This window comes from Amblyraja radiata, chromosome 16 (genome assembly GCF_010909765.2).
Source record: "Amblyraja radiata isolate CabotCenter1 chromosome 16, sAmbRad1.1.pri, whole genome shotgun sequence".
In the NCBI taxonomy this organism is placed as follows: domain Eukaryota; kingdom Metazoa; phylum Chordata; class Chondrichthyes; order Rajiformes; family Rajidae; genus Amblyraja; species Amblyraja radiata.
In genome coordinates, this window is record NC_045971.1 from 52,244,870 (window position 1) to 52,389,048 (window position 144,179).

Genomic DNA, 144,179 nt, shown 5'->3' on the forward strand with positions numbered 1-144,179 from the left:
CGGTTAATCAGCCCGAGATTACCCGACAGCAAATAAAACAACCCGCAAAGAGAAACGTGATCTCAGATACATCAGAACAGTTCATGTATGTGGCTTTAGCTGCGATCAGAGGTGAACACAGAAAGATAATGGTTCCGCGATAGACGCACGTTAATGAAACCATTAAAAATATAGCAGGAAGAAGATTGCTGTACGCTTAAATTGTATCCACTGACATACTCCCTCACAAGGCTAGAGACGTCTGTACTGAACTCTGGAGAGCAGAGTTCTGTCACCAGTCTTTAAGTAATAAATAAACATAGTGAGTAACTGCGGGCAGGAGGACGACGGAGACTTTTCCAGGAATGGCGCAGACAGAATTCCTACAGCCAGGTTATATTCAAATCCTCTCCGTGTTACTGCATTCCTGCCCGCAGAAAGGGTTAACAGGAATTTTAAAAGAACATTATTCACGGTATATAATAATAGATTGTCAAACCGGTTGGTCGTGGTTTCAGCAGCGAGACCGCTCCCAGTTCTGAGTAATGTGAGGATTAATGCATCTTGTGGACAGGCAGCTGCTTGCCCGCAGATACTGATCGCTGCATCTCACAGAACTACAGGCCGCACCTCACAAATCAATATTCACCTGTAGCTGGAATGAAGCAAGGAGGAAACGAATTTAATATAAATCCGTGCGGTCAACACATCCTTGCGGGTTTGGGAGGTGAATACAAGTACGAGTTGGAAATCAATACTCAGGAACATTAGATATTGAAAATGGAACACCTCAAGGGAGCATAATAAGTCCTTTACTATTTTTAGTAATGATAAATGATGTATATGAAGAAATTGTAAATGAAATGGGAGTTTCACTGTTTGCGGATGATGGGGCAATCTGGAAAAGGGGGAGAAATGTGAAGTTTATTGTGCAGAAACTACAGAGGGCTATAATAATGGTACAAGAGTGGTCATATAAATGGGGATTCACATTTTCTGTGGAAAAGACAAAGATAATGTTTTTTACTAGGAAGAAAATTGGTAGTGAGGTTAAACTAAAATTATATAACCAGGAATTGGAGAGAGTAAAATACTATACATGTTTAGGTTTATGGTTTGATGAGAGGATTACATGGATGGTTCATATTCAGAAAGTAGTGGACAAATGTAAGAAGATACTTAATGTAATGAGATGTTTAGTTGGATGTGATTGGGGGGCAGATAGAACAGCTTTGAAGGCTATATACACTGAGTTAATTAGATCTGTGTTAGATTATGGTTGTGTGGTGTATGGGTCCGCATCAAGTACTTCTCTTAAGAAAATAGACAACATTCAATATCGGGCATTGAGAATATGTACAGGTGCAATAAAAACAACTCCAACAGCAGCATTACAGGTTGAAATGGGGAGATGCCTCTAGAGATGAGAAGGATACAGCTTTCATTGAATTACTGGATTAACCTACAGGGCCACAGTCAAGAACACCCAGCACAAGTTACTGTCAAACCATGCTGGGAAAAGGAGAGAAGGGAAACAAAAAGTTTTGGATGGACAGTGACCCAGAGAGCATTACAAATCAGCATAGCACAATTAAATGTGGTTCCAACGGTTCCATTACCTTCAATTCCACCTTGGATACTTCCAGATGCAACAGTAGACTTTACAATGTTAGAACAGAAAAACAAGGATAAACAACATATGTATAATTCAGTCATCATACAGGAATACATTGACAGATATTACAGTTTTGTCCAAATTTATACAGATGCATCAAAAGATTCAGTAGATAAAGTAGGAGTAACATTTATTGTACCAGAATTTCAAATCAAAGTAGGGAAGAGGATCAATAATGAGGTCTCAGTATACACAGGTGAAATGATTGCAATATTGTTAGTGGTACAGTGGGTTGAGGATACTAGGCCTTTAAGGACAGTTATTTGTTCAGATTCAAGTTTAGCAATAAAGAGTTTACAGCACAGCCATTCAGACAGTAGACCAGACATTTTGATTGAAATACAACAAACACTATTCAGAATTCAAATGATGGGGCTTACAGTCATATTTTTATGGGTACCAGCACGCATTGGCATTAGAGGAAACGAAATGGCAGATAAGGTAGCAAAAGAGGTAACAAAAAGAAGTGAGATTGATTTAAGTATTAACATAGGTAAAACTGAAAGCAAAGACATTATTAAGCAAAGACTGAAGGAAAGATGGCAAAAGCAATGGGAGGAAGAGCGGAAAGGACGGTGGTTCTACAGAGTCCAGAGGAAAGTGGGAGAAATGAGATGTGCAGGAAAAAACAGAAAAGAGGAGACAGTAATTTCAAGAATCAGATTTGGACACACTGGTCTGAACAGTACACTTTTTATAATAGGCAAGCATAATACAGGCAGATGTGAATACTGTGGGCAAGAAGAGACAATAGAGCATGTAATTATACATTGTGAGAGGTAGGAGGAGGAGAGAGGACGGATGAGTGAGCAGTTCAGAAAAGAAAGAGTACAATTTGATTTGGTAGATATTTTGCAAGGGAGTTCATATAAGTGCTATCAAATCCTGTTGCTTTTTCTTAGGGTAACCAATTTGTTCAGAAGGATATAGGTTATTAGTATATGTAATGGTGTTGTTTGATCCACACTCCATGCCAGTTGGTGGCGGTAATGCACCAAAAAAGTTGTTTGCCAACCGCCAAAAAACACTACATAGAAGAAGTAGAAGCAGAAGGACATCCTTGATCACACCCTCTATCGCAAGCAGTACTTGGAACAGCAAGTTGACAAATCCCATCTGTCACAAACCATAGAAAACTGGGGACATTAGAAGATCTCCAAAGACCTTGGCACATCAACCAGAAACAAGTAGAATAACTGTAGAGGGAGAAACAGCAGCAGGCGAGAAGATTCTACATTCACCTCAAAATATCAAACACTGGATGGACAGGGCCTGGAAAAATAACTCTAGGCCCAATGTTTCAAGGTCAGTTTATCGTCACATGTACCAATTAAGGTCCAGTGAAATTCAAATGTGTCTGCAGTAGTGAATCCTACAGGGTAGAAGAATACATTGACTATTTTCATAATCAAACTGGCACAGCAACATGCCAGCTATATCAAAGACAACACTTCACACAAACAGTGAACTCCCTGACCGAGTTGCCCAATGGTGTAACTCTTACTATGGGCATCAAACCCTGTACACAAACAGTGAACTCACTGACTGAGCTGCTCAATGCTATACTTTTTATTATGGGCATCCTGCTTGACCCGCTGAGTTACTCCAGCACTCTGTGAAACGTCACCTATCCATGTTCTCAACAGATGCTGCCTGACCCCCTGAGTTACTCCGGCACTCTGTGAAACGTTACCTATCCATGTTCTCCACAGATGCTGCCCAACCCACTGAGTTACTCCAACACTATGTGAAACGTTACCTATCCCTGTTCTCCACAGATGCTGCCTGACCCGCTGAGTTACTCCAGCACTGTGTGAAGCATCACCTATCCATGTTCTCCACAGATGCTGCCCGACCCGCTGAGTTACTCCAGCATTTTGTCTTTTGAGCAAGAGCATGCAAATATCTTTACAAATCTCTACAACATTCTGTCCAGTCCAAAGCTCAACGAATGACCACTCCACACATCACACACATTCCTTTCATCTGAAAGTCCTTCACAAGAACTCATAATAAACAAAAAGCTTTGATTAGGGTAGTTAACATTAACCAGTTCACACTAGTGGTTAACAACGAGTTCACATTAACTTTCCTCAACCAAGTACAATGTGGAACCACTTTAAATTCCTCGCTGTCTTCTTATTCATAAGAATTAGTCATCAACTGAAAACCAGTCTTCATAAAGTGAATGCCCCAATTAAAACACAATTGGACAGCTATCCAGAAGACAAATTCATTCTTGCTACTGCCTTCATGAAGTAAACAGAACCACACCCAGAAATCAGTCTGAAGGCACCCGACCCAAAATCCCACCTGTCCATGTTCTCCACAGATGCTGCCTGACCCGCTGAGTTACTCCAGCACTTTGTGCCTGGTTTTGTAAACCTGCACATGCAGTTCCATGATTTTCATCCCAAATCTTCCCTGGTTTCAGGGCTTTTATTAAGTTTGGCATCTGGACAATGGGTGCATTATGGGGAAAGGAAGGGGGTCACAGAGCAATAAAGAACCATTTTGCAGTGAAGAGCACAAGATCTAATTTGTAGACAGCGCTCCCAATGTGCTGTGAATTCACACAACAGGTCGCTCCAATTTGTGGTCAACCCTCCCACCGTGTGGTTTAAGAAAGAATTGCAGATGCGGGAAAAATCGAAGCTGGACAAAAATGCTGGAGTAACTCAGCGGGTGAGGCAGCATCTATGGAGAGAAGGAATAGAAACATAGAAAATAGGTGCAGGAGTAGGCCATTCGGCCCTTCGACCCTGCACCGCCATTCAATATGATCATGGCTGATCATCCAACTCAGTATCCTGTATCTGCCTTCTCTCCATACCCCCTGATCCCTTTAGCCACAAGGGCCACATCTAACTCCCTCTTAAATATAGCAAATGAACTGGCCCCAACTACCTTCTGTGGCAGAGAGTTCCAGAGATTCACCACTCTCTGTGTGAAAAATGTTTTTCTCATCTCGGCCCTAAAAGATTTTACCCTCATCCTTAAGCTGTGACCCCTTGTTCTGGACTTCCCCAACATCGGGAACAATCTTCCTGCATCTAGACTGTCCAACCCCTTAAGAAGATGGGGAGTAAGAGCAGAGCTGTGGGATATAGAGGAGACCATGATAATAGTGCTGGAGAAACTCAGCAGGTCAGGCACCATCTCTGGAGGAAAAGGATGGGTGATATTTTGGGTAAGAACCCTTCTATTCCATCCCAAAATCACTTGTTTCTCCAGAGATGCTGCCTGGCCCACTGAGTTAGTCCAGCAATGTATCTATCTTTGGTATAAACCAGCATCTACAGGTCTTTGTTTCTACATTTACATCAGCCAGATTCAATTTCAGTTGTGATAAGGTTAGGATATCATCACTTTCGTAAAGATACATCCTTTTATTCTGAGACTGTGCCCTCTGGTCCGAGACTCTCCTACTAGTGGAAACATCCTTTTAGTTGGGAGATACAGCACAGAATCAGCATAATTCCAGTTGCACCAGAAAAAATAATCATTAAAATCCCTGGACACTTCAAATGACAACAATTAAAAGGAAAAGTCAGCAGAATTAATCAAAGAAACAAACACAATTCAGGAGAAAGCGATAGTGTTCTCACCGACCTCATGCCCTGGAGATATAGATCCACATCAGACACAGGGGAGGCTCCCTGTCTCTACGCTGAGCTCTGCTCCCAATGACAGCCCAGGACCACTGGTCCCATCCACAGCCCAGGACCACTGGTCCCATCCACAGCCCAGGACCACTGGTCCCATCCACAGCCCAGGACCACTGGTCCCATCCACAGCCCAGGACCACTGGTCACATCCACAGCCCAGGACCACTGTTCCCATCCACAGCCCAGGACCACTGCTCCCATCAACAGACCAGGACCACAGCTCCCATCCACAGCCCAGGACCACTGCTCCCATCCACAGCCCAGGACCACTGCTCCCATCCACAGCCCAGGACCACTGGTCCCATCCACAGCCCAGGACCACTGCTCCCATCAACAGCCCAGGACCACAGCTCCCATCCACAGCCCAGGACCACTGCTCCCATCCACAGCCCAGGACCACTGCTCCCATCCACAGCCCAGGACCACTGCTCCCATCAACAGCCCAGGAGCACTGCTTCCATCCACAGCCCAGCACAACTGACACCCGCACTAATCAACAATCTATCTATCTCTGCCTTAAATATATCCACTGACTTGAGGCCTCCGCCGCCGTCTGTGGCAACGAATCCCACAGATTCACCACCCTCTGGCTAAAGAGATTCCTCCTCATCTCCTTCCTTTAATTCTGAGGCTGTGTCCTCTGGTCCTAGACTCTCCCACTAGTGGAAACATCCTCTCCACATCCACTCTATCCGGGGCCTTTCACTGTTCAATGAGCCCCCCCTCTCAAACTTCTAAACTCCAGCGAGTTCAGGCCCAGTGCCGACAAACGCTCATCGTACGTTAACCCACTCATTCCTGGGATTGTTCTTGTAAACGCTAACTCTTTAGTCTTGCTGATGTTGAGGGATGGATTGTTATCCTGACAATAGGCACAGGAGTAGGCCATTCGGCCCTACAGGACAGAAGGTTCTCAATGTCTTTCCCATATTCTATCTCATCTTTGCTGCTCAAGTGGCTGAAATAGTATTCAGACCAGTTGACGGACGTCTGGATCCCATTGGCCTGAGACCTGGCCACTAGTTGTGGGTGGCAAGGTCATGACCCTGAGGGACATTGGTGTCAAGGGTCACGGTGGAGGGAATGTTCTGACCAATTCTAACGTCTGAGGAGTGAATAGTGATGATTTGTTAATTCATCGTGGGTGAAGCAGGTGGGCTCACTTCTGACTATACTTTACTGTGGATTTAAACAGGAAAGGTCAACTTTCTTTATTAACAATGAATGAACCAGAGAAAGGAGAATGTTGCTCCTGGAAGATCATAGTCACAGCATGGAAACAGGCCAGCATGGAAACAGGCCCTTCCTTCGGCCAAACTTGCCCACACCGACCAACATGTCCCGTATACACTAGTCCCACCCTGACCAACATGCCCCATCTACACTAGTCCCACCCTGACCAACATGCCTCATCTACACTAGTCCCACCTGCCCGCGTTTGGCCCATATCCATCCAAACCTGTCCTATCCAGTGTCTCTTAAACGTTGTGATAGTCCCTGCCTCAACTACCTCCTCCGGTAGCTCTTTCCATACACCCAACTGTGTGGAAAAGTTGCCCGTCAGATTGACATTATTAATGTGAACCATTTGTGCACAACTCTGCTGGTGTGGGTAATAAATGAAATGATAGATAGCAAAAATACACAGTGGCGCAGCGGTAGAGTTGCTGCCTCACAGCGCCAGAGACCCGGGTTCCATCCTGAATACGGCTGCTGTCTGTACGGAGTTTGCATGTTCTCCCCGTGATCTGCGTGGGTTTTCTCCGGGTGCTCCGGTTTCCTTCCGCATTCCAATGACCTGCTGGTTTGTAGGTTAATTGGCTTCTGTAAAATTGTCCCTAATGTGTGTAGGATGGAGCTAGTGTACGGGGTGATCACTGGTCGGCGATGACTCGTTGGGCCGAAGGGCCTGTTTCCGCGCAGTATCTCTAAAATCTAAACAATACCCGGTGACTTGGCCTCCACCGCCCTCTGTGGCAATGAATTCCACAGATTCACCACCTTCTGGCTAAAGAATTTCCTCCTCATCTCCTTTCTAAAGGCATGGGTGGGAAAGGCAGAGAGGGTGAGGGGCCAGACGCAGGCATGTGGGACTAGCTTCAATAGGCATAGCTGTGTGTTTCTGTGCTGTGGGACTGATGGGGCTCAACAGGGTAGTAGTTTGATGCTTCAGCCTGCAGCAACCCAGGAGAACTGTGTTCCAGATGCTTCATTAGTTTGTTGTTCTGCACATCGACCGGGAGGTGATGAAATCTCCCGTTTACACGCAGCCGCCAGAGCAAACAGTGTACATACAGTGATGACAAACACAATAAAAGCAATATCCAGTGCAGAACAGTGCAAGATTGTGTTGCAGAAAGCCTGGGGAAGCACGGACGAGAGGGGCCGAAGGGCCTGTCTCCGGGCAAGATGACCACCAACGCTGTCCGTGTGGAGTTTGCATGCGGATGCGGATCGAGGCAGGGGAGACGAGCTCAGCCGTCCAAGCCTCAATCCAAGCTTAGCCTTCCTCCCGCACATCCTAGCCCCGATGGGCCAAGTGCCGCCGCCTTCCTACCCGGACAACAACCGAGGGGAAAAACACAGACAAAACCTCTTCCAACTACCCGAACCCCTCAGGGAATGCCCCTGTCCTGCCTTTGAAATCAAGCCGTCACAATTGTGCACGATCAGTCAGCATTATCCTTTTCTTAATATATAGACGAAAGCTGATCAAGTTCAAGTTGGAATTTATTGTCACATTGTCACCAATAAGGTACAGTGATATTTGAATTACCGTACAGCCATACTGAGTAAAAAGCAACAAGACACACAGCTACATACAATAAAATCTAACATAAACATCCACCACAGCAGAATCCACATTCCTCACTGTGATGGAAGCTAATAAAGTTCAATCATCTTCCCCTTTTGTTCACCCGTGGTTGGGGCGGTTGAACCCTCCGCAGTCGCCGCTCGCTGCCAACACACTACATAAAAGTCCCTTTAAACTTCCATGATCCAAAGACATCCTCATGAAGAAGGCCTATGCTTGGACAGCTATCCAGCCAGAAGATGCGAAAGCATTGCGGGAGTTTGCGATATGTCTTAGAAGTATGAAAGAAATGACTACCCTCTTAGACCACATGCAAGAAATGAATGTTGTTAGCAATATGAACACTCTAAAACTGCCCTATAGCCTTAGAGAAAAGCTAAAGCTGGTCTGTTAGAAGAAAATGAGAATAGAGAGGCCATGCTTCCTGGTCTGGTGACTTCATAGAAAAGGAAGTACGGTTCATGTCAAATTTACGCTATGTGAATATTCAAGATCCTAAGACTATCTTTAAGCTATCTTAAAGACCCCTATCTGGCTCTCGCTTGAAAGTATCCAGAGAACCGGCCTCCACCGCCCTCTGAGGCAGAGAATTCCACAACTCACTGTGTTAAAAAGTGTTTCCTTGTCTCCGTTCTAAATGGCTTCCCCCTTATTCTTAAACTGTGGCCCCTGGTTCTGGACTCCCCCAACATCAGGACCATGTTTCCTGCCTCTAGCATGTCCAAACCCTTAATAATCCTATATGTTTAAAAAAGATACCCTCTCATCCTTCTAAACTCCAGTGTACAAGCCCAGCCACTCAATTCTCTCAGCATATGACTTGCGCCATCCCGGGAATTAAACTTGTGAACCTATGCTGCACTCCCTCAATGGTAAGAATGTCCTTCCTCTAATTTGGAGACCAAAACCGTACACAATACTCCAGGTGTAGTCTCACTCGGGCCCTATACAACTGCAGAAGGACCTCTTTGCTCCGATACTCAACTGCTTGTTATGAAGACCAACATGCCATTCGCTTTCTTCACCGCCTGCTGTACCTGCATGCTTACTTTCAGTCACTGATGAACAAGGGCCCCCAGATTCCGTTGTACTTCCACATTTCCCAACTTGACACCATTTAGATAATAATCTGCCTTCCTGTTTCTACTACCAAAGTGGATAACCTCACATTTATCCACATTAAACTGCATCTGCCATGCATCTGCCCACGAACCTAACCTGTCCAAGTCGCCCCACATTCTCATAGCATCCTCCTCACAGTTCACACTGCCACCCAGGTTTGTGTCATCTGCAAATATGCTAATGTTACTTTTAAACCTCTTCATTGATGTATATTGCAAATAGCTGCGGTCCCAGCACCGAGCCTTGCGGCACCCCACTAGCCTGCCTTTCTGAAAGGGACCCGTTAATCCCTACTCTTTGTTTCCTGTCTGCCAACCACTTCTCTATCCATGTCAGCACTCTACCCCCAATACCATGTACCCTAATTTTGCCCACTTATCTCCCATGTGGAACCTTATCAAGTCTGAAAGTCCAGGTACACTACATCCACTGGCTCTCCCTTATCCATTTTCCTAGTTACATCCTCAAAACACTCCAGAAGATTAGTCAAACATGATTTCCCCTTCGTAAATCCATGCTGACTCGGACTGATCCTGTTACTGCTATCCAACTGTGCAGCTATTTCATCTTTTGTAATTGACTCCAGCATCTTCCCCACCACCGATGTCATGCTAACTGGTCTATAATTCCCTGTTTTCTCTCTCCCACCTTTCTTAAAAAGTGCGATAACATTAGCTACCCTCCAATCCACAGGAACTGATCCTGAGTCTATAGAACATTGGAAAATTATCACCAATGCGTCCACGATTTCTAGAGCCACTTCCTTAAGTACCCTGGGTTGCAGACCGTCAGGCCCTGGGGATTTATCAGCCTGCAGTCCCATCAGTCTATCCAACACCATTTCCTGCCTAATGTGGATTTCCTTCATTCCTCCATCCCCCCAGATCCTCTGGCCACTCGTACATCAGGAAGATTGTTTGTGTCCTCCTTAGTGAAAATGGATCCAAAGTACCTGTTCAACTCATCTGCCATTTCCTTGTCCCCATAATAAATTCACCCTTTTCCGTCTTCAACGGTCCAACTTTGGTCTTAACTAATGTGTTCCTCTTCACATACCTAAAGAAGGAACAGCAGATGCCGGTTTACAAAGAGAGACGCAATCTCCTGGAGTAACTTGCACGTCTGGAGAACATGGACAGGCAACATTCTAGGTCAGGACCCTTCTTCAGACTGCTTGGTGTGGGGGGTGGAGAAAGTTGGAAAGGAGAGGTGGGAGTGGTCGCCTTATATTCCCTTCCCTCTACAGATGCAGCCTGACCCACTGAGTTCCTCCACCGCTTTAGAGGGAATGGACAGACAATGTTTTGAGTCAGGACCCTTCTTCAGACTGAGTGGAGAGGGTGGGGGGAGGAAGCTGGAAAAGAGAGATGGGGGCTGGACAAAGCCTGGCAAGCGATAGGTGGACACAAAATGCTGGAGTAACTCAGCGAAACAGGCAGCATCTCTAGAGAGAAGGAATGGGTGACCTTTCAGGTTGAGACCCTTCTTCAGAAGTGATAGCTGGATATAGGTGAGGGAGACACAAGATACTGCAGATGCTGGAATCTTGCATAAAACACAATTTAGTTAGATGCACAGAATCTCGTGCCCAGAGTGGGGGAATCGAGGACCAGAGAACATGGGTTCAAGGTGAAGGGGAAAAGATTTAAAAGGAAACTGAGGGGTAACTTTTTCACACAGAGGGTGGTGGGAGTATGGAACAAACTGTCAGAGGTGGTAGTTGCGGCTGTGGCTGTCCCAAGAAAGACAGTTACGTGGATAGGACAAGTTTGGAGGGATATGGACCAAACACAGGCAGGTGGGACTAGTGTAGCTGGGACATGTTGGTTGGTGTGGGCAAGTTGGGCCGAAGGGCCTGCTTCCACACTGTATCGCTCTATGATTAACACAAAGTGCTGAAGTAACTCAGCGGGTCAGGCATCTCTGGAGAACATGTATAGGTGACATTTCAGAGTGCTGGAGCAACTCAGCGGGTCAGGCAACATCTCTGGATACAAGGAATGGGTGATGTTTCGGATCGGTACTGAAGATGGGTCTTGACCCTGAAACATTACCCATACCTTCCAGCATTTTGTGTCTACCTAAACAGCACTTATCCACATGGTGGTGTGCCAGCAGGCTGGAGGAGTGGGCAAAGGCCTTGCCGCAGAGTGGGCAGGTGAAGGGGCGCTGGCTGGTGTGGACCCGCCGGTGCTCCAGCAGGTGGTCAAGCCGGGTGAAGCCCTTGCCACATTCAGCGCACACAAAGGGTCTCTCTCCGGTGTGTAACCGCTGGTGCTCCTGCAGCCCCCGTGTTCTCTTGTCACAGTGGGAGCAGCTGCTCACCGGTGTGGGTCTTCCGGTGCTGCCGCAACCCCCGCGAGCTGTCAAACTCCTCACCGCAGTACAGGCAGTCGTAGGGCTGGCCACTGGTGTGCACGCGCTGGTGAGACAGGGTGCGGGAAGCCATGGCAAAGCACTCTCCACACACCCGGCTAGGGACGAGATGGTCGCCAGCGTGCACCCGCTGGTGGGACAGCAGCTTGGAGGAGCGAGTGAAGCCCTTGCCGCACTGGACGCAGGTAAAGGGGCGCTCGCGGGTGTGGATGCGCTGGTGCTCCAGCAGGCTGCTGGACTGAGTGAAGCCCTTGCCGCACTGCACGCAGGTGTAGGGGCGCTCGCCGGTGTGGATGCGCTGGTGGTACAGCAGGCTGTCGGAGCGGCTGAAGCCCTTGCCGCAGTCGCTGCAGGTGTAGGGCCGTTCCCCGGTGTGGGTGCGCTGGTGGGACAGCAGGTGACTGGACTTAGTGAAGCCCTTGCCGCACTGGGCGCAGGTGTAGGGGCGCTCGCCGGTGTGGGTGCGCTGGTGGTACAGCAGGCTGTCGGAGCGGCTGAAGCCCTTGCCGCAGTCGCTGCAGGTGTAGGACCGTTCCCCGGTGTGGGTGCGCTGGTGGGACAGCAGGCTGGTGGACTGGGTGAAGCCCTTACCGCACTGGGTGCAGGTGTAGGGACGCTCGCCGGTGTGGGTGCGTTGATGCCCCAGCAGGTTTCTGAAGCGGGTGAAGTCCTTGCCGCATTCGCTGCAGGTATAGGGGCGCTCCCCAGGGTGCAGGCGCCTGTGCACCTTCAGGTCCGGCGACGACTTGAAGCCTTTTCCGCAGTCAGAGCAGGTGAAGGGCAGCTCACTGCTGTGCACCCGCCGGTGCTCCTGCAGCCCATACAACCGGGTAAAGCTCTTGCCGCAGGTGGAGCAGCCATAGGGCTTCTCGCCCGTGTGCACTTGTCGGTGTCTCTTCAGGTTATTCGCCACATTGAAGCTCTTGCCGCAGTCGGAGCAGGTGAAGGGCCTCTCCCCGGAGTGCACGCTCTTGTGCCGCTGCAGGTTTTCATAGCGGGAGAAGCTCTTGCCGCACTCCTAGCAGTCGAAGGGGCTTTCTCCGTGTGCAGCCGCTGGTGGGTCTCCAGCAGACTCGGGCTCTGCCAGGCCTTGCCACACACGTCGCACTCATAAAGCTTCTCCTTGTTGTGCCCCGTCATGTGGTCCTCCATCGAAGCTCAGCTGCACACCGAGCAGATGGGTGGGGGGTGGGGGGGGGGGGCTCACCGGCACCCTGGCCGCCTTCAATGGCCGCTCGCTTCCCTGTCTCTCCGTCCACAGCAACGGCTCCTAAACTCTGCAGGAAGAAAACACAGATGGTCAACAAGCTGGCAAACAGGACATCACTAGCACATATTGGGTGCGTTTATGGCTGAGGAAACTTATATAATTATGCGCGGCACAGTGACGCAGCGGTACAGTTGCTGCCTCACTGCCAGAGACCCGGGTACGATCCTGACTACGGGTGCTGTCTGTGCGGAGTTTGCACGTTCTCCCCTTGACCTGCGTGGGTTTTTACTCTGGGTGCTCCGGTTTCCTCCAACATTTCCAAGACATTCAGGGTTGTAGATTACTCGGCCTCCGAAAAATGTTAAATTGTTCCTAATGTGCGTAAGATAGTGCTAGTGTACGGGGTGATCGCTGGTCGGCGCGGACTAAACCAAAGAAGGGTCTCGACCCAAAATGTCACCCATTCATTCTCTCCACAGATGCTGCCTGACCTGCTGAGTTACTCCAGCACTTTGTATCTATCTTCTCCACAGATGCTGCCTTCTTCTTCTTATCGAGTCCACACACAAGATTAGAAGTTGTTCAGCAAGAGCTGAACACACTTCTCGGCATCTGCACAATGGTGTCTGTCTTGCGCTTCTTGCGCTTCTTGTGCTTCTTGTGCGTGGTGGTGGAAAGATTGGTTGAAACAGGGCCGCGACGTGAACGCTCTTTCCTTGACCCCAGATGCTGCCTGACCTGCTGAGTTACTTCAGCACTCTCTCTCTGTCTGTCTCTCTGTCACTCCCTCTCTCTGTGTCTCTTGTCTCTCTCTCTCTTGGTAACTTTCTCTCTTTCTCCCTCTCTCTATCTCACCAGGGCTGCCAACTTTCATGCTTTGAGCGCGAGAATCACGCATTTGAACAAACTCTCACGCCCTCACGCGGACCAGAAATTTCTCACACTCTGTGGTGAGAAATTCTGTGATCAACGAAAATTTCAAAACTGCATGGTGTTGGAGAGCCGGGGCTGAGGGAAGGATGGGAGCAGAACCAGCGGCGGGAATAGATGCGGGGATCCGGGGCTGGCGAGTCGCTCGCTGCAGCTCTGGCCATGGAGCAGTGCAAGAGTCCCGGGCCGTCGGAGACGTCGGAAGCGTTGCACAGCTGCCATGAGAGTGTCTTTCCCGAAGGGACAGACTCTCAAAGGGAGGTGGAGAGAGAGAGAGAGAGAGAGAGAGGGGGGAAGGAGACAGGGAGACAGTGGGGAGAGAGGGGTGAGAGGGTAGAGACAGAGGGGGTGTGAATGGAGAGAGAGAAGATGGAGAGGGGGGGAGAGAGAGGGGAGAGAGGGGTGAGAGTGAGGTGGGAGAGGGGTGAGAGGGAAGAAAGAGGGAAAAGAGAGAAGTGGTGGAGGGTGAGAGAATGGGGGAAGAGAGAGAGAGGGGGAGAGACAGAGGGGAGGAGACAGAGGGGGGGGAGACAGAGGGGGGAGACAGAGGGGGGGGGAGACAGAGGGGGGGAGACAGAGGGGGGGAGACAGAGGGGGGTAGACAGAGGGGGGAGACAGAGGGGGGGGAGACAGAGGGGGGGAGACAGAGGGGGGGGAGACAGAGGGGGGGGGGAGACAGAGGGGGGGGAGACAGAGGGGGGGGGACAGAGGGGGGGAGACAGAGGGCGGGAGACAGAGGGGGGGGGGACAGAGGGGGGGGGGGAGACAGAGGGGGGGGAGACAGAGGGGCGGGAGACAGAGGGGGGAGACAGAGGGGGGGAAGACAGAGGGGGGGGAGACAGAGGGGGGGAAGACAGAGGGGGGGGAGACAGAGGGGGGGAGACAGAGGGGGGGGAGACAGAGGGGGGGGGAGACAGAGGGGGGGGAGACAGAGGGGGGGGAGAGAGGGGGGGGAGACAGAGGCGGGAGAGAGAGAGGCGGGAGACAGAGGCGGGAGACAGAGGCGGGAGACAGAGGGGGGAGACAGAGGGGGGAGACAGAGGGGGGAGACAGAGGGGGGAGACAGAGGGGGGAGACAGAGGGGCGGGAGACAGAGGGGGGAGACAGAGGGGGGAGACAGAGGGGGGAGGCAGAGGGGGGAGGCAGAGGGGGGAGGCAGAGGGGGGGAGGCAGAGGGGGGGGGGAGAAACAGAGGGGGAGAAACAGAGGGGGAGAAACAGAGGGGGAGAAACAGAGGGGGAGAGAGAGGCAGGGCTGACAACCATGCATTGAGCGTGAGAATCACGCTTTTCGCCAAATTCTCTCTCGCTCTGTTGTGAGAAATTCTGTGATCAATGAAAATTTCAAAACTCATATCAACTGCATGGCCCGCAGGTGTTGGAAGCAGAGGCAGCGACAGGGACGGATGCGGACGGGGAGCGGGGCTGGCGAGTGTTAGCCGGGCTGGCAAGTCGCTCACTGCAGCTCCGGCCATGGAGCAGCCTCAGTGCATGGCGTTGGAAGCGTTGCGCCGCTGCCGTGAGAGTCTCTGTGCCAAACACTGACTGGAAGGCGTTTGCAGCCCAGGCCACCCTTGACTCCCACACGGACATTGATTCCTACACATCTCTGTTCTGGACTTTATAAACTCCACCATCAATAGTGTCACCTCCCTCAAACGGGTGACCATATTCCCGAATCAGAAGCCATGGATGAACAACGAGGTCAGGCTACTGCTGAAAGCACGGGACACCGCTTTCAGGTCAGGCGATGCTCGAGCCTACAGTTGATCCAGGGCTAACCTGAAGAGGGGCATCAAGAAGGCCAAGCACTGCCATAAACTCAGGATTGAGGAGCGCTTCAACAACTCCGACCCCCGACGCATGTGGCAAGGCATCCAGGCCATCACGGACTATAGACCCACCAACACCACCCCCACATCTAGCGACGCCTCTTTCCTTGAGGAGCTTAACCACTTCTATGGCCGCTTCGACAGGGACAATCTAGAGACAGCCATCAAGGCTGTGCTCCCTGCTGATCACCAACCCCTCACTTAACCCCTACGACGTGTACGTGGCACTGAGTAGGACTAATGCACGTAAGGCTGCTGGCCCTGACGGCATCCCCGGGCGCGTCCTCAGGGCCTGTGCTGCGCAGCTGACAGACATCTGGACTGACATCTTCAACCTGTCACTTGCCCAAGCAGTTGTCCCCACGTGCCTTAAAACCACCTCCATCGTGCCGGTGACAAAACACTCCACTGCGGCGAGCCTCAACGACTTCCGCCCAGTTGCACTTACTCCCATCATCACCAAGTGCTTCGAGATGCTGGTCCTGGCACACCTCAAAGGCTGCCTACCCCCCACATTGGATCCCTATCAGTTTGCCTACCGCAAGAACAGGAGTACGGAGGATGCCATCTCCACGGCACTTCACTCCGCCCTCTCCCACCTCGACAACAGAGACACTTACGTAAGAATGCTGTTCATCGATTACAGCTCAGCATTTAACACCATTATACCCTCTAAACTGATCACCAAACTCGGTGACCTGGGCATCGATCCCTCCCTCTGCAACTGGATACTGGACTTTCTAACCAACAGACCCCAGTCTGTTAGGTTAGACAAGCACACCTCTTCAACCCTCACCCTGAACATCAGCGTTCCACAGGGCTGTGTGCTGAGCCCCCTCCTCTACTCCCTCTTCACCTATGACTGCACACCTGTACATGGTACTAACACCATCATCAAGTATGCAGATGATACAACAGTGATTGGCCTCATCAGCAACAACGATGAGTCGGCCTATAGGGAGGAGGTCCAGCTCCTAGCAACATGGTGAGCTGACAACAGCCTGCCCCTTAACTCCAAGAAGACCAAGGAGCTCATTGTAGACTTCAGGAAGTCTAGGGACGGCACGCACACCCCCATCCACATTAACGGGACGGAGGTGGAATGTGTTTCCAGCTTCAGGTTCCTGGGGTCAACATCTCTGATGACCTCTCTTGGACGCACAATACCTCAACACTGGTCAAGCAGGCTCACCAGCGTCTCTTCTTCCTGAGGAGACTGAAGAAGGTCCATCTGTATCCTCAGATTCTGGTGAACATCTACCGCTGCACCATCGAGAGCATCCTTACCAACTGTATCACAGTATGGTATGGCAACTGCTCTGTCTCCGACCGGAAAGCACTGCAGAGGGTGGTGAAAATTGCCCAACGCATCACCGGTTCCTCGCTCCCCTCCATTGAGTCTGCCCAAAGCAAGCGTTGTCTGCAAAGGGCGCTCAGCATCGCCAAGGACTGTTCTCACCCCAACCATGGACTGTTTACCCTCCTACCATCCGGGAGGCGCTACAGGTCTCTCCGTTGCCGGAACAGCTTCCTCCCTGCGGCTGTCACTCTACTCAACCCTGTACCTCGGTGACTGCCAATCACACACCCCCCCCCCCGGACACTCCTCCCACAGGAAAAACACTATGACTGTATACATGTAAATAGTTTTATTTATTGAAATCATATTCTATGTCACTCTTCCAGGGAGATGCTAACTGCCTTTCGTTGTCTCTGTACTGTACACTGACAATGACAATTAAAGTTGAATCAGAATCTGAATCTGAATCTGAAATTCGCCCAGGTGACCGGCATGGATCAGGCTGCGGCTCGGTGCATCCTGGAGGACAACCAGTAGCAGCTGGAAGTAAGTACCAAGCACTGGGTGAAATGGTGGAAGATAGTGGACTTCAAATGGGTGTGGTTGGAGAAAGCATCCTGCTTGCCTGCTAGATTTTCACTTACTGTAACTGCAGGAAAGATGTTCCCTATGTTGGGGGAGTTCAGAACCAGCGGTCACAGTTTAAGAATAAAGGGGGGGGGGGCAGTTATGACTGAGACGAGGACAAATCTTCTTCACACAGAGAGTTGTGGATCTGTGGAATTCTCTGCCACAGAAGGCAGTGGAGGCCAATTCACTGGATGTTTTCAAGGGAGTTACATTTAGTTCTCGGGGCTAACAAAATCAAGGGACATGGGGGGGAAAACAGGAAATTTTAGATGAATAATCATGATCATATTGAATGGCAGTGCTGGTTCGAAGGGCCGATCGCCTATTCCTGCACTTATTTTCTATGTTTCTATGCTTGAGTATATGGCGATAAAACTCGGATCACTTCTTCTTCTTTCGTGTGGCGTGCACAGCCTACAGTTGTTGGACAACTTGTTGTATTTGATCTTCCGTTTGTGCACGTCAAGTTGATTGCATTAGTCGAAACAGTGCGGACTACGTGAAGATTGCAATCTTCCACCCCAATCACTTGATTTTGAAGCATTCATGCATGGTGGAGGTATAATGTAGTCATAGAGTGATACAGTGTAAAAACAGGCCCTTCGGCGCAATTTGCCCACACCCGCCAACATGTCCCAGCTACGCTACCTGCTTTTGGTCCATACCTCCAAACCTGTCCAATCCATGTATCAGTCTAACTTTTTCTTAAATGTTGGGATGGTCCCTGCCTCAACAACTTCCTCTGGCAGCTTGTTCCATACACCCATCACCCTTTGTGTGGATAAAGTTACCCCTTAAAAAGTTAACTCTTAAAAATACTTCATGCAAAAAAACATTGAAATCATACTTCTACAATGCACTAAAACATGATTTTAATACATCAAATGTCAAAAAGTCCCTACCATGGGAGGGGGGACACCCTTCTTCCACACCCTCTCCCCACTCGGTTGCTCCACTCCCTCACCGGGTACCCCCAAGGCCAGTGATCAGTGATCGCTCAGCCTCCCCCCTTTCAAAAACACTCGACGGAGAACACTGCCAGATGTGAGCGGGGAACTGAGGCCAGTTGTCCGTGATGTCTGGATCCCAATGCTCAGCACTTCATGTTTCGGAGTTAGCTAATGTTATTGATTTGTAATGAGCCTGATTTGTAATTAGTTGACAAAACCTTAATTTATTAATCTGGAATATCCAGGGGGATGGGATAAGTGTAATATTAAATGACATGAAATGTGTCAGGCTGTCTGTCACAACATACAGCCGATAACCCATTATTTCCTTCAGTTAAATATTGGGAAGGTAGCACTATTGTCATTTGCCACTCAATTATTATGTTTGTTTACCTCACTGACTATTTCTAACCCCCCCCCCCCCCCAATTCCTTTGACAGGTTGAATAGAAATGTCCCCAAACTCGTTGTTTTATTAATTGAACATGGAGATGAACATCCTCAAGGAGTGTAATCAGATGGAAACTGATTCAGATGCGATGTTTAAGAACTTGTTCAAAGAAGGGGCATATTTTAAAGTAGTGACAGAGATTCTTGCAGGGGAATATGTGAGGAGATTATTATTTGTCTTTAGTTTTAGCTTGAACCAGGACATCTGAAGATTCAAAGTTTGATATAGTAATTGTGCTGATACTGACCCCAACCAACCACATAATGAATATCATACATTCAGGAGGTTTTACTTTTATGATGCCATTTAAACTTCACTTGGATTTCAATCACTTCAATGTAAAAGTAATTGGGAATGGGGTGCATTGGAACAACAATTTGCCCTTGGTTGTTCCAATGTAATGTAATAATGTATGCATGTTGGTAGGTTGCAATCAAAACAAAGATCTTTTTACCATTGTTGTGTTATGAATACCACAGAAAATATGATGTACTCTCAAGATCACATTTAATAGAATAATATTGCTTAAATATATAGTTATTGGACTTTGCATTTCGGAAAAGTCCCAGCTGAGAGGAAGACAGCAAAATACTGAAAATATTGGGGGTGAAAATAACTTCAGGACAGTTTGTTACGAAAATGAAAGAAATGGTAACAGAATACTTCTACAGCTGAGTGACCATAATTTTATGGATGAGAAATTGTGTTCAACCAATTGATGACTTATTTGACAAAGTAACTCGCATGTTAGATAACAAGGAAGCCAATGAATGTAGCAAATTTTGTTATCCATAATTTGATCTGTGAAATGCCCCACATAAAGGATTACTGCATTAGATAAGCACCTGGGGAGTTGAACGTAACAGGTTAAGTCCAGGGGGCCAGATATGGGGCTTTATGTGTGGGCCAGATATATTGTCAGTGCAAAGGGGCTTGGAGCAAGGCCAAGTTTGCATCCAGAGTCAAGGTCTGGAATAGTACAAGGTGTGCAGTCAAAGCTGGGACCAGGGGTGTGTTCAGCACTGGGAACCTAAGCAGGTAAGCAGCTATGATCAGGGTAGAATAGGGGGCCAGGTGTAAGGCTGGACTCAGGGACATGAATGAGAGAAGGTATGCAACTGGAGTCAGGGCCAGGAGTAGTACCAGGTGTGCAGTGAGACCCAGGTTGGTCAACATGGGCCAAGTGTTTGATTACAACCTGATTTCCATACATGAATACACTAAGATCATTCATGTGCTGCACGTGTTGATCAGAGCCTGGGCTTTACTGTGGAATGTAATTAGGAATGTAATTTAGCCTAACCTTATTCATAGCTAATCCAATTTAAAGCATATATATTGCATTCAAGTGGCAGTTAAAAGACTTGCTACAGTATGCACCATATTGCACAATTTCAAGCTGAAAAATGCAAACGTTCCGTACCAATGGGAGGGGGACACCCTCCTCCCACACCTTCCACCCCCCCGGTCGCAACGCTCCCTCGGGCTTGGTCCCTCGCAATTTCTCACTCCCAACTCTCACCCAATGTTGGCAGCCCTGGAGAGAGAGAGACAGACAGAGAGACAGAGAGACAGAGAGACAGACAGACAGACAGACAGAGCAGTGATCCTCCCATTCTGGAACCAAGATGGAAGTAATTTGAAAACAAATGGAGTTAGTTGTCCATCCGGAATGGGCAGCCGTACTGAAGCTGTGCGAAGATTTGAGAATAAGGCTGACATTGCAAATATATGGGTCCAGCCTCCCTTATTTCCCTTTGGCTACGGATCTTTCACTCAGATTTAGAAGGTGTGTTTTATTGATAAGAAAATGTATAATTACACTAAAGTGCCTGTCCCACTTTCACGACCTAATTCACGACCTTTTTTACTCGTGGACATTTTTCATCATGATAGAAAAAACGCCCCGACCTACTTGATGCCACGAGTACCTATGAGCATCGCCGCCTCCTACCTCATGACGACCAATGCTGCGAGTATGAGTCAAGGGCAAACTCGGCAGAGGTAGTGAATTAGGTCGTGAAAGTGGGTCAGGCCCTTAACTTTTTTCTTTGTTCTTTGAGTGGAGCCCGAGAAGCACTGAGCAACGTGTGTGCTCTTTGTAATCTCGCCACTCCCGTCTCCCTATCCCAGGGTACTTAAGGAAGTGGCTCAAGAAATCGTGGATGCATTGGTGATAATTTTCCAATGTTCTATAGACTCAGGATCAGTTCCTGTGCATTGGATGGTGGCCAATGTTATTCCACTCTTTAAGAAAGGCGGGAGAGAGAAAACAGGGAATTATAGACCAGTTAGCCTGCAATCGGTGGTGGGGAAGATGCTGGAGTCAATTATAAAAGATGAAATAGCCGCACATTTGGATAGCAGCAACAGGATCGGTCCGAGTCAGCATGGATTTACGAAGGGGAAATCATGCTTAACTAATATTTTGGAATTTTTGAAGATGTAACTAGGAAATGGACAAGGGAGAGCCAGTGGATGTAGTGTACCTGGACTTTCAGAAATCATTTGATAAGGTCCCACATAGGAGAATAGTGGGCAAAATTAGGGCACATGGTATTGGGGGTGGAGTGCTGACATGGATTGAAAATTGGTTGGCAGACAGGAAACAGAGAGTGGGGATTAACGTGTCCCTTTCAGAATGGCAGGCAGTGACTAGTGGGGTACCGCAAGGCTCAGTGCTGGGACTGCAGCTATTTACAATATACATTAATGATTTGGATGAAGGGATTCAAAGTAACATTAGCAAATTTGCAGATGACACAAAGCTGGGTGGCAATGTGAACTGTGAGGAGGATGCTGTGAGAATGAAGGGTGACTTGGACAGGTTGGGGGAGTGGGCAGATGCATGGCAGATGAAGTTTAATGCGGATAAATGTGAGGTTATCTACTTTGGTAGCAAAAAAGGGAAGGCAGATTACTATCTATATGGCGTCAAGTTGGGAAAAGGGGAAGTACAGCGGGATCTGGGGGTCCTTGTTCATCAGTCGATGAAAGTAAGCATGCAGGTACAGCTGGCAGTGAAGAAAGCGAATGGCATGGTAGCCTTTATAACAAGAGTCGTCGAGTATAGGAGCAAAGAGGTCCTTCTGCAGTTGTACAGAGCCCTAGTGAGACCACACCTGGAGTATTGTGTGCAGTTTTGTTCCCCTAATTTGAGGAAGGACATTCTTGCTATTGTGGGAGTGCAGCTAAGGTTTACAAGGTTAATTCCTGGGATGGCAGGACTGTCATAGGCTGAGAGAATGGAGCAGCTGGGCTTGTATACTCTGGAGTTTAGAAGAATGAAAGGGGATCTCATTGAAACATATAAGATTGTTAAGGGTTTGGTCACGCTGGAGGCAGGAAACATGTCCCCGATGCCGGGGCAGTCCAGAACCAGGGGCCACAGTTTAAGAATAAAGGGGTAGGCCATTGAGAACAGAGATGAGGAAACACTTTTTTACACAGAGTTGTGAGGAATTCTCTGCCTGTGGTGGTGGAGGCTGGTTCTCTGGATGCTTTCAAGAGAGAGCTAGATAGGGCTCTTAAAGATAGCGGAGTCAGGGGATATGGGGAGAAGGCAGGAACGGGGTATTGATTGTGGATGATCAGCCATGATCACATTGAATGGCGGTGCTGGCTCGAAGGGCCGAATGGCCTCCTCCTGCACCTATTGTTTATTGTCTGACGATTTGATTAAAGATTGCTTTGGTTTTACCTTTAACAATTTTGATGTCTTCTTAGGAAATCTGAGAACATGGGCCTCCTCCGTCCACCCCCCCCCCCCCCCCCCCCCCGACATTACTCCTCCCTCCACCCCCACACCCCCCCCCCCCCCCCCCGACATTACGCCTCCCCCCCCCCCCCCCCCCCCTCCCCCGACATTACTCCTCCCTCCACCCCCCGGCCGGGCCGCCCACCCATCTGCCCCTAGATCAGGCCCGGCCCAGCAACATCCCCGAGCTCTCCGCCAACCCCAGGCCCGGTCACTGTGAGCGTCTCCCGGTGCGAGACGGCGGCCTGGACCCGCCCCCGGTCCCCGCCCCGCCCGCCCGGGTACTCACGGCTCAGCCCGTCCGCCCGTTGCCCCGGAGACAGAGACAGAGACCGCGGGTGGAGCGTAGACTCTCCGCTCCGCTCACCCCGCCCCGCCCCGCCTGGAGGACCATCTGTCATCCGCTTCCCAGCCTGGAGGACCATCTGTCACCCGCTCGCCCCGCCCCGCCTGGAGGACCATCTGTCATCCACTCACCCCGCCTGGAGGACCATCTGTCATCCACTCGCCCCGCCTGGAGGACCATCTGTCATCCGCTCGCCCCGCCTGGAGGACCGGCCCGAGCCGAGCGCGCACCCGGAATGACGTAACGGACGCCCTGCCTTCCACAAGACAAAGATGAAAGGTTATAGAGGAGCTCGAGTATCTTTGCCACAAGCGACCCGATCCCTAAAGATTCTTGCTTATCCCGTCCTACAGGGCCCACACAGGCCGGGCCGGGGGTCCCAGCCCCTACAGGGCCCACACAGGCCGGGGGTCCCAGCCCCTACAGGGCCCACACAAGCCGGCCGGGAGGTCCCAGGGTGAGAGCAGCAGAGGGTCCCGACTGTCTCAACCCCAGACAGTGAGTGACTCACAGGATAACTTTCAACAGCACACACAGCCCTGTCCAGGCAATAACAGGCAGAAACTGGCAAAAGTAAGTAGGCACCTGTCGAGTAAATCACACATTCTCACAGATCTGGTTCAACTATGATTATTGAGTAACACATGAAAGAATGAGAAATTGCGAGGGAGCGTAGTGACGGGGGGGGGGGGGGGGAGGAGGCTGTGGGATGGGGGGGGGGACCCCCTCCTCCCATGGTAGGGAGCTTTTGCATTTTTCAGCTTGAAATTGTGCAATCTGGTGCATACCGTAGCGAGTCTTTTAACTTACACTTGAATGCATCATTTATGCTTTAAATTGATTTAGGTATGAATAAGGTTAGGCTAAATTTCATTCCTAATTACATTCCACAATATAGGCCAGGCCCAGATCAACAGGTGCAGCACAATAATGACTATATTCATGTATGTAAATCAGATTATATTAATGCTGTCTTGCATATATATAGAGAAAAACACAGAGAAACAAAGCAAAAGTCAGACTTCCATCACTGTTCTGCACAAATAAATCAATCAACCTTGTTCAAGAAGAACTGCAGATGCTGGAGAATTGAAGGTAGATAAAATTGCTGGAGAAACTCAGCAGGTGCGGCAGCATCTATGGCAACGTTTCAGGCCGAAATAGGCAACGTTTAGGGCCGAAACCCTTCTTCAGACCGTTTCAACCTTACCCTTTGAATATAGAAACAAGACGAAAATAATGCCACATATTCAATCATATACGGTTCAATGAAATTAAGATATATATGTAAAAATACATATGGAAACAGGCCCTTCCGCCCACCAAGTCCACACCGACCAGCAATCTGTCATACCAATTCCATCCATCACGCCAGGGACAATTTACAGAAGCCAATTAACCTACATAGAAACATAGAAAATAGGTGCAGGAATAGGCCATTCGGTCCTTCGAGCCTGTACCGCCATTCAATTATGATCATGGCTGATCATCCAACTCAGTATCCTGTACCTGCCTTCTCTCCATACCCCCTGATCCTTTTAGCCACAAGGGCCACATCCAACTCCCTTTTAAATATAGCCAATGAACTGGCCTCCACTACCTTCTGTGGCAGAGAATTCCACAGATTCACCACTCTCTGTATAAAAAATGTTTTTCTCATCTCGGTCCTAAAAGACTTCTCCCTTATCCTTAAACTGACCCCTTGTTCTGGACTTCCCCAACATCGGGAATAATCTTCCTGCATCTAGCCTGTCCAACCCCTTAAGAATGTTGTAAGTTTCTATAAGATCCTCTCTCAATCTTCTAAATTATAGTGAGTACAAGCGAAGTCTATCCAGTCTTTCTTCATATGAAAGTCCCGCCATCCCAGGAATCAGTCTTGTGAACCTTCTCTGTACTCCCTCTATGGCAAGAATGTCTTTCCTCAGATTAGGAGACCAAAACTGTATGCAATACTCCAGGTGTGGTCTCACCAAGACCCAGTACAACTGCAGTAGAACCTCCCTGCTCTTATACTCAAATCCTTTTGCTATGAATGCTAACATACCATTCGCTTTCTTCACTGCCTGCTGCACCTGCACACCTGAATTTATTATGGGGAACAAGGAAATGGCAGATGAGTTGAACAGGTATTTTGGATCCATCTTCACAAAGGAGGACACAAACAATCTTCCTGATATAGTAGTGGCCAGAGGATCTGGGATGACAGAGGAACTGAAGGAAATCCACATTAGGCAGGAAATAGTGTTGGATAGACTGATGGAACTGAAGGCTGATAAACCCCCAGGGCCTGATGGTCTGCATCCCAGGGTACTTAAGGAAGTGGCTCTAGAAATCGTGGTGCATTGGTGATAATTTTCCAATGTTCTATAGACTCAGGAACAGTTCCTGTGGATTGGAGGGTAGCTAATGTTATCCCACGTTTTAAGAAAGGCGGGAGAGAGAAACGGGGAATTATAGACCAGTTAGCCTGACATCGGTGGTGGGGAAGATGCTGGAGTCAATTATAAAAGATGAAATAGCCACACATTTGGATAGCAGTAACAGGATCGGTCCGAGTCAGCATGGATTTACGAAGGGGAAATCATGCTTGACTAATCTCCTGGGATTTTTTGAGGATGTAACTCAGAAAATGGACAAACTAGAGCCAGTGGATGTAGTGTGCCTGGACTTTCAGAGAGCATTTGATAAGGTCCCACGTAGGAGATTAGTGGGTAAAATTATGGTACATGGTATTGGGGGTGGAGTGCTGACATGGATAGAAAATTGGTTGGCAGCCAGGAAACAGAGAGTGGGGATTAACGGGTCCCTTTCAGAATGGCAGGCAGTGACTAGTGGGGTACCGCAAGGCTCGGTGCTGGGACCGCAGCTATTTACAATATGCATCAATGATTTGGATGAAGGGATTCAAAGTAACATTAGCAAATTTGCAGATGACACAAAGCTGGGTGGCAGTGTAAACTGTGAGGAGGATGCTATGAGAATGCAGGGTAACTTGGACAGGTTGGGGGAGTGGGCAGATGCACGGCAGATGAAGTTTAATGCAGATAAATGTGAGGTTATCCACTTTGGTAGCAAAAACAGGAAGGCAGATTACTATCTAAATGGTGTCAAGTTGGGAAAAGGGGAAGTACAATGGGATCTGGGGGTCCTTGTACATCAGTCTATGAAAGTACGAAAGCGAATGGCATGTTGGCCTTTATAACAAGAGGAATCGAATATAGGAGCAAAGAGGTCCTTCTCAGTATCAGTATTCCTTTAATATCATTTCCCTGAGTACTCGCATACACAGAGGAAACGAAAAAACGTTGCTCAATCGGTTACCATTCAGTGTATAAATAAAAACAAAAAGGATAATACATAGAAAGAGGACTAAAATTAACAATATAATAAAAACAGACAGTCCGATCGACAGCGGCTTTACTGCAGTGGGTCTGGATGTGTTGGTGAGCGATATTTTGGGAGGGGCAAAGCCCGTTAATCAGTCTTATTGCCTGTGGGAAGAAGCTGGGGAGCATACTCAGTTGTAGTTGTACAGAGCCCTAGTGAGACCCCACCTGGAGGATTGTGTGCAGTTTTGGTCACTTAATTTGTGGAAGGACATTCTTGCTATTGAGGGAGTGCAGCGTAGGTTTACAAGGTTAATTCCCGGGATAGCGGGACTGTCATATGCTGAGAGAATGGAGCAGCTGGGCTTGTACACTCTGGAATTTAGAAGGATGAGAGGGTTTCTCATTGAAACATATAAGATTGTGAAGGGTTTGGACACGCTAGAGGCAGGAAACATGTTCCCGATGTTGGGGGAGTCCAGAACCAGGGGCCACAGTTTAATTCTCTGCCTCAGAGGGCGGTGGAGGCAGGTTCTCTGGATGCTTTCAAGAGAGAGCTAGATGAGGCTCTTATAAATAGCGTAGTGAGGGGATATTGTGAGAAGGCAGGAACGGGGAACTGATTGTGGATGATCAGCCATGACCACGGTGCTGTATCGAAGGGCCGAATGGCCAACTCCTGCACCTATTGTCTATTGAGGCGTCGACTGTGCCTGAGACAAAGGGGAGCCCCCAGCTCTAAGATCTGAACTATAGTGAAAGTTCGGGCAGACTTTAATACAATTCTCAGCACAAAGAGTCAATATGTTGATATTCTGCATTAAATAACAGAGGGAGAAAGAAATGCTTTTGCTCTATAGATCTGTCATCAACACGCATGCGCCGGATTGTTCCCGCCCCCTCTGTGTCTCCGCCTCCACTATTGGCTGAGACCAGTGACGGACACCGCCGGTAGCCAATGGGAACAGAGGGGCGGGCGCAGCGTGCGCTGACGGTTGGAGGGTCAGGTGACCGGTGGCGGCGCGCGCGGCCGTCAAAGCGTCTCCGCGCCTGCGTGACGCACACGCGCAAAGGGCGCGCCTCAGGAGAGCGATGACGAAGCTGCCCGGTGATTGACAGCGCATGGGGGCGGGGCCAACAGCGCATCACCGCCCAGTGCGGCAGGTTCAATCCCCACCCCCGACCACAGCAACACATCACATCCAATGCATCCCATACATGGATAATATTTAATTAATGGAAACTGACATTCATCACCTGCTCGACCTTGGAAGGTGGCAATAAACGCTCAGATGGATGCAAATATTAATGTAATTTGCCATGTAAAGTGGGACAGGAAGCATCTCTGGAGAGAAGGAATGGGTGACCTTCCTGGTCGAGACACAGAATCAGTCAGGGTCGGCTGTGGGCCGAGGAGCTTTATTCTGCAGTTTCGTGACCCAAGTCACCAAACTACATGAAATGTTCACATATTGTGTAAAAAAAATTATATAAATCACCCCTGAAACTCGATATGAAGAAGACTTGCACATTTTTATTAAATTAGAGAAAAACCGGAAAATGTTCGGGTAATTTTTAGTCCAATCAAAGCACGTTTAACATTGAGTTGTCTGCCAGTTGTTTCAGGCTAGCACACAACATGGCTAAGGGGGCTTCACAGATGCCTGTTTTACTGGAGATTCCGATTTGTTGTTCTGTGGAATAAATGTCGTGGAAACTTGCAGCAGGTAATTGTATTTAGTGGGAAAAGCATTAAAAAGGCTGAAGAAAATACTGCGAAGTGGATTAAAGTGCAAGAAAGCCTTGAAAGCAAAGTCCCTGCTGAGGTCCTGGAACACAAAGATTTAGACAGCCAGGGACCAACTCTAACTAAAAGGTAAGATCTAACGTCTGAATTTATGAAAATCTATCTGTATGGAGTTTAATTAATTTAATTGCACCCTTTTATAATGTGAATAAATTCATTCATTCATTCACTTACTTCATTTATTCACTTACTTTATTCATTCATGAAATTGAGGGCCTAAACTATATGTATCCAAGACACAGTAAATTAAACATTGTCACTAATGCCAGCTTGTTGTAGAGTAATAAGTCTTTAACAGCTAATCTCGGAGCTGCCTGCGAAAACTTAACGGGAAAAAGTGCTCCGACCGGACATACGTACTTGCGGTAAAGTGAAGCCGCGGTCTCAATTAATAAGCGGCCGATTCGCGAATGCGGAGCCGCGGATCATCTCCGCGGGCGGGGGGCTGTACATAGTGCCGTCTATAGCGGTCGTTTTCAGACCCCGACAACGGGGGGAAAATTTTGAGAAACTTTTGAGAACGTTTTGAGGAAGTTTTGGAGAGATAGAGGGAGAGAGAGAGGGATGAGGGAGAGAGGGATGAGGGACGAGGGAGAGCGAAGTATTCACTTCTCCCTCCCTCTCTGGTCGTCACGGTGGCCCAGCGGTAGAGTTGCCGCCTCACGGCGCCAAAGACCCCGGTTCGATCCTGACCACGGGCGCTGTCTGTGCGGAGTTTGCACGTTCTCTCCCCGTCACCTGCGTGGGTTTTCTCCGGGCACTACGTTTTCCTCCCACAATTCAAAGACGTGCAGGTTTGTAGGTTAATTGACGTGTGTGTGTGTTAGTGTTAGTGTTAGTGTCCGTGGATCGCTGGTCGGCAAGGACCCGTTGGGCCAAAGGGCCTGATTTCGTGCTGTCTCTCTAAACTAAACTAGTGTGTGAACGGGCGATTGCTGGCCGGCACGGACTCGGTGGGCCGAAGGGCCTGTTTCTGCGCTGTATCTCCAAACTAAACTAGTGTGTGAACGGGCGATTGCTGGCCGGCACGGACTCAGTGGGCCGAAGGGCCTGTTTCTGTGCTGTATCTCTAGACTAACTGGACTAAACTGATTGAAGAACATAATTCAAACATCAAGTTGTCCACAAAGTGTAAAAGATGTTTTCATTTTATTTGGAAAGGACACTAAAGAAAACAGAGAAAGAGTTGAGTATAGGAGCAAAGAGGTCCTTCTGCAGTTGTACAGGGCCCTGGTGAGACCACACCTGGAGTATTGTGTGCAGTTTGGGCATGTTGGCCTTCATAACAAGAGGAGTTGAGTCTAGGAGCAAACAGGTCCTTCTGCAGTTGTACAGGGCCCTGGTGAGACCACACCTGGAGTATTGTGTGCCCACACATACGCACGCCCTCCACGCGCGCACGCAAGAATGCCACCACTGAAGTTAACTAACGATTGAATTTAATAGGTGGTAGACACAAATGCTGGAGAAACTCAGCGGGTGAGGCAGCATCTATGGAGCGAAGGAAATAGGCAACGTTTCGGGTCGAGCCCCATCTTCAGATGCTGGGGTCAAACTTGCAAATCTGCTTCGAAAGTGAAAACTGCAATTCCATTAAAATTCATCCCTCTCTCTCCCCTATCTTTCTCTCTCCCTCTCCTCTCTCTCGAAAATCGAAGGTAGACACAAAATGCTGGAGTAACTCAGCAGGTGAGGCAGTATCTACGGAGCGAAGGAATAGGTGACGATTCGGGTCGAGACCCTTCTTCAGACTCAAGAACCATTTCCTTCGTTCCATAGATGCTGCCTCACACGCTGAATTTCTCCAGCATTTTTGTCTAACAACAAGTGAAATCACCTTCACTGGATAATAGACAACAGGTGCAGGAGTAGGCCATTCGGCCCTTCGAGTCAGCACCGCCATTCAATGTGATCATGGCTGATCTTCCCCAATCAGTACCCCGTTCCTGCCTTCTCCCCATATCCCCTGACCGCTATCTTTAAGAGCCCTCTTGAAAGCATCCAGAGAACCGGATCTCTTGAAAGCATCCAGAGAACCGGCCTCCACCACCCTCTGAGGCTGAAAATCCCACAGATTCACAACTCTCTGGGTGGAAAAGTTTCTCCTCATCTCAGTCCCAAATGGCCACAAATTCATAACTCTCTGGGTGGAAAAGGTTCTCCTCATATCAGTCCTAAATGGCCGACCACTTATTCTTAAACTGTGGCCCTTGGTTCTGGATTCCACCCAACATCGGGAACATGATTCCTGCCTCTAGCATGTCCAAACCCTTAATAATCTTATATGTTTCAATAAGATACCCTCTCATCCTAAATTCCAGAGTGCACAAGCCCAGCTGCTCCATTCTCTCAGCATATGACAGTCCAGCCATCCCGGGAATTAACCTGGTGAACCTACGCTGGGCTCCCTCAATAGCAAGAATGTCCTTCCTCAAATTAGGAGACCAAAACTGCACACAATACTCCAGGTGTGGTCTCACCAGGGCCCTGTACAACTGCAGAAGGACCTCTTTACTCCTCAACTCCACTTGTTATGAAGGCCAACAGGCAAAAACTGCACACAATATTCCAAGTGTGATCTCACTAGGGATGGTGGGAGAGAGAGAGGGAGAGAGAGACGGGAAGAGAGAGACGGGGAGAGAGAGGGGGAGAGAGAGAGGGGGAGAAGGGGAGAGAGAGGGAGTGAGGCAAAGAGGGAGGGAGAGAGAGAGAGAGGTAGAGAGGACGAGATGGAGAGGTAGAGAGGAAGGCAGGGAGAGAGAGAGGCAGAGAGGGGGAGAGAGAGGGAGAGAAAGGGAGCGAAAGGGAGAGAGAGAGGCAGAGGGAGAGAGAGAGGAGAGAGGGAGGGAGGGAGATAAGTGGGGGAAAGAGAGAGGGGCAGGGAGGAGGAGAGGGGGAGAGAGAAGGGGAGAGAGAGGCACAGAGAGAGGCGGAGAGAGGGGGGAAATAGGTCAGCCATGGTTGCAAGGCGGAGTGGGATCGGTAAGTTGGCGATATGCAGAGTACTGCCCTGCTGACTACAAATTCAGAAAGGTCCAATTCAGTCAATGCCAAGTGTGGGCTAGCAGAAGTGAAATGGGCCGAAGGGCATTTTCCGGACGCTCTGGGCTCCCCACATCCACGCCGTTGCCCCGCAAGGTCGGCTTGGTGACTTTGGGGGAGTTATTGGGGCAAATGGTTTGGAAATGAGACAGAAACCGGCCTGCAGGGCCACATTAAGTGTGAATTCATGGTTAGTTATAAAGTGTGGGGAACCGCCTGCCAGCGCCTGTGCATGCTCCCCCTGCTGCATTCAAGGGAATGCATGCATCACTGGCTGCATTGCTGCCTCCCCCGTTGCATGGCAGCGCTGTCACCCTTACCCAAAGATACTAGAGGAGCTCCTCTATATACTTTGCCCTTACCTGCTCTTCACAGCATTCCCGCACCACTTCCGGTTGGCTGGCGAACCGCTTGTCCACAAGGGCGCTTCCGGAGGGAGAGGGGACGCTTTAGGGCGGCGCACCGGCGCTGGCACAGCGGGACGGCGGGTCTTAGGCTTCCGGGTGGAGGGCGAAACGCCGCATGTTGGTTCCGGGTGTTTTTTTGTTGGTGTTTGGTGCATTGAGGGAGGGATGGAGGAGGGGGGGGAGGGACAGAGGGGTGACCGTCAACCCGTCTCCGCGCCTGCGTGACGCGCACGCGCAAAGGGCGCGCCTCAGGAGAGCGATGACGAAGCTGCCCGGTGATTGACAGCGCATGGGGGCGGGGCCAATCAGCGCATCACCGCCCAGTGCGGCAGGTTCAATCCCCACCCCCGACCACAGCAACACATCACATCCAATGCATCCCATACATGGATAATATTTAATTAATGGAAACTGACATTCATCACCTGCTCGACCTTGGAAGGTGGCAATAAAAGCCCAGATGGAAGCAAATATTAATGTAATTTGTCATGTAATGTGCTGGAGTAACTCAGCAGGACAGGCAGCATCTCTGGAGAGAAGGAATGGGTGACCTTCCTGGTCGAGACCCTTCTTCAGAGTCAGGGGGGAGGGAGACACAGAGATAAGGAAGTGTAAGGTGTTTAAACGAGACATCAAAGGGGACAGGGATCAAGGAAAATGTAGAAAAGATCATTGTTAATTGGGAAAAGGTGACAAAGAAACTTTCAGTGATATAATTTAATCACGGGGACAGTCAGACTGGTCGGTGAAATAGGAAGGGGGGTGGGTGGAGATAGAGAGAAAGCATAGGTTACTTAAAGTTAGAGAAGGCAATATTCATACCGCTGGAGTGTAAGCTGCCCAAGCCAAATATGAGGTGCTGTTCCTCCAATTTGCTTTATGCCTCACTCTAACAGTGGAGGAGGCCAAGGACAGAAAGATCAGTAACTCAGGCAACAATTCTGGAGAGCAGGAATGGGTGACGTTTCGGTTTGAGACCCTTCTTCAGATTTCTAGTCTGCTTTGCCGGGTTACTCTATTAATTTAATTTACTTGTCTAAGGCTTTTATTCAACCATATTAATCAGCAGAGAAGTTGCACCTCGGCCTAACAAGAATATCCCACCATTAAATAACAACATGGCTGATCTGATTTGAACCTCTCTCCTAACGGCTCACATGGCTCTTTGCCTCATTTCTTATAAACATTATATGCAATTGTGCCTTCAGCATACTCAAATTCACCATCAGCCTGTGAAGAATAGAGTTGGTAAAAACACACAATTAGTAAGTGAAACAAAAAAAAACATGAATCTCTGCCTGAAACACAATTGAAGATAAATAAACAGGAGTGAGCTACACTTGTTTGGTGACCTTATTTTGGAACAGAGCCCTCTAGTTCTGTCGTTCTCTCAACCCCATTCTCCTGCCTTCTCTCCACAACCTTGACATGCACACAAATCAAGAATCTGGCAAGCTCCGTCTTAAAAATATCCACTGACTTGGGCTTCACAGCCGTCTGTGGCAATGAATCCCACAGATTCACCGCCCTGGGCTCAAGAAATTGCTCATCATCCCATTCTAAAGGTACATCTTATGCTGAAACTGTGACCTCTGGTCCTAGACTCTCCCACTGGTGGAAACATCCTCTCCACATCCACTCTATCTAGGCCTTTCACCATTTGACGGGGTGTGGAGGGTGCAGGGAGGGTTTGTGAGAATGGAGGGGATGTAGAGAGGGTTCAGGAGAATGGAGGGGATGTAGAGAGGGTTCAGGAGAGTGGAAGAGTGCAGAGAGGGTTTATGTGGGCAGGGCTGGGGCGTGGAGGGTGCAGGTGTGCAGGGTTGGGACGTGGGGGGTGCAGAGAGGGCACAGGAGAGTGGAGAGAGTGCAGAGAGGATGCACGTGGGCAGGGCTGGGGCGTGGAGGGTGCAGGTGTGCAGGGCTGGGTCGTGGAGGGTGCAGAGAGGGCACAGGAGAGGTTGCGGGGGAGGGTTCAGGAAGGTGGGGACAGTGTGGGTGGGTGACAACATGGTGGCAGTTGTGGTGATATTTGAGGCCATCCTCTCCAGCTGACAATTCAGCAGCAATGCTGTATTGTGTGAATGTTTTTATACAATTATCATGGAGCCTTGGTACAGACACACCTGGAGTAAAGGTAACATTTGGTCTCCTGTCCTAAATGAGGAATTAACATAACATAACATTTCATTAGACTGGTTGCAGGTTTGTCGTATGTAGTGACTGGTCTTTCGTGCGTTTGTGGAATGAGGGGTGAGCTGAATGAAATGTCCACAGATTGGATAATTGCTGCATGTTATGTTACTTTATGCTGCTGGTAAATATTTACTTGTTCCATTGTCAGTACATGTGAGAATTTATCACTCGTGTCTACTGCTTTTTCCCCTGAGGGAAGAGTCCAGATCCAGAATCTGTGACTGGGGTGGTGGTCGGTGTGTTTATGAGGAGGCTTGGTTCTGACTCTGAGGAACGGTGGAACAATGACTGTCCAGCTCTACCCAGTGTAAATGTGCCTGGTGTTCCTGCCACCAGATTCAGATTCAAACTTTATTGTCATTGTGCAGTGTACAGTACAGAGACAACGAAATGCAGTTAGCATCTCCCCAGAAGAGCGAACATAGAATAATGAGCAATAAATATATATACGTACATACAGTCATAGTAGTGCAATTTTTCTGGGGGAAGGAGTGTCCGGGGGAGGGGGTGACTGGCAATCATCGAGGTGCAGAGTTAAGTAATGCAACAGCCGCAGGGAAGAAGCTGTTCCTGGACCTGCTGGTCCGACAACAGAGAGACCTGTAGTGCCTCCCGGATGGGATGAGGGTAAACAGTCTGTGGTTGGGGTGAGAGCAGTCCTTGACGATGCTGCGCGCCCTTCGCAGACAACGCTTGCTCTGGACAGACTTAATGGAGGGGAGTGAGGAACCGGTGATGCGTTGGGCAATTTTCACCGCCCTCTGCAGTGCTCTCCGGTCGGAGACAGAGCAGTTGCCGTACCATACTGTGATACAGTTGGTAAGGATGCTCTCGATGGTGCAGCGGTAGAAGTTCACCAGAATCTGAGGAGACAGATGCACCTTCTTCAGTCTCCTCAGGAACAACAGACGCTGGTGAGCCTTCTTGACCAGTGTTGAGGTATTGTGGGTCCAAGACAGGTCATCTGAGATTGTTATATGGTTATATGTTGACCCCCAGAAACCTGAAGCTGGAAACACGTTCCACCTCCGTCCCGTTAATATGGATGGGGGTGTGCGTGCCGCCCCTAGACTTCCTGAAGTCTACAATGAGCTCCTTGGTCTTCTTGGAGTTAAGGGCCAGGTTGTTGTCAGCTCACCATGCTGCTAGGAGCTGGATCTCCTCCCTATAGGCCGACTCATCGTTGTTGCTGATGAGGCCAATCACCGTTGTATCATCTGCATATTTGATGATGGTGTTAGTGCCGTGTACAGGTGTGCAGTCGTAGGTGAAGAGGGAGTAGAGGAGGGGGCTCAACACACAGCCCTGTGGAATGCCAGTGTTCAGGGTGAGGGTTGAAGAGGTGTGCTTGTCTAACCTACCAGACTGGGGTCTGTTGGTTAGAAAGTCCAGTATCCTGTTGCAGAGGGAGGGGTCGATGCCCAGGTCATTGAGTTTGGTGATCAGTTTTGTGGTATAATGGTGTTGAATGCTGAGCTATAGTCGATGAACAACATTCTCACGTAGGTGTCTCTGTTGTCGAGGTGGGAGAGGGCGGAATGAAGTGCCGTTGAGATGGCATCCTCCGTACTCCAGTTCTTGCGGAAGGCGAACTGATAGGGATCCAGTGTGGGAGGTAGGCAGCCTTTGAGGTGTGCCAGGACCAGCCTCTCGAAGCACTTAGTGATGATGGGAGTAAGTGCAACTGGGCGGATGTCGTTCGGACTCGCCGCAGTGGAGTGCTTTGGCACCTGCACGATGGAGGTGGTTTTAAGGAACGTGGGGACAACTGCTCGGGCATGTGACAGGTTGAAGATGTCAGTCCAGACAGTAGGTTAATTTGGTATAAATGTAAATTGTCCCTAGTGTGTGCGGGGTAGTTTAATGCACGGGTATCGCTGGTTGACGTGGACGCAGTGGGCTGAAGGGCCTGATTCTGTGCTGTATCTCTAAACTAAACTAAAAAAGGTTCTGACTGTCTGGTTAAAGATATGAACACATGGGCTCACTGGTCTGAGGGCTATTGAAAGAATCTTGCAATTTTCTGACTTTCACAAGCAATGTTAAACTGAGACCAACAAGGTAACGGCAATAGTTTGTTTTAGAGAGATGGCGTGTAAACAGGCCCTTCTGCCCACCGAGTTCACGCCAACCAATGATCACCTGTACACTAGTCCTATATCCTTCACACTAGGGGCAATTTACAGACGTCAATTAACCTACAAACCGGCACATCTCTAGAATGTGGGAGGAAACCAGAGCATCCAAAGGAAACCCGCGCAGGTCACAGGGAGAACGTACAAACTACAAGCCACGCGTAGTCAGGATCGAACCCGGGTCGATGGCACTGTAAGGCTGCAACTCTTAGTCTATCGCTGCGCCACCATGCTGAACAATTCACTTGATGCTAAGGAAGTTATATGTTAGCCCTCTGCAAACTTTAAAACCCAATGAGATGTTCCTTCCCTATTTGGCACATCAAGTCCTCTCCGTCATTCAATCATATCTGGATTGGCATGGCCTAGAACATCAGGACAACCCTCTGCCACAGCCACTGATTTCTCAGGGACTACAAAGGGAAAATGTACTCCAGTAATCCCTCTGTGTGCTTTAAATCTGTCTGTTAAGGTGTTCAGATTTGCCAAACGTTGAATTGGATTCCAACAATGGAGTCTTTAGATTTATAGAGTTAAGTGTGAAACTGATAAAGCAGAGGTATTTTTGTGCCAGGAACAAACTACACACACTTTGACTATAGACAACTCTTATTTGGTAAATGTCAAAAATATTCTGCTGCTTTTTAAGTATTTTTCCCCAACAAGGTAGTGTGGCTCAGCGGTAGAGTTGCTGCCTCACAGCGCCGCAGTCCCAGGTGCTGTCTGTGCAGAGTTTGTGCGTTCTCCCCGTGACCCACGTGGCTTTTCTATGGGTGCTCCGGTTTCCTCCCACACCCCAAAGACGTGCAGGTTTGTAGGTTAATTGGCTTTGGTAAAAAGTCCCCAGTGTGTAGGATAGTGTGGGTGTACAGGTGAATACTGGTCGGCGTGGACTCGGTGGGCCAAAGGGCCCGTTGCCACACTGTATCTCGAAACGAAACCACTTGAGATTTAATATTGTTTGCCTTTTATTTCTTGACAGTTCTAAGTAGATTAAGACAACCCCTTATCCCCTGTATTGATCATATGAAGGGGTGTAATTGCCTTAGACTCTCCCCCACCTGCCCTTCACTTCTGGAGTAATAGAATCAAACTCATAACTTTTGTAAACATCTTCCTTTAGTTTAGTTTCTACAAGTGGGGTTTAATTCAATGTAGATTTAACTTTCTCCTGTGAAGCATTATCTTGTCCATCACTCGGGTTTCATCAACGGATTTCATTTCTTGAACTGTCAACAGTTTCATGTTGACAGCAAAGTTGGAGCTTGTGTGGATTGGCAATGTAGCTCTGTCATATAAGCAAAACACCAGCCAGACTATGAAGGAACAGAGTGCTGGAGTAACTCAGCGGGTTGAGCAGCATCTCTGGAGAACATGGGTGGGTGACGTTTTGGTACAGGACCCTTCTTCAGGACCAGACGTCAACGAGTGCTGGACTCACCATGATGTAGAAACATAGAAAATAGTTGCAGGAGTAGGCCATATGGACCTTCAAGCCAGCACCGCCTTTCAATATGATTTTGGCTGATCATTCAAAATCAATACCCCATTCCTGCTATCTCCACATATCCCTTGATTCTGTTAGCCCTAAGAGCCACATCCAACACTCTCTTGAAAACATCCAGTGAATTGTCCTCCACTGCCTTCTGTGGCAGACAATTCTACAGATTTTCTGCGTGATAAAGTTTTCCCTCTTCTGTGTCCTAAATGGCCTAACCCGTTATTCTTAAACTGTGACCCCTGGTTCTGGACTCCCCCAACATCTGGAACATTGTTCCTGCATCTAGCCTTCACTCCTTTAAGAATTTTATATGTTTCTAAAAGATCCCCTCTTATCCTTCGCAATTCCAGCGAATTCAGGCCCGGTCGACCCATTCTTTCATCATACGTAAGTCCCGCCATCCCGGGTATTAACCTGGTGAACTTATGCTGTACTCCCTCAATAGTAAGAATGTCCTTCCTCAAATTAGGAAAGGTACAGAAGTGTGAAAACGCACACCTCCAGATTCAGGGACAGTTTCTTCCCAGCTGTTATCAGGCAACTGAATCATCCTACCACAACTAGAGAGCAGTTCTGAACTACTGCCTACCTCATTGGTGACCCTCGGACTATCCTTGCTGGCTTTATCTTGCACTAAACATTATTCCCTTGCCATGTATCTATACATTGTAAATAACTCAATTGTAATCATGCATTATCTTTCTGCTGACTGTTTTTAGCCCACGACAAAAAGCATTTCTCTGTACACGTGACAATAAACTCAATTGAACTGAGTTGCTTGTATCTAACACTTGTGTCCAGTTGGTTATAACCACTGTAACCTGTGGTCATATGGTGAAGTGGTTTATTCCCTTCTGGGCCGGCCTTCCATTCGTAAGATGGCAAGTTTGTAAACCATCATAATCAGAGGTGACCTCATAATGTGCCTGGCCGGCGACCTCATAGTGAACAGCATCCGTAACCATGAGAGACGGACGGGCTCCATTCCATCTGTCAACTTGAAGTGGGTTCACCAAACCCATTCTGCCAGGCATTGAAACAGCTGGTAGATCGAAACTCTAACCTTCACTGTGTGGATCAATAACCCAAGAAAGGAGTATCGAGAACGCCGGTGAAAAAGGAGAGCGCCAAGCAGACTTACAAGAGGAGATCGAAGGAGATCTGAATCTGTTAATAGACCAAGATAAAGGTGGAGTGACTCAGTGGGTCTTCTTCTTAAATGGTGACCCCTGTTCTGGAGTCCCCCGACATTGGGAACATAGGGACGTAGGGCTCTTCTGCCACCTCTGAGCTTTTCTTTATGGGAGAGAATCCTATCCATCCAGTGACAATCCTGTCTCCATTCTCCAACATTCCCACACCTCTCCCCTCCTCCCCACCCCTACCCAGCCTTCTGCCCTCTCTGGACCGTTTTATATCCACTGTTGGTGCAAAAACTGTCTTGGCTTCTCTACTCCACTGGCCAACTCAAACTGGAAGGGTCCTGACCTGAAATTACAAATGTTAGGGAGCATATGTGGAGAACATGGATAGGTGACGTTTCACAGAGCGCTGGAGTAACTCAACGGGTCAGGCAGCATCTGTGGAGAACATGGATAGGTGATGCTTCACACAATTCTGGAGTAACTCAGCGGGTCGGGCAGCATCCGTGGAGAACATGGATAGGTGACGTTTCACAGAGTGCTGGAGTAACTCAGTGGGTCAGGCAGCATCTGTGGAGAACATGGATAGGTGACATTTCACAGAGCGCTGGAGTAACTCAGCGTGTCAGGCAGCATCTGTGGAGAACATGGATAGGTGACGTTTCACAGAGTGCTGGAGTAACTCAGCGGGTCAGTCAACATCTCTGGCGAACATGGATAGATGACGTTTCACAGGATAATTAAGCTAATGGGAGAACTAGGGTGGGGGAGAGATGGAGAGATAGGGAACGCAAGGGTTACTTGAAGTTGGAGAAATCAATATTCATATCGCTGAGTTGTAATCTGCCTGTCCCGCTAAGTTTCTCCAACATTTGGTATCTGGCTTCAGTGTAAACCTGCATCTGCTGTTCCTGCTCATTTTGTCTTGCCCACATTGACCAAGATGCCCCATCTACACTAGTTCCTCCTGCCTGCATTTGCTCCACATCTCTCCATACCTATCCTATCCATGCACCTGTCAAGAGTCAAGAGTGTTTTATTGTCATATGTCACAAAATGAACAATTAAACACTGACTTACGATACGATAGAACTTTATCTATCCAAGGAGGGAAATTGATCTGCCAACAGTTATAAAACACAAGATAAAGGTGGTCATGGTGGCGCAGTGGTAGTGTTGCTGCCTTACAGCGAATGCTATCCGGAGATCCAGGTTCAATCCAGATTACGGGTGCAGTCTATACAGAGTTTGTACGTTCTCCCCGTGACCTGCGTGGGTTTTCTCCGAGATCTTCGGTTTTCTCCCACACTCCAAAGACGTACAGGTTTGTAGGTTAATTGGCTTTGGTAACATTGTAATTGTCCCCAGTGTGTGGAGTAGTGCTAGTGTACGGGATGATCGCTGGTTAGTGTTAATGTGCGGGGATCGCTGGTTGCCACGGACCTGGTGGGCCGAAGGGCCTGTTTCTGCGCTGTATCTCTAAACTAAACTAAACTAAACGAAACATGAAATTAAAGTGATGAGTGGAAAGGATTGGGGATGTGCAAAGATTGGGGAGGGGGAGGGCGGTAGTCAGTCTACCCCACGACAGAAGGGGGTGGAGTTGTACAGTTTGATAGCCACGGGGAAGCAGGATCTCCTGTGGCGTTCTGTGCTGCATCTTGGTGGAACCAGTCTGTTGCTGAAGGTGCTCCTCAGTGTGTCATGGAGCGGGTTACGTAGCAGCACAACAGTAGTGTAAACATATTGCATTGTAAAACCCTTACTAAACAGCAAAAAACGTTCAGTGTATATTAGAGAAACAGACAATTAGTCCAAATAGTCCAGTCCAAATGTCTTCTAAATGCCATTGTACCAGCCTCCACTACCTCCTCTGGCAGCTTGTTCCATATACCCACCTCCTGGGTGAAGGGAGTGAATTAATTATGGTAGACAAAAATGCTGGAGAAACTCAGCAGGTGAGGCAGCGTCTAGATGCATGCTGCCTCATCCGCTGGGTTTCTCCAACATTTTTGTCAACCTTCGATTTTTCCAGCGTCTGCAGTTCTTTCTTAAACAAGTTAATTATGGTAGTGCTTTAGGAATGTTGGATTCAGCCGAGTCTTAAACGATGCCTCTATAGAATAATCTATTCAGTTTTGGAATAATCATGCTTTTTTTTTGTTGATGTGGTGAGAAAATGTGAATCTTTGAGGCTGGGCAAATATCTATGGGTCAGGCAAACTAGTTTAAATTGGACAAATTGCATTTTCACTTCAAATGAAATAAATTGGCTTGTTTAACCATTGCTTATTCTTCCACATGAACTCGTTTACAGCATCTGCAGACTACTTTTAATTTAAAATTCTTTTAAAATAGGGTTTGACTTAGTCAAAGCTTCACTTGAAGACCCAACTTTTTGCATCTTTGAACCATGAATTGGAGACCCAAAAATCTCTGTTGAATTGGTTATCAAAATGACCATGTGCTCCCCGGAATGATGCCAGCTCTTGGGAACATTTTCATTATAATTCTTCACTTTTCCTTCATATTCCATTTTTTAAAAAAAGGTTCAGCTTGTGAACTTTAAACAGCCCTTTTATTTTAAATATCCTTCGCAGACTTGGTGCGCTGAAGGGCCTGTTTCCACTCTGCATCTCAAAATCTAAAACTAAACTCACGAGCACGGCTTGTTGTGGGAATTACAGAGACATGGCTGCAAGATGGCCGGTGATGGGAACTGAATACTCAAGGGTATATCTCCTATCGAATAGACAGACAGGTGGGCAGAGGGGCTGGGGTAGCTCTGTTAGTGAGGAATTACAATCAGTCCCTTGCAAGGGGTGACATTGAAACAGGAGATGTGGAGTCAGTATAGATAGAACTAAGGAATTGTAAGGGTAAACAGACCCTAATGGGACTTATCTAAAGGCCCCCAAACAGTAGCCTGGACATAGGGTGCAAGTAGATTCAGGAATTAAAATTGGCATGTTGTATAGGTAATGCTACAGTTGTTATGGGAGATTTCACCATGCAGGTAGACTGGGGAAATCAGGTTGGTACTGGACCCCAAGAAAGGGAGTTTGTGGAGTGCCTCCATGATGGATTCTTAGAGCAGCTTGTATTGGAGCCAACCAGGGGGAAGGCAATTCTGGATTTAGTGTTTTGTTTTAAATTCTGAGTTTATGTAATGAATTGGATTTGATAAAGGAACATGAGGTCAAGGAGCCATTAGGAGGTAGTGAGCATAACATGGTCAAGTATAATCTACAATTGGAGAGGGAGAAGAGTGGATCGGAGGTGTCAGTGTTACAGTGGAATAAAGGCGACTATGAAGTCATGAGGGAGGAGCTGGCCAAAGTTGACTGGAAAGATACACTAGCAGGGATGACAGTGGAACAACAATGGTAGGAATTTCTGGGAATAATACAGAAGGTGCAGGATCAGATCATTCCAAATATGAAGAAAGATTCCAAGGGGAGTAAGGGGCGACCGTGGCTGACAAGGGACGTCAGGGACAATTTAAATGTAAAAGATAAGAAGTACAACATAACAAAGATGAGCGGGAAGCAAGAGGATTGGGTAATGTTTAAGGAGCAACAGAAGATAACTAAAATGACAATATGGGGACAAAAGATGAGGTACGAAAGTAAGCCAGACAAGAATATGAAAGAGAATAGTAAAAGCTTCTTTAGGTATGTAAAGAGGAAAAAATTGGTAAAGACCAAAGTTGGACCCTTGAAGAATGAAAAAGTTGAATTTATTATGGGGAACAAGGAAATGGCAGATCAGTTGAACAGGTACTTTGGATCCGTCTTCAATAAGGAGGACACTCCTGATGTAGTAGGAACTGAAGAAATCAACATTAGGCAGGAAATAGTGTTGGATAGACTGATGGGACTGAAGGCTGATAAATCCCCAGGGCCTGATGGTCTGCAACCCAGGTTACTTAAGGAAGTGGCTCTAGAAATTGTGGATGCATTAGTGATCATTTTCCAATGTTCTATAGATTCAGGATCAGTTCATGTGGATTGGAGGGTAGCTAATGTTATCCCACTTTTTAAGAAAGGCGGGAGAGTGAAAACGGGGAATTATAGACCAGTTAGCCTGACATCGGTGGTGGGGAAGATGCTGGAGTCAATCATTAAAAGATGAAATAGCAGCATTTGGATAGCAGTATCAGGATCAACCCAAGTCAGCATGGATTTGCGAAGGGGAAATCATGCTTGACTAATCTTCTTGAATTTATTGAGGATCTAACGAGGAAAATGGACAAGGGAGGGGGGCCAGTGGATGTGGAGTACTTGGACTTTTGATAAGGTCCCACATAGGAGATTAATGGGCAAATTTAGGGCACATGGTATTGGGGGTAGAGTGCTGACATGGATAGAGAAGTGGTTGGCAGACAGGAACCAAAGAGTAGGGAATAACAGGTTCCTTTCCGAATGGCAGGCAGTGACTAGTAGGGTACCCCAATGCTCGGTGCTGGGACCGCAGATATTTACAATATACATCAATGATTTACTGTAGATTAAGGGATTCAAAGTAACATTAGCAATTTTGCAGATGGCACAAAGCTGGGTGGCAGTGTGAACTGTGAGGGATGATGCTATGAGAATGCAGGGTGATTTCGACAGGTTGGGTGAGTGGGCAGGTGCTTGGCTGATGCAGTTTAATGTGGATAAATGTGAGGTTATCCACTTTGGTAGCAAAACCAGGAAAACAGATTACTATCTAAATGGTGTCAATTTGGGAAAATCCGATTCAGATTCAGATTCAGATTCAATTTTAATTGTCATTGTCAGTGTACAGTACAGAGACAACGAAATGCATTTAGCATCTCCCTGAAAGAGCGACATAGCAAATGGGAAGTGCAACGGGATGTGGGGTTCCTTGCGGATCAGTCAATGAAAATAAGCAGTTTGTTGTGTTCAAGAAGGAACTGCAGATGCTGGAAAATCGAAGGTACACAAAAATGCTGGAGAAACTCAGCGGGTGCAGCAGCATCTATGGAGCGAAGGAAATAGGTAACGTTTCGGGCCGAAACCCTTCTTCAGACTGATAGGGGGTGGCAGGGAGAAGGAAGGAAACAAAGGAGGAGGAGGAGCCCAAGGGCTGGGGGATGGGAGGAGACAGCAAGGGCTAACAACATTGCCAGAGTGAGCAACACCGGAAGTTGGAGGAACAGCACCTCATATTCCGCTTGGGGAGCCTGCATCCGGCGGGCATGAACATTGAATTCTCCCAATTTTGTTAGCCCTTGCTGTCTCCTCCCCTCCCTTAGCCCTCGAGCTGTCTCCTCCCATCCCCCATCCCTCGTGCTCCTCCTCCTCCTTTGTTTCCTTCCTTCTCCCTGCCACCCCCTATCAGTCTGAAGAAGGGTTTCGGCCCGAAACGTTACCTATTTCCTACGCTCCATAGATGCTGCTGCACCCGCTGAGTTTCTCCAGCATTTTTGTGTACCTAATGAAAATAAGCATGCAGGTACAGCAGGCAGTGAAGAAAGTGAATGGCATGTTGGCCTTCATGACAAGAGGAGTTGAGTATAGGAGCAAAGAGGTCCTTCTGCAGTTGTACAGGGCCCTAATCAGACCATTGTGTACAGTATTGGACCCCTAATTTGAGGAAGGACATTCTTGCTATTGAGGGAATGCAACGTAGGTTTACAAGGTTAATTCCCGGGATGGCGGGGCTGTCATATGCTGAGAGAATGGAGCGGCTGGGCTTGTACACTGGAGTTTAGAAGTATGAGAGGAGATCTTATAACCATATAACCATATAACAATTACAGCACGGAAACAGGCCATCTCGACCCCTCTAGTCCGTGCCGAACACATAATCTCCCCTAGTCCCATATACCTGCGCTCAGACCATAACCCTCCATTCCTTTCCCATCCATATAACTATCCAATTTATTTTTAAATGATAAAAACGAACCTGCCTCCACCACCTTCACTGGAAGCTCATTCCACACAGCTACCACTCTCTGAGTAAAGAAGTTCCCCCTCATGTTACCCCTAAACTTCAGTCCCTTAATTCTCAAGTCATGTCCCCTTGTTTGAATCTTTCCTACTCTCAGTGGGAAAAGCTTTTCCACGTCAACTCTGTCTATCCCTCTCATCATTTTAAAAACCTCTATCAAGTCCCCCCTTAACCTTCTGCGCTCCAAAGAATAAAGCCCTAACTTGTTCAACCTTTCTCTGTAACTTAGTTGCTGAAACCCAGGCAACATTCTAGTAAATCTCCTCTGTACTCTCTCTATTTTGTTGACATCCTTCCTATAATTAGGCGACCAAAATTGTACACCATCTTATTGGCCTCCCATCTTATTGAAACATATAAGATTATTTAAGGTTTGAACATGCTAGAGGCAGGAAACATGTTCCCAATGTTGGGGGGAGTCCAGAACCAAGGGCCGCAGTTTTGAGAATAAGGAGTAAGCCATGTAGAACGGAGACGAGGAAACACTTCTTCACACAGAGAGTTATGAATTCTGCGGAATTCTCTGCCTCAGAGCGCTGTGGAGGTTGGTGCTCTGGATAGTTTCAAGAGAGAGCTAGATGGGGCTCTTAAAGATAGCGGAGCCAGGGGATACTGCAGATGCTGGTTTGAACCAAAGATAGACACAAAATCTGGAATATCTCAGTGGGTCAGGCAGCATCTGTGGAGAAAAGGAATGGGTGACATTTAGGGTCGAGACTCTTCTTCAGACTGAGAGTCAGGGGTGAGGGGAACGAGAGATGTGGAAGACATTTGAAAGCAGATGATGATCAATGAATAGTAGATTGGTTCGTTTGAAGGTAGATACAAAATGCTAGAGTAACTCAGCGGGACAGACAGCATCTCTGGAGACAAGGAATGGGTGACATTTCAGGTCGGGACCCTTCTGCAGACTAGAATGGTTCATTGTTGGCGGGGGAGAAGATGACAACAAGGCATACAACCAGTAAAATTAATCAGGACAGTGTAATCAAACCCGAAACATCACCTGCCCCTTTTCTCCAGGGATGCTGTCAGTCCCACTGAGTTCCTCCAGCCTTTTGTGTCTAGCCTCGGTTTTTCCTTAATCTTTGACATTGTGAATAGATCTTTTAGTATACAGGCCTTGTTTTCTCAGGACCGCATGATGGTGGGGAGGTCAGTACCCCTGATGGACCGGGCAGTATCCACCGCCTTTTATAATCTCCTTCTTACCTGGGGTTTCGAGTTGCCGAACCTGGCCGTGATGAAACCATTCAAAGATGCTGCCATGTACAGGTCCACCACCGATTTTCCGGCACCCTTGGTTCCAGAGCCTTTCTGGATTATCCTTTTTTCCGGACAAAAAGAGGTCATGGTCTCCGAGGGAAGTTTAATGGTACTGGAGCGGTCCATCTAGGCCGCCGGTGGACTGAGATATCGGCCCGCAAAGTTGGCCGTGGAAGTGGGCAATTGGAACGGATCTGCCGGCTCTGGTCGCCGGGGGCAAATTCATCCCGCCGATCGGCACAGTAGTCCCGATGAGGTTAAGATCAGCCGCCTCACCCGGCCTGGGTACCACATTTATGGGGGGAGTTCCGGGGGCATTTCAAGAGTGCACTCGCAATTTTGTCTGGACCACTAATTGCCGCAGAATCGGTGGTGGACCTGCACATTGTGTTTGTTTGCGTATGTGCACTGCTTGATGTTAGTGTTTGAGGTACTTTTCCCGGGGTTGGGATGAATAGCCACTCATGGATTCATTCGACACTGGATAACTATCTCTCCTGCCTAGAGTCACACAACATGCAAGCAGGTCATTTGGCGCAACTTACTCAAACGGACCAACATGTCCCATCTACACTAGTCCCACCTGCCTGTGTTTGGTCCATAACCTTCCTAAACCGTTCCTATCCATGTATCCGTCCGTTATGCTTCACATATGAACCCTGTTAGAGGAAAGATGTTGTCAATCTGGAGGAGAGGGAGCAGAGAAGATTTACGAGATGTTGCCAGGACTCGAGGGCCTGAGCTATAGGGAGAGGTTGGGCAGGCTAGGACTTTATTCCATGGAGTGCAGGAGGCTGATCTTATAGAAGTGTATAAGATCATGAAAGGAATAGATTGGGTAAATACACAGAGTCTTTTACCCAGAGTTGAGGAAATCGAGAACCAGGGAACATAGGCTTAAGGTGTGGGGGGAAAGATTTAATAGGAACCTGAGGGGCCACTTTTTTACACAGAGGGTAGAAGGTGTGTGGAGCGAGCTACCAGAGGAGGTAGTGGACTATAACAATATTTAAAACACATTTGGATGGATAGGGCAAGTTTAGAGGGATATGTACCAAATACAGGCTGGTGGGACTAGTGTAGCAGGGACATGTTGGTCGGTGTGGGCAAGTTGAGTTGAGAAGCCTGTTTCCACGCTGTATCTCTCTTTGAGCAGGTTCTTCGAGTTATAAATTCACCGCTACTATCGAACTATCCATGTGAAATCACTGGCTTACCATTTTAAGCTATTTCCGTACATCACACAGAGGGGGAAATAATGCAGAGTTCAGGCAACCGATGAAGTAATCAATTATTCCTACTCCGCAGCACGCCCAGTGTAATAATGAAATAATTGACACTCTGTTCCATTATGTGGCCATTTAGAATGCGCAAGGCATTTTTGGCTGCAATCGTTCGTAAGTAATGACTGTGCCACATTTTCGACAAAGGGTTTTGTGCAGCAATTATATCCTGCCACTTCACCTTCCACATGGCCAATTAAACTTTACGGCCTTGTCGATTTATGAGCTTTTGATTTGTATAGAGATTTACTTTGGTAGTCTGAAGAAGGGTCACCCGAAACGTCACCCATTCCTTCTCTCCAGAGACGCTGAGTTACTCCAGATTTTTGTATCTATTTACGATGGATGTTGCCAGGACTTGAGGGCCTGAGCCATATGAGAGGTTCAGCAGGGTTGGTGTGCAGGAGGGTGAGGGGTGACCTTAGAGAGGTGTACAAGACCGTGAGGGGAATAGATAAAGTGAATGCAGTATGTTACGCAGGGTTTGGGAACCAAGAACCAGAGGACATAGGTTGAAGGTGAGATGGGAAAGATTTACTTTCAGACCCGAAACGTCACCTGCCCCTTTTCTGCCTCCAGCCTTTTGTGTCTATCTTTGGTTTTTCATTGATCTTTGACATTGCCCTCCATGGTGAGTAGAGCCTTTTGGTTCCAGAGCCTTTCTGCATTATCCTTCGAGACTTTACTGGAGAACCTACCTGATCTCCCGGTTTCTCAACACTTAATTCTCCTCCCATTCCCACACTGACCTTTCTGTCCTTGGCCTCCTCCATTGTCAGAGTGAGGCCCAGCGAAAATTGGAGGTAGGGTTTGGACGATCAAATTGAAATTAGCTTCCTTGAAGTTGTTGCCAGGAGATCTGTTTGAAGAAGATTAAATAATTGAGTGGGTTTAGCGTGAGCATTGGCTGCAGCTCACTGCATTGGTCATAATTAGCAATGTTGGATCCATGTAAACATGTATGATTCCTGAGGCCTGACATTAGGGTGGTTGGAGGTATCCAGTTGTCTGTTTCACAATTGCTGCTAGTCAGAGGGTGGTGATTGTGTGGAATTATTTGCCACAGAAGGCTGTGGAGGCTGTCAATGGATATTTCAAAGGCAGAGATATGTAGATTTCTGTTTAAGAAAGAAACTGCAGATGCTGGAAAATCGAAGGTAGACAAAAATGCTGGAGGAACTGAGCGTGTGAGGCAGCATTTATGGAGAGAAGGAATAGGCGAAGTTTTGGGTCGAGACCCTTCTTCAGACTGACAGATAGATAGATTTTTTATTAGTGCGGGTGTCAGGGGTTATGTGGAGAATGCAGGAGAACGGGGTTAGGAGGGAGAGATAGATCAACCATGATTGAATGGCGGAGTAGACTTGATGGGCAGAAGTTTATTATTGTCACGTGTACCGAGGTACAGTGTAAAGCTTTTTTGTTGTGTGCTAACCAGTTAGTGGAAGGACAATACAGGATTACAATCAACCCATCCACAGTGTACAGATATAGGATTAAGGGAATATCGATTAGTGCAAGGTAAAGTCCGATTTAAGATAGTCTGAGGGATAGTTTAAGAATAAGGGGTAATTCATTTAGAACGGAGATGAGGAAAAACTTTTTCACACAGAGAGTTGACAGTCTGTGAAATTCTCTGCCTCAGATGGTGGTGGAAGCCGTTTCTCTGGATGCTTTCAAGAGAGAGCTGGACAGAGCTCTTAAAGTTAGCGGAGTCAAGGGATATAGGGAGAACGCAGGAACATGGTATTAATTGTGGATGATCGCCATGATCACGATGAATTGTGGTGCTGGCTCGAGGGGCCGAATGGCCTACTCCTGCACCTATTGTCTATTGTCTTCAATGAATAATAATGAATGAATAAAAATGTTATTAGCCAAGTAGGTCCACATAGAAGGAATTTACATTGGTGCTTTGCTCGCAGGTAACAACAAGATATTCAGTAGACAATTAAAAATAAAATATTATAATTCAAACATGCGAAAATAAAGTACCGGAGTAAAAAGAGGCTGCGGTCTTTTGGCTGTTGATTAGAGTTACTGCTCATGGGAAGAAGCTGTTTTTATATCTGACTGTGGCAGCTTTGATAGTCCGGAGTTGCCTCCCAGAGGGAAGTGATTCAAAGAGTTTGTGGCCGGAGGTGAGAGCGGCAGAAAACATCTGCCAATGCAGTAGATGGTAGTTGGGGACTGCTCTCTGGTTGGTGATAGGATGGTTAGAACATAGGACAGTACAGCACAGGAACGGGCCCTTCGGCCCACAATGTTTGTGCCGAACATGACGCCAGGTTAAACTCTCATCTCCCTGTACATGATCCATATCTCTCTCTCCCCTCTACTTCCACATGCCCACCTAAAAGCTTCTTAAACACCCCTGTCATATCTGCCTCCACCACCTCCCCAGGTCAGGCATACCAGGCCCCCACCACTGCCCCGCGCATCCCCATTAAACTTTCCCCCTCTCTCCTTATAGCAATACCCTCTAGTCTTGGACATTTCCAGCCTGGCATAAAAAGAGTCTACCCTAACTGCGCCTCTCATAATTTTATATACTTCTAACTGGTCTCCTCTCAACCTCCGACATTGCAGAGAAAACAATGCAGGTCTATCCAACCTCTCCCTGTAGCTGAAGCCCTCGAATCCAGGCGGCTTTCTGGTAAAACATTTGGTTTACAAAAAGTTAGAACCTTTTCCTCATAAAACATTTTGTGCTGCGCACGTCGGTCTAACGCGTTCTAATGAGGGGTGGACGCACGGAACTGCAGATGCTCGTTTACATAAAAAGACAAAGTGCTGGAGTAACTCCGCAGTCGCTGGGGGGCCTGGTCTGGAGAAAGGCAGGTTTGTGATCCTTAGTGGAGGTCAGGTAAGTGGAGGAGCTTTGATTGAGCGTGTGGATCCTGTGGAAGGATAAAGTGAAGCTGAGATCTATGGAGTGAGCTGACCTATTCCAACACTTTGTGGCGCAGCGGTAGAGTTGCTGCCTTACAGCGCCAGAGACCCGTGTTCGAACCTGACCACGGGTGCTGCCTGTACGGAGTTTACGTTCACCCTGTGACCACGTGGGTTTTCCCGGGTGCTCTGGCTTCCTCTCACACTCCAAATACGTGCACGTTTGTAGGTTACTTGGCTTCTGCAAGTCGTAAATTGTCCCTGGTGTGTAGGATAGTGTGTGGGGATCGCTGGTTGGTGTGGACTCGGTGGGCTGAAGGGCCTGTTTCCGCACTGTATCTGTAAAGTCACTCAAATAAGACTTGGCTGCTTTTTAAGCAGTCGTTGTGTTATGCAGAAGCAATACGTTACAAGTGAAGCTTTGCATGTTGCAAGTGCATCACACTAATATTTAGTTTAGTTTACGTTAGAGAAACAGTCCCTTCGGCCCACTGAGTCTGTGCCGACCAGCGATCACCCCATTCATTAGTTCTATGCTACACACTAAGGACAATTTACAGAAGCTAAATAACCAATAACCCTGCACATCTTTGGGATGTGAGAGGAAATGGGATATGACAATAAAACATTCATGACTCTTGAAACCGGAGGAAACCCACGTGTTCACAGGGCGAATGTGCAAACTCCGCATGGACAGCTCCTGAGGTCAGGATCGAACCCTGGTCTCTGGATCCGTGAGGCAGAAACTAATCTCATGATTTTATACACGTCTATAAGATCACTACTCATCCTATATAGAGGATGGGAGCAGCCTGGCTTGAGGTTAGAACTGAAAAGTTGGATTAGAAATATCTAAATTCCTATCCTTACTGTTTTGTTTTCCAGCGGAACGAATAATTACAATCCACCCACTCGATGGACAAGGCCTCTTCCCGACTCTCATCATTTATCCGCACCATTTTTTGCTTGCCTTGTTGCCTCAACAATCCCAAGGACCACAACAACACCATCTCGGGGACTTCCTGCAGCTCCACAACGTCACTTCCTGCGTACAAGTGGAACGAGGAAAATTGCATCATCCACGTCAGCCTCGAGAACGGCAATGGGAATGTGTACAAAAGCATTGTGGTAGGTGCATGGCATTCTTCCATGGCTCCGATACTACTTTATAGCAGAGACACAGCATGGAAACAGGCCCTTCGGCCCACTGATTCCGCGCTGACCAACGATTGGATAGGATGCACTAGTTCCTGCATGCTAGGGACAATTTACTGAAGCCAATTAACCTACAATCCCGTATATCTTTGAAGTGTGGGAGGAAACCGGGGCACTGGTGTTAGTCAGGGGTTATGGGGAGAAGGCAGGAAAATGGGGTTAGGAGGCAGAAAAAAGATCAGCCATGATTGAGTGGCGGATTAAGCTCGATGGGCCGAATGGCCTAACTCTGCTTCATTGAACATATGAGCACCCGAAGAAAATCTCATGCGGTCACGGGAAGAAAATACAATCTCCCCACAGACAGCACCCAGTCAGGATGGAACCCGGGTCTCCGGCGCTGTACGGCAGCAGATCTACCATTGCTGCAATATATTTGTGACTTCTGAATAAAAAAATTGGAAATGTGAAAAGTTGAAAACCCAGGAGCTTGTTTCCATGCTGTTTAGCTCAAAGTCTACAACAGGGGCAAACTTTAATGAGATTCTGGTTTCTGTCATAAGGTGCAAGAGTCAGAGGATATAGAATGACACAGTGTGGCCCTTTGGCCCATCTTGCCCACACTGGCCACATGTCCCACCTGCCTGCATTTGGCCCATATCCCTCCAAACTTGTCATATCCATGTACCTGTCCAATTGCTTCTTAAACGTTGCGATAGTCCCTGCCTTAACGTCCTCATCTGGCAGCTCGTTCCATACACCCGCCTCAATGTGAGAGGGGTAAGATTTAATAGGTAAGATTTAACAGGTACATGGATAGAAAATGTTTTGAGGGATATGGGCCAAATGTGGGCAGAGAGAGGGAGGGGAAGAGAGCAGGGAGAGAGATAGAAGGGAAGAGAACGAGAAGGGAGGTAGAGAGCCGGGAAAAAGAGAGAGATGGACAGAGTTGGTTCCTGGGAGAGAGACAGCGATCGGCGATCTAAGGGAGGAAGGGAGAGAGGGGGGAGAGGGAGAGGAGGGTGAACAACTCCAGGAACATCTCTCCCTAGACTGCCCCACTCCCTTCTTGTGCAGCGAGGCAATATTGGCAATTTTCCAATCATCTGGAACCACTCCTGACTCCAATGATTCTTGAAATCTCACCATCAATGCCCCCACAATCTCTAATGCCTCCTCTATCAGAACCCTAGGGTATAGTCCATCCTGACCAGGTCACTTCTCCACCTTCTCCCTAGTAACAGCCACTCCACTAACGTCCACCCCGACTCACTTGAAGTTCGGCCACATTGCTGGTGTCTTCCACTGTGAAGACTGATGCAAATAATGTTATTCCACTCCTCTGCCATTTCTTTTGTTCCCCATTATCACTTCTCCTGCATTATTTTCCAGCGGTCCAACGTCCATTCGTGCTTTTTCCAGCTTCGCACCATAGCTAAAATCAAACCATTCCTCCAATTTGACGACTTTGAAAAGATCATCCACGCATTCATCTCCACCCGCCTTGACTACTGCAACCCCCTATACACTGGCATCAGCCAATCTTCCCTGTCCCACCTGCAACTGGTCCAAAACCCCGCAGCGAGTCTTCTAAAGGGTACCTGTAAAAGGGACCACATCACGCGATCCTGGCCTCTCTCCACTGGCTCCCAGTACGGTACAGAATCAACTTCAAGCTCCTCTTATTCGTATACAAAGCCCTTAACGGGCTTGCCCCTCCCCCTATATCAAAAACCTTCTAACCCACCATTCTACCTCCAGGTCCCACAGGTCGGCCGACTTGGGGCTACTGACTATCCCGCAGTCCAGTTTTAAGGTCAGAGGTGACCGCGCTTTTGCGGTTGCAACACCTAGACTGTGGAACAGCATCCCTCTCCTCATCAGAACTGCCCCCTCCATCAACTCCTTTAAGCCACGGCTCAAGCGTTTCTTGAAGTCCTCTGAGGGGGCACTGAAAACAGTTTATGTATGTATTGTTAGATCTATGTACCACTGTATGTAGCACGTTAGTACCTGCACTGATGTAAAGCACTTTGGTCAACGAGAGTTGTTTTTAAATGTGCTACAGAAATAAAATTGACTGACTGACTGACTTTCTTACTCCTAATATAGCTGAAGAAACCCTTGCTATCCTCTTTTCTTCTGCAGTTGTATAGGGCTCTGGTGAGACCACATCTGGTGTATTGTGTACAGTTTTGGTCTCCTAATTTGAGAAAGGACATCCTTGTGATTTGGGCAGTGCAGCGTAGGTTCACGAGATTGATCCCTGGGATGGCGGGACTGTCATATGAGGAAAGATTGAAAAGACAAGGCTTGTATTCACCGGAGTTTAGAAGGATGAGGGGTATCTTATAGAAACATATAAAATTATAAAAGGACAGGACAAGCTAAATGCAGGAAAAATGTTCCCAATGTTGGGCGCGTCCAGAATCAGGGGCCTCAGTCTTAGAATAAAGGGGAGGTCATTTAAGACTGAGCTGAGAAAAAAACTTTTTCACCCAGTTGTGAATGTATGGAATTCCCTGCCACAGAGGGCAGTAGCGGCCAAATCACTGGATGGATTTAAGAGAGAGTTAGATAGATCTCTAGGGGCTAGTGGAGTCAAGGGATATGGGGAGAAGGCAGGCAAGGGTTATCGATAGGGGACGATCAGCCATGATCACAATGAATGGCGGTGCTGGCTCGAAGGGCCAAATGGCCTCCTCCTGCGCCTATTTTCTATGTTTCTATTATTATATTATTAGCTAGTTTACCTTCGTATTTCATTGATTTACCCCGTATTGCCTTTTTAGGTACCTTCTATTGTTCTTTAAAAGCTTCCCAGTCCTGATTCCCACTAATCTTTGTAATTGTGCCGTCTCTTTCAGTTTAAAACTGTCGTTGACTTTTCTTCTGTCACTCTGGCTTCTTTCTCCCCCTAGAATCTTTCTTCCTCTTTGGAATGAAATCAGCCGGATTCTTCTGAATTATTCCCACCAGACATTCCTGCCATTGCTGTTCCACCGGGCCCCACAACTGTAATACACTCGCTCCCGGGCCCCACAACTGTATTACACTCGCTCCCGGGCCCCACAACTGTATTACACTCGCTCCCTGGCCCCACAACTGTATTACACTCGCTCCCGGGCCCCACAACTGTAATACACTCGCTCCCGGGCCCCACAACTGTATTACACTCGCTCCCGGGCCCCACAACTGTATTACACTCGCTCCCGGGCCCCACAACTGTAATACACTCGCTCCCGGGCCCCACAACTGTATTACACTCGCTCCCGGGCCCCACAACTGTGTTACACTCGCTCCCGGGCCCCACAACTATATTACACTCGCTCCCGGGCCCCACAACTGTATTACACTCGCTCCCGGGCCCCCAACTGTTGACCCCCCACAACCAAAGACTACGGAGCAGCTCTGCTCTATAATCTTTTCCCACAACTGTCGTCGCTCCCCCGCACGGCCTCCCCCCCCACAACTGTGTTACACTCGCTCCCGGGCGGCTCCAGCTTTCGACGCCCCCGCCGACCCAACGTTAACCTCCCGTCTCATCCTCCTCCCCCCCGGCCATCGTCATCGTCGTCCGTTAACCTCCCCCCACACTTTCTCCCCTCCCCCTCTACTCCCCCTCCCCTCCCCCCACTAACCGTTGATCACCGCTGTTAACCGCTCCTAAGCTGACAGCTGTAGGCGATGGTAAAGCGGTAAAAGCATGAATGTAAACTAGCAGCCAAGTTGCTGCTGCATTGACACCGTGTGCCCGCTCTCCCCCTCTCTCCACCCGGGATCCGAGCGCGTGTGTGTGGCCAGAGCGCGGGGCCGCGAGCGACCAACTGTCAACGCGCTCCCGCTCCCTCAGCCGTTGACGCCCGTTATTTCCCGCGTTTCCAGAAGGTTCTTCACCAACGGCCGTTCATTCGGGCTTCGCTTCTCCACAACGACGGTCACATTCCCATCATTATTTTGATTTAAACCATTTTAAAAAGGTCAACACTTTTCTTTTTTTTCCAAACGTAGGCGACTTTTTCAATATTTATTTATATTTGAATAATTATTTTTAACAAGATTATTGCATAAATGTTTGGAAACTTCGCGCTTATTTGATTCGCTGATTAGACTGAAATTGCTTTTCTTTAATTTACATGAAACAATTAATTTTTACAAAATTGCTTATTTGTGAATTTTAACCCCCACAGCTCTCTCCTCATTTCTTTTTCAAACTTCGCCATTAAGAAGGAACCGAATATCCAGAGTTTTCGACATTTTTGATGATTGTTCCTCAGTTCATCAATGGATGTTTAACACAGCAATCACACCAATCAATTAATCAATTAATCAAAACTTTATTGTCATTGAGAAATACATCAATAAATGCAAGTCTGAACGAAATTCCGTTGCATCTGGCTCCCCGTGCAACATAAAATAGCAAAAGGATAAAATGGATAAAAAGATTAAATGGGTAAAAGGATAAAATAGATAATAGTGGCAGCACATTACATGGCATTCAAGAGTCTGATGGCTCGGAGGAAGAAGCTGTTGCATAACCTGGCCGTTCTGCTCCTTATACTACGATATATTTTGCCCGGGAGCAGCAGAGTGAGCAGTCCATGATGGAGATGTGTGGGGTCCTTTATAATACTGTTGGCCTTAGACAAGCAACGTTTGCACGCAATGTCTCCGATTGAAGGAAGAGAAGTCCCAATGATTTTTTTTTCTACACACAAAGGTTTAAAATGCTGCCTCAGAAAAAGCTTCAAGGACACATCAAGTGACATGTAAAATCTTTCCAGTTGCATTTGCTTTTTGGATAGAAAGTTGTTGGTGCTGTTATCATGCTTCCTGACAAACCTTGCAGGTGGATTATTTGCTGCAAGATATACAACCACAGGCCTGCACATCTACAGCATATGTATCAGTTTCAGTTCAATTAGTGAGTCAATTATTGAGTAAATGATGATTGCCAAGATATTGATGTTTGATGATTTGGTGCCGGTTATGGCATTGAGTATCAAGGTTATGTGGTTATATATTCTGCCTTGTGGGAAATTATCTTTACTTTTCTGTTGTTTGACATGAGTGTTACTTTCCACTTTGGTCTATTGATGAGTTATTTTGTATGTAAGCATTGACTGCATTTTCTCAGGCGTTGCAGTCGATTTGAAAATTCTGTAACCATCAGTGATTATCAACTTCGGATCTTAAGATGGATGAAAGGTCAGTATTTGAAAATATTTGGGCCCAGTGCAGTGTTTTTTTTAAATCCTTGATACATATGTACTTCCGTTTTATCAGAATGCCCTAGTACCATGCAGTTCAAATGCTGCCTTTTTGTCTACAGCTGTCACTGTCACCTCATTTCTCCATCCCAGATATTTAGACTCAACGTCTTTGGGGTTTGTGAGAAATAAAGCAAGGACAGCATGGAACAAGCGACACAAGAAGAAGTTGATAGAAAACACCTAAATACGTATACAATAGCAAATCTCTTTATTTATATGTTGTTGAATTGATAGATAATTTCTGCATCCGCCCACCTGTGACTGTGATGTCCCTGTAGATGTCAACTCTCTGTGCTCAGCCCCTTCCCTATTCCCACTTCCGTGTGAACATCATTGCTTGCATCAGGTGCACATGCACTGTCAGGGCATCATATGTACGTCACAGAAGGCTCACAAACCTTTTTGTTCCTTTGAAGCAAAGATTATAGAGGAGCAAGATAGACCACTCCTCGAAAAACGCGTAGTATGACGTGTGTGATTGTCGACGCCATTTTTTGAGGCATTTTATTGGGCTTCCCCCACACTGTCATGGCGTCCTTATCTAAATCAAAGATCTTATAGCAGAGATCTTTGATCTAAATCTTCACATCACTGCTCTGCTATCAATTGTTCTAATCGTAAATCTAAACGACCCGACCTGTCATTCTTAAGGTTCCCCAATAAAAAAGAAAGGTGAGAAAATATTATTATTATATTCAGTCGATATTCTGTCGTGAAAATGTTATTTTCTGTTCTCCCATCAACGGCCATTGGGAAACTAGGTTTGTCGGTACATTAGAAAGTTAGTAGACTTATTTTTAATAGATCTTTACTTACCATAATAATAAAGACAATTTTAACACTTCTGTACATTTTTGGTTTTGTTCTTGTAAGGGATTGGTCTCCAAAATATGGCCCGCGGGACACATTAGGCCCAGTGACCACGGGATTTTTCGAGCTCAGATTCAAGTCCGAGAACGCGGCGGCTGGTACCCGTTATATCCCTCAAATGTCGAGACATCACAAGCAAAGACCACAAGCCCGCCGTGAAGAAGGGTGCAATCAAAGATTATACAACTCTGCTCTATCATCTTTGGGTGCAATGGTGGGCCGGGGGGTTCGGCGGGCTTCACCCAGAGAGTTGTGAACAGAGGGCAGTGGAGGCCAAATCACTGCGTGGATTTAAGAGAGAGTTAGATAGATCTCTAGGGGCTAGTGGAATCAAGGGATTATGGGGAGAAGGCAGGCACGGGTTATCGATTGGGGCTGATCAGCCATGATCACAATGAATGGCGGTGCTGGCTCGAAGGGCCAAATGGCCTCCTCCTGCACCTATTTTCTATGTTTCTGGAACACTCATCCAGCAATCCTCGAGCCCACCAGCTCATCTCGTAGTCAATTCATCAGCTTTTCCATAAGAACTTCCATCAGTTCTTCCAAAAGAACGACAATCAGCCAATCTCGATTACCCTCAGCCCATCAAGCAGCCCCTTAATTCACCCAGAAGTCAAGTCAAGTCAAGTTTATTTGTCACATACACATACAAGATGTGCAGTGAAATGAAAGTGGCAATGCTCGCGGACTTTTGTGCAAAAGACAAACAACCAAACAACTATAAACACAATCATAACACACATATTCTTTTACATAATAAATAATGGAAGGAAAAACGTTCAGTAGAGTTAGTCCCTGGTGAGATAGGCGTTTACAGTCCGAATGGCCTCTGGGAAGAAACTCCTTCTCAACCTCTCCGTTCTCACCGTATGGCAACGGAGACGTTTGCCTGACCGTAGCAGCTGGAACAGTCCGTTGCAGGGGTGGAAGGGGTCTCTCATGATATTGTTGGCTCTGGAGTTGCACCTCCTGATGTATAGTTCCTGCAGGGGGGCAAGTGAAGTTCCCATAGTGCGTTCGGCCGAACGCACTACTCTCTAACTACTCTCTAACACAAGTCTGGACTATTGAATGCTCTCTGCATCTCTTTCCATGTCGGCAAGTTAATATCCAGCTGCATGAACCATGTGAAAAGGGAATAAATAGATGCATGTGGTGCAGTAATTTGTGCAGCATTATAGGCCTGGAGACCAAGAGGAGTTCACCATTTAACGGAGTTTGAACGGGGGCTTGAGGCCCCCGACCGAGGAAGAACAAAAGGAAGGGACTTGAACTTTATTTCGCCTTTCATCACAGTGAGGAATGTGTAGGAGTCACTGTGTTGAATGTTTGTGTTAAAATGTGTTTTTTAGTGCTGTTGCTTTTAATTGTATGACTGACCTGGCCAATGAAATTCCTCGTATGTTGCAAAACATACTTGGCAAATAAAATCTGATTCTGATTCTGAAAAGCCTTTCCCATACTCTTTCCTCTCTTTGATCTTTTTGCAGTTGACTGCCTTTCTGTACTCGTTGCAAGAGATTGTCGTGGCATCCAGCATCCTCGGAGAATGTAGAATTAAAGGCAGAGGCAATGCCAGTTTTAAAGATTGGATTATTGTATCTCCAGAACCTCCCCAGAGGCTCTGGGAGACACAAGGTTCAAGAGGGAACACAAAAGGCCTAATTAGGAAGAATATTAAGAGTAAGATTTTCAATTAAAATACTGTAATTGATGGAACCTTGCCTTTAAATTGGTTCTTGGATGAAACCCTGATGGTTCTCACATTGTCTCTTTAAATTTACTCTCCTTTTCACACGCATTAAAACACACAGCCACCGCCATTCACAGTGATACTGCCCGGCAGTCTCATAATTACAGTCAACACAGCCACCTTGACAGCCACACAAAATGATGTAAATAATAATTGTTTTACTTGTTTAAGAAGTTCAATTTAGAATTATTTGAAATTGTGGGGGTTGGTACAAAATACTGCTGACCCACAAATGTGTTGCTATGAGACATTCACATTTAAAAAATCCATGTCTCAAAAAAAGCAAGAAGGTGCCCATGTTACTTGACCAACGTATCAGATTAATTTAAATATGTAGGTATGTATGCATTAGTTTTGCTCCTAATTCCCTTTTCCAAATCATTAATATATATGGTAAACAGTTGCGGCCCCAACACCAAGCCTTGCGGCAAAAAAATCCAGAAGATTAGTCAAACATGATTTCCCTTTCATAAATCCATGTTGACTTGGACTAATCCTTTTACTGCTATCCAAATGCCCCATTATTACATCTTTAATAATTGACTCCAGCATCTTTCACACCACCAAAGTCGGGCTAACTGGTCTGTAATTCCCCGTTTTCTCTCACGCTCCTTTCTTGAAAAGTGCGATAGCATTAGCTATCCTCCAATCCACAGGAACTGATCGTAAATCTATTGATCATTGGAAAATGATCATATGTATAAATATATATGTATGTGTATATATGCATGTATGTGTATACATGCATGTATATGTACATGTGTGTATATATGTATCTATATATATGTTTATATATGTGTGTATGTATACATATAAATGTATCCATATGTATGTGTGCATTTGTATGTGTGCATTTGTATGTGTATACGTGTGTATGTATGTATGTGTATATATGTATGTGTGTATATATGTATGTGTATATATATGTATGTGTATAAATATATATATATATATATATGCATATATTTATTATTACTATATAATTATATATATAATTGCCTTTATGGTTTATGTACATCATCTTACGACAAATGAATTAATAGTGATGATTTAAATCAAAGTTGCTTCTGATCCATGAAAATAAACTTTATTATCTCTAACTTGCCTCTCACACACAGACACACATTCATATAAATATATAAAATATATATACGTTAAATTTAATTTTGTGCAGTGTGTGTTAAAGCAATACAAGGGAAACTGTACAATACAATGCAAGGGAAACTACGCAAAGGAGGGGGCTGTTCCCGCTACAAGATACTCGAGGATCTTTGCTTTGGATCAAAGATTATAGAGGAGCTCTATAATCTTTGCTTTGGATTTCAGCGGGTGGCATACCGGAAGTCGCGTGTCGCATTAAGAAATGGCGGCCGTGACGTTCCGTCACGTACTACATGTCAGTCCATTGGATTTCGGAGGAGTGGTCTATGATCTTTGCTTTGAAGTAGAGGCCACTGAATCACCTCCCCAGTTACCACCTTCAGCCATGATGAAGACAGGCTTTCACAAACTCTGTAGCTCTGGAATAAACATTAACAGAACAATCAGGTGACAATTGAATGTGAAAGACAACATTGTCTTGCAAACCAACAAACAGGATTACAGTGCAGCGGAGATGTGGAAAACACCCCATCCAAACAATAGACAATAGACAATATGTGCAAGAGTAGGCCATTCAGCCCTTCGAGCCAGCACCGCCAATCCAACAGGCAATATGTGCAAGAGTAGGCCATTCAGCCCTTCGAGCCAGCACCGCCATTCAATGTGATCATGGCTGATCATCCACAACCAGCTCGGCCGACCGGAAGCACCAACAGACGGCAACGCGTACGAAAGCACTGCCGGGGATGCAGAGGTGGGTTACAGGCCAGGTTAGAGCTAGCCCCACACAGGCTAGCGATTCCTAGCCTTTTCCTCGCCAACGTGCGCTCACTGGCAAACAAAATGGACAAACTCCGGCTAAGGATCACCTCCCAGAACTGGATCAAAGACTGCAACATCCTGATCTTCACGGAAATTTGGCTCAACATGGACGTTCCTGATAGCGCCATCCAGCTAACAGGGCGTCATTTACTCTGAGCGGACAGGACAACAGACTCCGGTAAGACCAGAGGTGGGGGTCTGTACATTTATGTAAATAAAGCATGGAGCACGGACTCCACCATCATCGAGAGTCACTGCTCAGCTAACCTTGAGTTCCTCTTGGTTAGATGCAGACCGTTCTATCTGCCCAGAGAGTTCACCTCCACTGTTGTGACTGCAGTCTATATCCCTCCTGATGCTAATGCTAAGCTTGCAATGAAAGAGCTGCATACTTCCATTAGCAAACAACAGACGCACAACCCCGAGGCAGCCTTCATTGTTGCGGGTGACTTCAATCACTCCAACTTGAAGACTGTACTCCCCAAATTCCACCAACATGTCTCCGTCGCCACTAGAGTAGACAAGACACTGGACAAAATCTACACTAACATGGCTGAAGCTTACAAAGCCGTCCCCCTCCCCCACCTTGGCCAGTCTGATCACCTCTCATTGTTCCTGCTCCCTAAGTACTCCCCACTCATCAGCCGGATTAAACCCACTGTGAGGACAGTTAAAGTCTGGTCAGAGGAAGTGGACTCCACACTTCAGCAGTGTTTTGGAAACACTGACAGGAAGGCGTTTGCAGCCCAGGCCACCCTTGATTCCCACACGGACATTGATTCCTACACATCCTCTGTTCTGGACTTTATAAACTCCACCATCAATAGTGTCACCTCCCTCAAACGGGTGACCATATTCCCGAATCAGAAGCCATGGATGAACAGCGAGGTCAGGCTACTGCTGAAAGCACGGGACACCGCTTTCAGGTCAGGCGATGCCCGAGCCTACAGTTCATCCAGGGCTAACCTGAAGAGTGGCATCAAGAAAGCCAAGCACTGCCATAAACTCAGGATTGAGGAGCACTTCAACAACAACTCCGACCCCCGATGCATGTGGCAAGGCATCCAGGCCATCACGGATTATAGACCCACCAACACCACCCCTACATCCAGCAACGCCTCCTTCCTTGAGGAGCTTAACCACTTCTATGGCCGCTTTGACAGGGACAATCTAGAGACAGCCATCAAAGCTGTGCTCCCTGCCGATCACCAGCCCCTCACACTCACCCACACGACGTGTACGTGGCACTGAGTAGGACTAATGCACGTAAGGCTGCTGGCCCTGACGGCATCCCCGGGCACGTCCTCAGGGCCTGTGCTGCGTAGCTGACAGACGTCTGAACTGACATCTTCAACCTGTCACTTGCCCAAGCAGCTGTCCCCACGTGCCTTAAAACCACCTCCATCGTGCCGGTGACAAAACACTCCACTGCGGCAAGCCTCAACGACTTCCGCCCAGTTGCACTTACTCCCATCATCACCAAGTGCTTCGAGAGGCTGGTCCTGGCACACCTCAAAGACTGCCTACCCCCCACACTGGATCCCTATCAGTTTGCCTACCGTAAGAATAGGAGTACGGAGGATGCCATCTCAACGGCACTTCACTCCGCCCTCTCCCACCTCGACAACAGAGACACTTATGTAAGAATGCTGTTCATCGATTACAGCTCAGCATTCAACACCATTATACCCTCTAAACTGTTCACCAAACTCGGTGACCTGGGCATCGACCCCTCCCTCTGCAACTGGATACTGGACTTTCTAACCAGTCTGTTAGGTTAGACAAGAACACCTCTTCAACCCTCACCCTCAACACCGGCGTTCCACAGGGCTGTGTGCTGAGCCCCCTCCTCTACTCCCTCTTCACCTACGACTGCACACCTGTACATGGTACTAACACCATCATCAAGTATGCAGATGATACAACAGTGATTGGCCTCATCAGCAACAACGATGAGTCGGCCTATAGGGAGGAGGTCCAGCTCCTAGCAGCATGGTGAGCTGACAACAACCTGGCCCTTAACTCCAAGAAGACCAAGGAGCTCATTGTAGACTTCAGGAAGTCTAGGGGCGCACGCACACCCCCATCCACATTAACGGGACGGAGGTGGAACGTGTTTCCAGCTTCAGGTTCCTGGGGGTCAACATCTCCGATGACCTCTCTTGGGCCCACAACACCTCAACACTGGTCAAGAAGGCTCACCAGTGTCTCTTCTTCCTGAGGACACTAAAGAAAGTCCATCTGTCTCCTCAGATTCTGGTGAACTTCTACCACTGCACCATCGAGAGCATCCTTACCAACTGTATCACAGTATGGTATGGCAACTGGTCTGTCTCCGACCGGAAAGCACTGCAGAAGGTGGCGAAAATTGCCCAACGCATCACCGGTTCCTCACTCCCCTCCATTAAGTGTGTCCAAAGCAAGCGTTGTCTGCGGAGGGCTCTCACCCCAACCACAGACTGTTTACCCTGCTCCCATCCGGAGGCGCTACAGGTCTCTCCGTTGCCGGACCAGCAGGTCCAGGTACAGCTTCTTCCCTGCGGCTGTTACACAAGTTAACTCTGCACCTTGGTGATTGCCAATCACCCCCCACCTACCATTGTACGCACGTATATAGATTCCTTTATTGCTCATATTTATGTTGCTCTTTCAGGGAGATGCTAACTGCATTTCGTTGTCTCTGTACTGTACACTGACAATGACAATTAAAGTTGAATCTGAATCTGAATCTGAATCTGTAATGTCCCATCAAGAGGCTGCCTCCAGTCACCGACATTTTCTGACCTATTTCGTTAAGGCTGCAAAAAGGTAATCAGGCCGTTATAAATTGATCATTGTAAACACTTGTCCAAGTGGTATAAAGATTTGCACAAAGTCCGCGAGCATTGCCCGGTGATTGACAGCGCATGGGGGCGGGGCCAATCAGCGCATCACCGCCCAGTGCGGCAGGTTCAATCCCCACCCCCGACCACAGCAACACATCACATCCAATGCATCCCATACATGGATAATATTTAATTAACGGAAACTGACATTCATCACCTGCTCGACCTTGGAAGGTGGCAATAAAAGCTCAGATGGAAGCAAATATTCATGTAATTTGTCATGTAAAGTGCTGGAGTAACTCAGCAGGACAGGCAGCATCTCTGGAGAGAAGGAATGGGTGACCTTCCTGATCGAGACCCTTCTTCATAGTCATGGGGGAGTGAGACACTGAGATAGGGAAGTGTAAGGTGTTTAAACGAGACATCAAAGGGGGTAGGGATCAAGGAAAATGTAGAATAGATCATTGTTAATTGGGAAAAGGTGACAACGAAACGTACAATTATATAATTTAATCACGGGGACAGTCAGACTGGTCGGAGTACTAGGAAGGGGGGTGGGTGGAGATAGAGGGAAGCAAAGGTTACTTAAAGTTAGAGAAGGCAATATTCATACCGCTGGAGTGTAAGCTGCCCAAGCCAAACAAGCAAGAGGTGCTGTTCTTCCAATTTGCTTTATGCCTCACTCTAACAGTGAAGGAGGCCAAGGACAGAAAGGTCAGTAACTCAGTGGGACAGGCAACAATTCTGGAGAGCAGGAATGGGTGACGTTTTGGTTCGAGACCCTTCTTCAGATTTCTAGGCTTCCTTGCCGAGTTACTCAATTAATTTAATTTACCTCCAGTTTAAATTCCTGTTGGAATATTTTGGAGGACCAAGAAACCAAGAACTTGTCTGAGGCTTTTATTCAACCATATTAATCAGCAGAGAAGTTGCCCCTCGGCCTAACAAGGATATCCCACCATTCAATAAGAACATGGCTGATCTGATTTGAACCTCTCTCCTAAAGGCTCACATGGCTCTTTGCCTCATTTCTTATAAACAATATATGCAATTGTGCATTCAGCATAACTAAATTCACCATCAGCCTTAACAAGGTTAATTCCCAGGATGGCGGGACTGTCATATGCTGAGAGAATGGAGCAGCTGGGCTTGTACACACTGGAGTTTAGAAGGATGAGAGGGCATCTCATTGAAACATATAAGATTGTTAAGGGGTTGGACACGCTAGAGGCAGGAAACATGTTCCCGATGTTGGGGGAGTCCAGAACCAGGGGCCACAGTTTAAGAATAAGGAGTAAGCCATTTAGAATGGAGACGATGAAACACGTTTTATCACAGAGAGTGGTGAGTCTGTGGAATTCTCTGCCGCAGAGGGCAGTGGAGGCAGGTTCTCTGAATGCTTTCAAGTGAGAGCTAGATAGGCCTCTTAAAAATAGCGGAATCGGGCGATATAGGGAGAAGGCAGGAACGGGGTACTGATTGGGGATGATCAGCCATGATCACATTGAATGGCGGTGCTGGCTCGAAGGGCAGAATGGCCTACTCCTGCACCTATTGTCTTTTGTCTATGAAGAATAGAGTTGGTAAAAACACACAATTGGTGGAAGATTGCAACCTTCACGTGGTCTGTTACGACCAATGCAATCAACTCAACGTGCACAAACAGAAGATCAAATAGTACAAGTTGTCCAACAACTTTAGGCTGTGCACGCCACACGAAAGAAGAAGAAGAAAGTAAGTGAAACAAAAAAAAACATGAATCTCTGCCTGAAACACAATTAAAGAAAAATAAACAGGAGTGAGCTACACTTGTTTGGCGACCTTATTTTGGAACAGAGCCCTCTAGTTCTGCGGTTCTCTCAACTCCATTCTCCTGCCTTCTCTCCACAACCTTGACACGCGTACAAATCAAGAATCTGGCAAGCTTCGCCTTAAAACTATCCACTGACTTGGGCTTCACAGCCGTCTGTGGCAATGAATCCCACAGATTCACCGCCCTGGGCTCAAGAAATTGCTCATCATCCCATTCTAAAGGTACATCTTATTCTGAAACTGTGCCCTCTGGTCCTAGACTCTCCCACTGGTGGAAATATCCTCACCACATCCACTCTATCTAGACCTTTCACTATTTGACGGGGTGTGGATGGTGCAGAGAGGGTTCGTGAGAATGGAGGGGATGTAGAGTGTTCAGGAGAGTGGAGAGAGTGCAGAGAGGGTGCCCGTGGGCAGGGCTGGGGCGCAGAGGGTTCAGGTGTGCAGGGCTGGGACGTGGAGGGTGCAGAGTGAGCACAGGAGAGCGGAGAGAGTGCAGAGAGGGTGCCCGTGGGCAGGGCTGGGGCGCAGAGGGTTCAGGTGTGCAGGGCTGGGACGTGGAGGGTGCAGAGTGAGCACAGGAGAGCGGAGAGAGTGCAGAGAGGGTGCCCATGGGCAGGGCCGGGGCGCAGAGGGTTCAGGTGTGCAGGGCTGGGACGTGGAGGGTGCAGAGAGGGCACAGGAGAGGTTGCGGAGAGAGTTCAGGAAGGTGGGGACAGTGGGTGGGTGACAACATGGTGGCAGATGTGGTGATATTTGAGGCCATCCTCTCCAGCTGACAATTCAACAGTAATGCTGTATTGTGTGAATGTTTTTATACAATTATCATGGTGCCTTGGTACAGACGCACCTGGAGTAAAGGTAACATTTGGTCTCCTGACCTAAATGAGGAATTAATATAACATAACATTTCATCAGACTGGTTCGTGTGTAGTGACTGGATGTTCAGCTTCTGGTCCTTCGTGCTTTGGTGGAATGAGGGGTGAGCTGAAAGAAATGTCCACAGATTGGATAATTGCTGCATGTTATGTTACTTTGTGCTGCTAGTAAGTATTTATTTGTTCCATTGTCAGTACGTGAGAATTTATCACTCGTGTCTACTGTTTTTTTCCCCTGAGTGAAGAGTCCAGATCCAGGGGTCAGAATCTGTGACTGGGGTGGTGGTCGGTGTGTTTATGAGGAGCCTTGGTTCTGACTCTGAGGAACGGTGGAACAATGACTGTCTAGCTCCACCCAGTGTAAATGTGCCTGGTGTTCCTGCCTCCATCCTGTTCCTGTGGAGCCCCAACCCCCAGGGACCATTGGTCCACCCAGTGTAAATGTGCTTGGTGTTCTTGCCTTCATCACTGTCTACCAGTAGTAGCCCCAACCCCCAGGGACCATTGGTCATTTGCGGTTTCAATTAGTTGAGGACAGAGGAAGCTAATTATTCGGCCCACCGTGTCTTGCCGGTTGTGCAACAGTTCATCCGTCTGATTCTACATTCTGGTAATGTGGAAGAAATCAATTTAGAGGGAAATTAAACACAAACTATAAGTAACAGACTTCGCAGGTTTGCTTCAAGACACTTTATTACATGATATCTTCCCACCAGTTCTCTGACTTCACACCAAAATTAACTGGCAGTTAAACTGTGTAGTAAATAACTTTTGTTTACTTTTGTTAGTTACTATTCTACAAAAATATTCCTTCAACTACATGGGTACCAATTATTTCATGTCATAACATATTGTTCACTTATGTTAATCTTATTCAACAACAAATGATGAATACAATTCCAACACAATACAAAGGCATCTTGACATTATTCCAAGCCAATCATAAGCTTCCCATTTACTGCAACGTATCTACGCTACCAACGGTTGGGGCTGTGGGTGATCTACTGTAACTTCTCAGAGGAAGTTAAACAAACTTTGTTATCAGCTAAGCTATTTCATGTTTACATTATCATCCACCCTTCAACATATTTCCCAGGCAGGAGGTAATAACATCTAATGTCCTTGGCCGTTTCCACCAATTCTCTTCTACACCAGGTGAGGACAAAGATTTCCGTTGTCACCTCCAATACACCCTTTCGTTACCTTGTTCAATTCCAATTTTTCTTCCACAGTTCCCTCCTGTTGATCTTTATGATCAACACATAGTCAGAAAGGATAATAATATTTTCTCTCATTAATCAGTTGCAAAAATAGAGCCATATCTATCCAATTAGAATTTTGGTTGTAATCCGTCCTTGAGCAGGCAAAGCAATTTCTCCTTGTGTATGCAGAGGATTATGGGCACAAACCCAACATTCTCATCAGATAAGGAAGCTTGTTTAACTTACAGCAGCAAATTCACTCTATTCTGTGTGAAAGTTGTTCGTTAATTTCATACAACTTCACCCTCATCCTCTCTGATCCCACACAATGTTAGTATATTCATAAGTTTTTAATACTACATAAATTGTTAATGAGGAAAATGGCTACATTTTAATACTCTTATATTTATCATTACAAAATATTACGGCTCTTGTGTTCCCTTCTCTTCGAAGGTTCCGTCTGAGTAATGCATTTTACACCTGGTAGCATGTACCCAATCGGGTTTTTCTTTTAGTTTTACTGCTGTTCGTGATATTAGTGACACCAAATATGGTCCTTTCCATCAAGGAGAGAAATAACCTTTATCCTTGCTCGTACATAAACGGGTGCATATTTCCTTCTGTCGGAGGGACCTGTGCCTGCTTAACTTTCTCATTAATTTTACCAACTGTTTCACACCTGGTTTGAGCATATCTTAAGGATTTTTCATCATTTCAAATTAGAGTTACCTTCTCAGGAGTCATCGGGGGTCCGGTGCCTGTTGTCATAGGTCGTCCCATCAACATCTTGTAAGGTGTAAGGCCTGTGTTTCTATTTTCTGATTTCTCAGGGCATACATCACAATGGGCACGTGTCTGGCCACAACCTATTCTGCTGCCATACTTTGGACAAAGTAGCTTTTATCTCTTCATTTACTCTCTCTATCATCCCTGATTGATATGGTATGTGTAATTTCCTCTGGAACCCAAGTGCCTTTGACAAGTTCTGAATGGATTTACTGGTGAAATGAGTTCCTCTGTCACTGTTTATTCCCATGGATATCCCAAATCTAGGTATTATTTATTTCATTAAAATATTGACAACCGTCCTTGCATCATCCCTCCGTGTGGCGTGTGCTTCCACCCATCTAGAGAACATATCAACAATTACCAAAATGTACTTTAAACCTTTTGCTGCTGGTGTGAAAGTTAGTGCATCTTATTTAGCTTATGTAGTTATATTTGCTATTAACCTCCATTTTGTACACAGCATGCTGATAACAGTTTAAAATATTGGCCAATTTAGAAGCTGCAAAAGCCTATGAATCCTGAACAGAGTTTGTAATAAAACAACCTTCGCTGTCTCAATGAGAATAGAGATAAGGGATGTTCCCGGGCATCTGGAACTCCAACACTGATACCAGCAAGCTGTAAGAAGAACAATAGGCCTGTTCTTACCTTTGCAGCTGTACCGTTGCCCAGACTAATAGTTTATACTTTGTTTCTTCCCCAATGTAACTGAGCGCATCCATTGTGTTTAACTGAAGCCTCTTTGTTATTAACCATGTGCTTGTGGCTGTTTTATCAATATAAAGATGTGTATAAATCCTCTGTATCGCCAGTCTGAACAGTGCCAGTCTTTGGTGTTGACGCACTGTGTACATCACTGGCTGTTTTTTCTATTTCACCTTGGTGACCTGGTAAAGGCTATTTACAGAGATTCTTTACTCTTTGATTTATTCTACTATCTGTAAAGACGAGTCAAAGCGCACCATGTCTTCACTACTGTTTTATTACTGATCACACTACTCATACACATTCCTGCCCTAGCTGTCCGTGGTCTGTCACCGGAGCTAGAGAGCGATCTAGAGGTGGGGAGGTTACAATTATACTGGTGATATGGGGAGTGGTTAGTAATGGTGAGGTCACTATGTTAAAGGAACATGCACTAGTCTACATCCTTCCCCTTGGAAACAAAGCAGTACAGCAGTGACAGGGCGACCACGACTCATACGCTACAAGCAGTTAAACACACACACACACAGTCAGGCAACAGTTAAACACATTCCCCGTAACGTACAGGCGGCTTGACCAACCGCCCGGAGCGGGTACGTAACTCGCCCTCCCCCTCCTCCGCAGGAACAACAGGAACAGGAGCAGGAGCGGGAGCGGGAGCGGGCGAACGAGCCGGAGATCGGGCAGGAGAGGGATGGAGCGGAGACCGGGGAGGAAAGAAGGAAAAGACAGAGACAGTAGGCTGTGGGAAAGCTGGGAAGGGGAAGGAGGGAGAAACCACTGAAATTGGAGAATGGGAAGATGAGGCCAATGGTGGGATCCCGTTGGAGGTGGCAAAAATGTTGGAGGATTATCTGTTGTTTGTGACGGCTGGTAAGGTGGAAGGCGAGTGTAAAGGAGTGATAGCTGACACACTGTAACCTTTACTGGTACTTTATTATAGCACATGGCACACACGTCCCAGCACTGACTGCATCCAGCCTTCAGGCTTACTGGGACCTAGTGGGAGGAACAAAGGGAGGATACTACAGTTATACTAATATGATGGGGTGTGGTTAGTGGTGATGAGGTAACTACATTATAGGTTGCATGCATAACCCATCTACATCCTTCCCCTTACAATTTAAACAAGTTACAACAGTGGCAGGTTTATTATACAGAACCTGCAAAGCTAAGCATACTCTCCGTAGCGAGCCGGAGGTTTTACAATCCGACCCGAGCGAGTGCGCACAGCACCTTCACCCTCCCCACCCGAAAGAATAGGAGGAGGGACAGGAACAGAAACAGGAGGGGGAGAGAAGGTGGGTGGAGAACCCAGCTTGAAGGGGGAACGGAGAGGCACAGGTGAACCAGGTGAAACAGTAGGGGTAGAACGAGCGGAAGTGGGAGAGAGAGAAGACCTTGCAGGGGACAACAGAGCCTGGGGAGCAAACCCGGGAGGAGCAGGGGGGGGGGGGGGGGTACCCGAGGCAAAAGGACCGACCGGGGCATGCAAGGAGCAGAGGGTACGTTAGTGGAGGAAGGCTCGACACGCGATGGAGGGGTATACGGAATCGTAGGAGGTGGTTTGGGCTCGTTAACCGCCAACAGGTGCTGGCGGCTGCGTCGGTATACAGTCCCTTCGAAATCCACGAGGTAGGACCGTGGCGCGCTGTCAAACCCGACAACGGTGGCAAGTCGGGAGTAGCCGGTGGACGTCTGCAAACGGACGACCTGTCCAGGCATCAGTGGCGAAAGGGGGCGGCAGGATTTGTCATGCGAGCGGCGCTGGATCTCGTGCTTCTGGGCAATACGTTGCTGAACATCAGCAGGCTGCAGAACTTTGGGCATCAGGGACTGCTGGGCAACAGGCATCGGAGGGTGGACGACACGGGACATGAGTCGTTGGGCAGGGGATCCCATGGTACTGTCTCTGGAAATGTTCCGAAGGTTCAGGAGACCCTGATAGAAATCCCCGTTCGATAGGCGGGTCTGTTCAAGTAGATGCTTTGCGCTGCGGACCGCCCGTTCAGCTAGACCGTTGCTCTGAGGGTACTCCGGGCTGCTGGTGAAATGATTAAAGTTCCACTTTGCAGCAAACGCTCGAAACTCGGCGCTGGTAAACTGGCGTCCGTTGTCTGTCTGCAGCCGGACAGGGGAACCAAACGTGGCAAAGTGACGGCGAAGCTTGCTGATCACCATCTCGGAGGTGATGGCAGGGAGGAGGACCACCTCGAACCAATTCGAGTAAGAGTCTACTAGCACAAGGTATTGCCTCCCGCGCCAGTCGAAAATATCGGCAGCCAAAGAGGACCAGGGCATGTCAGGGGCAGGCTGCTGCAAAAGCGGCTGTCTTTGCTGATGCGGGGCAAGAGAGTTACAGTCCGGACAGGAATCCACCCTGGCCTGGATGTACTTAGCCATGGCCGGCCAGTAGTACTGTTCCTGGGCATGTGAGATAGTGGCATCTGCCCCGGGATGCCCCATGTGGGCGGCGTCAAAATACAAGCCATGCAGCGAGGCAGGGACGACCACTTTGTGTCCTTTGATAATAATGCCGTCCCGGAGGACCAACTCATCGGGGACCAAAAAATAGGGGTGGACGCTGGCAGGCAACGAATTCCGTTTGGTGGGCCACCCGCGCTTGATGACAGCAGCAAGCTGCTGCAGGTCGGGGTCGTTTGCGGTATGTGGAACCAAGCACTGTAGTTGCTGGGAAGGGACGAAGTTAACGTTCAGTACCTGTAAGTCCGACTGCTCGAAGGGGTGCCGGTCGCAGTCTTTAGCAGGTCGAACGCCTGCTGGTGGTGTGGAAACCATGCCCAGGCAATGTCCTTTTTAGTGAGCGTCTCAGGGGTGCGCTCAATTCACTGAGGTCGGGGATAAACTTCCCCAGGTAATTCACCATACCCAGGAAACGCTGCAGGTCGCCCTCCCCACAGGTGTTAGTTCCTCACCCCCATAGGCACGCAAAACAGAGCGATCTGCAATCAGCAGCTCAGTCTTCCTTATCTGGTGGAACAGCTTTGTTGACATTACGTTCACTTTCGCCCCCGTGTCCAGCTTAGCAGAGAAGGACTTGTTGTTTACAGTTATATTCACAGAAGGATCAGGGAGGCGAGATCGGCTGTGGAGGAGAGTGTAAATACTTACATCTCCCGTGGAATAGCTGAGCTCAGAGTCGGGGGCAGCGTCGACAGAGGACTGAGAATCCATCTCGCTATCAACTTGCAGAAGGTTGTTTAGGAGTTGTCTGGGAGCTGAGGGCACTTTCCCACGGGACCGGCAGGCAGCTGCAAAATGGTTCCTTCTCCCGCAGAAATTGCAGGTCTTCCCAAGGGCTGGGCACTGTGATTCTGTGGAGTGCACATAATTGCAGTTTGGACACTTTTTAGATCTCGGGTCCCGGGATGTACGAACGGGCCGCGGTGGAGTGCGAAAGTTGTCCCTCATACGACGTTGTCCAGCAACACCAGTTAGATTTATGGCTCGGCTGTCGGAACCCCTCCGTCCATGAGGAGGGGTGACCACTTCGGCAATGCGGCACGAATGCATTGCCTGAGTCAGGGTTAGGTCAGGCCGTTGCAGCAGGTCGGCACGTAGCTTCTGATCAATCATGCCAGTGACGAGAATGTCTCTGGTGAGCTGGTCGCGCATGGTTTCAGATCGGCACCGCTGGGCAAGGTGCCGCAGGTCGGCGATGAAGCACTCAACAGGTTCATCCGGCTGTTGCTTGCGTGAGAAGAACCTGGCCCGCTCCAGTATACGGTTGGAGGGCAGGTCACATATCTCCGCGAATTTGCGCAAAAGACATACCGGGTCGTCGGCCGATTCAGCTGGCTCGACCGGCTGCTCGTTGTCATCCAGGACTGCTGGTTCGTAGACAAAGGCTTGAGCACTCTTCATTGCGTCGGGACCGGCCAGGTTGAGCAGGAGTGATGCTTTGACCGCGGCTGGGTCGTTCCGATGCACAATATTGACGTAGTGAGTGTAGTCCATCACAAAAGTCGACCATCGCTCCGCAATGTTAGCGTCGAAGACAAGGGGAGATGGCTTTCGGCATGAGGATGCCATGTCAAGGGAAACCCAACACTGGGCACTAACGGGGACAAAATAAATGAAAACCGGTAAACGGGAAACGCGAGTTTTAAACTTCTGACACCATGTAAAGGTGTGATAGCTGACACACTGTAACCTTTACTGGTAGTTTATTATAGCACATGGCACACACGTCCCAGCACTGACTGCATCCAGCCTTCAGGCGTACTGGGACCTAGTGGGCGGAACAAAGGGAGGATACTACAGTTATACTAATATGATGGGGTGTGGTTAGTGGTGATGAGGTAACTACATTATAGGTTGCATGCATAACCCATCTACAGCGAGGACATGGGGGACTCTGTCCTTGTTACGTGTAGGGGGATGGGGAGTAAGAGCAGAGCTGCGGGATATAGAGGAGACCATGATAATAGTGCTGGAGAAAGTCAGCAGGTCAGGCACCATCTCTGGAGGAAAAGGATGGGTGATATTTTGGGTAAGAACCCTTCTATTCCATCCCAAAATCACTTGTTTCTCCAGAGATGCTGCCTGGCCCACTGAGTTACTCCAGCAATGTATCTATCTTTGGTATAAACCAGCATCTACAGATCTTTGTTTCTACATTTACATCAGCCAGATTCAATTTCAGTTGCGATAAGGTTAGGGTATCATCACTTTAGTAAAGATACATCCTTTTATTCTGAGACTGTGCCCTCTGGTCCGGGACTCTCCTACTAGTGGAAACATCCATTTAGTTTGGAGATACAGCACAGAATCAGCACAATTCCAGTTGCACCAGAAAAAATAATCATTAAAAACCCTGGACACTTCAAATGACAACAATTAATAGGAAAAGTCAGCAGAATTAATCAAAGAAGCAAACACAATTCAGGAGAAAGCGATAGTGTTCTCACCGACCTCATGCCCTGGAGATATAGATCCACATCAGACACAAGGGGAGGCTCCCTGTCTCTACGCTGAGCTCTGCTCCCATCCCCAGCCCAGGCCCACTGGTCCCATCCCCAGCCCAGGACCACTGGTCCCATCCACAGCCCAGGACCACAGCTTCCATCCACAGCCCAGGACCACTGCTCCCATCCACAGCCCAGGACCACTGCTCCCATCAACAGCCCAGGACCACTGCTCCCATCCACAGCCCAGGACCACAGCTCCCATCCACAGCCCAGGACCACTGCTCCCATCCACAGCCCAGGACCACTGCTCCCATCCACAGCCCAGGACCACAGCTCCCATCCACAGCCCAGGACCACTGCTCCCATCCACAGCCCAGGGCCACTGACACCCGCTCTAATCAACAATCTATCTATATCTGCCTTAAATATATCCACTGACTTGTGGCCTCCACCGCCGTCTGTGGCAACGAATCCCACAGATTCACCACCCTCTGGCTAAAGAGATTCCTCCTCATCTCCTTCCTAAAGGAAGGTCCTTTAATTCTCAGGCTGTGCCCTCTGGTCCTAGACTCTCCCACTAGTGGAAACATCCTCTCCACATCCACTCTATCCGGGGCCTTTCACTGTTCAATGAGCCCCCCACCCCACAACCCCTCTCAATCTTCTAAACTCCAGCGAGTTCAGGCCCAGTGCCGACAAACGCTCATCGTACGTTAACCCACTCATTCCTGGGATTGTTCTTGTAAACGCTAACTCTTTTGTCTTGCTGATGTTGAGGGATGGATTGTTATCCTGTCAATAGGCACAGGAGTAGGCCATTCGGCCCTTCAGGACAGAAGGTTCTCAATGTCTTTCCCATATTCTATCTCATCTTTGCTGCTCATGTGGCTGAAATAGTATTCTGACCAGTGGACGGACGTCTGGATCCCATTGGCCTGAGACCTGGCCACTAGTTGTGGGTGGCAAGGTCATGACCCCGAGGGACATTGGTGTCAAGGGTCACGGTGGAGGGAATGTTCTGACCAATTCTAACGTCTGAGAAGTGAATAGTGATGATTTGTTAATTCATCGTGGGTGAAGCTGGTGGGCTCACTTCTGACTATACTTTACTGTGGATTTAAACAGGAAAAGTCAACTTTCTTTATTAACAATGAATGAACCAGAGAAAGGAGAATGTTGCTCCTGGAAGTTCAGTCACAGCATGGAAATAGGCCCTTCCTTTGGCCTTACTTGCCCACCCCGACCAGCATGCCCCGTATACACTAGTCCCATCCTGACCAATATGCCCCATCTACACTAGTCCCACCTCGACCAACATGCCCCATCTACACTAGTCCCACCTCGACCAACATGCCCCATCTACACTAGTCCCACCTCGACCAACATGCCCCATCCACACTAGTCCCACCTCGACCACCATGCCCCATCTACACTAGTCCCATCCCACCCAACGTGCCCCATCTACACTAGTCCCACCCCGACCAACTTGCCCCATCCACACTAGTCCCACCCCGACCAACATGCCCCATCTACCCAATCCCACCCCGACCAACATGCCCCATCTACACTAGTCCCACCTGCCCGCGTTTGGCCCATATCCCTCCAAACCTGTCCTATCCAAGTGTCTCTTAAAAGTTGTGATAGTCCCTGCCTCAACTACCTCCTCCGGCAGCTCATTCCATACACCCACCACCCTCTGTGTGGAAAAGTTGACCGTCAGATTGACATTATTAATGTGAACAATTTGTGCACAACTCTGCTGGTGTGAGTAATAAATGAAATGATAAATAGCAAAAATACACTAGAGTTGCTGCCTCACAACGCCAGTGACCCGGGTTCTATCCTGAATATGGTGATGTCTGTACGGAGTTTGCACGTTCTCCCCGTGACCTGCGTGGGTTTTCTCCGGGTGCTCCAGTTTCCTTCTGCATTCCAAAGACCTTCCGGTTTGTAGGTTAATTGGCTTCTGTAAAATTGTCCCTAATGTGTGTAGGATGGAGCGAGTGTACGGGGTGATCACTGGTCGGCGATGACTCGTTGGGCCGAAGGGCCTGTTTCCGCTCAGTATCTCTGAAATCTAAACAATACCCGGTGACTTGGCCTCCATCTGTGGCAATGAATTCCAGATTCATCACCCTCCGGCTAAAGGAATTCCTCCTCATCTCCTTTCTAAAGACATGGGTGGGAAAGGCAGAGAGGGTGAGGTGCCAGACGCAGGCATGTGGGACTAGCTTCAATAGGCATGGCTGTGTGTTTCTGTGCTGTGGGACTGACGGGGCTCAACAGGGTGGTAGTTTGATGCTTCAGCCTGCAGCAACCCAGGAGAACTGTGTTCCAGATGCTTCATTAGTTTGTTGTTCTGCACATCGACCGGGAAGTGATGAAATCTCCCGTTTACACGCAGCCGCCAGAGCAAACAGTGTACATACAGTGATGACAAACACAATAAATGCAATATCCAGTGCAGAACAGTGCAAGATTGTGTTGCAGAAAGCCTGGAGTAGCACGGCGAGAGGGGCCGAAGGGCCTGTCTCCGGGCAAAGTGACCACTGACGCTGTCTGTGTGGAGTTTGCACGCTTACCCCTCCGTGGTGGACCGGACGCGGGTCGGGGCAGGAGAGACGAACTCAGCCTTCCAAGCATCAATCCAAGCTCAGCTTTCCTCCCGCGCATCCTAGCCCCGATGGGCCGAGTGCTGCCGCCTTCCACCCCGGACAACAACCGAGGGGAAAAACACAGATGAAACCTCTTCCAACCACCCGAACCCCTCAGGGAAGGCCCCTGTCCTGTCTTTGAAATCAAGCCGTCACAATTGTGCACGAAAGCATTATCCTTTTTTTAATATATAGATGAAAGCTGATCAAGTTCAAGTTGGAATTTATTGTCACATCCACCAATTAAGGTACAGTGATATTTGAGTTACCGTACAGCCATACTGAGTAAAAAGCAACAAGACACAGCCACATAAAACAAAATCTACGATAAACAGCCACCACAGCAGAATCCACATTCCTCACTGTGATGGAAGCTAATAAAGTTCAATCATCTTCACCTTTTGTTCACCCGTGGCCGGGGCTGTTGAACCCTCCGCAGTCGCCGCTCGCTGCCGACACACTACATAAAGGTCCCTTTAAACTTCCATGATCCAAAGACATCCTCATGAAGAAGGCCTACGCTTGGACAGCTATCCAGCCAGAAGATGCGAAAGCATTGCGGGAGTTTGCGATATTTCTTAGAAGTATGAAAGAAATTACTACCCTCTTAGACCACATGCAAGAAATGAATGTTGTTAGCAATATGAAAATGATCACTCTAAAACTGCCCTATAGACTTAGAGAAAAGATAAAGCTGGTCTGTTAGAGGAAAATGAGAATGGAGAGACCATGCTTCCTGATCTGGTGACTTCATAGAAAAGGAAGTACGGTTCATGTCAAATTTACGCTATGGGAATATTCAAGGTCCTAAACGAATCACAACTGTCAAAGGTTCTACCTTTACTAAAACAAAAGGAAGATCAGGACCTAAGGGAAGTAGTTTTGTTTCCGCTCTAAATACCTGCAGAAACGAAACGCCAAAAGGAAGAAGCTACATCTACTGTTAAACCAAGACGGTTCTGCTTGTCATCCAGTGAGAAGAAGACAGAGGAATTACAAAGAGATAATAATAATAATAATAATAATATATCTTTTATTGTCATTGCACGTCAGTGCAACGAGATTTAGTGTGCAGCTCCACTGAAGAAAGGTAAATAAATACAATACATAAATAAACAAGCTGAATTGATTGACGTGACCATCTGAGGGAGACTGTCCAAAGGGGGTGGGTGGGGGGCACTCATTAGGGCCGGTTCAGAGCCGCTATAGCTCTTGGGATGAAACTGTTCCTGAGTCTGGAGGTTCGGGCGTAGAAGGCCTTGTAACGTCTGCCGGAGGGAAGTAGTTGAAACAGACCGTGGCAGGGGTGTGATGAGTCCTTATGGATGCTAAGGGCCTTCCTGAGGCACCGTGTGTGGTAGATGCCCTCCAAGGCTGGTAGCTCTGTCCCGATGATCCTCTGCGCTCTGTTGACGACGCGCTGAAGAGCTCTCCTCTCCGCCTCCGTGCAGCTGAGATACCACACAGAGATGCCATACGTTAGTATGCTCTCTGTGGTGCAGCGGTAGAACGTTGTCAGCAGCTGTTGGGGCAGACCAGTCTTTTTTAATGTCCTCAGGAAGAACAGTCGTTGCTGTGCCTTCTTGACCAGCGCGGCGGTGTTTGTGGACCATGTGAGGTCTTCTGAAATGTGAGTGCCCAGAAACTTAAAGCTGGACACTCTCTCCACACTTTCCCCGTAAATGGAGATTGGGGCGTATTCTCCAGAATGGGACCTCCTGAAGTCAATAATCAGCTCCTTGGTCTTGGAGGTGTTTAGTGCCAAGTTGTTATTGGCGCACCAGTCCGCCAGGTTCTGCACCTCCGCTCTGTATTTTGTTTCATCACCGTTGGTGATCAGCCCAATCACTGTTGTGTCGTCTGCAAACTTCACGATGATGTTGGTGTCGAATGCAGGGACACAGTCGTGAGTGAAGAGGGAGTAGAGCATGGGGCTTAGTACACAACCCTGTGGTGTGCCGGTGCTCAGGGTGATGGTGGAGGACAGGTGCGGGCCCAGTCTCACTGCCTGCGGTCGCACCGTGAGAAAGTTCAGGATCCAAGCGCATATCGGTGAGCTGAGGCCTAGCTGGTGGAGTTTGGTGGTGAGCTTGGTGGGGATGACCGTATTGAATGCAGAGCTATAGTCAATGAAGAGCATCCTCACATACGTGCCCTGTCTGTCCAGGTGAGTCAGGACAGTGTGAAGGGCCAGAGAGATGGCATCCTCTGTCGATCTATTTGCCCTGTATGCAAATTGATGGGAGTCCAGTGAGGCAGGGATGCTGGATTTAATATGGGAGAGGACCAGCCTTTCGAAGCACTTCATGGGGATTGGAGTCAGGGCAACCGGCCGGTAGTCGTTGAGGTTGGTGATTTTGGACTTTTTCGGCACCGGCACTATGGTGGCTGTTTTCAGGCACTTGGGGACCGTTGCCAGAGATAGAGAGAGATTGAAGATTCTCGTGAATACCTCCGCCAGCTGTCCAGCACAGTCCTTTAATACTCTTCCCTGTACACCATCCGGGCCTGCAGCCTTGCGTGGATTGATCCTACGCAGAGCGCACTGTACCTCCTGAGTGCTCAGTGTTAAGGCCTGTCCCTCCGCTATGGCCGGGGTTATTCCACCCCTGGTGGTGTTGCCAGTATCGAACCGGGCAAAGAAGGTGTTTAGTTCGTTGGCCAGTGTGATATCACCGTGGGGGCAGGCGGGGCTGCTCTTGTAGTCAGTGATGTCCCTGACACCCTGCCACATGCTTCTGGTGTCCGCGGTATTGAAGTGGTCTTCTACCCTTTGCCTGTGGATGACTTTGGCCCACGAGGGAAGGGACTGGTCAGCTCGGACCTAGCATCCCGTCCCAAGAATGGACACCACATTCTTGACAGGGCAAAGGAGAGCTTGTAATAGGAACACTTCTCCATCCGTTTCCCACCAAGGATGGCCGACCTGCTGAGTTCTACCGGCACTTTGGTGGGGAATGAACAGGTGACGTGTCGGGTCTGGACCCTTCTTTGGACTGATGGAGTCGGGGGAGAAAGCTGGAAAAAAGTGATGGGGTTGGGACAGACTCCAGGACTTGATCAGGAGGGGGGAGTTTCCTTAATTTGGGGAATTCAATGTTCATGTCATTGGGCTGTAAGTTATGAGGTGCTGTTCCTCCAGATTGCGTGTCACCTCACTCTGGCAATGTAGGGGGCCCAGGACAGAAACATCAGTGTGGGAGTGGGAAGGGGAGTTAAAATGGTTGGCAACCGGGAGATCCAGCAGGCCTTGGAGGACTGAGCACACGTGTAGGGTGAAATGCGCGCCTAGTCCTGATACAATAGACATTAAACAAGAGACAATAGGTGCAGGAGTAGGCCATTTGGCCCTTGAACCAGCACCACCATTCAATATGATCATGGCTGATCATCCACAATCAGTACCCCGTTCCTGCCTTCTCCCCATATCCCCTGACTCTGCTATCTTTAAGACCCCTATCTAGCTCTCGCTTGAAAGTATCCAGAGAACCGGCCTCCACCGCCCTCTGAGGCAGTGAATTCCACAGACTCCCAACTCACTGTGTTAAAAAGTGTTTCCTCATCTCCGTTCTCAATGGCTTCCCCCTTATTCTTAAACTGTGGCCCCTGGTTCTGGACTCCCCCAACATCGGGAACATGTTTCCTGCCTTTAGCTTGTCCAAACCCTTAATAATCCTATATGTTTAAAAAAGATATCCTCTCATCCTTCTAAACTCCAGAGTGTACAAGCCCAGCCACTCCATTCTCTCAGCATATGACTTCCGCCATCCCGGAAATTAACCTTGTGAACCTACGCTGCACTCCCTCAATAGCAAGAATGTCCTTCCTTAAATTTGGAGAACAAAACTGTACACAATACTCCAGGTGTCGTCTCACTCGGGCCCTATACAACTGCAGAAGGACCTCTTTGCTCCGATACTCAACTGCTTGTTATGAAGACCAACATGCCATTCGCTTTCTTCACTGCCTGCTGTATCTGCATGCTTACTTTCAGTCACTGATGAACAAGGACACCGGATCCCGTTGTACTTCCGCATTTCCCAACTTGACACCATTTAAATAATAATCTGAATTCCTGTTTCTGCTACCAAAGTGGATAACCTCACATTTATCCACATTAAACCGCATCTACCATGCATCTGCCCACACATCCAACCTGTCCAAGTCGCCCTGCATTCTCATAGCATCCTCCTCACAGTTCACACTGCCACCCAGCTTTGTGTCATCTGCAAATTTGCTAATGTTACTTTTAAATCTCTACATTGATGTATATTGTAAATAGCTGCGTTCCCAGCACCGAGCCTTGCGGCACCCCACTAGTCACTGCCTGCCATTCTGAAAGGGACCCATTAATCCATACTCTTTGTTTCCTGTCTGCCAACCAATTTTCTATCCATGTCAGCACTCTACGCCCAATACCCTATGCCCTAATTTTGCCCACTAATCTCCCATGTGGAACCTTATCAAATGCTTTCTGAAAGTCCTGGTACACTAAATCCACTGGCTCTCCCTTGTCTATTTTCCTAGTTACATCCTCAAAAAATTCCAGATTAGTCAAGCGTGATTTCCCCTTCATAAATCCATGCTGACTCGGATCGATCTTGTTGCTGCTATCCAACTGTGCGGCTATTTCATCTTTTATAATTGACTCCAGCATCTTCCCCACCACCGATGTCAGGCTAACTGGTCTATAATTCCCTGTTTTCTCTCTCCCACCTTTCTTAAAAAGTGGGATAATATTAGCTACCCTCCACTCCACAGGAACTGATCCTGAGTCTATAGAACATTGGAAAATGATCACCAATGCGTCCACAATTTCTAGAGCCATTTCCTTAAGTACCCTGGGATGCAGACCGCCAGGCCCTGGGGATTTATCAGCCTGCAGTCCCCCTTCAGTCTACCAACACCATTTCCTGCCTAATGTGGATTTCCTTCAGTTCCTCCATCACCCCAGATCCTCTGGCCACTCGTACATCAGAAAGATTGTTTGTGTCCTCCTTAGTGAAGACAGATTCAAAGTACCTGTTCAACTCATCTGCCACTTCAGGGCTCGAAATTAACGGTTGCCCGGGTGCCATTGACCACTCAAAGCGCCGCCGGGCAACCTAAGCACAGAGTCATTTTGCCCGGCTTGGCAACCAGATACTGGTTTGTACCGAAGATAGACACAAAAAACTGGAGTAACTCCGCGGGTCAGTCAGCATCTATGGAGAAAAGGAACGCGACGTTTTGTGTCGGCGGTGACGGCTGTATTGCGTGGGAAAGATACTAGGTGCGGGGTGAGGAAGTGTCGCAGCGAATGACGGGTCCCGCACAGCGGCTGCAGCGACCGCGACAGCGGCTTCATCTCATCCTCCTTCCGCCCCCCACCCGGCCTGATAAGGGCCGCTGCTTGCAAACCCGCTAACGGGCCTTTAAAAAAAATGCATGCCGAGGCCGGGAGGAGGGAGGGAGGGGGAGGCCTCGGCGTGCAGGAGGGTTTTTTTTAAAGCGCCGTTAGCGGGTTTGCAAACAGCGGCCGCTATCAGGGAGGAGGAGGACATGCAGGCGGCAGCTGTGCGGGACCCGTCATTCGCTCAGACACTTCTGAAGCAGCTGCACCAAAGATACTATAGCTATAGGCAGGGGCGGAAAACCCGGGGGGGGGGGGGGGCAGTGGTACACGTCCCCTCAATGTTTTGAGAGGTGGGGGACATCCCACCCAAGTGGGACTGATGATCGAGGGCGCCGATTGGAGAAGAGAGACGTCGGTCAGCAGGCAATGGGGGCGGGACATGATTCAGCGGAATGATTGGAGGAGGGAGGAGTGGGAGTGGGGGGGGGGGGGACTAAGGATAGAGCGTGGTGTTTGGAGGAGGGAGACTTGGCACAGACCTGCGCTTCATCCGCAGCCAGGATGATCCCGGCCAGGTCTCCGCGCTGTCCTGTCCCCACCCGAGTACCCCCACCACCCCCCCCCCCCCCCCACCCCGCGGGTGTCCAGAGATGTCGGCAGCAAAGATACTCCGCTAAAGGATCTTTGGTCGGGAATCAGACGGGTCAGCGCAGAGAAACAGCGCTAAACCCAGCTAACTCTGTCTGTCCCGCCCAGTGAGTTTACAACCCTTCCTGGACTTGGGGGAAATATGGCCAGCGTGGAGCAGCAGCGCTGGTATCTCGTCAGTCCAGACAGGGCTGTTGGTTAACCCGGTGAGACAGGCAGAGTTAATCTGCATTTAGCGCTGGATTGAGCCTCTGAAGTCTCGCGCGTGTGTGTGAATTGTGACCCCCCTGTCCCCTCCATGTTTTGACAGCGGTTTCCGTCTCTGGCTATAGGATATTTGAGCTGCACCGCTCGGCCCCGTTGGCTGGCGGAGGAGGGAGGTGGTGGCGAGGAGTTCCCAACGGCCAATGCAGCGGGGCGATATTGTCCGAGGAACGCTGACCCTCCTTCATCCATACCTCGCCCCCCTTCTCTCTCTCTCTCTCTCTCTCGTACGCCCCCTCCACCCCCCCTTATCCTGGGACCCCTCCTCTCCATCCCGTACTGATCCCCATTCCCGCCTCTATTCCGTCCTCACTGACATCCCCCGTGCCCCCCCCCCCCCCCCCCAACTATTCATCCTGCGCTATCACCCTATCCACCTCGCATTAATTCTCCTGCTACACCCCCCCCATCCATCCTACACTGGTTCCCCAATTCACCCTGTACTTACCCCTTTCCCATCCATCCTGCACTTCTCCTCCATCCATCCTGTACTGATCCCCCATCCATCCTGTACTAATCCATGCATTCATCCCGTACTGACCCACCCTCTATTGACCCTGCACCTTCCCCTCATTCATCCTGTAGTGATCCCTCATTCATCCTGCACAGACCCTCCGATCCACACTGTACTGACCCCCCCCCCCCCACCATTCATCCTGCGCTGATCTCTCTCACCCCCCCCCATCCATCCTGTACTGATCCTCCCACTCAAGAAGAATGGGGGGAACAGTCTGAATAAGGGTCTCGACCCGAAACGTTGCCTATTTCTTTCGCTCCGTAGATGCTGCTTCACCCGCTGAGTTTCTCCAGCACTTTTGTCTACCCCCCATCCATCCCGTACTGAACCCCCCGGTTCAACACCGACATCCCCCATGCTCTCCCCTCACAATTTTACCTACTCCAACCAACACGTACTAATTCACCTTCCTCAATCCATCCATTCTGCAACGACTGCCTTCTAATCCCACCCCCCCCCCCCCGCCATCTATCCACCCCGCACTGATTCACACACACCCCCCTCCCTGACCCTATTGTCCTGGAAATGTCTTCAGAGCGAACATTGACTATGTTTGATAACGGAATGCAATCAAATGTGTTTTAATTCCCAATGTTAATATTTGTTTTAATCTATAAAGATGGATTAATTATATTGTGAACACGTGAAACATTAAAACCGCGGTGTTCGATTGTCACTGCCACCATTGACACGTTATTACAGAATTCATTTTAACGGCAACTCAATGCTCTTAATATGGAGTATCAGTACTGTAGTTATTTAATGAGCAACATTCACAACTATACGTACGCATATATGTTACCATGGTCCAGGATTTATTGACACAGGTTGATCATACGCTGAATAATCCAACCACATTTTTGTTTGGAAATGGAAAGAACTAATAGAAATTGCATTCATTGCAATGTGTAAAAAGAGTTGAGATACTGTCTTATAATTTTGCTGCATGTCATAGTGGGATATATCATGTCTTGATTGGTGAATGTTTAGTTTGTGACTTTATTTAAAGCAGAAATAATATGTGAATGCTTCTTTGAGTATAATTCCGACTGGTAACTACGCACTTCGTCCAAGCACATTATCGCACGCGTCATGCAAGCCATCTTAAATGACCGCCTAAACTGTCATTCGGCAACCTAAAAAGCTGCCAAGGTTGCCCGGCTGGCAACAGGGGAAAAAAGTTAAGCGAGAGCCCTGCATTTCCTTGTTCCCCATAATAAATTCACCTTTTTCCGTCTTCAACAGTCCAACTTTGGTCTTAACTAATGTTTTCCTCTTCACATACCAAAAGAAGGAACAGCAGATGCCGGTTTACAAAGAGAGACGCAATCTCCTGGAGTAACTTGCACGTCTGGAGAGCGTGGACAGGCAACATTCTAGGTCTGGACCCTTCTTCAGACTGCTTGGTGTGGGGGGTGGAGAAAGTTGGAAAGGAGAGGTGGGAGTGGTCGCCTTAGATTCCCTTCCCTCCACAGATGCGGCCTGACCCACTGAGTTCCTCCACCGCTTTAGAGGGAATGGACAGACAACATTTTGAGTCTGAACCCTTCTTCAGACTGAGTGGAGAGGGTGGGGGGTGGAAGATGGAAAAGAGAGATGGGGGCTGGACAAAGCCTGGCAAGTGATAGGTGAACACAAAATGCTGGAGTAACAACGGGACAGGCAACATCTCTAGAGAGAAGGAATGGGTGACATTTCAGGTTGAGACCCTTCTTCAGAAGTGATAGGTGGGTATAGGTGAGGGAGACACAAGATACTGCAGATGCTGGAATCTTGCATAGAACACAATTTAGTTAGATGCACAGAATCTCTTGCCTAGAGTGGGGGAATCGAGGATCAGATGGCATGGATTCAAGGTGAAGGGGAAAAGATTTAAAAGGAAACTGAGGGGTAACTTTATCACACAGAGGGTGGGAGTATGGAACAAACTGTCAGAGGAGGTAGTTGAGGCTGTGACTATCCCAAGAAACAGTAGGACAGTTGCATGGATAGGACAAGTTTGGAGGGATATGGACCAAACACAGGCAGGTGGGACTAGTATAGCTGGGACATTTTGGTCGATGTGGGCAAGTTGGGCCGAAGGGCCTGTTTCCACAATATGACTAACACAAAGTACTGGAGTAACTCAGCGGGTCAGGCAGCATCTGTGCAGAACATGTATAGGTGACATTCGCAGAGTGCTGGAGTAACTCAGCGGGACAGGCAACATCTCTGGAGAGAAGGAATGGGTGACACTGAAGATGGGTCTCAACCCTGGAACGTTACCCATTCCTTCCAGCATTTTGTGTCTACCTAAACAGTGCCTATCCACGTGGCGGTGTGGCAGCAGGCTGGAGGAGCGGGCAAAGGCTTTGCCGCAGAGCGGGCAGGTGAAGGGGCGCTGGCCGGTGTGGACTCGCCGGTGCTCCAGCAGGTGGTCAAGCCAGGTAATACCCTTGCCACACTCAGTGCACACAAAGGGCCTCTCTCCGGTGTGTATCCGCTGGTGCTTCCGTAGCCCCCTTGCTCGCGTCACAGTGGGAGCAGCTGCTCGCTGGCGTGGGTCCGCCGGTGCTGCCGCAACGCCCGCGAGCTGTCAAACGCCTCACCACAGTACGGGCAGTCGTAGGGATGGCGACTGGTGTGCACGCGCTGGTGAGACAGGGCGTGGGAGGCCACGGCAAAGCGCTCTCCACACACCGGGCTGGGGACGGGACGGTCGCCGGCGAGCACCCGCTGGTGGGACAGCAGCTTGTAGGAGCTGGTGAAGCCCTTGCCGCCTTGGGTGCAGGTGTAGGAGCGCTCGCCAGTGTGGGGGCGCTGGTGCTTCAGCAGGTGACTGGATTGGGTGAAGACCTTGCCACACTGGACAGTCAGAGGGCAGGTGAAGGGCAGCTCATTGCTGTGCACCCGCCGGTGCTCCTGCAGCCCATACAACCGGGTAAAGCTCTTGCCACAGGCGGCGCAGCCATAGGGCTTCTCGCCCGTGTGCACTTGTTGGTATCTCTTCAGGTTTTTCGCCATCTTGAAGCTCTTGCCGCAGTCGGAGCAGGTGAAGGGCCTCTCGCCAGAATGCACGCTCTTGTGCCGCTGCAGGTTTTCATAGCGGGCGAAGCTCTTGCCGCACTCCGAGCAGTCGAAGGGGCGTTCTCCTGTGTGCACCCGCTGGTGGATCTCCAGCAGGCTCGGGCTCTGCCAGGCCTTGCCACACACGTCGCACTCATAACGCTTCTCCTTGTTGTCCCCCGTCATGTGGTCCTCCATCGAAGCTCAGCCGCACACCGAGCAGATGGGTGGGGGGGGGGGGCTCACCGGCACCCTGGCAGCCTTCAATGGCCACTCGCATCCCTGTCTCTCCGTCCACAGCAACGGCTCCTAAACCCTGCAGGAGGGGAACACAGATGGTCAACAAGCTGGCAAACAGGACATTACTAGCACATATTGGGTGCGTTTATGACGGAGGAAACTTATATAATTATGCGCAGCACAGTGACGCAGCGGTACAGTTGCTGCCTCACGGCCAGAGACCCGGGTATGATCCTGACTACGGGTGCTGTCTGTGCGGAGTTTGCACGTTCTCCCCTTGACCTGCGTGGGGTTTTACTCTGGGTGCTCCGGTTTCCTCCAACATTTCAAAGACGTTCAAGGTTGTAGATTACTCGGCCTCCGAAAAATTGTTAAATTGTTCCTAATGTGCGTAAGATAGTCATAGTGTACGGGGTGATCGCTGGTCGGCGCGGACTAAACCAAAGAAGGGTCTCGACCCAAAATGTCACCCATTCATTCTCTCCACAGATGCTGCCTGACCCGCTGAGTTACTCCAGCACTTTGTATCTATCTTCTCCACAGATGCTGCCTGACCCGCTGAGTTACTCCAGCACTCTCTCTCTGTCTGTCTCTCTGTTTCTCTCTCTGTCACTCCCTCTCTCTCTCTGTCTCTTGTCTCTCTCTCTCGGTAACTGTCTCTCTTTCTCCTTCTCTCTATCTCACCAGGGCTGCCAACTCTCACGCTTTGAGCGTGAGAATCACGCATTTGAACAAACTCTCACGCCCTCACGAGGATCAGAATTTCTCACGCTCTGTGGTGAGAAATTCTGTGATCAAAGAAAATGTAAAAACTCATAAAAACTGCATGGTCCGCGGGAGTTGGAGAGCCGGGGCTGAGGGAGGGATGGGAGCAGAACCAGCGGCGGGAATAGATGCGGGGATCCGGGGCTGGCGAGTCGCTCGCTGCAGCTCTGGCCATGCAGCAGTGCAAGAGTCTCGGGCCCTCGGAGACGTCGGAAGCGTTGCACAGCTGCCGTGAAAGTGTCTGTGCCGAAGGGAGGTGGAGAGAGAGAGGGCAAAGAGACAGCGAGAGAGAGAGGGGTGAGAGAGGGGTGAGAGGAGGGAGAGGGCAGAGACAGAGGGGGTGTGAATGGAGAGAGAAGAGGGGGAGGGGGGGAGAGAGAGGGATGAGAGTGAGGTGGGAGAGGGGGGGAACAGGGGTGAGGGAAGAAAGATGGAAGAGAGAGAAGGGGTGGAGAGGGTGAGATAATGGGGGAAGAGAGAGGGGTGGTAAAAGAAAGAGGGGGGAGAGGGAAGGAGAGAAATGGGGAAAGAGGAGTGGTGGGGCAAGAGAAGAGGGAGCTATAGACAGAGGAGGAAAAAAAGTGCGGAGAGAGAGCAAGGGGAGAGTGATAGTGGGAGAGAGAAATGGGAGAGAGAGGGAAGAAGAAGGGGAGAGAGTATGGGGAAGGAGAGAGAGAGAGCTAGAGAGAGAGTCTGAAGAGTGGAGAGAATGGTGAGATAGAGAGGGAGAGAATGTGTGGAGAGGGAGCAAGAGGGAGAGGGTTACAATACAATACAATACAATACAATTCAATTTATTGTCATTTGGACCCCTTGAGGTCCAAACGAAATGTCGTTTCTGCAGCAAGAGAGGGGGAGATAGAGAGGGAGGGAGAAAGAGAGAGAGAGAGAGAGTGGGGGGAAGTGAAGGGGGAGAGAGGAGAGAGGGAGAGAGTGAAGATGAGGAGAGAGAAGAAATGGAGGGGGAGAGAGAGAGAGAGAGAGAGAGAGAGGTGGGGGGGAGGGGAGAGATCGAGCCGTGAGAGCGCGAGAGGTGGTTGATGAGAGCGAGGAAGAGAGGAGGGAGATGATGCGAGAGGAGAGGGGAACGAGAGAGAGTGATGAGAGTGAGGTGGGAAGGAGAGAGGTGAGAGAGGGGGCGAAGAGAGAGAGGGGGAGAGAGAGAGGGAGAGACAGAGGGGGAGAGACAGAGGGGGAGAGACAGAGGGGGAGAGACAGAGGGGGAGAGACAGAGGGGGAGAGATAGAGGGGGAGAGACAGAGGGGGAGAGACAGAGGGGGAGAAACAGAGGGGGAGAAACAGAGGGGGAGAAACAGAGGGGAGAGAGAGGGGAGAGAGAGGGATAGAGAGGCAGGGCTGACAACCATGCATTGAGCGTGAGAATCATGCTTTTCGCCAAATTCTCACGCTGATCACAAATTTCTCTCGCTCTGTTGTGAGAAATTCTGTGATCAACGAAAATTTCAAAACTCATATCAACTGCATGGCCCACAGGTGTTGGAAGCAGAAGCAGCGACGGGGACAGATGAGGACGGGGAGCGGGGCTGGCGAGTGTTTGCCGGACTGGCGAGTGCATGGCGTTGGAAGCGTTGCGCCGCTGCCGTGAGAGTCTCTGTGCCAAACACTGACTGGAAGGCGTTTGCAGCCCAGGCCACCCTTGACCCCCACACGGACATTGATTCCTACACATCTCTGTTCTGGACTTTATAAACTCCACCATCAATAGTGTCACCTCCCTCAAACGGGTGACCATATTCCCGAATCAGAAGCCATGGATGAACAGCTAGGTCAGGCTACTGCTGAAAGCACGGGACACCGCTTTCAGGTCAGGCGATGCTCGAGCCTACAGTTCATCCAGGGATAACCTGAAGAGGGGCATCAAGAAGGCCTAGCACTGCCATAAGCTCAGGATTGAGGAGCGCTTCAATAACAACTCCGACCCCCGACGCATGTGGTAAGGCATCCAGGCCATCATGGACTATAGACCCACCAACACCAACCCCACATCCAGCTTCCTTGAGGAGCTTAACCACTCTATGGCCGCTTTGACAGGGACAATCTAGAGACAGCCGTCAAGGCTGTGCTCCCTGCTGATCACCAACCCCTCACACTCACCCCCTACGATGTGTACATGGCACTGAGTAGGACTAATGCACGTAAGGCTGCTGGCCCTGACGGCATCCCCGGGCACGTCCTCAGGGCCTGTGCTGCGCAGCTGACAGACGTCTGGACTGACATCTTCAACCTGTCACTTGCCCAAGCAGTTGTCCCCACGTGCCTTAAAACCACCTCCATCGTGCCGGTGCCAAAACACTCCACTGCGGCGAGCTTCAACAACTTCCGCCCAGTTGCACTTACTCCCATCATCACCAAGTGCTTTGAGAGGCTGGTCCTGGCACATCTCAAAGGCTGCCTACCTCCCACATTGGATCCCTATCAGTTTGCCTACCGCAAGAACAGGAGTACGGAGGATGCCATCTCAACGGCACTTCACTCCGCCCTCTCCCACCTCGACAACAGAGACACTTACATAAGAATGCTGTTCATCGATTACAGCTCAGCATTCAACACCATTATACCCTCTAAACTGATCACCAAACTCGGTGACCTGGGCATCGACCCCTCCTTCTGCAACTGGATACTGGACTTTCTAACCAACAGACCCCAGTCTGTTAGGTTAGACAAGCACACCTCTTCAACCCTCACCCTGAACACCGGCGTTCCACAGGGCTGTGTGCTGAGCCCCCTCCTCTACTCCCTCTTCACCTATGACTGCACACCTGTACATGGTACTAACACCATCATCCAGTATGCAGATCATACAACAGTGATTGGCCTCATCAGCAACAACGATGAGTCGGCATATAGGGAGGAGGTCCAGCTCCTAGCAGCATGGTGCACTGACAACAACCTGGCCCTTAACACCAAGAAGACCAAGGAGCTCATTGTAGACTTCAGGAAGTCTACGGGCGGCACGCACACCCCCATCCACATCAACGGGACGGAGGTGGAACGTGTTTCCAGCTTCAGGTTCCTGGGGTCAACATCTCTGATGACCTCTCTTGGACCAACAATACCTCAACTCTGGTCAAGCAGGCTCACCAGCGTCTCTTCTTCCTGAGGAGACTGAAGAAGGTCCATCTGTCTCCTCAGATTCTGGTGAACTTCTACCGCTGCACCATCGAGAGCAGCCTTACCAACTGTATCACAGTCTGGTATGGCAACTGCTCTGTCTCCGACCAGAAAGCACTGCAGAGGGTGGTGAAAATTGCCCAACGCATCACCGGTTCCTCGCTCCCCTCCATTGAGTAGGTCCAAAGCAAACGTTGTCTGTGAAGGGCGCTCAGCTTCGCCAAGGACTGCTCTCACCCTAACCATGGACTGTTTACCCTCCTACCATCCGGGAGGCGCTACAGTTCAAGTTCAAGTGAGTTTATTGTCATGTGTCCCTGTGTAGGACAATGAAATTCTTGCTTTGCTTAAGCACACAGATAGATAGTAGGCATTTACTACAATACAGATAAATGTGTCCATACACCATGATATAAATATATACACACATGAATAAATAAACTGGTAAAGTGCAAATAACAAAAAGTGGTTGTTAATGATCAGAGTTTTGTCTGAGGCAGGTTTAATAGCCTGATGGCTATGGGGAAGTAGCTATTCCTGAACCTGGCTGTTGCAGTCTTCAGGCTCCTGTACCTTCAACTGAAGGTAGCAGGGAGATGAGTTTGTGGCCAGGGTGGTGTGGGTCTTTGAAGATACTGCCAGCCTTTTTGAGGCAGCGACTGCGATAAATCCCCTCGATGGAAGGAATGTCAGAGCCGATGATGGTCTGGGCAGTGTTTACCACTTTTTCTAGTCTTTTCCTCTCCAGGGCGCTCAAATTGCCGAACCAAGCCACGATGCAACCGGTCAGCATGCTCTCTACTGTGCACCTGTAGAAGTTAGAGAGAGTCTTCCTTGACAAACCAACTCTCCGTAATCTTCTCAGGAAGTAGAGGCGCTGATGAGCTTTCTTGGTTATTGCATTAGTGTTCTCGGACCAGGAAAGATCTTCAGAGATGTGCACACTCAGGAATTTGAAGCTCTTGACCCTTTCAACCATCGACCTGTTGATATAAATGGGGCTGTGGGTCCCCCTCCTTCTCCTTCCAAAGTCCACAATCAGTTCCTTGGTTTTGCTGGTGTTGAGGGCCAGATTATTGCGCTGGCACCATATGGACAGTTGCTCGATCTCTCTTCTATATTCAGACTCATCCCCATCAGTGATACGCCCCACGATAGTGGTGTCGTCAGCGAACTTGATGATGGAGTTCGCACTGTGGTTCGCTACGCAGTCATGGGTATAGAGTGAGTACAGCAGGGGGCTGAGCATGCAGCCTTGAGGTGCTCCCGTGCTGATTGTTATCGAGGCTGACACATTTCCACCAATACGAACAGACTGTGGTCTGTGGACGAGGAAGTCGAGGATCCAGTTGCAGAGGGATGCGCAGAGACTCAGTTCTGCGAGTCTGGTAACCAGTTTGGAGGGGATGATTGTGTTAAATGCCGAGCTGTAATCAATGAATAACAGCCTGACATATGAGTTTTTGTTGTCCAAGTGGTCCAGTGCGGAGTGGAGGGCCAGCGAGATCGCATCCACCGTTGATCTGTTGTGGCGGTACGCGAACTGCAGTGGGTCCAGGTTTTTGTCGAGGTAGGAGTTGATTTGCTCCATGATCAACCTCTCAAAGCACTTCATCACCACCGGCGTTAGTGCCACTGGTCGATAGTCATTGACGCCTTACTCTTCTTGGGTCTCTCCATTGCCGGTACAGGTCTCTCCATTGCCGGAGCAGCTTCTTCCCTTCAGCTGTCACACTACTCAACCCTGTACCTCGGTGACTGCCAGTCACCTCCCCTCCCCCCACCCCCCCCGGACACTCCTCCCACAGGAAAAACACTATGACTGTATACATGTAAATAGATTTATTTATTGAAATCATATTCTATGTCGCTCTTCCAGGGAGATACTAACTGCATTTCGTTGTCTCTGTACTGTACACTGACAATGACAATTAAAGTTGAATCAGAATCTGAATCTGAAATTCGCCCAAGTGACCGGCATGGATCAGGCTGTGGCTCGGTGCATCCTGGAGGACAACCAGTAGCAGCTGGAAGTAAGTACCAAGCACTGGGTGAAACGGTGGAAGATAGTGGACTTCAAATGGGGGTGGTTGGAGAAAGCATCCTGCTTGCCTGCTAGATTTTCACTTACTGTAACTGCAGGAAAAATTTTCCCGATGTTGGGGGAGTTCAGAACCAGCGGTCACAGTTTAAGAATAAAGGGGGGGGGGGGGGCAGTTATGACTGAGACGAGGACAAACCTTCTTCACACAGAGAGTTGTGGATCTGTGGAATTCTCTGCCACAGAAGGCAGTGGAGGCCAATTCACTGGATGTTTTCAAGGGAGAGTTACATTTAGTTCTCGGGGCTAACAAAATCAAGGGACATGGGGGGGAGAAACAGGAAATTTTTGAGATGAATAGTCATGATCATATTGAATGGCAGTGCCGGCTCAAAGGGCTGAGCGCCTATTCCTGCACTTATTTTCTATGTTTCTATGCTTGAGTATATGGCGATAAAACTCGGATCACTTCTTCTTCTTCTTTCCTGGGGCGTGCACAGCCTACAGTTGTTGGACAACTTGTTGTATTTGATCTTCCGTCTGTGCACGTCAAGTTGATTGCATTAGTCGAAACAGGGCGGACTACGTGAAGATTGCAATCTTCCACCCCAATCACTTGATTTTGAAGCATTCATGCATGGTGGAGGTATAATGTAGTCATAGAGTGATACAGTGTGAAAACAGGCCCTTCTGCGCAATTTGCCCACACCCGCCAACATGTCCCAGCTACGCTACCTGCTTTTGGTCCACACCTCCAAACCTGTCCAATCCATGTATCAGTCTAACTTTTTCTTAAATGTTGGGATGGTCCCTGCCTCAATAACTTCCTCTGGCAGCTTGTTCCATACACCCATCACCCTTTGTGTGGATAAAGTTACCCCTTAAAAAGTTAACTCTTAAAAATACTTTATACAAAAAAGCATTGAAATCATACTTCTACAATGCACTAAAACATGTTTTTAACACATCAAATTTGAAAAAGTCCCTACCATGGGAGGGGGGACACCCTTCTTCCACACCCTCTCCCCACTCGGTTGCTCCACTCCCTCACCGGGTACCCCCAAGGCCAGTGATCAGTGATCGCTCAGCCTCCCCCCTTTCAAAAACACTCGACGGAGAACACTGCCAGATGTGAGCGGGGAACTGAGGCCAGTTGTCCGTGATGTCTGGATCCCAATGCTCAGCGCTTCATGTTTCGGAGTTAGCTAATGTTATTGATTTGTAATAACGGTGGCCGACTAGGAAAAGGGGAGATGCAGCGAGACCTGGGTGTCATGGTACACCAGTCATTGAAAGTGGGCATGCAGGTGCAGCAGGCAGTGAAGAAAGCGAATGGTATGTTAGCTTTCATAGCAAAAGGATTTGAGTATAGGAGCAGGGAGGTTCTACTGCAGTTGTACAGGGTCTTGGTGAGACCACACCTGGAGTATTGCGTACAGTTTTGGTCTCCAAATCTGAGGAAGGACATTATTGCCATAGAGGGAGTGCAGAGAAGGTTCACCAGACTGATTCCTGGGATGTCAGGACTGTCTTATGAAGAAAGACTGGATAGACTTGGTTTATACTCTCTAGAATTTAGGAGATTGAGAGGGGATCTTATAGAAACTTACAAAATTCTTAAGGGGTTGGACAGGCTAGATGCAGGAAGATTGCTCCCGATGTTGGGGAAGTCCAGGACAAGGGGTCACAGCTTAAGGATAAGGGGGAAATCCTTTAAAACCGAGATGAGAAGAACTTTTTTCACACAGAGAGTGGTGAATCTCTGGAACTCCCTGCCACAGAGGGTAGTCGAGGCCAGTTCATTGGCTATATTTAAGAGGGAGTTAGATGTGGCCCTTGTGGCTAAGGGGATCAGAGGGTATGGAGAGAAGGCAGGTACGGGATACTGAGTTGGATGATCAGCCATGATCATATTGAATGGCGGTGCAGGCTCGAAGGGCCGAATGGCCTACTCCTGCACCTAATTTCTATGTTTCTATGTAATGAGCCTGATTTGTAATTAGTTGACAAAACCTTAATTTATTAATCCGGAATATCCAGGGGGATGGGATAAGTGTAATATTAAATGACATGAAATGTGTCAGGCTGTCTGTCACAACATACAGCCGATAACCCATTATTTCCATCAGTTAAATATTGGGAAGGTAGCACTATTGTCATTTGCCACTCAATTATTATGTTTGTTTACCTCACTGACTATTTCTAAACCCCCCCCCCCCCCCCCCCAATTCCTTTGACAGGTTGAATAGAAATGTCCCCAAACTCGTTGTTTTATTAATTGAACATGGAGATGAACATCCTCAAGGAGTGTAATCAGATGGAAACTGATTCAGATGCGATGTTTAAGAACTTGTTCAAAGAAGGGGCATATTTTAAATTAGTGACAGAGATTCTTGCCGGGGAATATGTGAGGAAATTATTATTTGTCTTTAGTTTTAGCTTGAACCAGGACATCTGAAGATTCAAAGTTTGATATAGTAATTGTGCTTATACTGACCCCAACCAACCACATAATGAATATCATACATTCAGGAGGTTTTACTTTTATGATGCCATTTAAACTTCACTTGGATTTCAATCACTTCAATGTAAAAGTAATTGGGATTGGGGAGCATTGGAACAAAAATTTGCCCTCGGTACATATTAACTGTAATGTAATAATGTATGCATGTTGGTAGGTGCAATCAAAACAAAGATCTTTTTACCATTGTTGTGTTATGAATACCACAGAAAATATTATGTACTCTCAAGATCACATTTAATAGAATAATAGTTATTGGACTTTGCATTTCGGAAAAGTCCCAGCTGAGAGGAAGACAGCAAAATACTGAAAATATTGGGAGTGAAAATGACTTCAGTACAGTTTGTTACGAAAATGAAAGAAATGGTAACAGAATACTTATACACCTGAGTGAGCATAATTTTATGGATGAGAAATTGTGTTCAACCAATTGATGACTTCTTTGACAAAGTAACTAGAATGTTAGATAACAAGGAAGCCAATGAATGTAGCAAATTTTGTTATCCATAATTTGGTCTGTGAAATGCTCCACATAAAGGATTACTGCATTAGTTAAGCACCTGGAGAGTTGAACGTAACAGGTTAAGTCCAGGGGGTCAGATATGGGGCTTTATGTGTGGGCCAGATATATTGTCAGTGCAAAGGGGCTAGGAGCAAGGCCAAGTTTGCATCCAGAGCCAAGGTCTGGAATAGTACTAGGGAAGGTGTGCAGTCAAAGCTGGGACCAGGGGTGTGTTCAGCAATGGGAACCTAAGCAGGTAAGCAGCTATGATCAGGGTAGAATAGGGGACCAGGTGTAAGGCTGGACTCAGGGACATGAATGAGAGAAGGTATGCAACTGGAGTCAGGGCCAGGAGTAGTACCAGGTGTGCAGTGAGACCCAGGTTGGTCAACATGGGCCAAGTGTTTGATTATAACCTGATTTCCATACATGAATACACTAAGATCATTCATGTGCTGCACATGTTGATCAGAGCCTGGGCTTTACTGTGGAATGTAATTAGGAATGTAATTTAGTCTAACCTTATTCATAGCTAATCCAATTTAAAGCATATATATTGCATTCAAGTGGCAGTTAAAAGACTTGCTACAGTATGCACCATATTGCACAATTTCAAGCAGAAAAATGCAAAAGTTCTGTACCAATAGGAGGGGGGGGGGGGCACCCTCCTCCCACACCTTCCACCCGCCCCCCCTCCGGTCGCAATGCTCCCTCGGGCTTAGTCCCTCGCAATTTCTCACTCCCAATCTCACCCAATGTTGGCAGCCCTGGAGAGAGAGAGACAGAGAGACAGACAGAGAGACAGAGAGAGAGACAGAGAGAGAGACAGAGAGAGAGAGACAGAGACAGAGACAGAGACAGAGACAGAGACAGAGACAGAGACAGAGACAGAGACAGAGACAGAGACAGAGACAGAGACAGAGACAGAGACAGAGACAGAGACAGAGACAGAGAGACAGACAGAGCAGAGACCCTCCCATTCTGGAACCAAGATGGAAGTAATTTGAAAACAAAATGGAGTTAGTTGTCCATCCGGAATGGGCAGCCGTACTGAAGCTGTGCCATGATTTGAGAATAAGGCTGACATTGCAAATATATGGGTCCAGCCTCCCTTATTTCCCTTTGGCTACGGATCTTTCAATCAGATTTAGAAGGTGTGTTTTATTGATAAGAAAATGTATAATTACACTAAAGAGCCTGTCCCACTTTCACGACCTAATTCACGACCTTTTTTACCCGTGGACATTTTTCATCATGATAGAAAAAATGCCCCGACCTACTTGATGCCACGAGTACCTATGAGTATCGCCGCCTCCCACCTCATGACGACCAATGCTGCGAGTATGAGTCAAGGGCAAACTCGGCAGAGGTAGTGAATTAGGTCGTGAAAGTGGGTCAGGCCCTTAACTTTTTTCTTTGTTCTTTAGGTGGAGCCCGAGAAGCACTGAGCAACGTGTGTGCTCTTTGTAATCTCGCCACTCCCGTCTCCCTATCCCAGGGTACTTAAGGAAGTGGCTCTAGAAATCGTGGATGCATTGGTGATAATTTTCTAATGTTCTATAGACTCAGGATCAGTTCCTGTGCATTGGAGGGTCGCCAATGTTATCCCACTCTTTAAGAAAGGCGGGAGAGAGAAAACAGGGAATTATAGACCAATTAGCCTGACATCGGTGGTGGGGAAGATGCTGGAGTCAATTATACAAGATGAAATAGCCACACATTTGGATAGCAGCAACAGGATCGGTCCGAGTCAGCATGGATTTACGAAGGCGAAATCATGCTTAACTAATCTTCTGGAATTTTTTGAAAATGTAACTAGGTAAATGGACAAGGGAGAGCCAGTGGATGTAGTGTACCTGGACTTTCAGAAATCATTTGATAAGGTCCCACATAGGAGAATAGTGGGCAAAATTAGGGCACATGGTATTGGGGGTGGAGTGCTGACATGGATTGAAAATTGGTTGGCAGACAGGAAACAGAGTGGGGATTAACGTGTCCCTTTCAGAATGGCAGGCAGTGACTAGTGGGGTACCGCAAGGCTCAGTGCTGGGACTGCAGCTATTTACAATATACATTAATGATTTGGATGAAGGGATTCAAAGTAACATTAGCAAATTTGCAAATGACACAACGCTGGGTGGCAATGTGAACTGTGAGGAGGATGCTGTGAGAATGAAGGGTGACTTGGACAGATTGGGGGAGTGGGCAGATACATGGCAGATGAAGTTTAATGCGGATAAATGTGAGGTTATCTACTTTGGTAGCAAAAAAGGGAAGGCAGTTTACTATCTATATGGCGTCAAGTTGGGAAAAGGGGAAGTAAAGCGGGATCTGGGGGTCCTTGTTCATCAGTCGATGAAAGTAAGCATGCAGGTACAGCAGACAGTGAAGAAAGCGAATGGCATGGTAGCCTTTATAACAAGAGTCGTCGAGTATAGGAGCAAAGAGGTCCTTCTGCAGTTGTACAGAGCCCTAGTGAGACCACACCTGGAGTATTGTGTGCAGTTTTGTTCCCCTAATTTGAGGAAGGACATTCTTGCTATTGTGGGAGTGCAGCTTAGGTTTACAAGGTTAATTCCTGGGATGGCAGGACTGTCATAGGCTGAGAGAATGGAGCAGCTGGGCTTGTATACTCTGGAGTTTAGAAGAATGAAAGGGGATCTCATTGAAACATATAAGATTGTTAAGGGTTTGGTCACGGTGGAGGCAGGAAAATGTTCCAATGTCGGGGGAGTCCAGAACCAGGGGCCGCAGTTTAAGAATAAAGGGGTAAGCCATTGAGAACAGAGATGAGGAAACACTTTTTTTACACAGAGTTGTGAGGAATTCTCTGCCTCAGAGGGTGGTGGTGGCAGGTTCTCTGGATGCTTTCAAGAGAGAGCTAGATAGGGCTCTTAAAGATAGCGGAGTCAGGGGATATGGCGTGAAGGCAGGAACGGGGGTACTGATTGTGGATGAATGGCCGAATGGCCTCCCCTGCGCCTATGTTTATTGTCTGGGACGATTGATTAAAGATTGCTTTGGTTTTACCTTTAACAATTTTGATGTTGTCTTCTTAGGAAATCTGACAACATGGGCCTTCTCCCTCCCCCCCCCCCCCCCCCCCCCCCCCCCACATTACCCCCCCCCCCCCCCCACCCCCCCCCACCCCCCCCCCCCCCCCACCACACCGACATTACTCCTCCCTCCATCCCCCCGACATTACTCCTCCCTCCACCCCCCGACATTACTCCTCCTCCACCCCCCCGACATTACTCCTCCCTCCACCCGTCCGACATTACTCCGCCCGCCCGGGTACTCACGGCTCAGCCCGTCCGCCCGTTGCCCCGGAGACAGAGACAGAGACCGCGGGTGAAGCGTAGACTTCCCGCTCCGCTCGCCCCGCCTGGAGGACCATCTGTCATCCGCTCGCCCCGCCCCGCCTGGAGGACCATTTGACATCCGCTCGCCCCGCCTGGAGGACCATCTGTCATCCGCTCGCCCCGCCTGGAGGACCGGCCCGAACCGAGCGCGCACCCGGAATGACGTCACGGACGCGCTGCCTTCCACAAGACAAAGGTGAAAGGTTATAGAGGAGCTCTAGTATCTTTGCCACAAGCGACCTGATCCCTAAAGATTCTTGCTTATCCCGTCCTACAGGGCCCACACAGGCCGGGGGTCCCAGGCCCTACAGGGCCCACACAGGCGGGGCCGGGGGTCCCAGCCCCTACAGGGTCCACACAGGCCGGGCCGGGGGTCCCAGCCCCTACAGGGCCCACACAGGCTGGGCCGGGGGTCCCAGCCCCTACAGGGCCCACACAGGCCGGGGGTCCCAGCCCCTACAGGGCCCACACAGGCCGGGGGTCCCAGCCCCTACAGGGCCCACACAGGCCGGGCCGGGGGTCCCAGCCCCTACAGGGCCCACACAGGCCGGGGGTCCCAGCCCCTACAGGACCCACACAGGCCGGGCCGGGGGTCCCAGCCCCTACAGGGCCCACACAGGCCGGGGGTCCCAGCCCCTACAGGACCCACACAGGCCGGGCCGGGGGTCCCAGCCCCTACAGGGCCCACACAGGCCGGGCCGGGGGTCCCAGCCCCTACAGGGTCCACACAGGCCGGGGGTCCCAGCCCCTACAGGGTCCATACAGGCCGGGGGTCCCAGCCCCTACAGGACCCACACAGGCCGGGCCGGGGTCCCAGCCCCTACAGGGCCCACACAGGCCGGGCCGGGGTCCCAGCCCCTACAGGGCCCACACAGGCCGGGGGTCCCAGCCCCTACAGGGCCCACACAGGCTGGGCCGGGGGTCCCAGCCCCTACAGGGCCCACACAGGCCGGGCCGGGGGTCCCAGCCCCTACAGGGTCCACACAGGCCGGGCCGGGGGTCCCAGCCCCTACAGGGCCCACACAGCCCGGGGGTCCCAGCCCCTACAGGGCCCACACAGGCCGGGGGTCCCAGCCCCTACAGGGCCCACACAGGCCGGGGGTCCCAGCCCCTACAGGACCCACACAGGCCGGGCCGGGGGTCCCAGCCCCTACAGGGCCCACACAGGCCGGGGGTCCCAGCCCCTACAAGACCCACACAGGCCGGGCCGGGGGTCCCAGCCCCTACAGGGCCCACACAGGCCGGGCCGGGGGTCCCAGCCCCTACAGGGTCCACACAGGCCGGGGGTCCCAGCCCCTACAGGGTCCATACAGGCCGCGGGTCCCAGCCCCTACAGGACCCACACAGGCCGGGCCGGGGTCCCAGCCCCTACAGGGCCCACACAGGCCGGGCCGGGGTCCCAGCCCCTACAGGGCCCACACAGGCCGGGGGTCCCAGCCCCTACAGGACCCACACAGGCCAGGCCGGGGGTCCCAGCCCCTACAGGGCCTACACAGGCCGGGCCGGGGGTCCCAGCCCCTACAGGGTCCACACAGCCCGGAGGTCCCAGCCCCTACAGGGTCCACACAGGCCGGGGGTCCCAGCCCCTACAGGGTCCACACAGGCCCGGGGGTCCCAGCCCCTACAGGACCCACACAGGCCGGGCCGGGGGTCCCAGCCCCTACAGGGCCCACACAGGCCGGGCCGGGGGTCCCAGCCCCTACAGGGCCCACACAGGCCGGGCTGGGGGTCCCAGCCCCTTCAGGGCCTACACAGGCCGGGCCGGGGGTCCCAGCCCCTACAGGGTACACACAGGCCGGGGGTCCCAGCCCCTACAGGGTCCACACAGGCCGGGGGTACCAGCCCCTACAGGGCCCACACAGGCCGGGGGTCCCAGCCCCTACAGGGTCCACACAGGCTGGGGGTCCCAGCCCCTACAGGGTCCACACAGGCCGGCCGGGAGGTCCCAGCCCCAGGGTGAGAGCAGCAGAGGGTCCCGACTGTCTCAACCACAGACACAGTGAGTAACTCACAGGACAACTTACAGCAGCACACACAGCCCTGTGCAGGCAATAACAGGCAGAAACTGGCAAAAGTAAGTAGGCACCTGTCGAGTAAATCACACATTCTCACAGATCTCGTTCAACTGTGTTTATTGAGTAACACATGAAAGAATGAGAAATTGCGAGGGAGCGTAGCGACGGGGAGGGGGGGGGAGGAGGCTGTGGGATGCGGGTGGGGGGGGTGTCCCACTCCTCCCACGGTAGGGAACTTTTGCATTTTTCAGCTTGAAATTGTGCAATCTGGTGCATACTGTAGCCAGTCTTTTAACTAACGCTTGAATGCAACATTTATGCTTTAAATTGATTTAGGTTTGAATAAGGTTAGGCTAAATTTCAATCCTAATTACATTCAACAATATAGGCCAGGCACAGATCAACAGGTGCAGCACAATAATGACTATATTCATGTATGGAAATCAGATTATATTCATGCTGTCTTGCAGCGGCCACTCGACCCGACCGCGGGCCCAGTGGATGACAGCGGCGGCTGGGACAGCAGCAGCGGCCTCGGCGCAGAGGGAGAATAAGAAGGGATGAGACAAAGACTTAAGACTTTTGCCTTCCACCACAGTGAGGAGGTGCCTGTTGAACTCACTGTGGTGGTGATGAAGCCAAATTTTAGTTAAAAATATAAGAAGATATTAAATTGGCTTCTGGGCTAGCTTACAGCTTATATTTAGTCTCAAATTAGGCTTGCCTCAGGTTGCGGTGTGTGAGATAATAAATCCTATAACATTGTCTCCCAAGTGACAAGCAGAGAGGAGAAGCTAGAAAGATCTCTTTGATGTAAGATGCCGTAAACCAAGTGTCCTATGTTTATGAGGGACGAAGTGACGAGAGAGGAACCAGGGAAGTAGAAAGATAAGATGCCGTAAACCAAGTGTCCTATGTTTATGAGGGACCAAGTGACAGAGAGGAAGCAGCGAAAGAGCTAGGGTGATCTCTTTGAAGATAAAATGACCTAAACCAAATGGCCAATGTTTTTAGTATATCTTGTACCATGTAAACAAAATGCCTTTGATGTGATGCATTCTGTGGAAACCTTTTCCTGTACCTCTGACCATGACTAATGTCTGTGGAATGTGCTAAGGGGACAAAAAAAACTATTTAATGCAATGTAATTCTGTTGTTCAGGGAAGTGGACGGAGGACGGTCAAGTGTCTATATTGGTCACTTAACTGGAATTCTCCCTCCCTTCCATCGGCCGATAATAAGTAAAGTTTTGAACTGGTCTACCAAACAGTTTGTGTGGTGTCTGTTTATTAAGAAGCGAACCTGTTTAGTTGTTAAGAAAAGTAGCTTTTTCAGTGGATGTTAATTTGTGTTTATTGTGTGTTTTGTCATTTTTACTCTATGTAGGATTGCAAGGCAACAAAATTTCGTTCAGACCGCAAGGTCTGAATGACAATAAAGGCTACTTGTTACTTGTTGTTACTTGTATATATATATATATAGAGAAAAACACAGAGAAACAAAGCAAAAGTTAGACTTCCATCACTGTTCTGCACAAATAAATCAATCAAACTTGTTCAAGAAGGAACTGCAGATGCTGGAGAATTGAAGGTGGATAAAATTGCTGGAGAAACTCAGCGGGTGCGGCAGCATCTATGGCAACGTTTCGGGCCGAAATAGACAACGTTTAGGGCCGAAACCCTTCTTCAGACCGTTTCAACCTTACCCTTTGAATATAGAAACAAGACGAAAATAATGCCACATATTCAATCATATACGGTTCAATGAAATTAAGATATATATGTAAAAATACATATGGAAACAGTCCCTTCCGCCCACCAAGTCCACACCGACCAGCAATCTATCATACCAATTCCATCCATCACGCCAGGGACAATTTACAGAAGCCAATTAACCTACATAGAAACATAGAAAATAGGTGCAGGAGTAGGCCATTCGGCCCTTTGAGCCTGTACCGCCATTCAATATGATCATGGCTGATCATCCAACTCAGTATCCTGTACCTGCCTTCTCTCCATACCCCCTGATCCCTTTAGCCACAAGGGCCACATCCAACTCGCTCTTAAATATAGCCAATGAACTGGCCTCCACTACCTTCTGTGGCAGAGTATTCCACAGATTCACCGCTCTCTGTGTAAACAATGTTTTATCATCTCGGTCCTAAAAGACTTCTCCCTTATCCTTAAACTGACTCCTTGTTCTGGACTTCCCCAACATCGGGAATAATCTTCCTGCATCTAGCCTGTCCAACCCCTTAAGAATTTTGAAAGTTTCTATAAGATCCCCCCCTCAATCTTCTAAATTCTAGTGAGTACAAGCCAAGTCTATCCAGTCTTTCTTCATATGAAAGTCCTGCCATCCCAGGAATCAGTCTTGTGAACCTTCTCTGTACTCCCTCTATGGCAAGAATGTCTTTCCTCAGATTAGGAGACCAAAACTGTACGCAATACTCCAGGTATGGTCTCACCAAGACCCTGTACAACTGCAGTAGAACCTCCCTGCTCTTATACTCAAATCGTTTTGCTATGAATGCTAACATACCATTCGCTTTCTTCACTGCCTGCTGCACCTGCACACCTGAATTTATTATGGGGAACAAGGAAATGGCAGATGAGTTGAACAGGTATTTTGGATCCATCTTCACAAAGGAGGACACAAACAATCTTCCTGATATAGTAGTGGCCAGAGGATCTGGGGTGACAGAGGAACTGAAGGAAATCCACATTAGGCAGGAAATAGTGTTGGATAGACTGATGGGACTGAAGGCTGATAAATCCCCAGGGCCTGATGGTCTGCATCCCAGGGTACTTAAGGAAGTGGCTCTAGAAATCGTGGTGCATTGGTGATAATTTTCCAATGTTCTATAGACTCAGGATCAGTTCCTGTGGAATGGAGGGTAGCTAATGTTATCCCACGTTTTAAGAGTGGCGGGAGAGAGAAACGGGGAATTATAGACCAGTTAGCCTGACATCGGTGGTGGGGAAGATGCTGGAGCCATCTATAAAAGATGAAATAGCCACACATTTGGATAGCAGTAACAGGATCGGTTCGAGTCAGCATGGATTTACGAATGGGAAATCATGCTTGACTAATCTCCTAGGATTTTTTGAGGATGTAACTCAGAAAATGGACAAACTAGAGCCAGTGGATGTAGTGTGCCTGGACTTTCAGAGAACATTTGATAAGGTCCCACGTAGGAGATTAGTGGGTAAAATTAAGGTACATGGTTTTGGGGGTGGAGTGCTGATATGGATAGAAAATTGGTTGGCAGCCAGGAAACAGAGAGTGGGGATTAACGGGTCCCTTTCAGAATGGCAGGCAGTGACTAGTGGGGTACCGCAAGGCTCGGTGCTGGGACCGCAGCTATTTACAATATACATCAATGATTTGGATGAAGGGATTCAAAGTAACATTAGCAAATTTGCTGGGTGGCAGTGTAAACTGTGAGGAGGATGCTATGAGAATGCAGGGTAACTTGGACAGGTTGGGGGAGTGGGCAGATGCATGGCAGATGAAGTTTAATGCAGATAAATGTGAGGTTATCCACTTTGGCAGCAAAAACAGGAAGGCAGATTACTATCAAAATGGTGTCAAGTTGGGAAAAGGGGAAGTACAATGGGATCTGGGGGTCCTTGTACATCAGTCTATGAAAGTACGAAAGCGAATGGCATGTTAGCCTTTATAACAAGAGGAATCGAATATTGGAGCAAAGAGGTCCTTCTCAGTATCAGTATCAGTATTCCTTTAATATCATTTCCCTGAGAACTCGCATACACAGAGGAAACGAAAAAACGTTGCTCAATCGGTTTCCATTCAGTGTATAAATAAAAACAAAAAGGATAATACATAGAAAGTAGGACTAAAATTAACAATATAATAAAAACAGACGGTCCGATCGACAGCGGCTTTACTGCAGAGGGTCTGGATGTGTTGGTGAGCGATATTTTGGGAGGGGACAAAGTCCGTTAATCAGTCTTATTGCCTGTGGGAAGAAGCTGAGGAGCATCCTCAGTTGCAGTTGTACAGAGCCCTAGTGAGACCCCACCTGGAGGATTGTGTGCAGGTTTGGTCACCTAATTTGTGGAAGGACATTCTTGCTATTGAGGGAGTGCAGCGAAGGTTTACAAGGTTAATTCCCGGGATAGCGGGACTGTCATATGCTGAGAGAATGGAGCAGCTGGGCTTGTACACTCTGGAGTTTAGAAGGATGAGAGGGTTTCTCATTGAAACATATAAGATTGTGAAGGGTTTGGACACGCTAGAGGCAGGAAACATGTTCCCGATGTTGGGGGAGTCCAGAACCAGGGGCCACAATTTAATTCTCTGCCTCAGAGGGCGGTGGAGGCAGGTTCTCTGGATGCTTTCAAGAGAGAGCTAGATGAGGCTCTTATAAATAGCGTAGTGAGGGGATATTGTGAGAAGGCAGGAACGGGGAACTGATTGTGGATGATCAGCCATGACCACGGTGCTGTATCGAGGGGCCGAATGGCCAACTCCTGCACCTATTGTCTATTGAGGCGTCGACTGTGCCTGAGACAAAGGGGAGTCCCCAGCTCTAAGATCTGAACTATAGTGAAAGTTCGGGCAGACTTTAATACAATTCTCAGCACAAAGAGTCAATATGTTGATATTCTGCATTAAATAACAGAGGGAGAAAGAAATTGTTCTATAGATCTGTCATCAACACGCATGCGCCGGATTGTTCCCGCCCCCTCTGTGTCTCCGCCTCCACTATTGGCTGAGACCAGTGACGGACACCGCCGGTAGCCAATGGGAACAGAGGGGCGGGCGCAGCGTGCGCTGACGGTTGGAGGGTCAGGTGACCGGTGGCGGCGCGCGCGGCCGTCAAACCGTCTCCGCGCCTGCGTGCCGCGCACGCGCAAAGGGCGCGCCTCAGGAGAGCGATGACGAAGCTGCCCGGTGATTGACAGCGCATGGGGGCGGGGCCAATCAGCGCATCACCGCCCAGTGCGGCAGGTTCAATCCCCACCCCGGACCACAGCAACACATCACATCCAATGCATCCTATACATGGATAATGTTTAATTAATGGAAACTGACATTCATCACCTGCTCGACCTTGGAAGGTGGCAATAAACGCTCAGATGGAAGCAAATATTAATGTAATTTGCCGTAAAGTGGGACAGGAAGCATCTCTCGAGAGAAGGAATGGGTGACCTTCCTGGTCGAGACACAGAATCAGTCAGGGTCGGCTGTGGGCCGAGGAGCTTTATTCTGCAGTTTCGTGACCCAAGTCACCAAACTACATGAAATTTTCACATATTGTGTAAAAAAAATTATATAAATCACCCCTGAAACTCGATATGAAGAAGACTTGCACATTTTTTATTAAATTAGAGAAAAACCGGAATATGTTCGGGTCATTTTTAGTCCAATCAAAGCACGTTTAACATTGAGTTGTCTGCCAGTTGTTTCAGGCTAGCACACAACATGGCTGAGGGGACTTCACAGATGCCTGTTTTACTGGAGATACTGATTTGTTGTTCTGTGGAATAAATGTCGCGGAAACTTGCAGCAGGTAATTGTATTTAGTGGGAAAAGCATTAAAAAGGCTGAAGAAATTGCTGCGAAGTGGATTAAAGTGCAAGAAAGCCTTGAAAGCAAAGTCCCTGCTGAGGTCCTGGAACACAAAGATTTACACAGCCAGGGACCAACTCTAACTAAAAGGTAAGATCTAACGTCTGAATTTATGAAAATCAATCTGTATGGAGTTTAATTAATTTAATTGCACCCTTTTATAATGTGAATAAATTCATTCATTCATTCACTTACTTCATTTATTCACTTACTTTATTCATTCATGAAAGTGAGGGCCTAAACTATATGTATCCAAGACACAGTAAATTAAACATTGTCACTAATGCCAGCTTGTTGTAGAGTAATAAGTCTTTAACAGCTAATCTCGGAGCTGCCTGCGAAAACTTACCGGGAAAAAGTGCTTCGACCGGACATACGTACTCGCGGTAAAATGAAGCCGCGGTCTCAATTAATAAGCGGCCGATTCGCGAATGCGGAGCCGCGGATCATCTCTGCGGGTGGGCGGGGGGGGTGTGGGGGGGTGAGGCTGTACATAGTGCCGTCTATAGCGGTCGTTTTCAGACCCCGACAATGGCGAAAAAATTTTGAGAAACTTTTGAGAACGTTTTGAGGAAGTTTTGGAGAGATAGAGGGAGAGAGAGAGGGATGAGGGACGAGGGAGAGCGAAGTATTCACTTCTCCCTCCCTCTCTGGTCGTCACGGTGGCCCAGCGGTAGAGTTTCCGCCTCACGGCACCAGAGACCCCGGTTCGATCCTGACCACGGGCGCTGTCTGTGCGGAGTTTGCACGTTCTCTCCCCGTCACCTGCGTGGGTTTTCTCCGGGCACTACGTTTTCCTCCCACAATTCAAAGACGTGGAGGTTTGTAGGTTAATTGACGTGTGTGTGTGTGTGTGTGTGTCCGTGGATCGCTGGTCGGCAAGGACACGTTGGGCCAAAGGGCCTGATTTCGTGCTGTCTCTCTAAACTAAACTAGTGTGTGAACGGGCGATTGCTGGCCGGCACGGACTCGGTGGGCCGAAGGGCCTGTTTCTGCGCTGTATCTCCAAACTAAACTAATGTGTGAACGGGCGATTGCTGGCCGGCACGGACTCAGTGGGCCGAAGGGCCTGTTTCTGCGCTGTATCTCTAGACTAACTGGACTAAACTGATTGAAGAACATAATTCAAACATCAAGTTGTCCACAAAGTGTAAAATATGTTTTCATTTTATTTGGAAAGGACACTAAAGAAAACAGAGAAAGAGTTGAGTATAGGAGCACAGAGGTCCTTCTGCAGTTGTACAGGGCCCTGGTGAGACCACACCTGGAGTATTGTGTGCAGTTTGGGCATGTTGGCCTTCATAACAAGAGGAGTTGAGTCTAGGAGCAAACGGGTCCTTCTACAGTTGTACAGGGCCCTGGTGAGACCACACCTGGAGTATTGTGTGCCCACACATACGCACGCCCTCCACGCGCGCACGCAAGAATGCCACCACTCTGAAGTTAACTAACGATTGAATTTAATAGGTGGTAGACACAAATGCTGGAGAAACTCAGCGGGTGAGGCAGCATCTATGGAGCGAAGGAAATAGGCAACGTTTCGGGTCGAGCCCCATCTTCAGATGCTGGGGTCAAACTTGCAAATCTGCTTCGAAAGTGAAAACTGCAATTCCTTTAAAATTCATCCCTCTCCCCTCTCCTCGCCTCTATCTTTCTCTCTCCCTCTCCTCTCTCTCTCTCGAAAATTGATGGTAGACACAAAATGCTGGAGTAACTCAGCAGGTGAGGCAGTATCTACGGAGCGAAGGAATAAGTGACGATTCGGGTCGAGACCTTCAGACTCAAGAACCATTTCCTTCGTTCCATAGATGCTGCCTCACACGCTGAGTTTCTCCAGCATTTTTGTCTAACAACAAGTGAAATCACCTTCACTGGATAATAGACAACAGGTGCAGGAGTAGGCCATTCAGCCCTTCATAGAAACATAGAAACATAGAAATTAGGTGCAGGAGTAGGCCATTCGGCCCTTCGAGCCTGCACCGCCATTCAATATGATCATGGCTGATCATCCAACTCAGTATCCCGTACCTGCCTTCTCTCCATACCCTCTGATCCCCTTAGCCACAAGGGCCACATCTAACTCCCTCATAAATATAGCCAATGAACTGGCCTCGACTACCCTCTGTGGCAGGGAGTTCCAGAGATTCACCACTCTCTGTGTGAAAAAAGTTCTTCTCATCTCGGTTTTAAAGGATTTCCCCCTTATCCTTAAGCTGTGACCCGAGTGCTTCGAGTCAGCACCGTCATTCAATATGATCATGGCTGATCTTCCCCAATCAGTACCCCCGTTCCTGCCTTCTCCCCATATCCCCTGACCGCTATCTTTAAGAGTCCTCTTGAAAGCATGCAGAGAACCGGATCTCTTGAAAGCATCCAGAGAACCAGCCTCTGAGGCTGAAAATCCCACAGATTCACAACTCTCTGGGTGGAAAAGTTTCTCCTCATCTCAGTCCCAAATGGCCACAAATTCATAACTCTCTGGATGGAAAAGGTTCTCCTCATATCAGTCCTAAATGGCCGACCACTTATTCTTAAACTGTGGCCCCTGGTTCTGGATTCCACCCAACATCGGGAACATGATTCCTGCCTCTAGCATGTCCAAACCCTTAATAATCTTATATGTTTCAATAAGATACCCTCTCATCCTTCTAAATTCCAGAGTGCACAAGCCCAGCTGCTCCATTCTCTCAGCATATGACAGTCCCGCCATCCCGGGAATTAACCTGGTGAACCTACGCTGGGCTCCCTCAATAGCAAGAATGTCCTTCCTCAAATTAGGAGACCAAAACTGCACACAATACTCCAGGTGTGGTCTCACCAGGGCCCTGTACAACTGCAGAAGGACCTCTTTACTCCTCAACTCCTCTTGTTATGAAGGCCAACAGGCAAAAACTGCACACAATATTCCAAGTGTGATCTAAGGATGGAGGGAGAGAGAGAGAGAGAGAGAGGGAGAAAGAGAGGGAGAAAGAGAGGGAGAAAGAGAGGGAGAAAGAGAGAGAGAGAGAGAGGGGGGAAGGGGAGAGAGAGGGAGAGAGAGAGAAGCAAAGAGGGAGGGAGAGAGAGGCAGAGAGGAGGAGATGGAGAGGCAGAGAGGGGGAGGAAGGCAGGGAGAGAGAGGGCAGAGAGGGGGAGAGAGAGGCAGAGAAATGGAGAGAGAGAGGCAGAGGGAGGGAGAGAAGTGGGGGAGAGAGAAGGGTGAGAGGGACAGGGGGGAGAGAGAGAGGGGGAGCGAGAGGCACAGAGAGAGGGGGGAAATAGGTCAGCCATGGTTGCAAGGCGGAGTGGGATCGGTAAGTTGGCGATATGCAGAATACTGCCCTGCTGACTACAAATTCAGGGTCCAATTCAGACAATGCCATGTGTGGGCTAGCAGGAGTGAAATGGGCCGAAGGGCGTTTTCCGGACGCTCTGGACTCCCCACATCCACGCCGTTGCCCCGCAAGGTCGGCTTGGTGACTTTGGGGGAGTTATTGGGGCAAATGGTTTGGAAATGAGACAGAGGCCTGCAGGGCCACATTAAGTGTGAATTCATGGTTAGTTATAGTGTGGGGAACCGCCTGCCAGCGCCTGTGCATGCTCCCCCTGCTGCATTCAAGGGAATGCATGCATCACTGGCTGCATTGCTGCCTCCCCCGCTGCATGGCAGCGCTGTCACCCTTACCCAAAGATACTAGAGGAGCTCCTCTATATACTTTGCCCTTACCTGCTCGTCACAGCATTCCCGCACCACTTCCGGTTGGCTGGCGAACCGCTTGTCCACAAGGGCGCTTCCGGAAGGAGAGGGGACGCTTTAGGGCGGCGCACCGGCGCTGGCACAGCGGGACGGCGGGTCTTAGGCTTCCGGGTGGGGGGCGAAACGCCGCATGTTGATTCCGGGTGTTTTTTTGTTGTTGTTTGGTGCATTGAGGGTGGGATGGAGGAGGGGGGAGGGGAACAGAGGGGTGACCGTCAAACCGTCTCCGCGCCTGCGTGACGCGCACGCGCAAAGGCCGCGCGTCAGGAGAGCGATGACGAAGCTGCCCGGTGATTGACAGCGCATGGGGGCGGGGCCAATCAGCGCATCACCGCCCAGTGCGGCAGGTTCAATCCCCACCCCCGACCACAGCAACACATCACATCCAATGTATCCCATACATGGATAATATTTAATTAATGGAAACTGACATTCATCACCTGCTCGACCTTGGAAGGTGGCAATAAAAGCCCAGATGGAAGCAAATATTAATGTAATTTGTCATGTAAAGTGCTGGAGTAACTCAGCAGGACAGGCAGCATCTCTGGAGAGAAGGAATGGGTGACCTTCCTGATTGAGACCATTCTTCAGAGCCAGGGGGGAGGGAGACACAGAGATAAGGAAGTGTAAGGTGTTTAAACGAGACTTCAAAGGGGGTAGGGATCAAGGAAAATGTAGAAAAGATCATAGTTAATTGGGAAAAGGTGACAAAGAAACTTTCAGTGATATAATTTAATCACGGGGACAATCAGACTGGTCGGAGTACTAGGAAGGGGGGTGGGTGGAGATAGAGAGAAAGCAGAGGTTACTTAAAGTTAGAGACGGTAATATTCATACCACTGGAGTGTAAGCTGCCCAAGCCAAATATGAGGTGGTGTTCCTCCAATTTGCTTTATGCCTCACTCTAACAGTGAAGGAGGCCAAGGACAGAAAGGTCAGTAACTCAGGCAACAATTCTGGAGAGCAGGAATGGGTGATGTTTCGGTTTGAGACCCTTCTTCAGATTTCTAGTCTGCTTTGCCGGGTTACTCTATTAATTTAATTTACTTGTCTAAGGCTTTTATTCAACCATATTAATCAGCAGAGAAGTTGCACCTCGGCCTAACAAGAATATCCCACCATTAAATAACAACATGGCTGATCTGATTTGAACCTCTCTCCTAACGGCTCACATGGCTCTTTGCCTCATTTCTTATAAACAATATATGCAATTGTGCCTTCAGCATACTCAAATTCACCATCAGCCTTTGAAGAATAGAGTTGGTAAAAACACACAATTAGTAAGTGAAACAAAAAAAAACATGAATCTCTGCCTGAAACACAATTGAAGATAAATAAACAGGAGTGAGCTACACTTGTTTGGTGACCTTATTTTGGAACAGAACCCTCTAGTTCTGCCGTTTTCTCAACCCCATTCTCCTGCCTTCTCTCCACAACCTTGACACACACACAAATCAAGAATCTGGCAAGCTCCGTCTTAAAAATATCCACTGACTTGGGCTTCACAGCCGTCTGTGGCAATGAATCCCACAGATTCACCACCCTGTGGCTCAAGAAATTACTCATCATCCCATTCTAAAGGTACATCTTATTCTGAAACTGTGACCTCTGGTCCTAGACTCTCCCACTGGTGGAAACATCCTCTCCACATCCACTCTATCTAGGCCTTTCACTATTTGACGGGGTGTGGAGGGTGCAGGGAGGGTTCGTGAGAATGGAGGGGATGTAGAGAGGGTTCAGGAGAGTGGAGGGGATGTAGAGAGGGTTCAGGAGAGTGGAAGAGTGCAGAGAGGGTTTATGTGGGCAGGGCTGGGGCGTGGAGGGTGCAGGTGTGCAGGGCTGGGGCGTGGAGGGTGCAGAGAGGGCACACGAGAGTGGAGAGAGTGCAGAGAGGATGCACGTGGGCAGGGCTGGGGCGTGGAGGGTGCAGGTGTGCAGGGCTGGGTCGTGGAGGGTGCAGAGAGGGCACGGGAGAGGTTGCGGGAGAGGGTTCAGGAAGGTGGGGACAGTGTGGGTGGGTGACAACATGGTGGCAGATGTGGTGATATTTGAGGCCATCCTCTCCAGCTGACAATTCAGCAGCAATGCTGTATTGTGTGAATGTTTTTATACAATTATCATGGTGCCTTGTTACAGACGCACCTGGAGTAAAGGTAACATTTGGTCTCCTGTCCTAAATGAGGAATTAACATAACATAACATTTCATTAGACTGGGTGCAGGTTTGTCATGTGTAGTGACTGGTCTTTCGTGCGTTTGTGGAATGAGGGGTGAGCTGAATGAAATGTCCACAGATTGGATAATTGCTGCATGTTATGTTACTTTAAATATTTACTTGGTCCATTGTCAGTACATGTGAGAATTTATCACTCGTGTCTACTGTTTTTTCCCCTGCGTGAAGAGTCCAGATCCAGGGGCCAGAATCTGTGACTGGGGTGGTGGTCGGTGTGTTTATGAGGAGGCTTGGTTCTGACTCTGAGGAACGGTGGAACAATGACTGTCCAGCTCTACCCAGTGTAAATGTGCCTGGTGTTCCTGCCACCAGATTCAGATTCAAACGTTATTGTCATTGTGCAGTGTACAGTACAGAGACAACGAAATACAGTTAGCATCTCCCCAGAAGAGCGAACATAGAATAATGAGCAATAAATATATATACGTACATACAGTCATAGTAGTGCAATTTTTCTGGGGGAAGGAGTGTCCGGGGGAGGGGGTGACTGGCAATCATCGAGGTGCAGAGTTAAGTAATGCAACAGCCGCAGGGAAGAAGCTGTTCCTGGACCTGCTGGTCCGACAACAGAGAGACCTGTAGTGCCTCCCGGATGGTAGGAGGGTAAACAGTCTGTGGTTGGGGTGAGAGCAGTCCTTGACGATGCTGCGCGCCCTTCGCAGACAACGCTTGCTCTGGACAGACTTAATGGAGGGGAGTGAGGAACCGGTGATGCGTTGGACAATTTTCACCACCCTCTGCAGTATCTCCGGTCGGAGACAGAGCAGTTGCCATACCATACTGTGATACAGTTGGTAAGGATGCTCTCGATGGTGCAGCGGTAGAAGTGTCACTGTCAGTACAGGCAGCAAGAATGAGCCATTACTTTAAACCTGGACGAATAGAAAGAAGGATTCTGATCTATTTCACTTCCCACACAGATGTGTGAAACTGAAAGATTGGTCATTGTGATTTCTGACCTGGAAATAGACACATACTCATCCATCATATTCTTCATGCTGGTTGATTATTCTTTAACTCTGAAAAATAATTTTAAGGTTGTTTGCTGTCTTCTTCAAGTAGACATGATCAATTGAATAAGCATGAATACTCTGGTGGAAATAGTAATAACTATAACATTACAAAGTGATGTTTCCACAGATATTTTGCACTGGTAACTCAATGAAGATTGAGTTGTGGCCATAACAGATGATGAGGATGTTTTATTTTTTACAGGATTAGACGTACCAAAGCCAGAATTCATGGCAAATTGGAGCAGAAGGCGTCAAGCCCAAGTTTATGAATCTAGCGAGTCAGATGAGGATTGGACACCTCTGACAAGAAATCCACAACGCAATTTAAATCTGTTTGAAATATTATATAGTGTAAATTTGGCCATTAGCCTATGAAATCTGTTGCAAGGGCAATTGTATTCTTAACTTTGGAGTGGTGGAATACTTGTGTTATTCATTAAGTGTGTTTCAGAGGAAGAGGACTTAACTTTCTGCTGCCTTTCCCCACAGTGGAAAATTTTGATTCTGCTGTGGGGGGACGTTTGTGTTGAACTCTATAATGTGTTGTGTCCATTTTCTTTCTTTATTTAATTTTGACCTTTTTCTATGGTTTGTATGTAAATTTATTATTTAATTTATGTAAAGCACTTTGGTGTCAATGCAAGTTGACTTAAAATGTGCTATATAAATAAAGCTATTATTATTATTATTATTATTAAGTGCAAATTTACTTTTCCTATTTTTTATTTTTATGATATGTTGCTTATTTTAAACTCAATTACATTAGATATATCCAAACTATTGAGATTCAGTCTGTGCTTCTCCAAAGCAGAGCTGATGTGTCACTTTTTTTCCCAAGGATTCAGAATCTTTAGGCCTCCTTTTAAGGTTTCTCTGGTATTTTAAAAATATGTGCTGGTTTTGTTCTTGACTAGTTGCAGGAATGATTTATATAATGTTTTACAGAATATGTAATAAATACAGGTAGATATGTAATTTGGGTCACAAAATGTACTGGAGGACAGAGGATCTAATGGGGTAGAGGAACTGAAAGAAATGTTCATTAGGCGAGAAATAGTATTGGGTCGACTAATGGGACTGAAGGATGATAAATCCCCTGGACCTGACGGTCTGCATCCCAGGGTCCTCAGGTAGGTGGCTCTAGAAATAGTGGACGCATTGGTGATTATTTTCCAATATTCAATAGATTCAGGATCAGTTCCTGTGGATTGGAGGATAGTTAATGTTATCCCACTTTTCAAGAAAGGAGCGAGAGAGAAAACGGGGAATTACAGGCCAGTTAGCCTGACTTTGGTGATAGGAAAGATGCTGGAGTCAATTATTAAAGAGGTAATAATGGGGCATTTGGATAGCAGCAAAAGGATTAGTCCAAGTCAATATGGATTTATGAAAGGGAAATGATGCTCGACTAATCTTCTGGAATTTTTTGAGGATGTGACAAGTAAAATGGATGAAGGAGTGCCAGTGGATGTAGTGTATCTAAACTTTCAGAAAGCCTTTGATAAGGTCCCACACGGGAGACTGGTGACTAAAATTAGAGCATAGTATTGGGGGTAGGGTCGAAAATTGGTTGGCAAACCGGAAGCAAAGAGTAGGAGTAAACGGGTCCTTTTCAGAATGGCAGGCAGTGACTAGTGGCGTACCGCAAGGCTCAGTGCTGGGACCCCAGCTATTTACAATAATATATTAATGATTTGGACGAAGGAATTGACTGCAATATCTCCGAGTTTGCGGATGACATGAACCTGGGGGGCAGTGTTAGCTGTAAGGAGGATGCTAGGAGGCTGCAAGGTGACTTGGATAGGTTGGGTGAGAGGGCAAATGCATGGCAGATGCAGTATAATGTGGATAAATGTGAGGTTATCCACTTTGGTGGCAAAAACAGGAAAGTAGACTATTATCTGAATGGTGGCCGATTAGGAAAAGGGGAGATGCAACGAGTCCTGGGTGTCATGGTACACCTGTCATTGAAAGTAGGAGTGCAGGTTCAACAGGCATTGAAGAAAGCGAATGGTATGTTAGCATTCATAGCAAAAGGATGAGTATAGGAGCAGGGAGGTTCTACTGCAAGTTGTACAGGGCCTTGGTGAGACCACATCTGGAGTATTGTGTACAGTTTTGGTCTCCTAATCTGAGGAAAGACATTCTTGCCATAGAGGGAGTACAGAGTAGGTTCACCAGACTGCTTCCTGAGATGGCAGGACTTTCATATGATGAAAGACTGGATAGACTCGGCTTGTACTCGCTAGAATTTAGAAGATTGAGGGGGGATTTTATAGAAAATTCTTAAGGGGTTGGACAGGCTAGATGCAGGAAGATTGTTCCCGATGTTGGGGAAGTGCAGAACAAGGGGTCACAGTTAAGGATAGGGGGAAGTCTTTTAGAACTGCGATGAGAAAAAAAAATTTCACACAGACTGGTGAATCTGTGGAATTCCCTGCCACAGAAAGTAGGTGAGGCCAGTTCATTGGCTATATTTAAGAGGGAGTTAGATGTGGCCCTTGTGGCTAAAGTTATCAAGGGGTATGGAGAAGGCAGGTACAGGATACTTAGTTTCCATGATCATATTGAATGGCGGTGCAGGCTCGAAGGGCCGAATGGCCTACTCCTGCATCTATTTTCTATGTTTCTATAGAAACATGTGAGGTTATCCACTTTGGCGGCAAAAACAAGGGGCAGATTTTTATCTCAATGGGGTTAGGTTAGGTAAGGGGGAGGTGCAGCAAGACCTGGGCGTCCTTGTACACCGGTTACTGAAAGTTGGCGTGCAGGTACAGCAGGCAGTGAAGAAAGCTAATGGAATGTTGGCCTTCATAACAAGAGGATTTCAGTATAGGAATAAAGAGGTTCTTCTGCAGTTGTATAGGGCTCTGGTGAGACCACACCTGGAGTATTATGTACAGGTTTGGTCTCTTAATTATAGGAAAGATATCCTTGTGATTGAGGCAGTGCAGCGTAGGTTCGCGGGATTGATCCCTGGGATGGCAGGACTGTCATACGAGGAAAGATTGAAAAGACTAGGCTTGTATTCACTGAAGTTTATAAGGATGAGGGGTGATCTTATAGAAACATATACAATTATAAAATGACTGGACAAACTTGATGCAGGAAGAATGTTCCCTATGTTGGGCAAGTCTAGAACCAGGGGCCACAGTCTTAGAATAAAGGGGAGGTCATTTAAGACTGAGGTGAGAAAAAACCTTTTCACCCAGAGAGCTGTGAATTTGTGGAATTCCCTGCCACAGAGGGCAGTGGAGGCCAAATCACTGGATGGATTTAAGTTAGAATTAGATAGAGCTCTAAGGGGTAGTGGAGTCAAGGGATATGGGGAGAAGGCAGGCACGGGTTATTGATAGGGGACGATCAGCCATGATCACAATGAATGGCGGTGCTGGCTCGAAGGGCCGAATGGCCTCCTCCTGCACCTATTTTCTATGTAAAATGAAACTAAAAAGCACCTCGGCCCACGGTCTACTTGGTTTCAGTGTAAATTGTCCCTAGTGTGTGTGAGATAGTGTTAGTGTGTGGGGATCGCTGTTCGGCGTGGACTCGGTGGGCTGAAGGGCCTGTTTCCGTGCTGTATCTCTAAATTAAACTAAAATGGAGTCCCATCCCGAGCAGGCAGAACCTTCCCATTGAAACACTTACTAGTTACTTGAATCCCAGTAGATTACGACACCACGTATCTGATCTCCTTTGATTCGTTGTTGGCCGGTCACAACATCCAAAATCAACGTGTAAAGCAAAGAACCGCAGATGCTGAAAATCTGAAATAAAAATGGAAGAAAATTCAAAAAACATTCAGCAGGTTCGACAACATTTGTGGAGAAAGAAACCGTTCAGTTTCAGATCAGAGACCCTTCACCAGAGTAGGAAACAGCAACAAAAACAAGTTGTTTTTCACTTGTAGAGAGGGGTTGTGGTGGATTGGTGGAACAAAGGGGAGAATATCTCTGATGGGGCAAAAACTGATGAGGAAATGTAGTATTTGGAGTCAGCAATTAGAATAAGATGATGGAACAAGGAACTGCAGACCAGACTATACTAACACAACAATACAACGGACATGGATGAGATTAAACTCACCCAGAGGGTGGTTGCAATCTGGGACACGCTGCCTGAGGAGATGGTGGAGGCTTGAACTTGAGCTTGAGCGCCCGTCATTCGCTGCGACCCTTCCTCACCCCGCACTGAGTATCTTTCCCACGCAATACAGCCGTCTCCGCCGACACAAAACGTTGCGTTCCTCTTCTCCAGAGATGCTGCCTGACCCCCAGAGTTTTTTGTGTCTATCTTCGGTACAAACCAGTATCTAGTTGCCAAGCCGGACAAAATGGCTCGGTGTTTAGGTTGCCCGGCGGTGCTTTGAGTGGTCTGGGGCACCCGGGCAACCGTGAATTTCGAGCCCTGATCTCCCCCAACATCGGGAACATGTTTCCTGCCTCTAGCGTGTCCAAGCCCTTAACAATCTTATATGCTTCAATGAGAAGCCCTCTCATCCTTCTAAACTCCAAAGTGTAGAAGCCCAGCCGCTCCATTCTCTCAGCATATGACAGTCCAGCTATCCCGGGAATTAACCTTGTAAACCTAAGCTGCACTCCCTCAATAGCAAGAATGTCCTTCCTCAAATTAGGGGACCAAAACTGCACACAATACTCCAGGTGTGGTCTCACTAGGGCTCTGTACAACTGCAGAAGGACCTCTTTGCTCCTATATTCAATTCCTCTTGTTATAAAGTCCAACATGCCATTCGCTTTCTTCACTGCCTGCTGTACCTGCACGCTTACTTTCATAGACTGATGAACAAGGGCCCCAGATCCCGTTGTCATGAATTTCATGACACCATTTTCATGAATTGACACCATTTAGATAGTAATCTGCCTTCCTGTTTTTGCTCCAAAGTGGATAACCTCACATTTATCTGCATTAAACTTCATCTGCCCACTCCCCCAACCTGTCCAAGTCACCCTGCATTCTCATAGCATCCTCCTCACAGTTCACACTGCCACCCAGCTTTGTGTCATCTGCAAATTTGCTCATGTTACTTTGAATCCCTTCATCCAAATCATTGATGTATATTGTAAATAGCTGTGGTCCCAGCACCGAGCCTTGCAGTACCCCACTTGTCACTGCCTGCCTTTCTGAAAGGGACCTGTTAATCCCTACCCTTTGTTTCCTGTCTGCCAACCACTTCTCTATCCATGTCAGCACTCTACCCCCAATACCATGTACCCTAATTTTGCCCACTAATCTCCTATGTGGGACCTTATCAAATGCTTTCTGAAAGTCCAGGTACACTACGTCCACTGGCTCTCCCTCGTCCATTTTCCTAGTTACATCTTCAAAATATTCCAGAAGATTAGTCAAGCATGATTTCCCCTTCGTAAATCCATGCTGACTCGGACCGATCCTGTTACTGCTATCCAAATGTGCGGCTACCTCATCTTTTATAATTGACTCCAGCATCTTCCCCACCACCGATGTCAGGCTAACTGGTCTATAATTCCCAGTTTTCTCTCTGCCGCCTTTTTTTAAAACCATCAGGCCCTGGGGATTTATCAGCCTTCAGTCCCATCAGTCTATCCAACACCATTTTCTGCCTAATGTAGATTTCCTTCAGTTCCTCCATCACCCCCGATCCTCTGGCCACTACTATATCAGGAAGATTGTTTGTGTCTTCTTAGTGAAGACAGATCCAAAGAAGCTGTTCAACTCATCTGCCATTTTCTTGTTCCCCATAATAAATTCACCTTTTTCGGTCTTCAAGGGTCCAAATTTGGTCTTACCTAATTTTTTCCTCTTCACATACCTAACGAAGCTTTTACTATCCTGCTTTATATTCTTGGCTAGCTTACCTTCGTACCTCATCTTTTCTCTCCGTATTATCTTTTTGGTTATCTTCTGTTGTTCTTTAAACATTACCCAATCCTCTTGCTTCCCGTTCATCTTTGCTACGTTGTACTTCTTCGCTTTAATTTTTATACTGTCCCTGACGTCCCTTGTCAGCCATGGTCGTCCCTTTCTCCCCTTGGAATCTTTCTTCCTCCGAGGAATGAACTGATCCTGCACCTTCTGTATTATTCCTAGAAACACCTGCCATTTTTGTTTTCCCCTGTCATCCCTGCTAGTGTATCTTTCCAGTCAACTTTGGCCAACTCCTCCCTCATGGTCCCTTGATTCATCTGCAACACTGACACCTCCAATCTACTCTTCTCCCGCTCCAATTGTAGATTAAACCTGACCATGTTATGGTCACTGCCTCCTAATGGCTCATTAACCTCGAGGTCCTTTATCAAATCCAGTTCATTACATAACACTAAATCCAGAATTGCCTTCTCCCTGGTAGGCTCCAATACAAGCTGTTCAAAGAATCCATCACAAAGGCACTCTACGAAGTCCCTTTCTTGGGGTCCAGTACCAACCTGATTTTCCCAGTCTACCTGCATGTTGAAATCTCCCATAACAACCACAGCATTACTTTTGCTACATGCCAATTTTAACTCCAGATTCAACTTTCGTCCTATGTCCAGGCTACTGTTTGGGGGCCTGTAGATTCATCCCATTAGGGTATTTTTACCCTTACAATTCCTTAGTTCTATCCATACTGACTCCACATCTCCTGTTTCAATGTCACCCCTTGCAAAGGACTGAATTTCATTCCTCATCAATAGGGCAACCCCACCCCCTCTGCCCGCCTTTTCGATAGGACATATACCCTTGAATATTCAGTTCCCAGCCCTGGCCCTCTTGCAGCCATGTCTCAGTAATTCCCACAACATCATACTTGCCAGTTTCTAACTGAGCTTCAAGCTCGTGAACTTTATTCCTTATACTTCGCGCATTCATATACAGTACTTATATGATTTCCTCCTGCTGAGGTTCCTCACCAATATTCAAAAATTCCCATCAGTGATCTCAAATTGGACTAAATTTACAATCAATACCAAAGCTTGATGTCATTCAGCTCGAAATTCACGGTTGCCCGGGTGCCCCAGACCACTCAAAGCACAGCCGGGCAACCTAACACCGAGCCATTTTGTCCGGCTTGGCAACTGGATACTGGTTTGTGCCGAAGATAGACACAAAAAACTCCGGGGGTCAGGCAGCATCTCTGGAGAAAAGGAACGCAACGTTTTGTGTCGGCGGAGACGGCTGTATTGCGTGGGAAAGATACTCAGTGCGGGGTGAGGAAGGGTCGCAGCGAATGACGGGCGCTGAACTGCGAGCGACAGCGACTCATCTCCTCCTCCTCCCGCACCCCACGCGCCCTGATAAGGGCCGCTGCTTGCAAACCTGCTAACGCGCTTTAATGCCCCCCCCCCCCGATACCAAAGCCTGATGTCATTCAGAAGATGGTGACCATGGATAACACAAACCCATAGACATTGAGGCCCAGTTATGGTTTTTAACGTTGCAACTAGTCACAGTCCTGAAATCAGAAATTGGACAAAGTTCCCATTGATGAAGAGGTGGATTGTCCAGGTTGTTCATTATTCAATCCATTTACCCAACCATTGCACAAAGTGTCACTGTCAGTACAGGCAGCAAGAATGAGCCATTACTTTAAACCTGGACGAATAGAAAGAAGGATTCTGATCTATTTCACTTCCCACACAGATGTGTGAAACTGAAAGATTGGTCATTGTGATTTCTGACCTGGAAATAGACACATACTCATCCATCATATTCTTCATGCTGGTTGATTATTCTTTAACTCTGAAAAATAATTTTAAGGTTGTTTGCTGTCTTCTTCAAGTAGACATGATCAATTGAATAAGCATGAATACTCTGGTGGAAATAGTAATAACTATAACATTACAAAGTGATGTTTCCACAGATATTTTGCACTGGTAACTCAATGAAGATTGAGTTGTGGCCATAACAGATGATGAGGATGTTTTATTTTTTACAGGATTAGACGTACCAAAGCCAGAATTCATGGCAAATTGGAGCAGAAGGCGTCAAGCCCAAGTTTATGAATCTAGCGAGTCAGATGAGGATTGGACACCTCTGACAAGAAATCCACAACGCAATTTAAATCTGTTTGAAATATTATATAGTGTAAATTTGGCCATTAGCCTATGAAATCTGTTGCAAGGGCAATTGTATTCTTAACTTTGGAGTGGTGGAATACTTGTGTTATTCATTAAGTGCAAATTTACTTTTCCTATTTTTTATTTTTATGATATGTTGCTTATTTTAAACTCAATTACATTAGATATATCCAAACTATTGAGATTCAGTCTGTGCTTCTCCAAAGCAGAGCTGATGTGTCACTTTTTTTCCCAAGGATTCAGAATCTTTAGGCCTCCTTTTAAGGTTTCTCTGGTATTTTAAAAATATGTGCTGGTTTTGTTCTTGACTAGTTGCAGGAATGATTTATATAATGTTTTACAGAATATGTAATAAATACAGGTAGATATGTAATTTGGGTCACAAAATGTACTGGAGGACAGAGGATCTAATGGGGTAGAGGAACTGAAAGAAATGTTCATTAGGCGAGAAATAGTATTGGGTCGACTAATGGGACTGAAGGATGATAAATCCCCTGGACCTGACGGTCTGCATCCCAGGGTCCTCAGGTAGGTGGCTCTAGAAATAGTGGACGCATTGGTGATTATTTTCCAATATTCAATAGATTCAGGATCAGTTCCTGTGGATTGGAGGATAGTTAATGTTATCCCACTTTTCAAGAAAGGAGCGAGAGAGAAAACGGGGAATTACAGGCCAGTTAGCCTGACTTTGGTGATAGGAAAGATGCTGGAGTCAATTATTAAAGAGGTAATAATGGGGCATTTGGATAGCAGCAAAAGGATTAGTCCAAGTCAATATGGATTTATGAAAGGGAAATGATGCTCGACTAATCTTCTGGAATTTTTTGAGGATGTGACAAGTAAAATGGATGAAGGGGTGCCAGTGGATGTAGTGTATCTAAACTTTCAGAAAGCCTTTGATAAGGTCCCACACGGGAGACTGGTGACTAAAATTAGAGCATAGTATTGGGGGTAGGGTCGAAAATTGGTTGGCAGACCGGAAGCAAAGAGTAGGAGTAAACGGGTCCTTTTCAGAATGGCAGGCAGTGACTAGTGGCGTACCGCAAGGCTCAGTGCTGGGACCCCAGTTATTTACAATAATATATTAATGATTTGGACGAAGGAATTGACTGCAATATCTCCGAGTTTGCGGATGACATGAACCTGGGGGGCAGTGTTAGCTGTAAGGAGGATGCTAGGAGGCTGCAAGGTGACTTGGATAGGTTGGGTGAGAGGGCAAATGCATGGCAGATGCAGTATAATGTGGATAAATGTGAGGTTATCCACTTTGGTGGCAAAAACAGGAAAGTAGACTATTATCTGAATGGTGGCCAATTAGGAAAAGGGGAGATGCAACGAGTCCTGGGTGTCATGGTACACCTGTCATTGAAAGTAGGAGTGCAGGTTCAACAGGCATTGAAGAAAGCGAAGGGTATGTTAGCATTCATAGCAAAAGGATGAGTATAGGAGCAGGGAGGTTCTACTGCAAGTTGTACAGGGCCTTGGTGAGACCACATCTGGAGTATTGTGTACAGTTTTGGTCTCCTAATCTGAGGAAAGACATTCTTGCCATAGAGGGAGTACAGAGTAGGTTCACCAGACTGCTTCCTGAGATGGCAGGACTTTCATATGATGAAAGACTGGATAGACTCGGCTTGTACTCGCTAGAATTTAGAAGATTGAGGGGGGATTTTATAGAAAATTCTTAAGGGGTTGGACAGGCTAGATGCAGGAAGATTGTTCCCGATGTTGGGGAAGTGCAGAACAAGGGGTCACAGTTAAGGATAGGGGGAAGTCTTTTAGAACTGCGATGAGAAAAAAAAAATTTCACACAGACTGGTGAATCTGTGGAATTCCCTGCCACAGAAAGTAGGTGAGGCCAGTTCATTGGCTATATTTAAGAGGGAGTTAGATGTGGCCCTTGTGGCTAAAGTTATCAAGGGGTATGGAGAAGGCAGGTACAGGATACTTAGTTTCCATGATCATATTGAATGGCGGTGCAGGCTCGAAGGGCCGAATGGCCTACTCCTGCATCTATTTTCTATGTTTCTATAGAAACATGTGAGGTTATCCACTTTGGCGGCAAAAACAAGGGGCAGATTTTTATCTCAATGGGGTTAGGTTAGGTAAGGGGGAGGTGCAGCAAGACCTGGGCGTCCTTGTACACCGGTTACTGAAAGTTGGCGTGCAGGTACAGCAGGCAGTGAAGAAAGCTAATGGAATGTTGGCCTTCATAACAAGAGGATTTCAGTATAGGAATAAAGAGGTTCTTCTGCAGTTGTATAGGGCTCTGGTGAGACCACACCTGGAGTATTATGTACAGGTTTGGTCTCTTAATTATAGGAAAGATATCCTTGTGATTGAGGCAGTGCAGCGTAGGTTCGCGGGATTGATCCCTGGGATGGCGGGACTGTCATACGAGGAAAGATTGAAAAGACTAGGCTTGTATTCACTGAAGTTTATAAGGATGAGGGGTGATCTTATAGAAAAATATACAATTATAAAATGACTGGACAAACTTGATGCAGGAAGAATGTTCCCTATGTTGGGCAAGTCTAGAACCAGGGGCCACAGTCTTAGAATAAAGGGGAGGTCATTTAAGACTGAGGTGAGAAAAAACCTTTTCACCCAGAGATCTGTGAATTTGTGGAATTCCCTGCCACAGAGGGCAGTGGAGGCCAAATCACTGGATGGATTTAAGTTAGAATTAGATAGAGCTCTAAGGGCTAGTGGAGTCAAGGGATATGGGGAGAAGGCAGGCACGGGTTATTGATAGGGGACGATCAGCCATGATCACAATGAATGGCGGTGCTGGCTTGAAGGGCCGAATGGCCTCCTCCTGCACCTATTTTCTATGTAAAATGAAACTAAAAAGCACCTCGGCCCACGGTCTACTTGGTTTCAGTGTAAATTGTCCCTAGTGTGTGTGGGATAGTGTTAGTGTGTGGGGATCGCTGGTCGGCGTGGACTCGGTGGGCTGAAGGGCCTGTTTCCGTGCTGTATCTCTAAATTAAACTAAAATGGAGTCCCATCCCGAGCAGGCAGAACCTTCCCATTGAAACACTTACTAGTTACTTGAATCCCAGTAGATTACGACACCACGTATCTGATCTCCTTTGATTCGTTGTTGGCCGGTCACAACATCCAAAATCAACGTGTAAAGCAAAGAACCGCAGATGCTGAAAATCTGAAATAAAAATGGAAGAAAATTCAAAAAACATTCAGCAGGTTCAACAACATTTGTGGAGAAAGAAACCGTTCAGTTTCAGATCAGAGACCCTTCACCAGAGTAGGAAACAGCAACAAAAACAAGTTGTTTTTCACTTGTAGAGAGGGGTTGTGGTGGATTGGTGGAACAAAGGGGAGAATATCTCTGATGGGGCAAAAACTGATGAGGAAACGTAGTATTTGGAGTCAGCAATTAGAATAAGATGATGGAACAAGGAACTGCAGACCAGACTATACTAACAGAACAATACAACGGACATGGATGAGATTAAACTCACCCAGAGGGTGGTTGCAATCTGGGACACGCTGCCTGAGGAGATGGTGGAGGCTTGAACTTTCCCTGCAGCTGCAGGAGCTGCTCCACTGTAGTAGCTGCTCCATTGCAGGAGTTGCTCCACTGCAGCAGCTGCTCCACTGCAGGAGATGCTTCACTGCAGCAGGGGCTTCAATGCAAGAACCTACGCCATTGCAGCAGCTGCTCCACTGCGAGGTACAACTGCACTGCAGGAGATGCATCACTGCAGCAGCTGCTCCCCTGCAAGGTACAACTGTATTGCAGGAGATGCATCACTGCTGCAGCTGCTACACGTCCCTGGATATTAATTATTACATGATTCCCATGGACAGCTCGAGCCCTCGGCGGGAAAAGGCGCCAAAAGCCGCCGAGAGCTCGAGCTGTTCTCGCTGTCCCGCCGCCGGGGGGAGGGGCCGAGCGCGGAGAGAACTGTCCGAGACAGCGCGGGGGGGGGGGCACGCGCGCTGACGTTGACGTTGACGTCTCCCCAAGCCCCGCCCCCCGCCCGCGGCGGCCGCAGCCCCTCCCCCTCAGCGGCGCGCGGCGGGTAAGCGAGGATGGGGGGAGACGGGAAACTGGCGACGGCTTTTGGCGCCTTTTCCATCCGCGGGCTCGAGCTGTTGACGTCACCCGCGCTCTGGTTGGAGCCGCCGCTCACGTGACGGGGGAGGGAGGGGGGAGGGGCTATAAATAGCGGCAGCGGCAGCGAGGCGGCGACTAGTTGAGGCGGCGACGAGTGGAGTTTAGTGGAGTCTAGTCTAGTCAACGTGAGGCGGAGTCTAGTCGACGTGAGGCGGAGTCTAGTGACGTGAGGCGGAGTCTAGTGACGTGAGGCGGAGTCTAGTGACGTGAGGCGGAGTCTAGTCGACGTGAGGCGGAGTCTAGTCGACGTGAGGCGGAGTCTAGTCGATGTGAGGCGGAGTCTAGTCGACGTGAGGCGGAGTCTAGTCGACGTGAGGCGGAGTCTAGTCGACGTGAGGCGGAGTCTAGCCGACGTGAGGCGGAGTCTAGTCGACGTGAGGCGGGGTCTAGTCGACGTGAGGTGGGGTCTAGTCGACGTGAGGTGGGGTCTAGTCGACATGAGGTTTAGTTGAAGCGAGGGGTTTAATCGAAACAGGGTTTAGGTGTGAAATTGATCTGAGGTGAGGTTGAGCTGAGGTGAAGTCTGGTCGAGGTGATTGAGGGTTTAGTTGAGGTAAAGTTTAGTCGAGGTGAGGATTTAGTCGAGGTGCGAGGTTTAGTTGAGGACGTTTAGTCGAGGTGCAGTTTAGTGAGTTGAGGTTTAGGTGTGAGGTGAAGTTTAGTGAGGTGTGAGGTTTAGTTGAGGTGAAGCTTAGTTGAGGCGAGGTTTTGTAGTGAGGTGTGAGGTATCGTGGAGGCGAGGGGTTTAGTCCAGGTGTAGGTGTGTAGGTGAGGAGAAGTGAGCGTAGGTGAGGTGAGGAGAAGTGGGTGTCTGAGCTCAGGAAGGGAGAGCGAGGAGCTGCTGAAGGAGACGAGACCATGTCTGGGACGCAGGGCTCAGAGGTCAGACTCCAGGGAGCTTTGACATGGAGAGCGAGCGGGCAGAAGATGCCGGATAAATGTCCTCTCGGGGGCTGGGAACGGGGAAGATGCTGCTGCTCCTTCTCAGACCATCACAACCCCAGGGATTGGTGTCAGTGAGGAGTGGATGAGTTCCCTGGGCTCTGGAGTGGATCACTGACATTAATATTGATCTGGGACTGAGGCCATTCAGACCATCTCCCTCATCCTTCTAGTTGTCTGTCTCCATCTGGCAACTTTCCCCAGCTGTGAGGGAAGAATATTAACCTGAAACATTCCCTCCGTTTCTCCCTCCACAGATGCTGCCTGGTTTGCTGAATATCTCTGACAATTTATTCTTGTTTACAACCGTGGTTTTGCAGCAGCCACTGGGTGCTGCTCCTGACTTCAGTGTGGGGGAAGCCCATGATAGTCACTGTCTTCATTGCCACAAATGTAGACACTGATGTCTGTTGGCTGGAAGCTGCAATCTTGAATCTTGATGGGCAACATGTTGGGTCTGGAGCTTTCAGGCAGATCACGCCCGACCTGCACTTTAAATGCAGTTTCCTCTCTTACTGTGATATGGTTTATGACTTCTTGGAATCAATAATGTTTTGATCTTGCTGGAATGCAATTAACAGCTGATTTATTTCAACCCGAAAAAAAACCTCACTATATTCTGAGTGAAGAAATATTTCATTTATTTCCAGAAGAAGTTACCCTTTAATTTTAAGTTCTGATCCTTTATTCTGGAATTGTCCTGTATTAAATTTAAAAAATGATATTTTAAAATCTGTTTTGGAATTAATGTCTGATGATTACAGATTATGCACCAAAGTGTATCAGGTACAATGTTTGTTTTTCCAGGATTCTGACCATTTCAACGACATTGCTGGCTATTTTTCCAAGGAAGCGTTTGAAGAACTAATGGACTGGGAGAAGGTCCGTTATAAGAACATAAAACGGAATTATGAAGCCATGGTTGCCATTGGTTTGTACAAAATATATATATTTTTCCCTTTTTGCCCTTATCTAATGATGCATGCTGACATGAGTTTTTTTCCCCACATAAAAACTAAATAGATATATGCTTTCTGAGCCAGGTCCTTGGTTAGATCCTTCCATTTCATCAACTATGGGTCGGTATTCAACACTATCATCCCCTCCAAATGACCAGTAAGGTCCAATACCTGGTTCTCTACCTTCCTTTGTGACTGGATACGAGAGAGAGGGAAACTCTGGTTGAGTGGTGCTGCAACAATAATCTCTAGCTGAACTCTTAAACTTGTACAGATGTACTGCAGAAAGTATCCTGACTGGTTGCATCTTGGCCTGCTAAGGCAATCCAATGCACAGGAATGCAAGAGGCTGTATGGTGTGGTGAACTCAGCCAAGTCCACCACAGGCACACTTCTCCCCACCATCAATAGTATCTACATGAGAACCCACCTCAAGAAGGCGGCAGCGGTCATCAAGGTTCCCATTCATCCGGGCCATTCTCTCATCTCGCTGCTACAATCAGATAGGAGGTAGTGAAGCCTGAAGTCTCACACCAACAGTTTCAGGATCTGCTACTTTCCTACAACTATATTCTTCAATCCATTTGTGCAATCCTAATGCAACCGTAATCCTCTTGCAGTACCATGGACTTTTCATAACAACATGATTTGACTGATGTCTTGTAGATTTACACAGTTCTCTCGTAACAGTCTTACGGAATTACTATATAATTAATGTTTTATCCGTCTTGTATCTACACCGTACATACATACAACACTAAACTTGACATAATTTGGAAAAATTGGGATCGGGATCAAACAAGCCCGTGTCATCACTTGTGCATGCCTGAGACTGAGTTATTCCAGTACTTTGTGTTTAATTCTTGAAGTTCCTCTCTTATATTTTGCAGTTTGCCATCTTTCCCTTTAGTCTATCTTTTGTACTTGTGATGTATTGTATTATTTGATTGGATAGCATGCAATTTAAAGCTTTTCACTGTACTGCATACACGTGTCTACAATAAACATAAACCGACGGCTATCCTGTAAAATCCTGCAAATTAATTGACAGGATTAAGTAAACCATAGGTATTGGTTTCTCCCAGATTAACAAAGTGGCATCAAGGCTCAAGATCTTGTAGAATGCAGACAATGCTTTATGGCAGCCCTTTATGAAAATGTAACAGCATAATTAATTTGTGGGAATCCTTGATCGATGGCTGTTCAAAATGGAGGAGCACAACCTGGAATGCCCTTTGAACCTTCAGGTCTCTTCAGGAAATCAAAGAGTATCAAAAACATCCTGTCCCCAACCTCATAAACGATTCACTCATAAAGACATTCAGCAGCAGAATCTTTACCTTACTCCAAGACCTACAGAATCAATTCTCTCACAACTGACAGAGATGGAATGGGAGCAGTTATCCTCGACACCAAGAGAATACTCATAAACAAGGGATATCAAAGTGGACATTGAAATATATCTCAACATCCCTGGAAGAGATCCACAACACTCAAGAAGCTTGGCACTCTTCATTCAAAAGTACACTGCTTTCACCAGCCTGAAATGCAATGTTTACTATCTCCATAATGCACTGGAGTCTTTGCGGTAAGATCTCTTTAATAACATATCCCTAATCTGTGGCCTCTACACCATAAAGGTTGAGGGCAATAGGTGTATGGGAGCACCACATCCTCCACGTTCTGCTCCATGTAACACAAGGGGCAATTTGGAAAGAACAGGAAAGCCAGCTCTGCCTGTGATGCCCTCGTTCTTTAGATCAATAAAGAAATGTCTGAAAGATAATGTTTAGAATTAAATGTTGCTGTATCTGTTCCTGCCCCCATTGTTATGTGCACGCACACTGGTCATTGGAAAATTGGAAAGGTCCCAAGACATAAACTCCTGCCTGAAATATTAATGCCTTGCAAATTCAAGGTGTGTCAACCCGTAGGATTTGTAATGCCACTTTTGATGAAATGAGCACACCCAGCAGACTTGTGATTAGTCGCAGATTATTGGCAGCACTATATGTACAGTTTTGCTTCTAATGACTATTTCCTCCTGGTGAGCTTCCTCACCAATATTCAAAAATTCCCATCAGTGATCTCAAATTGGACTAACTTTACAATCAATACCAAAGCCTGATGTCATTCAGACGATGGTGACCATGGATAACACAACCCCATAGACATTGGGGCCCAGTTATGCTTTTTAATGTTGCAACTAGTCACAGTCCTGAAATCAGAGATTGGACAAAGGTCAATGTTTCCATTGATGAAGAGGTGGATTGTCCTGGTTGTTGATTATTCAATCCATTTACCCAACCATGGCACAAAGTGTCACTGTCAGTACAGGCAGCAAGAATGAGCCATTACTTTAAACCTGGAGGAATGGAAAGAAGGATTCTGATCTATTTCACTTCCCACATAGATGTGTGAAACTGAAAGATTGGTCATTGTGATTTCTGACCTGGAAATAGACACATACTCATCCATCATATTCTTCATGCTGGTTGATTATTCTTTAATTTGTGACCATAACAGATGATGAGCATGTTTTATTTTTCACAGGATTAGACGTACCAAAGCCCGAATTTATGACCAATCGGAGCAGAAGGCGTCCAATCCAAGTATACGAATCTAGCGAGTCAGATGAGGATTGGACACCTAAACTTCTGACAAAAAATCCACAACGTAATTTAAATCTGTTTGAAATATTAAATGCAGTTTTTCAAATATAATTGAATCTAATCAATTTGGCCGTTAGCCTATGGAATCTATTGCAAGGGTGATTTTATTCTTATCTTTGGAGTGGTGGAATATTTGTTAAATTTAATATATTTTTCCAAATGTGTTATTAATTGTACAAATTTTAACAAATTTTTACTTTTGTGATATTTTGCTTATTTTAAATTCAATTACATTAGATATATCCAGAATTTCCAAACTATTGATCCAAAGCAACACTGATTTGTCACTTTTATTCCCTCAAGGATTCAAAATCTTTAGGCCTTTTAAGAATGAAAATGGCAAGAATTCCAAAAGAAAGCCTGTCATAAAGGTAAGAACAGAACTTATTCCCAGCATAAAGGAGAAGTGAGAATATGCTTTTATGAATTAACAGAGTGTCTCTACATTAGCATTTTATTTTCTACAAGACAGAAATGACTTCTGTTTAGAAAAATCATCATCACTGCTGTGGAGTCAGGTGCTAACATTCGCAAATATATTTTTATTGTTGAAAGTGAGAGAATTGTTCCCACACTTTCCCATATTTGCTGACAATATCAAACTTCATTTCAGAGTACAGTATGAAAGGTGAGAGCTCACTGAAATATTGCACACAAGGCAGTTACTGCTTTTATTAGTAGTTGAGTTGAGAATCTCAGTTAATAATGCGATGGAATAAATAATCAAGAAGTAGAAACTATTTATTTGTGTCCTTATGAATCACAGTTTCAACAAAATGTCTCATCACAGGTCACGTCATATACAGGGGAGGACAAAAGAGATTTGGGAGGAGCCACTGAAGAAACAAAGGAAGGCACAGTGTTGGTTAAAAGAATCAAAAGAGCAACAGGTAATTCTGTTTGTAAAAGTGAAACTCAAAATGAGTGACTCCTGTGCATTACAGTAAATAATTGAGATGAGATAATGACCATCTGACTACCACCATGTCATTTAAATTCAATTCATAGAACATGTTGCATATTATATAACTAACTTCCATATTTTATAGCTCAACCACTTATCTGACTTGAAACAATGTAATTTGGTTTATTTTTGGCTTTCTTTTTCCAGTTGTCTCCACCAGAAAGACTTCGGGATCTGCAAGCGAGGAAATGACCAAAGAAACAGAAAAAATAAGTTATAATTTACGAAATAAGGAGAGAATACTTTACACAGAAGAAGGGGAGCTCCATGATGACGATTACCTTTGTACGTCCAAAGTAACCAATCTATTCCTTCAGAGCAACCATATTTCATTAGGAGCATTGTAGTGATGGCACGGTGCATTGGTAGCCAGGGCAATGGTGGAACAATGCAGGCTTTGGTTCAAGAGCACACACTTGTGTTCGCTCATGAACTAATTTTTCTTTTAACATTAATATATAACAATTACAGCACGGAAACAGGCCATCTCGGCCCTAATCACAAATAATTATTGTTAACTTCTGGAATTTTGACAGACATTGGAATCTGACATTGGTTCCCCAGTAAACTGACAGTGACCGTTTGAAGAAAGTGTCCAATTTAGGTAAGGCTCTTTGCTGGATACTTTGGGACATTATAAAGGATGTGAAAGTAAGAGTTGCTTTGAGGATTATTAATATAGGGCTATGATCAGAATGACCAACTTATATCACCAAAAATATTAATCAAATTGTTGTAGATAAAAACGTTGGAGAAACTCAGTGGGTGAGGCAGCATCTATGGAGCGAAGGAATCGGTGATGTTCGGGTCGTGGGAGAGCTAGGAAGTGGGAGAGCTAGGAAGTGGGAGAGCTAGGAAGCGGAGGGGAAAGAGGGGGAAAACAAGGACTTCCTGAAATTGGAGAAGTCAATATCCGTACCGCTGGGGTGTAAACTACTTGAATGAGGACATCTCCCATGCCCTGGTTTGGAACACCTCATCCTGGGTGCAGATGCGGTGTAGAGGGAGGAATTGGGAGTAGGGGAGTCCTTACAGGAAGCAGGGTGGGAAGAAGTGTAGTCCAGATAGCCATGGGAGTCAGTGGGTTTATAGTAGATGTCGGTCAGTAGTTTGTTAACGGCGATGGAGATAGTGTGGTCTAGAAACGGTAAGGAGATGTCGGAAATGGTCCAGGTGAATTTGAGTACCGATGGAAGTTAGTGGTGCCTGGCCTCAGCCTTGTAGTGATCAGCACGCCAAACTACCACGGCACCTCCCTTGTCGGCAGGTTTGATCACCCAGTCTAGGTTGTTGCAGAATGAGTGGAGGGCTGTACATTCGGGGGGGAGAGGTTAGAGTGAGACGGGATTGGAGAAGTTGAGGCAGTTGATGTTTCGCCGGTAGTTTAAAATAAAAAGGTCTAAAGCAGGTGAATAGCCATGAGGGGGGGTCGAAGAGCAGGGTGTCCGTTGGGGACAGGAGAATGGGTCATCACTAGGGGGTGAGGACTCCTTCCCATGGAAAAACGCTTGGATGTGGAGGCGACGGAAGAAGAGCTCCACATCGTGGCGGGCGCAGAACTCATTGAGGTGGGGACGGAGGGGAACAAAGGTGAGGCTTCTGAAGTCAGACCGTTCGGTATCAGAGAGGGGGAGGTCAGGGGGGATGGTGAACTCACGGCAAGGATGGGGGTTGGGGCCGGAGGAAGGCAGGTGAGTGGACAGACCTCAAACTGTTGTGGTACATTGTGGGAAGAACAATTAAATGTTATTCTTTCTTTATCTTCTTGTTTTAACTTTTCCTGTTGTGTTATTTTCTGGGTATCTGGTGAGTTGTTTTGCCACCCACCTTCTCATCAGCAGTAATCTTGGAAACATTGCAGGTGCCTTGCACTGACTAAGATATTATCCTGGACTGATCCTTGCCTTAAATAGTTACTATTGTTTACCTACTGTCATAACCTTTCATCTAATTTCCTCATCAAAGACTTTAATAAATCAGTAAATGACAATATAAATTTCTAATTTCACTTCATCACTTATAAGATCAATGTACATTCCTGTCATTTAAACATGGTTTCCCAGAGGATTCTTTGTTGTGAAGCTACCAGCTAATTCTGTCATGTTCCACAAGATATCCAGAGTCATCTGTGGAAAGAGAAACACAACTAATGTTTGAGGAGGAAGACCCTTTGTTAGAACTTCAATGTCAGATGTTAACACTGTTTTTCTTTCCTTAATTGTTCTCTGAATTGCTGGGAATTTCCAGCATTCGTCTTGGATGCATCGTTTCCAGACTCATTTTAGTTTCAAATTCATCTTCCCACGAATTCAGCATTTTGTTTCCTTTCTATATAAAGACTGAAGTTGTCCATAAATATATGATTTCCCTTTTGTGAAGTGCTCTATTTCGATGACATTTTTTATTTACCTTCTCTCATCTATGATCTCATTGAATGGCGGTGCTGGCTCGAAGGGCCGAATTGCTTACTCCTGCACCTATTATCCTTTGTCTATTCCACCACATGATTTCCGGAGCCAAAACTGTTCATCATAATTGATCTCATGTAAAATTATATTAGTAGGGCCAACAAAGAGCAGGGATTAATGGGTCCCTTTGAGAATAGCAGGCAGTGTCTAGTGGGGTACCGCAAGGCTCGGTGCTGGGACCGCAGCTATTTACAATATGCATCAATGATTTAGATGAAGGTATTACAAGTAACATTAGGAAATTTGCAGATGACACAAAGCTGGGTGTCAGTGTGAACTGTGAGGAGAATGCTGTGAGAATACAGGGTGACGTGGGCAGGTTGGGTGGGTGGGCAGATACATGGCAGATGCAGTTTAATGTGGATAAATGTGAGGTTATCCACTTTGATAGCAAAAACTGGAAGGCAGATTATGGTGTCAAGTTGGGAAAAGGGGAAGTACAACGGGATCTGGGGGTCTTTGTTCATCAGTTAATGAAAGCAAGCATGCAGGTACAACAGGCAGTGAAGAAAGCAAATGGCATGTTGGCCTTCATAACAAGAGGAGTTTAGTTTTGGAGCAAAGAGATCCTTCTGTAGTTGGGCCCCAGTGAGACCACACCTGGAGTGTTGAGTGCAGTTTTGGTCTCCAAATTTGAGGAAGGGCATTCTTGTCATTGAGGGAGTGCAGCGTAGGATGACAAGGTTAATTCCCAGGATGGTGGGACAGTCATATGCTGAAAGAATGGAGCGGCTGTACTTCTACACTCTGGAATTTAGAGGGATGAGAGGGTTTCTTATTAAAACATGAAAGATTATTAAGGGTTTGGACACGCTAGTGGCAGGAAACATGTTCCGATGTTGGGGGAGTCCAGAACCAGGGGCCACAGTTTAAGAATAAGGGGTAAGTCAATTAGAACGGAGATGAGGAACTTTTTTTCACAGAGAGTTGTGAGAGTGAAATTCTCTGTCTCAATGGAGGTCGGTTCTCTGGAAACTTTGTAGAGAGAGCTCTTAAAGATTGCGGAGTCTGGGGATATGGGAAGAAGGCAGGAACGGGGTACTGATTGTGGATGATCAGCAATGATCACATTGAATGGCAGTGCTGGCTTGAAGGGCCAAATGGCCTACTCCTGCACCTATTGTCTATCGTCAACCTTGTCTTGCAATTGATAAAGTTCAGTTTAGATACAAACCATGCATTTACTTTTCTGTATGGTCTACTTTATTAAATCTCTTGTCTCTTTGCCCGGTTAAAGGGTGCATGTTGCATCAGGAGTTAAAATTGGCATGTAACAAAGGTACAGCAGCCTGGATATAGGGTGCAAGTTGCATCAGGAGTTAAAATTGGCATGCAACAAAAGTAATGCTACGATGGTTATGGGAGATTTCAATATGCAGGTAGACTGGGAAAATCATGTTGGTACTGGACCCCAAGAAAGGGAGTTTGTAGAATGCCTCCATGATGGATTCTTAGAGCAGCTTGTACTGGAGTCGACAAGGAGAAGGCAATTCTGGATTTAGTGTTGTGGAATGAACCGGATTTGATAATGGAACTCAAGGTAAAGGAACCATTTGGAGGTAGTGACCATAATATGATACGTTTTAATCTGCAATTTGAGAGGGAGAAGGTAAAATCAGAATGGTCACTATTGCAGTTGAACAAATGGGACTATGGAGGCACGAGGGAGGAGCTGGCCAAAGTTGACTGGAAAGGGATGCCAGCAGGGATGACGGTGCAACAGCAATGGCAGGAATTTCTGGGAATAATCCAGACGATGCAGGATCATTTCATTCCAAAGAGGAAGAAAGATTCTAAGGGGAATAAGAGGTGACCGTGGCTGACAAGGGAAGTCTAAAAGAGAAGACGTATAACATAGCAAAGATGAACAGGAAGCAAGAGGATTGGCATACTTTTAAAGAACAACAGAAGGTAATTAAAAAGGCAATACGAGAAGAAAATACGAAGTATGAATGAAAGCTAGCCAAGAATATAAAGGAGGATAGTTAAAGTTTCTTTAGGTATGTGAAGAGGAAAAGATTAGTTAAGACAAATGTGGGTCCCTTGAAGGCAAAAACAGGTGAATTTATTATGGGGAGCAAGGAAATGGCAGATGAGTTGAACAGGTACTTTGGTTCTGTCTTCACTAAGGAAGACACAAACAATCTTCCAGACGTACTAGGGGATGGAGGAACTGAAAGAAATTGAATCTAATGATTTAGATGAAGGAATTAAAAGTAACATTAAGCCCCGTCCCACCGTACGAGGTAATTCACGAGTTCTCCCGAGTTTTCCCCTGATTCGAACTCGGAGAATAGTCAATAGGTGCAGGAGTAGGCCATTCGGCCCTTCGAGCCAGGACCGCCATTCAAAGTTATCATGGCTGATCATCCACAATTAGTATCCTGTTCCTGCCTTCTCCCCATATCTCCTGACTCGGCTATTTTTAAGAGCCCCATCTAGCTCTCTCTTGAAAGCATCCAGAGAACCTGCCTCCATCGCCCTCTGAGGCTGAGAATTCCACAGACTCACAACTCTCTGTGAGAAAAAGTGTTTCCTCGTCTCTGTTCTAAATGGCTTACCCCTTATTCTTAAATTGTGGCCCCTGGTTCTGGATTCCCCCAACATCGGGAACATGTTTCCTGCCTCTAGCGTGTCCAAACCCTTCACAATCTTATATGTTTCAATGAGATGCCCTTTCATCCTTCTAAACTCCAGAGTGTACAAGCCCAGCTGCTCCATTCTCTCAGCATATGACAGTTCTGCCACCCCTGGAATTTAGCCTTATAAGCCTATGCTGGGCTCCCTCAATAGCAAGAATGATCTTCCTCAAATTAGGGGATCAAAACTGCACACAATACTCCAGGTGTGGTCTCACTAGGACTCTGTTCAACTGCAGAAGGACCTCTTTGCTCCTATATTCGATTCCTCTTGTTATAACGGCCATTCGCTTTCTTCACTGCCTGCTGTAGCTGCATGCTTACTTTCATAGACTGATGTACAAGGACCCCCAGATCCCGTTGTACTTCCCCTTTTCCCAACTTGACACCATTTAGATAGTAATCTGCCTTCCTGTTTTTGCTACCAAAGTGGATAACCTCACATTTATCCGCATTAAACTTCATCTGCCATGCATCTGCCCACTCCCCCAACCTGTCCAAGTCACCCTGCATTCTCATAGCAAATGTCCGTAGCGGGTCCGTAGGAATTTGTGGATGTCTTGTAGCGGCTCGTAATGGTAACGGTAGGTACTCAGGCCATCCGGTAACTCATGACCTTTTTTCATCCCTGTAAAAAATATCCACGAGTAAAAAAATACTCGTGATGAAAAAAAGTGTTACTTTTTATACCTACCGTTAGCATTACAAGCCGCTATGAGACATCTACAAACTCCTACGGACCCGCTACGGACATTCTCCGAGTTCGAATCGGGAAAACTCAGGAGAACTCGTGAATTACCTCGTACAGTGGGATAGGGGCTTTAGCAAATTTGCAGATGACGCAAAGCTGGGTGGCAATGTGAACTGTGAAAAGGAAGCTGTGAGGCTGCAAGGTGACTTGGATAACGTGGGTGAGTGGGCAGGTACATGGCAGATGCAGTTTAATGTGGATAAATGTGAGGTTATCCACTTTGGTCACAAGAACAAGAAGGCAGATTATTATATGAATGTTGTCAGATTAGGAAAAGTGTCAGGAAAAGGGGAAGTGCAATGAGGCCTGGGTGTTCTTGTACACTCGTCACTGAAAGTAAGTATGCAGGTACAGCAGGCAGTGAAGAAAGCTAATAGCATGTTGACCTTCATAACAATAGACAATATGTGCAGGAGTAGGCCATTCAGCCCTTCGAGCCAGCACTGCCATGCACTGTGATCATAGCTGATCATCCACAATCTGTGCCCCATTCCTGCCTTCTCCCCATATCCCTTGAGTCCGCTATCTTTAAGTGTTTTATCTAACTCTCTCTTGAGAGCATCCAGAGACTCGGCCACCACTGCATTCTGAGGCAGAGAATTCCAGATTCACAACTCACTGGGTGATAAATTTAATGCGGATAAATGTGAGGTTATCCACTTTGGTAACAAAAACAGGAAGGCAGATTACTATCTAAATGGCCTCGTTGGGAAAAGGGGAAGTACAACAGGATCTGGGGGTTCTTGTACATCACTCTATGAAAGTAAGCATGCAGGTACAGCAGGAAGTGAAGAAAGCGAATGGCATGTTGGTCTTTATAACAAGAGGAATCGAATATAGGAGCAAAGAGTTCCTTCTGCAGTTGTACAGAGCCCTAGTGAGAACACACCTGGAGTATTGTGTACAGTTTTGGTCCCCTAATTTGAGGAAGGACTTTCTTGCTATTGAGGGAGTGCAGTGTAGGTTTACAAGGTTAATCCCTGGGATGGTGGGACTGTCATATGTTAAGAGAATGGAGCAGCTGGGCTTGTACACTCTGGAGTTTAGGATGAGAGGGATTCTCATTGAAACATATAAGATTGTTAAGGGCTTGGACACGCTAGAGGCAGGAAACATGTTCCCGATGTTGGGGGAGTCCAGAACCAGGGTCACAGTTTAAGAATAAGGCATTTAGAACGGAGACGAGGAAACACTTTTTCTCACAGATTTGTGAGTCTGTGGAATACTTTGCCTCAGAGGGCGGTGGAGGCAGGTTCTCTGGATGCTTTCAAGAGATTGGGGATGATCAGCCATGATCACATTGAATGGCGGTGCTAGCTCGAAGGGCCGAATGGCCTATACCTGCACCTATTGTTTATTGTCTAAATGGTTTTTCCTCATCTCCATTTTAAATGGCCTACACCTTATTCTTAAACTGGTTCTGGACTCCCCGAACATCGGGAACATGTTTCCTGCCGAGAGGATTTGAGTATAGTGGCAAAGAGGTCCTTCTGCAGTTATACAGGTCCCTGGTGAGACCACACCTGGAGTATTGTGTGCCGTTTTGCTCTCCTAATTGGAGAATGTTCAGGGAGTCCTGAACCAGGGGCCACAGTTTAAGAACAAGGGGTAGGCTATTTAGAACTGAGATGAGGAAAAACGTTTTCACCCAGAGTTGTGAATTTATGGAATTCTCTTCCTCAGAAGGCAGTGGCGGGCGATTCACTGGATGCATTCAAGAGAGAGTTAAATAGAGCTCTGAGGGCCAGCGGAGTCAATGGATACGGGGAGAAGGCAGGAACGGGGTAGTGATTGTGGATGATCACCCTTGATCACATTGAATGTCTCGAAGGGCCAACTGGCCTACTCCTGCACTTATTGTCTATGTCTATGGTCTTAATTCATCTGCCTGGTTACAAATGCTTCATTAGTTCACATAATAGACTTTTATCCTTCAACACACATTTCGTGTAGTTGACACCATGTACCCATGTTACCGTGAAACATACTCTCTGCATTACATCATGCTTGTTATTACTAAATTTAAAATGATACTCTGGTCATGATTTTTCTCTTGATGTTTATCACTGTCCAGACAGTTCAACACAGCTTCCATTTGGAATTAAATAGTGGCATCTTACCCCCAAGAAATTCATGATGACAAACAAACATCATGAAGGGATTCTTTACAGATTGGCCACTATTAACCTCTCACATTTTGAATGCTTCCTCAGAAGAGTACACTTCTGCACAGCATCTGCATCATGGTAGTATTATATTCTGAGATACTTCTAAAAAGATAACATCTTTTGTGGATCATTGAGCATTTTCGGTACAAAGTCCAGCCACTTTCAATAATGCCAACACCCTGATTAGTTCTTCATTTTGCATTTTCTGTTTCAGTTTGTGAAGCCTGCGAGAATTTTTTTACTGAAGAATGCCCTGTGCATGGCCCACCAGTCTTTATGAAGGACACTGTCGTTAATTCCAATCACCCAGATAGAGCACGTTTAACTCTTCCAGAGAGTCTCAGCATTGCCACGTCCAAAATTCGTAAAGCTGGTCTTGGCGTCTGGAATGAAGGGAAGGTTATTCCCAGGGGCGTTCATTTTGGACCCTATGAAGGAGAGGTTTCAAATGAAGAAGAAGCTGTTGTCAGTGGGTATTCATGGATGGTAAGTGACTCCAATAGTTAATCATGGAAAATACTCAGCAGGTTTGAGAATATTTGTTGCTGAAAGATCATCCTGAAATGTGAGCTGTGTTTTATCCTGCACAGATGCTGCCTGACTTGCTGGGTATCTCCTGAATGCTCTGTTTTTATTACAAATTGTTTGTAATTGAATTATTTTGCAGTCTAATCAGAGTCATGAAGTCAAGAGAGTTTTATTGTCATAAATAATAATAATAATGGATGGGATTTATATAGCGCCTTTCTAATACTCAAGGCGTTTTACATCGCATTATTCATTCACTCCTCAGTCACACTCGGTGGTGGTAAGCTACTTCTGTAGCCACGGCTGCCCTGGGGCAGACTGACGGAAGCGTGGCTGCCAATCTGCGCCTACGGCCCCTCCGACCACCACCAATCACTCACACACATTCACACACATTCACACACAGGCAAAGGTGGGTGAAGTGTCTTGCCCAAGGACACGACAACAGTATGCACTCCAAGCGGGATTCGTACCGGCTACCTTCCGGTTGCCAGCCAAACACTTAGCCCATTGTGCCATCTGTCGTCATACAAGACTAAGTGGGACCCGTTGGGTCCCATGTTCACACGGGAGGTCTGGTCCCCCAACACAATATTCCACCACTCACCTGTTCCCCCAACTCAACGACGGGAGCGTTCTGTTGCCGGGGGAGGGGGACGGCTTCATGGGGAAGGGGGTGAGAGTAGCAGAGGGGGCGCATGTGGAAAGGGGTGTATTTGGGAGGGGGTGGTGTGTGTGGTAGGGGTGGGGCGGTGTAGGGGAGGGGAGTGTGTGGGGCGTTGTGGTGGTAGGGGAGGGGGTGTATTTGGGAGGGGGCGGTGTGGGCCCCCGCTCACAGAACACAGCCCCCGCTCGCAGAACAGAGAACACAGCCCCCGCTCCTTCAGCTTTATTCTCGTGGCCGGTGATTGATAGCGGGAGCCGGAAGGGGTGCTGCCGTCCTGGTGAATAACAGACCAAAAACGTTCCTAATATTTCACCGATCGGAACAAAACTTGGTGCGCTTGTAGCAGAAGTGGACGGTGAGTAAGGTGGCTTAAAAATCTTAGCGATATAGGGTACCTTAGTGTACAACGCAGACCGGAAGTGGTCAAGGTGAGAGTTTTAGTAATAGTGAAGAAGAAGATAGATGTCCCAGTTAGAACATTGACATTCTTACTGGCTGCAGCATAACAGAATATGTAAACATTGTACATAAACATAAAGTTTCTTACTGAAACAGTTCAAAGCTAACTGAAAAACAGTGATTCTCACTTCACTGCTCAGACTGGCATCCTCTCCTTCACCCAATCTCTGAGCAAAATCAGTTGCTCCATCTCTTTCCTGCTCTGCTGCCCCTCTTTCACCCTGATGTCTGACCTCCTTGTTTGAGAATGCATTGAACATTTCTGACCAGTAAGAAATCATTAGAACAGTGACATTATCAAAATTAAAGAACCTATTACAAGCCGACAAAGCTTGAAATTGTGCAAAATGTTTATTATATTCTTAGAGTTTCTTTGTCGTGTGCTTTCATTCGCAGGAATGTTGGAGTTCTCTGATATAAACGTGTAATCAAGTAAAATAGGTTAAGTGGTCGTTAGTTGAAGGCATAATACTGGCAACTGTGTAAGCTTCACCTTTGTTTTCTTTATCAATGTGTTTTTTTTACTAAATATCTTTTTATAGATCAGTAAGGCAAACAATGACACTGAATACATTGATGCACAGGATGAATCTAAATCAAACTGGATGAGGTGAGGAAAGACTAATGCTGATCATAATAATAAGCAATAACTGGGTTATTTAAATAAGGAGACACAAGAGACTGCAGATGCTGGAATCTTGGACTAAAAGCAAAGTGTTAGAGGAACTCAGTGGGTCAGGCAGCATCGGTGCAGGGAATCGACAGACAATGTTTCGGGTGGGACTTTTTCCAGACTGATGGAGTATAAGGGAATAAAGCTGGAAAAGGGAGGTGGGGCGGGACAAATCCAGGCAAGTGAGGGGAAAGGGCGGATAAATGGGAAATATGGGACTCAGGGAAAGGAAATGTGCCATTTCCCTCATTATCCAGAATGAATCAGCACTCTATCTGGGAGATGCCTTCTCTGCCTCAACCAGCCCTTCTCCTTGGATCACTCCATGACCCACAACTCCTATCTCAAGCCTCATGCTCCTGGAATGTCACCTGATGCTGCTAAACTTTGCATCAAATATTCAGCCTGTCATGTCTTGATCTGTTGCTGGGAGACTGATGCCACAGTTTAAAATCAGGTCTTGATGTTAAACTCTGTGGTATCTCCATGAAACCAGTATTCTGAGGGAAGAATAACTCACTTCACGCCATGCTACATCACAGCTGCTCCGTCTTTGTCTCCCTGTAAATAACACAGCCGGCATCTCCTGAAACTAAACTTTCCAGAGAGTCAGGTCAACAGTGTTGAATTGTTACACAATGAAATTCTAACTTCCTGCAGCGAAACAAGTCTGTTAACACAATAACATGCAGATAAATAGAAAGTTATCAATAATACAATAACAACAACAGGAATACTAGGTTAGCATAAAAACAGAAAATACTGCATAGGTCAGGCTGCATCTGTGGGAAGAGAAACAAAGTTCAAGTTTCCTTCTCGCCGACAAGGGTGATGCCGTGGTAGTCTGGCGCGCTGATCTCTACAAGGCTGAGGCCGGGCGCCAACTCTCAGACACCTCCTCCTACTTACCCCTGGACCATGACCCCACAGACGTGCACCAGGCCATTATCTCAAACACTGTCACTGGCTTCATCAACTCCGGATCCCTGCCCTCCCAAGCTTCCAACCTCATCGTTCCCCAGCCCCGCACGGCCCGATTTTACCTTCTCCACAAAATCCACAATCCTGACTGTCCTGGTTTGTTTATGCCAGTTCGTGTCCCACTGAACTTATTTCCACATACCTCGACTCCATCCTATCCCCCCTGGTCAAATCCCTCCCTACCTATGTTCAAGACACTTCACAGACTCTTTGTCTTCTCCATGACTTCCGTTTTCCAGGCCCCATCCCCTCATCTTCACCATGGATGTCCAATCACTCTACACCTCCATCTCCCACCAGGAAGATCTTAAAGTCCTCCGTTTCTTCCTCGAACGCAGAACCAACTAATCCCCGTCTACCGATACTCTCCTCCGCCTAGCGGACCTGGTCCTTACCCTCAACAACTTTTCCTTTGACTCCTCCCATTTTACTCCAAATCCAAGGCGTAGCTATGGGCACACGCATGGGGCCCCTGCTATGCTGCCTCTTTGTAGGGTACGTCGAACAATCCTTGTTCGAGACGAACCGTGGCCCTATCCCCGAACTCTACCTCCGCTACATCGACGACTACATTGGTGCTACCTCCTGCACCTATTCAGAACTCACTGACTTCATCCATTTCACCACTAACTTCCATCCGGCACTCAAATTCACCTCGACCATTTCCGACATCTCCGTACCATTTCTTGACCTCACTATCTCCATCGCAGTTAGACAACAACGGACCGGCATCTACAAACGTTTTTATAGATATGTGAAGAGAAAAAGATTAGTTAAAACAAATGTAGGTCCCTTGCAGTCAGAAACAGGTGAATTGATCATGGGGAACAAGGACATGGCAGACCAATTGAATAACTTCTTTGGTTCGGTCTTCACTAAGGAAGACATACATAATCTGCCGGAAATAGCAGGGGACCAGGGGTCAAATGAGATGGAGGAACTGAGTGAAATCAGGTTAGTCGTGAAGTGGTGTTAGATAAATTGAATGGATTAAAGGCCGTTAAATCCCCAGGGCCAGATAGGCTGCATACCAGAGTACTTAAGGAAGTAGCCCCAGAAATAGTAGATGCATTAGTGATATTTTTTCAAAACTCTTTAGATTCTGGATCAGTTCCTGAGGATTGGAGGGTAGCTAATGTAACTCTACTTTTTAAAAAGGGAGGGAGAGAGAAAACGGGGAATTACAGACCAGTTAGTATAACGGCAGTAGTGGGGAAAATGCTAGAGTCAGTTATTAAAGATGGGATAGCAGCACATTTGGAAAGTGGTGAAATCATTGGACAAAGTCAGCATGGATTTATGAAAGGTAAATCATGTCTGACGAATCTTATAGAATTTTTCAAGGATGTAACTAGTAGAGTGAATAAGGGA

The 144,179-nt window shown here is 47.7% G+C and overlaps 2 protein-coding genes, 1 long non-coding RNA gene and 1 pseudogene across 3 annotated transcripts in view; 2 read left to right on the forward strand and 2 right to left on the reverse strand.

Annotated features, from left to right (window-relative positions):
- Positions 1-11,576: 11,576 nt before the first annotated feature.
- Positions 11,577-69,205, reverse strand: LOC116982315 (annotated as a pseudogene).
- A 31,771-nt stretch (positions 69,206-100,976) lies between these two features.
- Positions 100,977-124,910, reverse strand: LOC116982242. The gene is made up of 3 exons (XR_004414414.1): positions 124,841-124,910; positions 117,388-117,506; positions 100,977-100,990 (listed from the first exon to the last, which is right to left on the reverse strand). It is a non-coding gene; the product is annotated as an uncharacterized LOC116982242 (long non-coding RNA).
- A 954-nt stretch (positions 124,911-125,864) lies between these two features.
- Positions 125,865-131,534, forward strand: LOC116982239 (probable histone-lysine N-methyltransferase PRDM7). The gene is made up of 5 exons (XM_033035524.1): positions 125,865-125,953; positions 127,687-127,810; positions 130,392-130,514; positions 130,814-130,881; positions 131,301-131,534. The coding sequence occupies exons 2-5, from the start codon at positions 127,747-127,749 to the stop codon at positions 131,436-131,438; spliced, it is 393 nt and encodes a 130-aa protein (XP_032891415.1). The 5' UTR covers positions 125,865-125,953; positions 127,687-127,746; the 3' UTR covers positions 131,439-131,534.
- Positions 131,535-139,591: 8,057 nt separating this feature from the next.
- LOC116982234 (histone-lysine N-methyltransferase PRDM9-like) overlaps positions 139,592-144,179 on the forward strand; it is a 14,852-nt gene continuing 10,264 nt past the window's right edge. Inside the window, exons 1-2 of the mRNA XM_033035519.1 lie at positions 139,592-139,986; positions 141,697-141,764. Coding sequence (XP_032891410.1) covers positions 139,777-139,986; positions 141,697-141,764 — 278 coding nt within the window. The 5' untranslated portion in view covers positions 139,592-139,776. The remainder of the gene's footprint in view (positions 139,987-141,696; positions 141,765-144,179) is intronic.

Excerpts from the sequence above, each read along its gene's own strand:
- LOC116982239 (XM_033035524.1), top strand. The coding sequence starts at position 127,747 with ATGGACTGGGAGAAGGTCCGTTATAAGAACATAAAACGGAATTATGAA. Across the intron at positions 130,515-130,813 it reads TCTGACAAAAAATCCACAAC|GATTCAAAATCTTTAGGCCT; the intron begins GTAATTTAAATC and ends TATTCCCTCAAG. Across the intron at positions 130,882-131,300 it reads AAAGAAAGCCTGTCATAAAG|GTCACGTCATATACAGGGGA; the intron begins GTAAGAACAGAA and ends GTCTCATCACAG.